At 37.1% G+C, this 128,912-nt stretch overlaps 5 protein-coding genes across 9 annotated transcripts; 1 reads left to right on the top strand and 4 right to left on the bottom strand.

The window, feature by feature from the left end:
* Window positions 1-18,985: 18,985 nt before the first annotated feature.
* sapcd1 (suppressor APC domain containing 1) lies at window positions 18,986-28,244 on the bottom strand. Its single transcript, XM_059511522.1, has 4 exons — window positions 28,053-28,244; window positions 25,735-25,884; window positions 20,426-20,581; window positions 18,986-20,317 (listed from the first exon to the last, which is right to left on the bottom strand). The coding sequence occupies exons 1-4, from the start codon at window positions 28,137-28,139 to the stop codon at window positions 20,225-20,227; spliced, it is 486 nt and encodes a 161-aa protein (XP_059367505.1). The 5' UTR covers window positions 28,140-28,244; the 3' UTR covers window positions 18,986-20,224.
* Window positions 28,245-31,480: 3,236 nt separating this feature from the next.
* LOC132105952 (cyclin-dependent kinase inhibitor 1-like) lies at window positions 31,481-70,017 on the top strand. Of its 3 annotated transcripts, XR_009424010.1 has the most exons (4): window positions 31,629-31,908; window positions 33,590-34,032; window positions 34,202-34,421; window positions 70,008-70,017. XR_009424010.1 is itself a non-coding variant. In XM_059511521.1 (3 exons), exons 2-3 carry the CDS (start codon window positions 33,594-33,596, stop codon window positions 34,258-34,260), a joined length of 498 nt encoding a protein of 165 aa, XP_059367504.1. In that variant the 5' UTR covers window positions 31,481-31,613; window positions 33,590-33,593; the 3' UTR covers window positions 34,261-34,661. The 3 variants fall into 3 exon arrangements, 2 of the variants coding, with proteins under 2 accessions (XP_059367504.1, XP_059367503.1); XM_059511521.1 differs by lacking the exons at window positions 31,629-31,908; window positions 70,008-70,017 and adding an exon at window positions 31,481-31,613 and having other exon boundaries at window positions 34,202-34,661; XM_059511520.1 differs by lacking the exon at window positions 70,008-70,017 and having other exon boundaries at window positions 34,202-34,661.
* slc37a3 (solute carrier family 37 member 3) lies at window positions 41,081-69,853 on the bottom strand. Its single transcript, XM_059511519.1, has 15 exons — window positions 69,671-69,853; window positions 69,395-69,529; window positions 53,225-53,345; window positions 51,358-51,450; window positions 47,433-47,516; window positions 46,102-46,247; window positions 45,762-45,858; window positions 45,465-45,549; window positions 44,628-44,818; window positions 44,396-44,537; window positions 42,560-42,661; window positions 42,359-42,406; window positions 42,110-42,261; window positions 41,564-41,629; window positions 41,081-41,373 (listed from the first exon to the last, which is right to left on the bottom strand). Exons 2-15 carry the CDS (start codon window positions 69,448-69,450, stop codon window positions 41,281-41,283), a joined length of 1,476 nt encoding a protein of 491 aa, XP_059367502.1. The 5' UTR covers window positions 69,451-69,529; window positions 69,671-69,853; the 3' UTR covers window positions 41,081-41,280.
* A 1,329-nt stretch (window positions 70,018-71,346) lies between the features above and the next one.
* zgc:171422 (uncharacterized protein LOC100001353 homolog) lies at window positions 71,347-82,361 on the bottom strand. Its single transcript, XM_059511515.1, has 9 exons — window positions 82,192-82,361; window positions 81,495-81,697; window positions 80,620-80,712; window positions 79,282-79,377; window positions 77,371-77,481; window positions 77,106-77,226; window positions 75,796-76,072; window positions 72,749-72,801; window positions 71,347-72,655 (listed from the first exon to the last, which is right to left on the bottom strand). Exons 1-9 carry the CDS (start codon window positions 82,229-82,231, stop codon window positions 71,433-71,435), a joined length of 2,217 nt encoding a protein of 738 aa, XP_059367498.1. The 5' UTR covers window positions 82,232-82,361; the 3' UTR covers window positions 71,347-71,432.
* A 2,976-nt stretch (window positions 82,362-85,337) lies between these two features.
* tmem19 (transmembrane protein 19) lies at window positions 85,338-104,911 on the bottom strand. 3 transcript variants are annotated; one of them, XM_059511512.1, is made up of 7 exons: window positions 104,784-104,911; window positions 103,959-104,108; window positions 99,888-100,001; window positions 97,032-97,169; window positions 90,490-90,744; window positions 86,770-86,979; window positions 85,338-86,131 (listed from the first exon to the last, which is right to left on the bottom strand). In XM_059511512.1, the coding sequence occupies exons 1-7, from the start codon at window positions 104,800-104,802 to the stop codon at window positions 85,968-85,970; spliced, it is 1,050 nt and encodes a 349-aa protein (XP_059367495.1). In that variant the 5' UTR covers window positions 104,803-104,911; the 3' UTR covers window positions 85,338-85,967. The 3 variants fall into 3 exon arrangements, with proteins under 3 accessions (XP_059367495.1, XP_059367497.1, XP_059367496.1); XM_059511514.1 differs by lacking the exon at window positions 104,784-104,911 and adding an exon at window positions 104,599-104,738; XM_059511513.1 differs by lacking the exon at window positions 104,784-104,911 and adding an exon at window positions 104,575-104,725.
* Between the last annotated feature and the right edge of the window lie 24,001 nt (window positions 104,912-128,912).

Raw genomic sequence — 128,912 nt, 5'->3', positions numbered from 1 at the left:
CTGCATTATAATGTGGTGTCCAGGGGCTCTGTTCTGGTGGCATCCGCTGTAGAACATCCAGGGGTGGGGGTGTCTGCTGCAGAACCTCCCAAGGTGGTGGCGCCGACTAGTGAACTCACTGTCTGTCCTATCACATCCATGGGAGCCGCTCATGAACTCATTGTCTGACCTGCCACTGCCATGGAGGCCGTTCATGAACTCTCTCGCTCTTCTGTTGTGGTTATGGAAGCTGCTCAAGAACTTTCTGCCTGTTCTTTTATGGTCAAGTGGTCTGTCCATGTCCATGCTACACCAAGGCGTCCTGCTCTGCCATGGCTCCATGCTCCTATGGACCTGATCCATGGCCCAGGTCCTCCAGTGCTTCACTGTCTGCCACTGCTCCACAGCCCAGGTCCTCCAGTGCTTCACTGTCTGCCACTGATCCATGATCAAGGCCCAGGTCTGCTCTATGTTTTAGACCTGCCCTTGCCTCAGGGTCCAGGTCCACCACTGTTCCATGATCCATGCCATGACTCATGGTCTTGCCCAGTGTTCCAAGCTCCATGCTACGATCCAGGTCCTGTTACTCTTCACGAGCCAGGCCCTCCATTTCTCCCCCTGTTTCGCCTCAGTGTAACGACTGGGGAAGGAGTGGCAGGAAGCAAGGTGCATTTCTCCGCCTTGACAAAAAGCCCATTCTCGAGTAACCTCTGGAGCACTCATCTGACGTGCTGAACATGTTCCTGGAGAGATGAAGAAAAAATCAGTATGTCATCCAGGTAAACATATATAAACTGATCTACCATGTCTCTCAACACGTCATTAACGAGTGCTTGGAAAACCCCTGGCGAGTTGGAGAGCCCGAACAGCATCACCAAATATTCAAAGTGCCCTCTAGGGGTGTTAAAGGCGGTTTTCCATTCATCCCCCTTCCTGATGCGGACCAAATGATAAGCGTTACGTAAATCCAATTTTGTGAATACGGATGCTCCCTGTAACCTCTCGAAAGCTGAAGACATCAACGGTAACGGATAGGTGTTCTTTATCGTGATGTTGTTCAGCTCTCGGTAGTCAATACAAGGTCGCAGAGAACTATCCTTCTTACCCACAAAAAAGAATCCTGCCCCCGCTGGAGAAGAGGAAGGGTGGATGAACCTCGATGCCAAGGAATCAGACATGTATTTCTCCATGGCCTCCTCTCCGGAATAGAAAGAGAGTAAAGCTTGCCTTTAGGCGGAGACTTACCTGGCACTAAATCTATAACACAGTCGTAGGGACGATGCGGAGGAAGAGAAGCAGCACGGGATTTACTGAACACCTTCTTCAGGTCCAAGTACTCTGCGGGCACGTTTGATAACACCATGGTCTCTTTCTGAAAGACAGAAACAGGCACAACAGGACAAGCAAAAACCAGACAAGACTCATGACAACTTTCACTCCACAAGGTGACTGTGTTGGAACCCCAATCCACTTGTGGATTATGTTTGATTAACCAGGGGTGACCTAAAACAATGGGAGCTACAGGGGAGTCCATGAGGTAAAAGGATATGGTTTCACTGTGGTTGCCTGAGGTGAGCAGAGTTATGGGTTCAGTGTAGTGGGTGACGTGTGGCAGTTCCTGGCCACTGAGTGCGGTGACATGGATGGGATGAGACACAGGAAGGACTGGAAGGTTCAAGTGATGTGCAAGGAGAAAGTCAATGAAATTACCTTCGGCTCCAGAGTCCAGAAGGGCGTGACAGTCGTGAGTGTGGTTCTCCCAACGCAGTTTCACCGGAAGGAGAGTCGATGATGTGGTTGAGGACTTCCCGGCGGAGATCCCACCCGATAGTAGCCTCAAACTTACTACCGGGCTGGCTCTTTTTACCGGGCAGGAATGGATAGAATGCTCCGAGCCACCGCAATATAAGCATAGTCATTGGGACCTCCGCCGCTCTCTCTCCCTCCGGGAAAGCCGAGCTCTACCCACCTGCATGGGTTCGTGATCGTCGACGGGACCCACCATGTTCTCTCGACTCGAGCGGCCCCTTTCCGGAGAGACGTAATGGTGTGTAGGACTGACTTGTCTACCCAGGTGGTTAATCCGAGCGTCCACCCGGAGAGGTGAGTTGATTAATCCGCTGGGTGAGCTCGGACACCTGTGTCACCAGCGCTTGGATCGCGCGTCAGGTGTTCACGATGCTCTCCTGCTGCTGATCCATGCGGTTGACGCTGTGGTGAATGAATTCAAACAGTGAAGTGGTGCTCGCTGCTTCCATGTTTGGTGAGAGCATTCTGTAACGACTGGGTGAAGGAGTGGCAGGAAGCAAGTGCGAGATTAATTATATTTAATGAAGACAATGATACAGACAGTACTTGAGACACAAACAACGCTGGGAGGAATGCACAGTCCAAGATGCTGGTGATGAGTGACGAATCCGGAAAGGCGGAGGTGAGTTGGCAGCAGGAGAGGGTGACACAGGAACTGGACGGGGTTCCGGGGAGAGACGGACATCCAATGCAGAAACACACAGGAAAGCAAAGTATAGGTCATAAACATGAAACAACGCTCTCACGAACACAAGACGCTAGACAAGCCAATATATAGGGATGAGTAATGAGTGACAGCTGTTGCTGATGACAATTAACGGAGACGCCCACACACTAATCAGTGCTGACGCGTAACACACAGACTTCACCCACAAAGTGCAAAACCCAGAGATCGCGGTTTACCAACTGTGACATTCAGCATCACCACCCTCCCGGACTTGTGGGGGTTTTGGGGTTTGTTTTGGCATCTGGAGCTGCCCTTTGTCATGTGTTGATGTTGTAATCTGCTGTTGGTATAATTTTTTTCTTTCTCTGTGTAACAAGTTCCTCTTCAGGAAATCGAGCTGTGTTGAACACTTTGGGGAAACGCCTTTGGCAAGACCGACTCTAAATATCGTGTGCAATCTGTACAAAGGAAAGGCATGACATCACGGGCGGGGTGACGTAGCGACCAGGAAGCTATAAAGGCACAAGCCGCTCAGCTGGCTTCAGCTTCGCATCTTTCAGCAAGCGCTCTGTGTGTGCATGTCTAAAGTCTGTCTTGTGAGTCTTATTTACTGTTGTCTGTCTCTAAAGCAACAATGCCGAACAATGCCGAAAAGCAAAGCTAAGACAAGACATTTGAAGGGCGATTCCGGATCTTCCTATAGATTGTGTGTTCCTCCCTGCCCTCGTTACATCACGGGCGGAGATACACTCAGTCTCTGCGTGGTTTGCCAGGGATTGAACCACGCTGAGTCGGAGGGAGCCTTCACCAGCGATCCCCGCAGTGCTGGCCCCGCTTCTGCCAAGGCAGAGCAGCAGCTGCACTCGTGGGGTTCTCAGGTGGATCTGGCAGAGGGTATGAGATGGGCCAGTCCTTATCTCCTTCTTCATCTGCCAGATCTGGCGCCCAAACCCAGGGTTCGGAAGCACGCTCGTCAGTTTCTTCCCCCCCAGGGCGAGGGGTTAACACACCACCTCTCTTCTTCTGATGAGGTGGATGTGGAAACTATTAGTAGGGATTCGCCACCCCTATTGCCCCAGTATGAGGAGTTAATACTCAGAATATTACGGCAATGTGACAGGGCTCGAAGAGCGGGGTTATAGAGCGATGCCACTGGTTGAACAGACGCTTGCGAGCTATCTGTTTCCCAGTACGGCATCATCTCTAAAGGCTCTGACGTTGAAGACTAAGCCATTAAAAACAATATCTATGCTGGTGGGCAAGGGTTATGTGGCAGCAGGTCAGGCGGGGGCATGCCTTCACACTATGGCAGTCCTCCAGGCATTTCAGGCCGACCTGCTGAGAGATATTGACGAGGGAGAGGGGATCAAGTCCGATGATATTGAAGAACTCCTGGATGCCCCGCTTCAGCCTTCAGGCCTGTTTGGCGACACAGTCAATACTGTCGTCGACAGGTTCCAGGAGGTGCGCAAGCAGGCGGCGGCGTTCCAGAATTTCCTCCCTCGTAGCTCTCGTGGGTCATCTGGGCAGGAGATGCCCACGCCACATGCCAGCTCCCCATACTGTGAGGATCAAAAACAGAGTATTGCCACTCGTGCTCCCCCACGTCGGGACCGAGGGTCTCAGCATTTATGAAATGTGTAGATGCGGCTCTGGTTCCTCTGCGTATGCAGGACATCCGCGTTCTGAATTATATCGATGATTGGTTGATTTTAGCTCAATCAGAGCAGATGGCGGTTCGACATCGAGATGTCATTCTCGCACACATGGGGGAGCTGGGTTTGAGACTGAACGCCAAGAAGAGTGTACTTTCTCCTGTTCAGAGAACCACCTATCTAGGTGTAGAGTGGGATTCGACCACGATGCAGGCATGTCTGTCTTCTGCTCAAATCGAGACGATCCTCACCTCAGTCAAGATAGTCAAAGAAGGCCAGTCACTCACTGTCAAACAGTTTCAGAGACTGTTAGGGCTGATGGCAGCTGAGTCCAACATGATACCTTTTGGCCTCCTGCACATGAGACCCCTACAGTGGTGGCTCAAGTCCAAGGGTTTTTCCCGAGGAGGAATCCATTTTGAACTATCAAGGTCACGTGGCGATGCCTTCATGCCTTAGACATATGGAAGAAACCAGGGCTGTAGTCAAGACCACCTTTGTCGAGTCCAAGACAAGTCCTAGACCAGGACTAGTCGAGTCCAAGTCAAGACCGAGTCCAAAGAGGTTCGAGTCCAAGACAAGACCGAGTCCAAAAAAGGTCGAGTCCGAGTCAAGACCGAGTCCAGGACAGGAAAAAAAAATCTTATGCATGACATTATCAAGACTTCGGGTTATTATTTGTTGATCTAAAAGCAAAAACAGTGTCACAACACCCAGGATTTTTAAGTATAGACATTCCCCTTGATATCATATAATCTAAAGAAAACAGAATGATGATATATAGTGATACCTCATAATAGCAGTGTTAGAACTGATATACAAACACCAACCCACTTCTGTTACCAATGCTAGGTACTAGTACTGAGCATTTAAGCAACTAAATTACAATATTGTTTCACTGCAGATGTACAGTAGTGTAGAAAAGAAGTGACCAGTATTACAGAGGGGGTACACTCTGTAATACTGGTCACTTCTTTTCTACACTACTGTACATCTGCAGTGAAGCTATATTGTGGTTGGTATATATATATATATATATATATATATATATATATATATATATATATGGTTCCCTGAAAAAAATATTGTATTGTATTATATTGTTATTTGGACGTGGGTTAATAGGAAAGACATTGTATTTTCAGAAAACATTCAAGTTTGGTTGTAGAACAATGAACACAGTGTAATTTAACATATGTTATTTTTATTTGAGGACAAACTGCAAAATTTTAAAATAAATTCATCAGGTGTTTCAGAAATTCATAAGAATAATTTTTTCACAGTAAACTTAACAGTACAAGCATTTGTACAACAGTGTATTCTTCAAAAGCATTTTTAACATGAACTATAACAAGAAAAACAAGAAAAATCTGAGTAAATTATCAACTTTTAGAGTGTAGCATTCTGTCTGCAGGTGAGGCAAGTAAAACTATTCAGTTTTACAAAAGTGTTTTGTTACACTTGAGAAATATAAGGGAGGAGAGCATATTATAAATTTATGTCAAGGACATTACCTTTATCTTCTGATATGTTAACAGATGTTAACATAGCAGAAGACGTTAACATGTTATGCTATGTTAGCCAATGTTAACGTTAACACATAGTCAAGGATTAGCAGCTCCAGCTCTGCAGTTAACTTACCGCGATGTATGATTCCTCTGCAGGTGTCTGACGAAGTTTGACGTTGTCCCACAGGTTTCCGAAATTGTTGCTTTGCAGAATTTGCAGTCTGCTCTGTGTTTCTTTTTAAGTGCAGCGCTGAGAAATTCCTGGTGATTTCTATAAGCAAATTTAATGATGGCAGAATTGGCGGACATTCTCGTTTGTGTGTGAATCAATGAAAATGAACGTTAGCAGGGCGCAGCACGCAGATGCAGAGCGTACCGTGCGAAGATAATCTAGTGTGTGATTGGTTATTAGTTTTTTTTTTTTTTTTTTTTTTTTTGTGATTGGTCATTGGTAGTGATGGGTCGTTCGGGCGGATGATGTGACGAAAAATAATATTTTAATTAAATTCGGACGGGTGAAATGGAAAAATGAAAATGAAAAAAGTTTAAAATGTGTGCTTACTGTGAACATAATAAAGACACCTGGACTCGGTCGAGACCAAAACCATATTTGGCAAGACCAGTGGCCGAGACCGAGACAAGTCCGAGTCCGAATGACAGCGAGTCCGAGACCATAAAAAAACGGTCTCGAGACCGGACTCGAGTCCAAGACCGGACTCGAGTACTACAGCCCTGGAAGAAACCTTGGTTCTTGAATCAGGGCCCGGTGCTGGGAGCTCTTTGTCGCCATGTAACACTAGTGACAGATGCATCCCTCACCGGTTGGGGTACGGTCATGAGTGGCCACCCTGCCCACAGTCTATTGAGCGGTCGCCATCTGACATGGCATATCAATTGTCTAAAAATGCTAGCTGTGTATCGAGCATTAAAATATTTCCTCCCAGACCTGAGAGGCCGCCATGTGTTGGTGCGCACCTACAACACATTGGTGGTCTCTTATATCAATCACCAGGGAGGTCTGCGTTCACGCCGCTTGTACAAGTTGGCACACCAGATGCTCCTGTGGTCTCAGGGCAAACTCCTCTCGTTAAGAGCAGTATATATTCCTGGGAAATTGAATGTGGGAGCAGACATGCTGTCGAGACAGGGGCTGAGGCCCGGGGAATGGATGATTCACCCCGAGGTGGTGGAGCAGATATGGAAAATATTTGGCAAAGCCAATGATTTGATTTGATTTGAAATTATGCAAACAAGTGATGATATCTCAGATCATTATTTAGTTTTGTGTAAACTTCATATAGCCAAAATTGTAAATTCTACTTCTTGTTACAAGTGTGGAAGAACCATCACTTCTACCACAAAAGACTGCTTTTTAAGTTATCTTCCTGATGTATCCGAATTCCTTAGCATATCCAAAACCTCAGAACAACTTGATGATGTAACAGAAACTATGGACTCTCTCTTTTCTAGCATTTCAAATACAGTTGCTCCTTTACGCTTAAGGAAGGTTAAGGAAACCAGTATGACACCATGGTATAATGAGCATACTCGCACTGTAAAGAGAGCAGCCCGAAAAATGGAGTGCAGCTGGAGGAAAACAAAACTAGAGGTATTTCGTATTGCTTTGCGGCAAAGTAACCTATCCTACAGAAAAGCATTAAAAACTGCTAGATCCGATTACTTTCCTTCTCTTTTAGAAGAAAACAAACATGACCTCAAGTATTTATTCAATAAAGTGGCTAAAAGTGGCGAACTTCTTCTTCAGCTCTCAACGGAGGCGGTCGCATTTTTCTTTCCTCTCCTCCCTGCCTTCCCTGCTTCGCTTGTTTTTCTCTTGTCTTGTCTACTTGAGAGACTCTCTCTGCACTGCTCTCCTAAACTGGAATATGGATTTGATTTATTGGTCTCTCAAAGCAATCGACACCATCTTCTCGACGAGAAGCTTGGGTTCGGGGGAACCTGACTGCCCTGCTGGAACGTTCGCAGCTGGCTACACAATGGACGCGTGGGAGAGGTGGCAGGTCGTGTGTCTGGCGGCTCTTTCCATGGAGGACATTGAAGACATCTACCTATTTGGAACCATGATAACAAAGCCTCACAAGGCTGCCCGTCATGATTGATGTAGTGGGCAGAGCGGTCAGCATTGAGACTGAGACTATTAACCGCAATATGGATAACATCACGAAGAAGCTCATGGATTTGGAAAGGAAATTGGAGAATTTGGAGACCAATGGACAATGAACAATCAAAGTGACCGTGAAAAGGAATGCAGCTACTAGACCAAACAACTGGTATCTTATCTTCGTTTGGCTTTCTTTACCAGCTTTCTTGGCTGGATGACAAATATCTCCTGGGCGAGCAGGGCAGCTTGACTCTCTTGCATTTCTCCCCCCTCTCCCACAGACACCTGATGATTGTTGACTCTGTCTAGGACCTGACCAAGGCCATCTCCATGGCAACTTGCTGTGACGCTGTAAAATCTGCGGACTGAGGCATCTAGAGAGAATCGCAACTCTCCAGGCCTACAAATACACAAACTCTTACACATATACAGATATGCACTCAACCCCCCCACCCCCCATCCCCCGCCTTCGCCGCTTTGATCCGCCAGTCTGGCAAGCGGGTCTGTGACCAGCGCTTTTTAGCTGCAGGACCGGATGGCTGTTTGCCTGCGCTGGATTACCTCGACCCCCCCAATTCCGTCCCCAGTTGCAAAGTCGTGTGTCTATGGTGTACTGATTATGTGCTTTTGTGCTGAGGTGTTTTTCCTGTTCCCATACTGTGCTCCCATAAGGAGCATAGTCTGGGTGTTGGTTTTTTTTCTCCTCACTTCCCTAATGTTATGCTGTATTTCTTCCTAAAATACCCTGTCTTCCTGTCCTGTCTACCCCGTTGTCATATTGTATGTATGTATGTATGGACAGGTTGATGGCTAATTTCGCTGGTACTTGTGACTAGTGACAATTAAGGGCTACTACTTAATTGCTTCTCGACGAGAAGCTTGGGTTCGGGGGAACCTGACTGCCCTGCTGGAACGTTCGCAGCTGGCTACACAATGGACGCGTGGGAGAGGTGGCGGGTCGTGTGTCTGGCGGCTCTTTCCGTGGAGGACATTGAAGACATCTACCTATTTGGAACCATGATAACAGGTCTTTTGCTGATTGGATTAGGCTTTGCCCTTGGTTATCGAAAAATTCAGAAGACGGGAACAGCTGTCCAAAGCCTCACAAGGCTGCCCGTCATGATTGATGTAGTGGGCAGAGCGGTCAGCATTGAGACTGAGACTATTAACCGCAATATGGATAACATCACGAAGAAGCTCACGGATTTGGAAAGGAAATTGGAGAATTTGGAGACCAATGGACAATGAACAATCAAAGTGACCGTGAAAAGGAATGCAGCTACTAGACCAAACAACTGGTATCTTATCTTCGTTTGGCTTTCTTTACCAGCTTTCTTGGCTGGATGACAAATATCTCCTGGGCGAGCAGGGCAGCTTGACTCTCTTGCATTTCTCCCCCCTCTCCCACAGACACCTGATGATTGTTGACTCTGTCTAGGACCTGACCAAGGCCATCTCCATGGCAACTTGCTGTGACGCTGTAAAATCTGCGGACTGAGGCATCTAGAGAGAATCGCAACTCTCCAGGCTTACAAATACACAAACTCTTACACATATACAGATATGCACTCAGCCGCCCCACCCCCCATCCCCCGCCTTCGCCGCTTTGATCCGCCAGTCTGGCAAGCGGGTCTGTGACCAGCGCTTTTTAGCTGCAGGACCGGATGGCTGTTTGCCTGCGTTTGATTACCTCGACCTCCACAATTTCCGTCCCCAGTTGCAAAGTCGTGTGTCTATGGTGTACTGATTATGTGCTTTTGTGCTGAGGTGTTTTTCCTGTTCCCATACTGTGCTCCCATAAGGAGCATAGTCTGGGTGTTGGTTTTTTTTCTCCTCACTTCCCTAATGTTATGCTGTATTTCTTCCTAAAATACCCTGTCTTCCTGTCCTGTCTACCCCGTTGTCATATTGTATGTATGTATGTATGGACAGGTTGATGGCTAATTTCGCTGGTACTTGTGACTAGTGACAATTAAGGGCTACTACTACTACTAAATTAATGAAAAATAAAACCTCAACAAGTGTTGACATTTCCCAACATCACAGCAATAATGACTTTATGAACTACTTTACTTCTAAAATCGATACTATTAGAGATAAAATTGTAACCATTCAGCCGTCAGCTACAGTATCGTATCAGACAGTGCACTATAGACCTCCTGAGGAACAGTTCCACTCATTCTCTACCATAGGAGAGGAGGAATTGTATAAACTTGTTAAATCATCTAAATCAACAACATGTATGTTAGACTCTATACCATCTAAGCTCCTAAAAGAGGTGCTTCCAGAAGTCATAGATCCTCTTCTCACTATTATTAATTCCTCATTGTCATTAGGATATGTCCCCAAAACCTTCAAACTGGCTGTTATTAAGCCTCTCATCAAAAAACCACAACTTGACCCCAAAGAACTAGTTACTTATAGACCAATCTCGAATCTTCCTTTTCTGTCCAAGTTACTAGAAAAGGTGGTATCCTCACAATTATATTCCTTCTTAGATAAAAATTGTAAATAAAAAATGTGAGGATTTCCAGTCAGGATTTAGACCATATCATAGTACTGAGACTGCTCTCCTTAGAGTTACAAATGACCTGCTCTTTTCATCTGATCGTGGTTGTATCTCTCTATTAGTTCTATTGGTTCTTAGTGCTGCGTTTGACACAATTGACCACAACATTCTTTTGCATTGACTTGAACACTTTGTTGGCATTAATGGAAGTGCATTAGCATGGTTTAAATCATACTTATATGACCGCCATCAGTTCGTAGCAGTGAATGAAGTGGTATCATATCGATCACAAGTGCAGTATGGAGTACCTCAAGGCTCAGTACTAGGGCCGCTACTCTTCACGCTTTATATGTTACTCTTGGGAGATATCATCAGGAAACATGGTGTTAGCTTTCACTGTTATGCTGATGATACTCAGCTCTATATTTCTTCGCAGCCCGGGTGAAACACACCAATTTGAAAAACTAATGGAATGCATAGTCGATATAAAAAACTGGATGACAAATAATTTCTTACTGCTAAATTCTGAAAAAACAGAGATGTTAATTATAGGACCTAAAAACTCTGAAACACTCTAAGAACACTGTCTAAGTCTTGATGGCTGCTCTGTCAATTCTTCGTCATCAGTTAGGAACCTAGGCGTGCTATTTGATCGCAATCTTTCCTTAGAAAGCCACGTTTCTAGCATTTGTAAAACTGCATTTTTCCATCTCAAAAATATATAAACTCAGACAAGACATTTGAAACTCAGGCAATTTGATAATACCTAGAATATCAAAATCAACTGCAGGTGGCAGATCCTTTTCCTATTTGGTGCCTAAACTCTGGAATAACCTACCTAACATTGTTCAGGAGACAGACACACTCAGTTGCAGTTTAAATCTAGATTAAAGACCCATCTCTTTAACCTGGCTTACACATAACATACTAATATGCTTTTAATATCCAAATCGGGTCACTGCAGTCACCCAGATCCAGTACGTATCCAGACCAGATGGTGGATCAGCACCTAGAAAGGACCTCTACATCCCTGAAAGACAGCGGAGACCAGGACAACTAGAGCCCCAGATACAGATCCCCTGTAAAGACCTTGTCTCAGACGACCACCAGGACAAGACCACAAGAAACAGATGATTCTTCTGCACAATCTGACTTTGCTGCAGTCTGGAATCGAACTGCTGGTTTTGTCTGGTCAGAGGAGAACTGGCCCCCCAACTGAGCCTGGTTTCTCCCAAGGTTTTTTTCTCCATTCTGTCACAGATTGAGTTTTGGTTCCTTGCCGCCGTCGCCTCTGGCTTGCTTAGTTGGGGTCATGAAATCAACTATTAATTTATTATTTATCTTAATATCAGATTATCATGCACCTTGTGAACGACTCTTTAGTGCAGGTAACTGTTTATATAATTTGAGTCTCAATATCAATGGTATATAAATGCTCCTGATGAGTTCCTGAAGTTTTTATGGCAAGTGGTTATATATTTCCAACTTTCATTTTAATATTCTTATCTTTTATGCAAAGAAATTGATACAGTTTTAACATTGTAAGAGAAAAAGTCCTTTGTGCTTAAATTTAAAAAGCTATATGGACCCATTCTTCATTGTGCCAAAAAGGGTTAAGGATTGATATTGGCTTCCTGTGTGTTTTTGTTATTGCTTACATTTTTCTTACATATTCACCATCTCTTCCCCCTAAATACTCCTCAAACACCCACAGCCTATGTGAACATGCAAGCCCCTCTGGATAATTTGTTCTGGAATGTATTCTGTACTTTTTAAAAGGAAATGGAGGAAATATAAACCACAACAAGCTACAAAAGCCCTCCTTCATCTCTACTTATTCTTCACGCTTTAGCTAAACTACAGGGAGGTGGTATGCATGTCCTTTTCTTGCTAATGTACCAGCAAACTCTTAACTGCAGCAACTGACCAGGAATCAGTGACAAACAGAAAACCAGCAAAAGGGAAATCCAATGAACCATAAAGGCTGGAAGAACGCTCTGTCAAGGTAGAATGAGTGTGTCAACAATGCACATTCATGGCTTCCGCGTGAACAGGAGCTGGTAATTAACAGAGTTGCTGGTACCCTGACTGTAATGGTTCAGTGGTTGGCAGAGGGAAATAGGAAGTTAAATCACATTGCTAGCACAATGATAGCCTTCCTCAAGATCACAATCACAGAAACACCACCAAGCTAGTAACAAAAAAAATTTATTAGATTTTTTTTTTTGTCAAAATTTGTAGAAGTGCATAAGTGCACAAGATCTATCAGATGGAAAATGAACCAAGTGTGAACAGACCTTTTGCTTCCTGATGACAAGATTTTAGTTAAAGTTCAGATTGAAGATAGCATGAAGATGTCCAAGGCTATGTAAAAATTGAATACTTGAAGATTGTTTAAATACAGCCCAGTAAAAACAATATGCTTTGTGCATCAATGAAAAGAAGTACAAAAAAACTGCATACCTAAAAAGCTCCAGCTAACAGACTTTTATTAGAATGGACATTCTGACCATGCTGCACTTTCTCAGACTTTAAATATAGCTGTGGCATCTTAAATAGTTTGTCACATAATTATCCCACAGCAACGGTTCTTAAATTGGTGGCCGTGAAGGATTTCAAGTGGTCCGCTAACTTTATGATTTTAGGAAGTGTTTCTGTTGTCTCACTTAACCCTTGTGCGCTCCTCATTTGGGAGTCACACCCATGGTCTTCACGGTTAAAAAGTGACCAGACACCTGAAATGCAACTTTTTTGTTTTCTACGGTAAAATCAATGTAATATATTTTTATCTATAGATAATTTTTATGGTAATAATTCACATTTATGCAATAATTATTATAAATTCTTCCCACTGAAAATAGTACAAAAAAATAAATTATCAAATTTTTTACAATTATTTTTTTTAATCAGTGCAGTATTTCTAATTAAAATAAAGACTAGACCTTTAAAATTCGTTTTTTTTTTTTTAAAGCAGATTAGCACCTCCTGGTGAGAGCAAAGAATGATGTAACCACTAGATGACTGCATAGGAATCTATAGGGAGGCTTTTGAATTCCCTAGTTGATTTATAAATAACTGTTTACTTTCATTAGGTTTTGGATTTAAATGTATATTTCTATATTCCCTCAAAGACTACTTTGTGTGTGTGTGTGTGTGTGTGTGTGTGTGTCTGTGTGTTTGTGTCTGTGTGTTTGTGTGTGTGTGTGTGTTGTGTGTTTGTGTGTGTGTGTGTGTGTGTGTGTGTGTGTGTGTGTGTGTGTGTGTGTGTGTGTGTGTGAGTGTGTGTGTGTGTGTGTGTGTGTGTGTGTGTGTGTGTGTGTGTGTGTGTGTTTTAAATGATTTGGAGAATCAGTTTTTGAATTATTCTTACCACAGTCAAACCTGAATACAGCATGTTGTTATACAAAACATTAACATGTAAAAATGTAACATCAATAAACAGGAATGCTTTATTAGAGCTTAATCCTTCTGGGCCTGATCTGATTTTAACCTCTTATTTCAGTTTTCTGACTCATTTTGGCTACATGGTTATACATGGCAAAAACAATTTATTTGAGTGTGTATAATAGTTTGTGTGTGCGTGTGTGTGTGTGTGTGTGTGTGTGTGTTTGTTTGTGTGTGTGAGTGTGTGGATGTGTCTGATTTGCACTCCTGATGTTTTAGTGTTACCCCTTCCTTGTTGTCCACATTTTTAATAAACTGTAGTTGAATTATTGATTTTATTTTACATAGTTGCTCTTACAGGCACACCAGTTCATAGAGGTTTGTGTGTGTACAATGTGTGTGTGTCCACGCACGTGTGTTTATTTTGCACTCTAGATGTTTTAGAGTTTCACCCCTTCATTGCTTTGCAATTTTTTTTTGCATCGTGGGGGATTTGTAGTTTGTACACACACAATGTTTCACACACAAGGGGTCATGTTTCAAGTTTTCCTTTCTCTTTGGAGCATTACAAGCTGTTTGTGAATCGATAAGATCCTTAAAGTAGCAAAGACTAAAGTCTCAAACCCAAAGAGATATTCTTTATTAAATGTAAAATTTAAGACTTATCCACGCCCTCCAAAAATGCCTTGTTTAAAAACGCTCCCACTTGTCTACGTCACAATGTGGGAAGATTTGCATAGTGTTTTGCAAAAATGTTTAGCAAAAATGATTTCCCAAATGTTGATGCAAAGAAAGAAGGTGTAACTTTGATTCTCTCTGTAGTATTGTTGCTGCCCCACGCCGCCATGTTGTTGAGATGCTTTGTTTCGTTGTGAAACTACATTGTCTTCTAAAAGAGGACTGTGACTAGTGGGGCGGGGCAGAGAGCCGTGGGAACAGAACGAGGCCAGTGGAGTGATTGGGAAATGAGCAACAACTGCTCTACTCACCGTTCTCTCTCTGTTCCCTCGGCTCATGGCCCCGTCCCACTCATCACAAGGACATAACTAGAAATCAGTGGTTTAGTTGTATTTGCAGCACTGTTCCAGAAGAGTTTAATCCAAATATTTAGATTTGTGAAGCACATTTTAAGGAGGACTGTTTCCTGAACCTGGGAGAGTAGCCTACAATGCCGGCTTTTCTGACTTTTCTGACTCAAATGCAGACATGGTATTATGTTTACGCAGAGCGATACACAACACAACACGTAAAAAGACAGTATAAGTCATTATAGTCAATAATTATGTCCCCACTCAATGCAACAAATGTCTTGTTTTTAATGGATTTTATTGGTTTTGTCTTCTCGCTTAGGGACACGGCATCACAGTATGGTAAGAGGCGTAACATTTCTGTCACATGCTTGAGGTATTCGGCCAATCACAACGCACTGGATAGCTGGCTAATCAGAGCACACTTCGCTTTTCAGAACGACAAGCTTTGTAAACTCAACACTTTTCAGAAAAGCTGGGTACAGAGGAGCAACTATAATCTATAGTATGTAGAAAATAATGTGTTTTTTTTTCAGCAATGTCACATGACTCCTTTAACTAGAAAACAGGTCCCTCATTTAGGTCTTAGCAACTAGCTAAGGTTTCCTAGCTAAAAATATGTGTAGCAATTACAGTTACAAGTGTTGAAATCTTAGGTAATGAAAAGCCAGTGTATTTATTTATTCATTTGAAGCAAACTAGCAGTCTACTTAAAACAATTCAAATAAGTCTAAAACATCAACATCTGTGACTCAAGACAGGACTGGATATTCAAAAAGACTCTATGCAATGTTTTATTCTTATCATTACATAAAATATATATATATAAAAAAAGTGAAAATTATTGTAAATATTGTTTTAAAGATTATATAAAGAAATTCTGTATAAAAATGTTTTTAAAAATCCTTAAAACCAGTTGTTAAAGTCATTGCAAAAATGGCTCAGAAAAGAGAAGTTAGTTCTGAGAAGTACTCCATATTTTGTGTGATTTATGTGTCTAAAAACCTTCTGAAGGTGACTGTAGACCGTGAGCTGTATTTGATAACTACAGCATGTAGTCACATGTAATTGTGGAAAGCCAAGGAGTCATATTTAGTCTTAGATAAGCAAAATGGCTTTGTGTGTGTTTTGGTGTAAATGTATTATATGATCAGCAGATAGCTCTTATCAGCTGCTGGAAATTTATTGCAAGACCACCAGGGTATGAGAAGTAACGTGCTGCGACAGAGGCTTTATAAATACAGCTTGCAGAAAAGAGGGCACATCAGGAAGATCTCTGAAAATATGCTGGTACCATTACACTAATTCAGTGGCAAAAAAAATTCTGCACCTTGGTTATAGCCATAAAGCATTCAATTTCCAAGACATTTAAATTATTTTAAACTTTCAGGCCAGGCTTTCTCAAGCCAACATTAACATTTGTCTTGATAAACATTACTCATTTAGTTTATGCATGTACTGTTCATTACAAACAAATATTATATATATATGATATCTCAATCTCAATCTCAATGAATTAGAATGTTGGGGAAAAGTTAATTTATTCCAAACTCTAGACATGCAGGACTTATCAAGGGAGCCTGCAAGTCGTTTAACCAGTGTTAAAGCCAGTAGCAGAGAAGTTTTCAACAACAGGGTTTTCAAGTCTGCAGACTGTAGTGGCTCAAAGGGGAAGCCCTTGGGGGCTCTCAGGACCGTGGGCAGGTCCCAGGCAGGGGCTGTGGGGGGACCAGGGCAGATTGAGCCTCTTAGTTCCTCTCAGGAAATGGCCGGCCCACAGACTGTCTTGCTATATTAGCATGGGAAGCTGCTATAGCTGCCACATAGACCTTGAGCATGGAAGGGTAATGGCCCTTGTCCAACAGCTCTTTTAGGTAGGACAATATCACCAATATGTCACATGAAACTGCACCAGGCAGAAAAGACTGACCACTTAAGTGCATTGAGGCGTTTAACCATCTTGAAAAGGCGTTTTGTTTCGTGTTGTTTCCATTAACATATATTCACTTTATGTGCTGATTTCCCAAAAAATTCAGAAATCTGATGCAATTGTACTTACATGAATGGGGTCTTTTATCACAGTCATGACTCCATGTTTTAATAGCAAAAGATGTGCAAATCCAGCGTCGACTTGGGCCTTGTTTATAAAACATTCGTCACTCTAATGACCAGAACACACAAATGCAAATAAAGAAAATCATTCACTGCTCTTGACTGAATTACTTTGTAGTTTTAAAAATAATTATTCCACAGTAAAAAAATCATTCACTGCTCTTGACTGAATTACTTTGTAGTTTTAAGAAGAATTATTCCACAGTCAAACCAAAAATTATTCAGACACCGGATAAAATTTTTTATATTGTTTTACTAGTGGATGCAGGGCGCTATAGTGTATTTATATAAGTGAGCATAGCAAAATCAAGTAAACTGTGACATATTATACCCAAAAGTTCTTCATACAATGGACTACCAGTAAAACTGATAAAAAAAGGGACCAAAATGTATTCAGACACTTTAACCTGTCCAAGTGTTTTCTTTTTCTTTAATTGCTAATGCAACCTTTTTACACCACAGACTGAACAAAAGTATTGATAATTGTGTAAAAATGGTCATACTAACAGTTGTCTGAATTTTTGGTTGATTGTAATCCATTACACACCGTTATCTGTATATAGTTATATATTATATATAAGTTATCTGACATTATCAAGATTAATTTCTTAACTCTTCTTGTCATATTTTGTTACCATTATCTAAAGTATAGCTAATAAACTGTGATAATGTGAGAAATGTTTTGTTTTGACTGTATATTTAATTTTTACAGTGAAGACTATGCAGGGCTATTTTACATTTGATTATTTGGCTTCTGTACCTGAACACCTACAAACTTGAAAAACTTAAACATATGCATAAATAGCACAAATAAACAAATAGAACGAACATACAAATTAAAATTTTCAAACAGGGCCCACTGGTACAACCTGCACTGGGGCCCCGCAAACCCCAACTACGGCCCTGATACGAAATCAACATTATCCTTCAAAAATATAGATCTAACCCTATCTCTACCCCAAACCTAACCCTACCCATAATTTATCCCTAAAATCAGAAGGAAATGATGGAGGACATTTCCTGTAAACTCAATACGTCAGTTCTGATTGGTTGATTGGAATGTTGTTCCAGAACCAATATGGATGTTGATCCAGTAACATGCTGCACTTGTTAAAATCACGTTCACCTTTCAGTAGAACACCGCTGCTAGTTACGTTAATTTGTTTCTATTATATTCTGCTGCTCTCTGCTGGATGGTCTGTGGTCTAGATTGATGCAATTCCATTTCTGTTTTTCAATAAAATGTAAAGGTGGGTTGATTTAGTAATAATAATAATAATAATAATAATATGAAAACTGATGTTATTTCTTTAAAATATTTAATAATAAGAATAATTTCAAAAGCACAAATTCAAAAAGTGCCACTAATATTGAAAAAAAAACTGTAATCTATAACAGATAAATGTCCTTTTTCTACCTGTGCAATGTTAATTTATCTATTTAATTATACAGTAATTATAAAATAGTTTTCGTTGGTTTAAAAGTGGGTTTAGAATGGGCTTGTGGTTTTAGAATTACATACAAATGCATTCCCACTGAAACAGCATTACATTTGAAATGACACATTACAGTAATAAAATGCATTTTAACTATTAAATCCTGTATTTAAATAATACATTTGTTATGTGCATATATCAACATATTATCATTGTAATATTCAAATAAATGAATATGAAATCTCTTATTTTGTTCAATTATTAATATATACAACTGTCTTTAATTTCACTTTTGTTCTTTATTTCATCTATATCATATTTCTGTTAGGGTGAATCAGATAGAAAAAATATGGACCCAGATTCAGCTCTTTGCAGTTTAATAACAAAAACAACAAAAATTAGGAAGAAACATATCTGCTTAACAATGGGTAAAACAAGAAGTGAGGACACTAAAGGGCATATATATATACACAGGATAACGAGGAACTCAACAAGAAACAGGTGTACAACAATCAGTAACTATGGATACTAGTGAACAGAACATGAAAGGGATAGGAAACACATTAAAACAAGAAAACAAACTAAAAGTCTATGAAAGCTAGCCGAACAAAATGGTCACAAGGCTCCTTTGACCATGCTGTGATTACTGTACAAGCTCTAAGCCAGAGGACTGTGGTCATTCTGGTGGAGCTGAAAGGATAAGGAGACTCAGGACTCAGCCCAATGGGACTAGTGGCAAAAGGAGAAGGTGCTTGGAAGCTGGGTGGGACCAGAAGAGAAGGAGTATGGCTACTGGAGGAAACCAGTGGAGGGGGAATGCTTGGGAACAGTTATGGACAAGCAAGTAAATTAATCCTGACAGGGCGACAAAGGCAAACACACCTCAGAGATGGGAGCATGAGTGGGACTCCACTTCAGGAAGTCTTACTTAATATTTTCTCCAGGATGGACACAGTTCAAAATAAATAGGGCTACATGCTCTAGCTCTGGGACAACCTTTTCCATCAGTGGAGGATCCATGGAGGGCATAGGCTCTGGCTATTGCAAAATCACTTGTATTAGTTTAGATTTAATACAGTCATGATCTTCAGTCAACTGAAGAGATATTATATTGTTAGCAGTGTTCTGTGAAAATATTAAATGAGGGAGTGAATGTTTATATCGCTTGTCATTATATTCTGTATTTGGAAAATATAAACTTTTTTTTTTTAATTCAACCAAGTGAACTGAATTTTTCACAATCAGAGTTAGTTTCAGGTTTGTTTTCATGGACTGTTAGTTTGTATTCCTTATTTTAATGAGACATTCACATTCCAGAGCCAGTCCATCCAAAGGGCGTACTAGCACAAACACTTATGAATTCAGAACAGCTTCACGTATGTAAAGACAATGCCAGACAAAGACTAAATGAATGGCATAAAAGATGAGGAACTCAACAAAAAACAGGTGCACAACATAATCAATAACAACTGTAACAGCTGAAAAAAAAGTAGTGTTCGGAACACTAGAAACAGGAAGAAAACACATGAAAACAAGGAATACAAACTAATAGTCCATAAAAAACAAAACCGAAACTAAATCTGATTGTGACATTTTCAGTGCAGCTGTTAAAGTTTTTCAAATATATTTATATTTTTCAAATACATAAAAATATAATGACAAGCAATACAAACATGTACCCCCTTTATGTTTATATGTAAATCAAAATTAATACAAGTGATTTTGCAATACTAATTTTAGCCATAATATAGAATCTTCATTGTTCAATTATACTTGAATTATACTTCAAAACCTATTTTGTATAAATGTAGGTATCTGAATTGCTACTAAATTAAACATTATATCTGTAATTCTCTTTCAGTTAAATAATGGAAAACAGGGTGGAATGGGTGTATACCAGAGCCTATATTAATTTTAACATTCAGTCTTTTCAAAGCATTTTTAACTATTTACAGTTCACTGCGTGATTGGAATGAAACCCTTTTGTAATTAAAGTTGAAAATGTGTGGATGTCATCATTCAGGTGTGCTGTAAGACACCAGCTGCTGAAGAAGTTGTGCCTTCTCAAGCTCCAACATGGAAATCTGTTGATTCTGCTGAATTACTTCCTGTATATGAGATCCACACAGTGCTTGTTATGTTTATAATAAATAGGACTGCACAACAGAAACAAAAACAATAAGAATACTATTATTATTATTATTACTGATCATCACCTTGACCAATGTGGCATTGCTCCACCGGAGGTCCCAGTCCGATCCTCCACTCTTCTCTGGGGCCAGATTGTTCCAGACACAGGTGTCACTCATCAGATTACCCAGACTGCCATTCACACGCTGCATACAAGACCGCAGAGCGCAGGACCACCTGCCCTGTAATGTACAGGTACTTTACAAATTTCTTAGGACAAAAAAGTAAAATAAACTAATTAAATAAAGTACAGATAGGAAAGCCAATGTTTCACCAGCTGAACCAATGAGACACATGTAAATAATAGTGCAACATATTAAACAAACTGTACCAAACTGTACCTTTGAAAAGTCTGTATAAGTACACCAAGTTTACTTAATCCTGCTCTTGTAGGCCAACCTTCTGCAGACTTTAGCTACAGTATAACCTTAATCAAACACACATGACCAAGCTAACCAAGGACTTCAGGATCAAAAGGGATAGTTCACTCAAAAATGAAAAGTCTGTCATTAATAACTCACCCTGTCATTCCAAACCTAAGACCTTCGTTTAACTTCATAACGTAATTCCAAGAGCTTTCTGACCCTGCATAGACAGCAACACAACTGAAATGTTCAAGGCCTAGAAAGGTAGTAAGGACATCATTAAAATAGTCCATGTGATATCAGAGGTTCAACTGTAATGTTATGAAGCTATGAGAATACCATGACGCATGCGTGTGGTGTCGCTGATGCAGGAGCCAGTGTTCTGACGTAGAACCAGGATGTACTGTGCCTTGTTTCCAATCAGAGGAAAGGACACGCATCCATTGTGGTACTGCTGTGAACACTCTGCAGAGTGTGACACGGAAGAGAAGAACTCCTTAGTCATTATTTTTGTTTTCTTTTTGCACAAAAATATTTGTGTAGCTTCATAACATGGACTATATTATCAATGTCCTTACTACATTTCTGGGCCTTCAGTTCTGTTGCTGTCTATTGAGTGTCAGAAAGCTCTCTGATTTCATCAAAAATATTTTCTTAATTTGTGTACCAAAGATGAACTTACAGAAGGTCTCATGAGGGTGAGTAATTAATGACAGAATTTTCATTTTTTTGTGATCTATACTTTTTAGGTTTGGCATTTAACTGGACAGTTGACCCAAAAACAAAAATTCTGTTATCATTTAGGCTACTCAAGTTACCCTCAAGTTCCAAGTTTCTTTCTTCTGCTGAACACAAAGAAGATATTTTGAAGAATGTTGTTAGGCACCGACTTTAATTTTTTTTCATATTATGGAAGTCAATAGGGACCAGCAACTGTTTGGTTACTAACATTCTTCAAATTAACTTCTTTTGTGTTCAGCAGAGTAAGACATTTATACAGGATTGGAACAACTTGATGGTGAGTAAATGAATTTGACCATTTTTGGCTCATATATAACTTGGTTTCACTTCCATACAACAAGGAAGAATTTCAGAAATAATTTTGATACCTGTGCTACCCCCCTCCTTGAACTGCCACCTTAACGTGGTGGAGTTTGAGTACCCGAATGACCCTAGGAGCTATGTTGTCCGGGGCTATATGCCCCTGGTAGGGTCTCCCAAGGCAAACAGGTCCTAGGCGACGGGTCAGACTAAGAGCGGTTCAGAACCCCCTTATGAGAAGACTAAATCTAAGGACCGTGACGTCGCCCGGTATGGCGCAGCCGGGGCCCCACCCTGGAGCCAGGCCCGGGGTTGGGGCTCGTATGCGAGCGCCTGGTGGTCGGGCCTCTCCCCACGGGGTCCGGCCGGGCTCAGCCCGAAGGAGCGACGTGGGGCCGCCTTCCCGTGGGCTCACCACCTACAGGAGGGGCCGGTGCTTAGACAATCGGGCGGCAGTCGAAGGCGGGGGCCTCGACAGCCCGATCCCTGGACACGGAAACTAGCTCTAGGGACGTGGAACGTCACCTCACTGGCGGGGAAGGAGCCCGAGATTGTGCGTGAGGTTGAGAGGTTCCGACTAGCGGTAGTCGGGCTCACCTCTACGCACAGCTTGGGCTCTGGAACCACACTCCTCGAGAGAGGATGGACTCTTCACCACTCTGGAGTTGCCCATGGTGAGAGGCGGCGGGCTGGTGTGGGTTTGCTTATAGCCCCCCAGCTCAGCTGCCATGTGTTGGAGTTTACCCCGGTGAACGAGAGGGTCGCTTCCCTGCGCCTTCGGGTCGGGGATAGGTCTCTCACTGTCGTTTGTGCCTACGGGCCGAACGGCAGTGCAGAGTACCCGGCCTTCTTGGAGTCTCTGGGAGGGGTGCTGGAAAGTGCTCCGACTGGGGACTCCGTCGTTTTACTGGGGGACTTCAACGCCCACGTGGGCAACGACAGTGACACCTGGAGGGGCGTGATTGGGAGGAACGGCCCCCCTGATCTGAACCCGAGCGGTGTTCAGTTATTGGACTTCTGTGCTAGTTACAGCTTGTCCATAACGAACACCATGTTCAAGCATAAGGGTGTCCATCAGTACACGTGGCACCAGGACACCCTAGGCCGTAGGTCGATGATCGACTTTGTGGTCGTTTCATCCGACCTCCGGCCGTATGTCTTGGACACTCGGGTGAAGAGAGGGGTGGAGCTGTCAACCGATCACCACCTGGTGGTGAGTTGGATCCGATGGCGGGGGAGGAAGCTGGACAGACTCGGCAGACCCAAACGTACTGTGAGGGTCTGCTGGGAACGTTTGGCCGAGTCTCCTGTCAGAGAGATCTTCAACTCCCACCTCCGGCAGAGCTTCGACCGGATCCCGAGGGAGGCTGGAGATATTGAGTCTGAGTGGACCATGTTCTCCACCTCCTTTGTCGAAGCGGCCGCTCGGAGCTGTGGCCGTAAGGTTTCCGGTGCCTGTCGAGGTGGCAATCCCCGAACCCGGTGGTGGACGCCGGAAGTAAGGGATGCCGTCAAGCTGAAGAAGGAGTCCTATCGGGCCTGGTTGGCTTGTGGGACTCCTGAGGCAGCTGACAGGTACCGGCAGGCCAAGCGGACTACAGCCCGGGTGGTTGTGGAGGCAAAAACTCGGGCCTGGGAGGAGTTCGGTGAGGCCATGGAGAAGGACTATCGGTCAGCCTCGAAGAGATTCTGGCAAACCGTCCGGCGCCTCAGGAGAGGGAAGCAGTGCCCTACCAACGCTGTTTACAGTAAAGGTGGGGAGCTGTTGACCTCAACTGGGGATGTCGTTGGACGGTGGAAGGAATACTTCGAGGATCTCCTCAATCCCGCTGTCACGTCTTCCATTGAGGAAGCAGAGGCTGAGGGCTCAGATGTGGACTCGTCCATCACCCAAGCTAAAGTCACCGAGGTAGTCAAGAAACTCCTCGGTGGCAAGGCACCGGGGGTGGATGAGATCCGCCCTGAGTACCTCAAGTCTCTGGATGTTGTGGGGCTGTCTTGGCTGACACGCCTCTGCAGCATCGCGTGGCAGTCGGGGACGGTGCCTCTGGGATGGCAGACCGGGGTGGTGGTCCCTCTTTTTAAGAAGGGGGACCGGAGGGTGTGTTCCAACTACAGGGGGATCACACTTCTCAGCCTCCCTGGGAAAGTCTATGCCAGGGTACTGGAGAGGAGAATCCGGCCGATAGTAGAACCTCGGATTCAGGAGGAACAGTGTGGTTTTCGTCCAGGCCGTGGAACACTGGACCAGCTCTATACCCTCTACAGGGTGCTGGAGGGTTCATGGGAGTTTGCCCAACCAGTCCACATGTGCTTTGTGGATTTGGAGAAGGCATTCGACTGTGTCACTCGCGGCGGCCTGTGGAGGGTGCTCCGGGAGTATGGGGTCCGGGGCCCTTTGCTAAGGGCTATCCGGTCCCTGTACGACCGGAGCAGGAGCTTGGTTCGTATTGCCAGCAGTAAGTCAGACTTGTTCCCGGTGCGTGTTGGACTCCGGCAGGGCTGCCCTTTGTCGCCGGTTCTGTTCATGATTTTTATGCACAGAATTTCTAGGCGCAGCCAGGGGCCGGAGGGGGTCAGGTTTGGTGACGACACGATTTCGTCTCTGCTCTTTGCGGATGATGTTGTCGTGTTGGCCTCATCAAGCCAGGACCTTCAGCATGCACTGGGACGGTTTGCAGCCGAGTGTGAAGCGGCTGGGATGAGAATCAGCACCTCCAAATCCGAGGCCATGGTCCTCAGTCGGAAAAGGGTGGCTTGCCCACTTCAGGTTGATGGAGAGTTCCTGCCTCAAGTGGAGGAGTTTAAGTATCTTGGTGTCTTGTTCACGAGTGAGGGAAGGATGGAACGGGAGATTGACAGACGGATCGGTGCAGCTTCTGCAGTAATGTGGTCAATGTACCGGTCTGTCGTGGTGAAGAAAGAGCTGAGCCGCAAGGCGAAGCTCTCGATTTACCGGTCAATCTACGTTCCTACTCTCACCTATGGTCATGAGCTTTGGGTCATGACCGAAAGGACAAGATCCCGGATACAGGCGGCCGAAATGAGCTTTCTCCGCAGGGTGGCTGGGCGATCCCTTAGAGATAGGGTGAGAAGCTCAGTCACCCGGGAGGAGCTCAGAGTAGAGCCGCTGCTCCTCCACATCGAGAGGGGTCAGCTGAGGTGGCTCGGGCATCTGTTCCGGATGCCTCCTGGACGCCTTCCCGGGAAGGTGTTCCGGGCGCGTCCCACTGGGAGGAGACCCCGGGGAAGACCTAGGACACGCTGGAGAGACTATGTCTCCCGGCTGGCCTGGGAACGCCTCGGTGTCCCCCCAGAAGAGCTGGAGGAAGTGTCTAGGGAGAGGGAAGTCTGGGGTTCTCTGCTTAGACTGCTGGATAAGCGGAAAAAGATGGATGGATGGATGGACCTGTGCTACCAATTTAGGATGATCTTCTGACAAACAGATGAAGGATCAGCCCTCTCTAGTCAATGTCATAATGGCACCATTCTTTTGGCAAAATACATTTTTCTTAATTGATAACCGATATTAGTATAAATAAAGTTTCTCAAGCAAAATTGCACAAACGCACACAAAAAAACAATACTTATTTCATAGTACATATCAGTTACACTGGTTATATTTTTTGGGAGAGATCTAGCTCACCTGTTTTAACATTGATTGTAGGCCAGTGGTTTTAATTTCTGGTTTAGACATCTACAGCACTGTACATTTTGTATGTGTACCTTATTTAACAACCCTGATTTAGATCATCAGTTCATTGAAAGATGAAAAGTTTTAAAATTAAGTTAAAATGTTCAAATTGATTTAAGTTCAAATGTGCAATTATTGAATTGAAGTCTGCAGGAATAGGCCTCCTTATACTTCAGTTGTATACTGCTTTTATGTGACAGCAGCATTACTCAATGTGATCTGTGAAGGTACGTACCTCTCCATCCAAGCCTCCTGTGCTCAAGCTAACCTGCCTTTGTAAATTCAGCTTCAGGCGCTTCTGGTACCACAGCTGTGTTTGTTCCAAAACCTGCAGTCCAGCCCACAGGATGTCTTTTTGTCTTTCCAGATCTCTACGTCTCTTCAGCTAAAAGAAACATTATCATAAAAATTGAAACCCCATATTACATAATTACTTTAAGTGTTTTGGCACATATAGAGAAAGACAGATTAATCAGATGATATTTGTCCATTTTGAGATTATTGGCGTTGCTCGATAACCTGTTTGGCCGATTAACAGAAGTGTTGCTCCCCTTATAGAAATTACGCAAGTAACTATGGTGTAAAACAAATGTTTTGATAAGAAAAAAATACAAATCTCATTTACTATGCTATTGGAGATCAGCCACACGAAATGCCTCGGCAATCATTGTATGATCCCAAATGATTTACTAAATACTAGCCTATGTACTCATCTGTGCAGTTACACTACTGTGCAATAGTCTTAGGCCATTATTATTTTCACCACCAACAACAACAAAAACAAAAAGTTATTAAGCAAGTTATTTCTATATTTTGCTGTAGTGTCAGTGGGAAATATCAGTTTAAATTTCCAAACATTCCTTTTGCCATTAATTATAATAATCCATGGAGATTTTTGTTTGCACAAGAAGTCTGACAGCATCCAGTGCTCCACACAGAGATCTGATCTCATCATCATCCAGTTTGTCTGGAATGATATGAAGAAGCAGAAAAAAACTGAGATATACTAAATCCAGAAGAACTGCAGTACTGTTTAAAACTTTTAAACAGTACTGCAGCTTTGCAGGTCATTTTCTCAAGGTGTCTTGGAGATGTTGCCACAGATGTTCTTCAGGATGTAATCTGTAGTAGCGTAGATTACATGGGGGACACGGGGGATCGGTTCGCATAAATGTTTTCAAGAGCTGGTGTGAATAAATATAGATTTAAACTCAAAGAGACAGGATAGTATGCGCATGACCTGATATTTTATTCGGGCCCAGAAGCGCTAAACACTCCTGCAGTGGGTGTTTCATTCATCCTCGAAGCCGGAGCGCGCTCTGGCGCTCAAGCCTGCATTTATTTGATCCAAAGTACATCAAAACAGTAAACTGAAATATTTTTACTAGACTATTTAAAATATCTGTTTTCTATTTGAATATATTTCAAAATGTTATTTATTGAGATTTTAAAGCTTGCTAAATAAATGTATTCATATCTATAATTTCTTTTCCAAAAAATATATATCTTTGAATGATATACTGTATAATGTTGCAAAGGCTTTTTATTTCACATAAATGCTGATCTTTGGATCCTTCTATTCATCAAAGAATGCTGAAAAACATTTTTACTCATGTTTTAAATATTGATAATCAGCAAATCAGCATATTAGAATGATTTGATTTCTTAAGGATGTGACACTAGACTGGAGTAATGATGCTGAACATTCACCTTTGATCACATGAATAAATTACATTTTAAAATATATTCAAATAGACAATAGTTATTTTAAATAGTAAAAACTTTTGCTGTACTTTGGATCAAATAAATGCAGGCTTTGTGAGTAGAAGAGACTTCTTTAAAAACATTAAAAATCTTACTGTTCAAAAACCTGGTAGGCTATAAATTACAGAAATGTTATATTGTAATGTTTTATATTATATTATATTGTAATGTATATATATATATATATATATATATATATATTGTTGTCAAAATCCTTGTGCATACAAAATCTCACTGGATTATAACAATTAATGGCAAAATGAACATTTGTAAATGTAAACTGATATTTCATACTGACACACTACAGCAAAAGACAGAAATAACTGACTTAAAACATTTTTTGGGTGAAAATAATAATGGCCTTTGCACAGTAGTGCAGCCTATATAAGATTATTTTGTCATTCATAACCGGAGTCTGATAGTTCCCCCTCCACTATGTAATTAATGGCTGCGACAGTTGAGTGCATAGAGTCCAAAACTCCAAACTTCATTTTTTCAGTGAATCACCAGGGTATTTAAAGAGTAAGAAAAATTTAAAGTTTTTTTTTTTTTTTTTGTGTAAACGGGATTGAATAATGTACAAGTACGTGATTTGGGACTCAATTATTACCTTAGCAATGCCTTAGACCCCAGAAGACCTCGGCAACCATCTAGCACTTGCCTAGCAAAAACTGACAAATTCCTTGGCAAGCATTTAAAGATAAATATTAAACCAAACTTTTTCAAATTGTCCCATCCCATGTGAGGAACATTTTCCTCCAAAATTACCCACAGTACACGATCTCTTACCAAGTGAAAGCAGTGCAGTGCATCAGGGCTGTAGAGGCTGTTCTGGAGAGGAATGATGAGGACGGTGTAATAGCCATCACATGCCATGTGTTCAAATGCTGGCACCAAACTCAAGACATAACACAAAATGAATAATCAGGATTCAGGACAGAGAAAGCACGAAACAAAGAAATATGAAGCCTTGTCAGAATGAGCAAGAGAGGGAGGGACGGAGGGAAGGACGGATGGAAGGAATGTAAATAGATACTCTGGAAAATGTATATAAAAGCTGATGATGAACAGCATCTGTAGTTATGATGGCTGCATTACTTTCACTGCAAAACCAGAACTAGAAACATATACCTAAACATGATAACAGAGATAAGATTTTGTGTTTGTAAGACATCATTCCCCTCAGCAAGCTGTCAATAAAAACCCCTGGGATGTCAGTTGAAACTGGAAACACCTGATTTCTTCTCTGCCATCATTCTGAGTTTTCTGTTCCAACATGTTAGGGAATGTGACTGAACCTGGACTGAAATAATAACAAGAGTGTTAACACAACTACCGTATTTGAAATAATGCAGTTCATTTTACAATGGATGCATATGACTTGATACTGATTTGATATTTAATAATATACTATATTATTATAGGAGCATTACTCCTCAAGCAGCTTTAAATGTCAACATGAAATGGACCTCTTTTTAAGTCTTGGCACATTTTAGGCTGCTGTGTGCAGTTCCCTTTCACATAGCAGGGCTTTGCTGAAAATATGGTTGTGAGTCCTGAAAATTTATGGGTGTGAGTTTGGATATAGAATGCAGCTGTCAATTCTGTAAATAACTGAATGCAACCATACTGATGATTCAAATACAGGACCGACAACCATATTCTGATGTTTTGTGAACATGGCACTAGGTGTCTTTAACTATATTGTACTTAAATAAAGAACCAAAAACCTTGTGTATATTATGGCTTTTTTTCTCTGTACCTCTGTTCAACCCTGTTATGTTGTTACATCCACCCAGGCTGTGCCCAAAACACCTCTAAAACCACTAAACAAGGCAGGGAAACCAGGCAAGACAAACCAGCTTACACTATTTGTTTATGTCCCTTTAAGAGGAAGAGCATCACTAAATTAGCCAGAACCACAAGACCTCTCATTTACATTTTTAAAGGGTGAAATAAAGCTTTATATTCCAAACCAAATCTTTAATGATTGATAATAAACAATGAATGTTTAACGAAGTGCTCATACAGGATCATCATTAGATTGCACCTCCACCACAAGTACCTTTCTCTTTTCAAATGACAGTGATGCTGTGTAAGATATAGAGCAAATGACAACATCACATATCTTCATTTGTTCACTTCAATACGTGTCATACAAATAATATCTAAACGGTTTGTGCCATAAGAACAATTGTACAGTTCCCCCAAAAATTACCTTTTTGCCAACATTTACTTTTACATTATTTAACTGAGGCGCTATAGTCAATAGTCACATAACATTTATGTTCAGGTGACTGGTTTCACATGATTTATTTGGGGGGTTGTGGGTTGGGTTGCTGCTGGGATTTGAGCAAATGAACTGCCTTAGAGATGAGAATTCAACCAGTTTTGCTGTTACCTCAGCAAAAAACTTGTAGGATAATAGGAGAAATTAAAAATTTCAAATGAACAATTGATTTGCAGAATAATTCACTGTTCAAACACAGCACACTTAGGACATCTGCTGGCCACACATGCTATGGGAAGACTTAAATCAGCAACAATCACACAGTTACTCATCCAGAGTAAGGAAAAGGGCTTGGAAAATCACTTTGGAGCCCTCACATCCAGGTAATTCCATGAACTGTTGTCGCCTGGTCACCACTATAGAGTACTGAACACCAGAACAGCCATCTTTTCCTCAGGCCATCTACCTCATGAGTAGTTAAAATCCCCCACTATGCAATAAAAATGTGCAATATACTGTCCCTGCAAACGCCCAACATTATTAATACTTACATTTATTTGAAGTAGCATACCTTTTACTCACATTACCTTGTATATAACATATATTTATCTGTACATACATATTTTGTCCATTGTCTTTTTTGTCTATTGTTTATATCCCGATTCTTAAGCAGAAGAAGCTGTGAAGAAGCAGAAGCAGAAGAAGCCTTTTAAGTTAAAAATTACTCACAAAATAGTATTATAAAATAGTCTATCTACAGCCAAGCAACTCTTGAAAAAGTAGATTAATTGCATTTATATACTTTTGCAAAAGCTGCTTGGTTAAAAAAATGGTTATTGTCAAGCAACTGGAAAAATGTTTGCAGGTCAGTAACGACACTGCTCATAGTTAGTTACATAGGAGAGTAACTTACTGTTGGCTTCCATGAATGCAGTGTTTACACATGTCAAGTAAAAATACATATTCCGAACTTATTCGGGTAGGCCTACCCTATGTGTTCTTTTTGTTTTTAATTTTATCCATTGATTGGGTGAACCTAATTTTACTCATAGCCTAGGCTATATATTTTATTAAATTATATTTAGTGTGATAGATGATGAATGAATGAATATCTTGATACATTCTAATACAGATACAGGATAATTTTTGATAAATCAGAGATTACCCACTTTTCCTGAAAAGATGTTTGTCTGGAGTGCATGATCTCAAAGTGTTTATTAGTATTTACTAGTCAACATTTGAAGTGGATCAAAACCTGTCATCAAAGTTGTCCTAAAACCTAAATGTGTTCTTGTCCTAGGAAAACTTTACCTTTTTTGATCCACTTCAAATGTTGACTACTGTGTACCTTCCAAATAACATATTATATTAACTGAATTTAAATTAAATTATCGTTAACAAAGGTGATAAAGAAAATAAAAAAATCTCACTTTATCTGAACTCACTCTACATAAATGTGTGTAGGAAAAATCAACCACTGTTGGGGGAAACAAATTTTTCAACATCAATTCTGTTTTTTTCAACAGAAATGCTTGATACAATCACACAGTTCTGACTTTTCCCCACAGATTTGTAATATAAAAAATTGCAATTGTAAGAACATTGTCTTTTTCTCCCTTTCTTTTTTTCAGTGGCGGAAACAGGATTCCATACTAGAAAACAATAACCGACTAGGGAAAAATAGGAATAAAGCTGTCAAATTTGTGATCTAGTAAAATAAACATTACAGGTATACAACTTAAAATGCACCACTCCTGTTCTGTGTTTTCTTGTTTTCTGAAGAAAAGCGTTAAAATCGGCTAAAAAAGCCTTCATTTCTCCCATCAGTCCTTCATCGTCTTCTTCTTCTTTTAGGATTTAATGGCGGTTTGCAAACCAATTTAAAAGGTGCATTCCCGCCACGTACTGACTTCATCATCTTACGCTGGAGAAAATCAAATCCATCCCGCGTGTGGCTCCTCCCCGTCACGTTGCACATCAACGTGACTGGAGTTCTTGGGCGCGCGCCCGAGCTGATCTTGGCAAGAGCAAAACACTGAATGTGTGTCACGCGCGGGGGTTCCGGGGGATTTGACCTACTTTCCAAAGAGACCTCGCTGCAGCGTTAAGACGTGGAAAAGGTGCTCTAATTTTACGCGTATTGCGATTTTAGCATCAGTGAGATGAAAAAAATCCATTGTTATTTTACATTTTGACAATTTAAATATTGAGTGGAGTACTTTCGCGAGTCACGTGACAAGGGGCAGTCCTGCCATCAAAACAAACAACGTTACTGCAGATGAGTTTATTATTACTTCGCTGCGCTTGTTGTGTTTGTAGCTCAGGTCGTTTTACTTCTGTTATTGATTAGAAAGTGCATTAGTAACGTTAGTGGATTTAATCTCCCTCATCTAGACCTCTGCTTTCACTCGACTGGTGAGTTTAATATTTGTCGGTTGTTTTTGACATAACGTTAGATAATTTCTGCATTACTAACGTATACTCTTCACTCCAAAAGTACTATCTATCTATCTATCTATCTATCTATCTATCTATCTATCTATCTATCTATCTATCTATCTATCTATCTATCTATCTATCTATCTATCTATCTATCTATCTCACTCTTAGTCTGTGTCTGTCAATATTAGTGAGGTGAGGTTCATGTTTTCTGTTTTATAAAGATAATTGGCAGTGAATAACACGCGGTGTCAGTCATTCCTCGTGTTTTCTGTTCTCTCGTGCGCGTGTAGTATTGTGCACTAGTAATTTGATAGGCGTGCTGCGCCTACTTTCTCGACGTAAACAAGCTTCACTCGATTTCTCTCTTCAGTGGTAACGATGTTATCGTACAAAATAAATGTAACGTTAATATATTTTTTTCATATCTAATATGTGACCCTGGACCACAAAACCAGTAATAAGGTTAATTATTTTTTTTAAAAAAAATTACATTTGTACATCATCTGAAAGCTGAATAAATAAACTTTCTATTGGTTTCCTAACAAACCATACATCAAAAATCTAGAATTTGAGGGTGCAAAAAATATTGAGAAAATCGCCTTTAAAGTTGTCCAAATTAAGTCCTTAGCAATGCATGTTATATATAATGTTGACCCATATGATGTATTGTTGGCTATTGCTGCAAATATACCCGTTTTACATATGACTGGTTTTGTGGTCCAGGGACACGTTTTTATTTGTTAAAATTACATTAAAAGTGCAATTTATGCATAAAGCTTTTAATTTAATTTCTGAAATGATATTTTTTGGGGATACTGAACTAAAGAAATCTTGATCATGACAGGAAACACCAATAAAGGGATTCTTTAAAAAGAGTAGGCAATGTGGCATAATCTTAGTATTTGTTTATTTAGATTTTAAGTGGTTATTTTAATTTTACCGAATCATAAATAAATATAAAGTTTACACACTTTGTATTCAAGGGACAATACATGTCGCGTACATTAATGGAAAAAAAGCCTTAGTAAAAGTATTCTTTAGTAAAAGGAATCAAGTAGTTTGGCAAAATGTAATTTTTTTGGACAAAAATAAATCTTTTTTTTTTTAGGCAGCCGTTTTTAAGAAAAAAAAAACTTGATTTGTTTGTTAATTTATACTATTTTTAATAGTTGAGGTTCAATTAACAATAACAACACAATACCTTAAATTTAAATTTTAAAAAGTATCCTCAGTTTTATTCAGAATAGTGCATCTTTTTTGCATCCACAAATCACACACTTGGCATTTTTTCATCAAAACAGAGAGTATATGTCTAAGAATTTTTATTAATCCTGACTCAAATACACAGTGACCCCATAAAGTAACTGGACAGTTATCTCACACTTAAAGTGCATTATGTGTTATTATGTTTATGTTATTTATTAAATTATATAAATAATTATAAATTCTATTTTTTATTTTAATTTAATTTTTTTGTTATTTATGTATACACTGCACTTGTCCTAGACAACTGTGTTAACTTTTACATCTACTAACAATAACCAAAATACCAGTTGATTAAAAGACATGATTTTGTTATCTGCTGTAGTAATAAAATGTACTCTAATGTGCTCTAATACCAATACTTTTGGGACATTTCTATTCTTTGTCGCAGGAACATGTCCATGTCACCAGTTACGTGTTATTTTGGGCTGCTGGAAGGAGAGGAGGAGGACATTAAACCTCAGGCAGCAGTGGTTCGGCGGAACCTGTTTGGCCCAGTGGACCACCAGCAGTTACAGCAGGACTTTCAGAGGCTATTCTGCATGAACATGGAAATCGCCAAACAACGCTGGAACTTTGACTTTCAGATGGACCAACCAGTCCCCGGTTGCATTGAGTGGGAGGAGCTGCGGTGCCAGGATGTGCCAGTGTTTTACCATAGCTGTGTGTTCAGGCCCGGTATTGCAAAGCAAACGGTGGAAGTTTGTTCGTCTCCAGCTATGGCCACAGAAAATTATCTGGAGCTGCGGACCAGAGGAACTCTGAGGGTAACCAAACCAGAGAAGAAAATGGCTGCATTGCTAGGGGTCAAACGCAGACAAGCAAGCATCACAGGTGAGACAGAAGATATACAGTAGTTTTCACATTTAATTCTTTGGGTCACTCCGTTATGGCCAGACTAATGTGATCAGGACTTTGTTAAAAAACATTAGTTATGGGCATTATGAGATATTTTTATATTGCAATTCTAAAATGTTTCTCTCTCTCTCTCTCTCTCTTTCAGACTTTTTCAGAGTGACAAAAAGAAGATTTCCTGATCGCAAAGCTTCATCAGGACAGTAAACAGACATTGGACCTTTTTTTGTATAAATGTACATACACTATCTGCACGTAGCTATTCTAACTGACCAGCAAATGCTTAATAGGATGTATATACTGTACATACGCACTCACAGATACATATTATATACACACGTTTATGTATATTTTTTTTACGAAATGCAGTAAAAAAGCTATTAAAGGAACCTATTTTGTTGTTACAACATGGAATCACAAGATTTAAGTAAATGTTAAAAAGCCAAATATTCCGGTTTTATAGTGCGTATGAACAATTCAAAGCAATTAATTCCAGTAAATGAAAGAGAATTCACTCTTACAAAAAACTAATACATTTTAAATTCATGACTTAATGAAATGTTTTATTGTTCCATGTTGTTCCATTAAAAAAATGTTAGGAATGCACTATATAAGTAGTGTGTTTTTTATTTTTTTGTTGTGCACACAAACAATTACTGTGAACGTGTACAGAAATGCACTATAAAAAGACTGTTTGGTCATAAACTTTAAACTTCTCAGATTCAAAATTCAAAATGTATTGATCCTCTTAAAGGGTTAGTTACCCCAAAGATGAAAATTAGCTTGTGTTTTACTCGCACTCGAATCATCCCAGTCGCAGTTATATTAAAAATTATCCTGGCTATGCCAAGCTAGTTGTAGTCAGCGGGTGTTGCAGTTGCAGTTGAATAGTCCACATGTCGTCAAATAAATCTCACGCATTCGTAACTAAACATGCCACAGACGGCTTCGGGGGATAAATAAAGGCCCCCAGTAGCGCAGATATGTGTTTTTCTTCGAAAATATCCATATTTCTACATATTTCAATTCAGTAATAAACACTTTTCTCTCACTTCTGTAATCTGTCATACACAGATCTGTTCTGGCGAATGACACAGGACATAATATGCTCAGTGCGCATGCCTCTGAGATATGCTAGTCTCGCAAGTTTGTTTATATGAGCAAAAGAGGCAAAGTTTCCTTACTTTATTAAAGGAAAACCAGTCTCCTCTTGGCTTATATCAAAATCCTCCAAAGTATTTCTTTACAAATGCTCAGTTTGTATTTCTAAATCATAACTGGCATTTTGTTTTGTTTTCTCTCCGCTTTCGTCACTAATCACGCAACGCTGCCCATCTTACGTCATCTGCCAGAACTGCTTCAATGTATTACCTTTAAAATATGGATATTTTTCTTACAAAAACACACGGATTCGCTACAGGGGGGGCTTTATTCATCCACCGGAGCCATCTGCTGCACATTTAGTTATGAGCTTTATTTGACAAAATGTGGACTGTTCAACTGCAACTGCAACACCCGCTGACTACAACGATATAGCCTGGAATAGCCAGGATAATTTTTTATATAAATCCGACTGGATTTGTCTGAAAGAAGAAAGTCATATACAGCCAGGATGCTTCGAGGGTGAGTAAAACACAAGTTTTGGGGTGAACTAACCCTTTAAGTGGCATCAGTGCACACAATCTATAAGCTAACAGTGTCATACCATTATACTGTTCCGCTTTTTATTTATTTTCCTGTTTTTATATATATTACAAAAAAGGGAGACGCTTTAGTCTGGGGACCAATTCTCACAATTAACTAGTTGCATGCATATCACTAGCATATTGTATTACATGCACATTAGTACTTATAAAGCACAAATTAATTCCTTATTCAGTATTACTATATTTTAGGTGAATTAATCCTACCACATATCTAAACCTAACAACTACCTTACTAACTATTAATAAGCAGCAAAATTAGGTCCCCAAACTAAAATGTGACCCAAAAAGAGGCCATTAATGTTTTTCATGAAGCATATTAAAATGGGGGTTTGAATTTACTCTATTATAATAGAGTTAATAGGAGGCATAAGGTATGTTTTGATATCTTTGACGTTTGTAACAAGATTTTTAATCATGTTTGTAAAAGATATTCCCCTTAAAATATTATTTGGGTAGTGTCTGATCAAGTTTCTTTTGAGTGTTCATGAGGCTCCGTCCTACACGCCTGGGGGGAAATTGAATATGTTGACAAGCTACTTTTGTATGTATGTTAAGTTTGAATCTTACTTTTAGTATTAGCATATGAATTGCAAGGACATTTCAACCAATCCTTTGTACAATATTTTTTTAATACTGTATTTTGCTTTGTGCATGTGAGATATAATGTATGATTATGTGGTGAATTAGCCATACATTTTGTTTTCTTGATATTAAAGAGACAGCTGAGGCAATTAACCAAAGTAATTGCTCCACAATAAATAGGATGCTTAAAAGAAACCGTATGTACATTCTTATTTTTTTTTAATTAAGTCACTAAACCAAAACCACATGCCATTAAACTGCAGAATTTGCTTCGAATGTCAATTTCAGCTTCTTTAGGATATACAGTCAAAGAGAGGGATTTTTTTTTTTTTGCATTCATTGCAAAGACGCATGCTAGAGAGTTGATTCAGTGACTTCTTCTTCAAGTTGTAATCTTTAAAAAATTTATTCATAGAAATAAATTAGTGCTCTACCTCATCAAATGACAAGGACCTTCATTTTTTACACACAAATGTATAAGAAAACAAATATGCAAAATGTAGCATTTGTTTTTATCATGAATGCACTTATTAAGTGCATAAATAAGAAGTAATTTCTTCTTTTTTCTTTTATGAGAAGAACAGCAGAATAGCAAGGATGTATCTTATGCTTCACAATAAGGTTTATATGATGTTGTGTGTACTGTTTTGTTTTTAGAATAACTTAAAAAAAAAAAAACAGTTGCTTACCATTCTTTTTTTTGGGGGAAGTGTCAGGGGCGCTGCCAGGAATTTTGCGCCATGACAAAAAAATCGAATTGGGCCCCCTCTGCGCAGCTGTTGTCACCACATCTCTAGGACCTAACTGTCCCATCAAAAGCTTTACATAACTCTAATCAAAGGCTTGCAACTGTCTTGCTGCTTGTAGTTCAATACTAGTACTAGCACAATATTTACTGCTGGTGATTTGTAAATGCAAGTCTGCATACAGTATGCAGTTCACTATTTGATGCAAGATTAAAAGCCACCATAATAATGTCTTTAAAGCAACACTATGTAACATTTTTTACCTTAAAATAATGTTTCCAAAATCGTTTCAGTGGTTCATCAAGTCGTAACAGGGTGAAAGGCACTTATGCCTCCCTGGAGTCCCGGGAATGATGCTAAGTCATTAATACAGTGGTAGCTAATTTATATGTAGTTTTCAAATTAAAATAATCATTAATTCTTCTCTCTTTAGACCAAATCAATTAAGCTTATGAGAAATTTGAATCAAGGAATACATTTGGAAAATCTTGAATAAATTATGACAATTTTCATTTTTGGGTGAACTACCATTTAACAGAAGTGAAAAAGGAGCAACTTATATATATATATATTTTTTTTATAAATATATATATATACATATATATATATATATTTAAAAAAAAATATATATATATATATATATATATGTGTGTGTGTGTGTGTGTGTGTGTGTATGTATGTATTAAAGAAACACAATAAGACAAATACAATAGAGATACAAATTAAACTCATTTTCAGATACTGTAGGTTTTGCTTAACATGTATACATTTATTTACCGTCTTTTGTTGGTTAAAATGAATGACATAGGTATTTAATTTGGAATGATGTCCTTTTCAGACGGAAGGCATGCATCAAATACTGACTCACGTTCAGTTTTCACACACCTGTTCAAGTTCACTTAATCTAACCGATTGTATTTACGTGAGATACTCTACACGATAAACATCTGGACTGCTGTGTGTGTATTTGAGCGCTGAGAACTGATCGCGCGCTGTATGCGAGAACTGAAAGTGGAGCGCGCGCGCGCGAGAGAGAACACTTCTGTCATCGTGATTCCGCCTATCCGGCCTTCATTAATTTTAAGTTAATCGACCACTGTTGTGTCGTGTTGTGACTCCCGGGATGCTGAGGCCATTGTTTCAGATCGCTAGTTCGCGTTTTATTATTTATTAGCGCGCCGTGCATTGATCGACTGTCTGCAACTAACTAACGTAAACACCGTCACTAATAAGTGCGCTAAGGCAGGACCAAACCATTTCATGCAGATGCAGGGGGGAGGTCGGTCAATATTTGTTTAATTTTTTGGTCAATGGTGATATTTAACTTTTATTGCCAAAATAAGTAAAATCAAAGACATAATTCATGTTATTATTATTTGAAATATACTCAATTATGATGGTTTATATAGTGTTTAATATAATACAAATTTTAAATTAGTTTTTACCTATTTGTTGGGCCCCCTGTCAGCCAGGGGCCCTTGGAATTGTCCTAACTTTCCCCCCTATACAGCGCCCATGGGAAGTGTATCAAGTATATGAGCAATTAAATATTGTATTATGCTCTACATGTCGTCATAATGATGACATTACCCTACAGCTTCTGTTGCAGATTTGTCAACAGTATTCGATTTTTTTGCATGATATCTTGTGAGTTAGTAGCTGTGCTCTCCTATATCATTGAATGTAAAAACATGTTAATACTACTAGCTGACATCACATTTTGAATTATGTACGTGTTTGCGTAGTATGCAAAAATCACCCATAAAATATTTGTTCAAAGTCATTTATTTGGAAGTATGTCTTCATTTGATTGTAGTATAGAGCATATATGTCAGAATATAAATTTAACACGGTACCAACATGCTTTAAAAATAAAACAACCTGAAAGTTATTTTGACAAGTGATATATTTAAAGAGGTTTATGCAAAACATGCAGTGTGCTTTCATTAAGGCTGTACATATTTCCTTACATATAATGACTTCACATTCAGTCTAATTACCTAAACACAACCCATCTTTGAGTCCCTCCCATAGCATTTTGTCTATACTGTCCTAGGGAGCATTCTAGTCGCAGTTATAATAAAAAATTATCCTGGCTATTCCAAGCTATATCGTTGTAGTCAGCGGGTGTTGCATTTGCAGTTGAATAGTCCACATGTCGTCAAATAAATCTTCGGGGGATGAATAACGGCCCCCTGTAGCGCATCTGTTGCTTTGTAAGGAAATATCCATATTTCAACATATTTCAATTCAGTATCTGATTTTTTTATTTTACTGGAGCGCAACAATCCAACTACAAAGACTGTAATCTATCTCTCAACAGGTCAATGATGTAATTCTTAAAATATCTATACATTTCAACTTTGGAATTGTAACTAGTTTCCTATCAATTATATCTTTTTTGAAGATAGCTGGCTCCTCTTCTTCAAAAAGTAACAGGAAAACAAGGATATTGAATTTAGGATGCACACGCATGTTAAAGCTATCCCATTGCTTTTTATTCCAATTTTCCTTTTACCGTTGTAAATGTAATAAATATAGCCCATAATTACAAGATTCTTTATAACACCATTAAGGTCCTATATAAGAATTTCAAAACATGGGTCTTTATAGAGGATTTCATTTTTATAAACATTAGTTAACTACATTAGTTACGACAAACCAACAATGAAAAGTATTTCTAAAGCATTTATTCTTAGTTAATCTCAGTATTTAATGTTAGTAAATGCACTGTGAAGTAAAATCAACAGGACATTTTGATAGTCATCAAAGCTTTACAGCATAATCACTCATCTTTAGTGTGACATGATCCTTGAGATATTATTCTAAAATGGTGATTTGGTGCTCAAGAAACATTTCTTAGTGTTATCAATGTTGAAAACAGTTTCCCTGCTTATTTTTATTGTGCAGACTGATAAATTTTTTAGGATTCTTGGATATTTAGGATTCAGTCATTTAGTTCATAAATGGATTGGTTGTATAATGACACCTTAGGTTGCTGCTTGCTTTGCTTTGCTTCTTCTCAGAAAAAGAAATGTTGCCACAATCAAAGCCAGCAGAACAACATGCATTTTAACCTTAAGAATTATTACTATAATATATATACTCATTCCAATGTGTTTGTTGTTCCTGTTTAATGTTATGAAGAAAAGCAATCAAGATTGTAAATGAAAGTAGTTCATTTTCCCTCAATTATTGTGAACATACAAAGTTTATTTGCAAAAACAGATTATTAATCAAAACAACAAAACAGCAGTTTGATTGATATTGATTGGAATATGAGAAAACTTTTAAAAACGTAGTTATCTATTTTTGCAAATGAACTCTTCACATTTAGTGGAGGTGACCGTAGTGGTTGAGAATAAGTCGATGGATGCATGGATGGTTGGGTGATAGACTCTAAGCTGTTCAATAAAGACTATATACAAATGTAGGAACAATACACCACACATGTGAAACATTCAAACAATAACTGTACAGGTTCCAATAGTTTAAATACAAACGTACATTTTCTTAATTGTAGTATTATATTTAAATATACCATTATACACAGTGTGAATTTTAAAAAAAAGTTGCACATCGAAATTACCACCCCAAAAACCTACATGACGCTATGAATCTAGGTCCTCTGTTCAAGTAATCATTCAATACACCATTTAATCAAGCTACAATCAGCACAAATTAAGCTCAAGAGGGTCCTGCCCTCTACCAATAATTAAAAACTGGAATTTAAAAACTCAAAAAAAAAAGGTCCTTACGGCAATACACAGAAATAAAACTAAGAAACGTATTTTAAGCAACATTCCAAGATGGCGTTCATAAATGGGATAATTTGAGGGAGAGATTTAAAACAAAGTTGATTTCCATATCCAACCTTTAGAAATGACCACACTGCCATTTCCTGACCCTTTTGTTCAGACAGTGGTTGCTAGGTGTAATGAGATATAGAAATCATCACATGGCCAAGAGTCTTCCAAAAAATAAGATCAGAGTCAGATCATTTGTGAAATCAGGCTTTCATGTTAACAAAAGAAAAACCACATATTTTCTGCCTGCCTGAACAATGCCTTGATATGAAGTAGCCAGACTAAATAAAACAAAATTCTTAAACAGAAGGTGAATTCCCAAATAGGATGTCTGTATTTTAAAAATGGCCAATTTTTCTATCCAGATTCAGGCAAAGTGTGTTCATCTCAGAGCTGATGCGTTCGAGCTTGACTGTCCCGGCACAAGGAGCGGATTTCACAGTAAATGAGTGGAATGATGAAGAGTATACTGCACCCTGTCTGTGGATGAGAGGAAGACAAATGTTAAAGTGTTTGTTTAGCTCAGCTTTCAGAACACTGACTAGACATAGAGTAGATGCTACATTTAAAGGTGAAGAGCAATTCTGTTCACTGAATAACTTTTTTTGTCCACTGAAATTTTTTTTAATGTTTTGGCTGAATTTGTGCTGTTGCATCACAATTAACCTACCATTATTATGAAGAAATAGAAGACATACATCCATCCTAATTTGCTCTCGATAAGCGATACCAGATACTACAAAACAGAGACATTTTAAATTTAGTACTTACACATGAAATAACAATAATACGTCATTAAAAAAACATACACAATGAACATGATTTGCATACAACTTCCGGAGTACATAATTCAGAGAGAAAAAGATAATAAGAGTGAAGACGACAGCTATGACGCTATGACGACAGCTCCTCACTCTCAAGGGGTGGTGTTAGCGCAGTGGATAAGACGCATGCCTGTGGTGTGGGAGACCCGGGTTCGAATCCACTGTGAGACACCAATGTGTCCCTGAGCAAGACACTTAACCCCTAGTTGCTCCAGAGGCGTGCGACCTCTGACATATATAGCAATTGTAAGTCGCTTTGGATAAAAGCATCAGCTAAATGAATAAATGTAAATGTAATGTAAGTAAGGACTTTTATTCCTTGTGCATTTGACGAAAACTGGGCTATGACATCACTGATTAATATGATTTTGTATTAATTATTAAAGCATTACCTGTCCCCCCGCAGCTCCAATGCTTCCTGTGCCGTCCACTATTCCTGTGACAGTGGCCAAAGCCTCCTGACTATTCTGCAGTGCCTCCTGTCGACCCAAATCTGCAGAGATCGCTGAACTGATCATGTTTGATGGGCCTCCGATAAGGAAACCTGAAACAAATTATAAAAATATTTAAATGATAGTGGTTTCCTAAACAAGAATAATTATTAAATTGATATATATTTAAATCATATTATAATGTGTTACCTGTTGTTGCTAGAAGAGCTCCATTTACCAGCTGGTTATTTGGAGAGTCTGAGGAAAAGTATATATATATATATATATATATATATATAAAATTAAAAACAGAAATGTATGCTGCTGTCATTTCTCAAATTATGATATAAAAAATAAGTCAGAAAGGAAACTAAGATTTTCTAGACAACATGATTTAGTCTGGAAACTCACGGCTGTATCCCACTAACGCTCCCATGGCCAGCAGCAAACTGATCGCTAACACAGGAGCTCGCTTTCCCAAAAGATCTGAGATCAAGCCTTGTACTGTTCCTCCTGGAAGAGATTGCATTCTGCACATGAGCAAAATCTTTATACTTTGATTGCAAACTACCTAAGGCAGAAATGTAGTCTCTAAGGGTCTCAGCATACCAATGGCAAAAATCTTTTTTTTTTCTTCTATTTTTAACCGGCAACAATTGAAGCTTCCCAAATATTTGCAAGCAGTGTTTTAGAGAAGCTTTTTAATGTGAAATGGATTGGATTGGAAGAAACAAAAATTTGAAAAAGTAACTTCTGTTATGCAAAACACTGGACCATTGGCAGTAAGTGGGTGCAGCTGCAAAGTTTTCTGAAAAGGTCATACTGGAGAGCTGTTGCGTACCATCAGAACTCCAAAACGGCTTAAAAACCCCCAAAACAAATTAGATTCCGCTCTTTGAGAGTGTTAAAGGGTTACTCCACCCCAAAATGAAAATTTTGTCATTAATCACTTACCCCCATGCCGTTCCAAACTCATAAAAGCTATGTTCGTCTTCAGAATACAATTTAAGATTTTTTGGATGAAAACCTGGAGGCTTGTGACTGTCCCACAGACTTCCAAATAAGTTACACTGACAATGGCCAGAAAAGTATGAAAGAACTCAAAAACTCAGGTTGCAGTGATATGTAGAATTTTTTGGCTTTTGATGTCAGAGTCTGCGCTGTTATCTCCGCCTACTGGAAACTTTTTCAGGCTTCTGATTAGCCAACATGGCTTTACAGTTGAGATTATATCACCACCTGTTGGTTTGGCATGCTCTTGACAGTGCATCATAGCGTGCGTTTGCATTTTCATGTGGAATTTTTTTACAAATGGAAGGAGGAAAAACTGTTTATAAAAATACCTGTGTACGTGTGCACATTGCCTTAAATTTTGTTCCGAAGACAAAAAAAGCTTTTACAGGTATGGGGGTAAGTGATTAATGACAAAATTTTCATTTTGGGGTGGAGTATCCCTTTAAACATGACAAAATGTCTGTTTTAGGAAAGATGTCTTAGGTAAATGCCTTTTATCAAGTTCTAAATACTGCAATGTATTTGAAAAAAAAGTGTAATTTTAAAGGGTTTAATCAATTGAAGGGTTCAATCCAGGTATTCAATCTGTTTTGTAGGGTTTAAGAATGCATTTTTGTTTTCCAACAAAATCTCACATAAGCTGATAGACTTTATATAACTATATAAATGAATGTAAGTTGAGCAGGAGATACAGGGCAATCATTCACAGCATCCTGACTAGCAGTATGAAATCAGGTTGTCATTTTGTGTAGATATAAGTTGAATATTTCTTTTATATGTTGCGTTTATACATGATTAATGTATTGGATGTGTTTGGGTGAGTTAATTAATCTTCTATAGAATAGATTCTATTGCTCATCAGTTTTAAAGTTTTTATTCACCTCCCAGCTTCACACAGCTAAACTAAGTTCCTGATTTTACTGCCTACGATTGGATTATTTGAAACTACATTTACAATATGAGCACTTACTTGAAAACCATTGCTTGTATTGTTAATATCTAATCTGTTTTTTTCTTATGTCATCTGTATGTTTCCATTTAAATTGTCTAATTATCATCATGATATGCAGTTGTTGTTTCATCTTTACCATCACTGACAGGAAATCAAAATCCCTTTGTTAATGACCATTGTCAACAGTAATTGTGTTGTTGATCTTTTGATTGTTTCTTTTAGAGTGAACTGAGAAAAAACATAATTGGTAATGTCTGGTTAGAACCAAGCTGGGTACTGACCAACAATGCCTCCCACATCATACCACACAGAGAGCCGGTCGGCCTGAACCTCCTTCCAGCCAAAGTTTTTGCTGAGATAAAATGGCAGCCAAAAGAAGAAAGAGTAGTTGACTAGCTTCAGACATGCATAAGCCAGAGAATACTGTGGGAGACAGACAATAAATAAATCTCAAATCTAGTAGACAGCAGTGGTCTAGTATGCAAGTAAGGAAGCGTTTAAATGGACACTGACAGGAATGACTCCTGGCAGGCAGAAGGCCTGGAGAAAGCCGATGGCATTGGGCTGCGGTTCAGGCTCCTCTTCCCGCTGCTGTATGTAGTATTCATCACATAACTCATCTTCATCATCACTTATCAGAGGACGCTGACTGTCTGTGTCTCTTGTCACTGGTCTCAGACCTGTCTCAGAGTAGTCACTTAGTCCTTTAAAAAAAAAAAAAAGATAGACCAAGAGATGAAAACAATTTTGTGCACTTAATGTATACACTATGGTAGCACTTTATTTTACAGTCCTGTTACTCATGTACATACTACAGTATGTTCTTATTTTGTTGTTACCTTTTTACCAGTACTTTCTTAGGTAGGTACACTGTAAGCACAAGTGCTGTAAAATAAAGTGCAACCTAAACTATTATACACTACGCTATACATACATATATATATATATACATACATTTATTTTTTTTATGTAAGGAACTATGAATCATTGCAGACTACTGTATAGGCCTGTTCACATTAAGACAAATGTTTGGTGCATTAATTCTGAATTAAAATTTTAATTTTAATGAACGACTGTTCTGATCGACACAGACATTCACATGCCATCACTGTGACATATATTTTACAGAGTGGTGTTCAAATCTCTTTTCTATTGCACTGCAAGATTTGTGCATTTGGTTACTTAGAACTATGACTTGCTCTTGGAGCTCACAATTATACTATTTTGCTAAATGATAGTGAACAGCAGAGAAAGAACCCAAAACCAGCTCTTTTGTATCTGTACTTTTGTATATGCCGTTGTTTAAAAAACACTACTGCACATACAAAAACTGTACAAAGATGAACTCACCAATTTCTTTTGGGGATGTAAGCAGGCCAAAAAACACCACTACACCACCTGCAAACTGCACCACTGATGTCACCAGAAAAGCATACTGAAACAAACACACACACAAACACTCATCAACATTGTTTGTATAAAGAGCTAGCAATCACCTCCTGAAGAAAAACCCTCACACCAACAGTTTTGCATATATTATATTGTATTACATGGTCATATTCATTACATTATTCAGCATGTTTATTAAGATGGTTTTCACACAGCACCACTGAATGATGTGTTTCAGTAAGAATGATGTCCTCTCACCTCATAGCCGTACTTCAGGACACTGGAGGCAAGAAACGCACCCAGAATGTTCCCCACAGACGCACATGCACTCCAAAGTCCAAAAACAAACCCTCGCCTGGGAGACAGAAGATATATGGGGGAATCAGAAAGAAAGGAAGAACAGAGAGGAGGCTAATTTGTGCAGGCAAAAAAAAAAAATACACAGCACAGTGTCATAACAGCACATTTAGCACCTGAATAAACTGGATCAAGGATATTAGTGAAAAAAGCAGATATATTTGCACTATAGTACTGTATGCAAAAAATAATAACAATAACAAATAATATCTATAATCCCACACTACATGGTGACACGTACCCAGACTTTCCAAACCAGTTACCCATGATGGCCACAACACAAGGCCATACTGTAGACTGGAGCAGTCCATTTATCACCCACAAGATGCAGTAAAAGTACACATTATAAAAGTGAAGCCACTCTGTCAAAGTGGCAAACACAAATTCCTAAAGAGAAGAGAGGGTGAATGTAAATAAATAAAGACATGAATTCACAGATAATTTTTTTTTTTTAATTCTACGATTTGTTTCTGAGTAGTAATGGCATGGCAGTGCCTTTTAAGGCATTGATGATGTGGCACCTCAAAGGGAGTTGTTAGCACCATCACCCAATCAATATTGTGCAACAGTGGCTGTTCACTTTTTCAGAAGCCTTAGGGCCAGATTAACTAACAGTTTGCGTCAACGCAAACCATCTTTTGGTGTTAAAATAGTATCAGGATTTGATGCGCAGTAAAGAATTGAAGAGTATTCAAATGAATCACACAGTGCAATTTACTAACGTTTGCGTTCGTCAAATTACTGGTATAAAAAAAGCATGTCTTATAAAGCAGGCAGTAATTTGTACTGCTCTTGGTAGATTGCACTGTTCATAATGGAAATGATCTAGCTGCGTCTGTGTTCTTTAATGTGCACATTGTTAGTAAATCACAAGCAGAATTTTCCCCTCCCATCAGTGCTTTTATGGAATTGCACTCTAAAGCTACAGTAATTGGCCCTGTTTAGTAAATCTGGCCCTTGGCTCCTTAAATATTTTACCATAGACAGTTTTCATTGAAGTTGTAAACCATGAAACAAACTAACCAGCTATGAGGTGAAAAACCATTTTACAGACTTTGATTTGAAGCAAAACATTTTTTTGAAAATCAGACAAAAAAAAAAGACTGTAGAGAAATAGTTATTTTGCAATTTGCTTTTTTCGATTGGTGAGGATTTAGTATCATGAGAAATTAAGTTTTGCCAGGAATCAGACGATTATTTAAAAAATGCGTTTAAATAAAACAAATTATAAATAAAATTATGTGAATAAATGGCTTCAACAAAAACATTTACCATTGATTTACAACAATTGTCCTTATCATTTACAAGTTATCGTTACAAACTAATTCTTAATCAATAAATAGTACTTTTACTTCTGCCAACTGTTGCACTGTTCACATTTACTCTATTTGGTTTTCAGTAAATCTTCACACCTGGTGGGTCTACTAACGCAGCATCTTGTTCCCTCCTTAGGGAACCCGTTTTAACATACATAACAAGATGTTATCTTTATGTTTTACTTTAATACATTCAACTCCACTTAAAAAAAACATGACTCAGAGCTCTAGTTACATATTTCAGCAGAATACCAACCGTGATAGCAGATCCACATAAACCAAAGGACAGGACATAGCGAAGGTTGAACCGATCTCCAATTACTCCACTGATATACAAACCCTGAAAGAAAAACAAACAGATCACAAAACAGACTACAGTTTTGACACACACACACACACACACACACACACACACACACACACACACACACACACACACACACACAAAAACTAAAAAAACCTGTGTGTGTGTGTGTGTGTATGTGTATATATATATATATATATATATATATATATACATATAGTCATGGCCAAGAATATTGGCACCCTTGGTAAATATGATCAAAGGAGGCTATAAAAGAATTAATCTGCATTGTTAATCCTTTTGATCTTTTATTTTAAAAAAATCACAAAAAATCTAAAGTAACATTGGATATTAAGAATTTAAAATGGGGGTAAATATCATTATGAAATGAATGTTTTTCTCAAATACACGTTGGACACAATTATTGGCACCCCTAGAAATTATTTTGTGTAAAATATTTCCGAAGTATATTCCCATTCATATTCACAATTCTGAGCACTTCAGGGTGATCATGAACATGAAATTATCCAGCCATGGCTTCCTGTTTCACAGAAATATAAATAGGAGGGAAAACAAAGCCCTGATTCTCTTAATCATCCATCACAATGAGAAAAACCAGAGTATATATTACTGATGTGCAGCAAAAGATAATTGAGCTTCACAAATTAGTGAAGTGGCATTAGGAAAAGAGTTAGAGCAGTGAAAATGACCATTTCCACCATCAGGGCAATAATTAAGAATTTCCAATCCCCTGTAGACATTGTTTCAGACGACCACCGGGACAAGACCAGAGGAGTCAGGTCAGAGGAGAACTGGCCCCCCAACTGAGCCTGGTTTCTCCCAAGGTTTTTTCTCCATTCTGTCATCGATGGAGTTTTGGTTCCTTGCCGCTGTCGCCTCTGGCTTGCTTAGTTGGGGTCAATTCATCTATAGCGATATCATTGACTTGATTGCAAATGATTGCACAGACACTATTTAACTAAACAGAGATGACATCACTGAATTCAATGATGAACTGCCTTTAACTGTCATTTTGCATTATTGACAACGGTTTTCCTAATTAATGTTGTTCAGTTGCTTTGATGCAATGTATTTAAAGCGCTATATAAATAAAGGTGACTTGACTTGACTACTGTGTGTAGCCTGTACGTCTATATGTAAATTGTTTCTGCACTGTCTGGAGCACACTCCAAAGAATTTCACTCACCAAGGCACATGTGCTGTAGGGATGTGACAATAAAAGTGATTTGATTATCTGATATAACTCCTACCCATAATTTTATTGCGATTTGTTTAGCATCTCAACCGATTTGAATCATCACATATTTTAATCGATTTTTAACCGGCTTGCGGTTAATCGTTATATCCTTAACAAGTTTTCTACCTCCTCCACAATGGCACTTCCATATGTTCCATTGCCAGTAGGTTTAGTATCTCCAAGCACAGTCTCAAGACCATGGAGGAGATCGTGGTAGACCCAATTGCAGGACTTGTATCTGCTCCTTTGTGCAAGTTGGAACAGGAGGAGCAATGGCAAAGCCCTCAAAAATAAGGCTACTGGTGTTTATGTTTCTGACCAAGCTGTTCAAAACGATTCCATGAGAGAGGCATAACATTCTGCTCATAGCCCAGCACTGTACCAGAGGCTGGAGATGCCATGGGGAATATTTTGCTGCCTACAATATGATCCAGCATGAGCGTTTTGGCAGTAGGTCAGTGTTGGTCTGAGGAGGAACATCATTGGAGGAACACACAGACCTCTACATGCTAGCCAAAGGTATACATACTGCTGTTAGGTAAAGGGATGAAATCCTCAGAGCCACTCGCAGACATTACGTTTGTGCAGTGTGCCCTGGGTTCCTCCTGGTGCAAGACAATGCTGGCCTCATGTGGCCAGACTGTGTAGGCAGTTTGGGAAAGACGATTGGCATTGATGCAACTGACTGGCCCTCATGTTCCTGAGCCCTGAATCCAGTTGAAAACCTTTGTGATGTGGCACCACAATCTGCTCAGGAGCTCACTGATGCCCTTATCCAGGTCTGGATAGCAGAAGGCACAGATGTCAGAAGTGCAGACAGGCATGTAGGGGCCACAAACAATACTGACTTACATTATGAGAGTTTGAAATCAGCCCTTAGTGGGTTGATGACTCTGAAGATCAGTGGTACGGGAAAGCAATTTAAAGAAAATGCAGCGCATTGCGTTCTTCTTACCTAATTTGCTTGCCTGTATATAGTTTGCATAATCATCAATAAAGTTTATTCTGAGATCTGAGGTCTGACGCATCGATGAGGAATCCTGGAGTGTGAGGTATGAAGGAAAATCCAGTATTAAAGCACAGCGTCACACAAGCCATGAAACAAGTAAACTAAGCAACCAAAAGCAATATGTCTTCCTCAGATGTAATGTTCAAGTTCAAGTTCAAGTTCATTTATTTATATAGCACATTTAAACAGCCGCTAGACAGACCAAAGTGCTTTACAGAACAAGCATATAAAAATAAAAGCAGCAAAAACAGACATAAGCACATAGAGAACAACTAAGCTAAGATTAATTATAAAATCAAGAAGCAAATGTAAAATAATAAGAACAGTCTAAGATAAGTAATCAATATGCTAACGAGAATAGATAAGTTTTGACCAGAGACTTAAAAACAGAGAGGTTGGGAGCCGTTCTGATCTCTAGAGGCATGGTGTTCCACAGACGGGGCCCTGCCACCGCAAAAGCACGCTCCCCTCTACGCTTAAGTCTGACACGAGGGACTACCAGCAGCACCTGGTCGTGGGATCTGAGACTTCTGGACGGAATATACGGATGAATAAGTTCAGAGAGATAAACCGGTGCTAGGTTGTGTAAAGATTTGAAGACAAAGAGAAGAATTTTGAAATCTATTCTCTGCCGGACTGGTAACCAATGTAAAGATCTGAGGATGGGAGAGATATGATCATATTTGCGACAATTATGGATGAGTCTGGCCGCAGCATTTTGGACTAACTGAAGCCGGGAGATTTGAGAATCTGATATACCGCAATATAGTGAGTTGCAATAATCCAGTCGACACGTGATGAAAGCATGAACTGCCATTTCCAGAGTTATTGGAGTGAGAAAGCCTTTGATTTTAGAAAGTAAGCGAAGTTGGTAGAAACCAGAACTGACTACAGATGAGATGTGTTTATCAAACTTTAAAGGCTGGTCAACAAGAACACCTAATGTTAGTTCTGTACTTAAACGTTGGGTAAAATAGAATTATTATTAATTATTATAATCTCCTTTATGGTAGAGAACGCTGCTTACATGTAGGCTACAGCGAAGATGTAGAATTAAAAACACACACAATCAGTTCTTCCACATGTTTATACTGGACCCGATAATCAAAACTTCTACTTAGCACTTGCTTCATTTCTGCAGATCAGTTTTTGTAAATTAATTACTTCAGCCACCTGTTGCTTTAGTCCTCATCACCTGCTGGTGAGCGACTGACAGCAGCTGGAGATCATGCATCGGTGTTCTACTGCTATTCCTACAGACGTATTGCACCTACAGTGTGCAATGGTGAAATTTCTGCCAAATTTTAACCACTGACTGAAAAAAAGCACTGGGTGGATTTTTATGATGATAGGGTGGCTGTGTACACACACTTCAAACAACATGTAAAAGTGAATTTAGCACCCGATGACCTCTTTAAAAAGGACATATCCTAAATGATGTATGCAGATTAAATTTTAGAAAATATTTTTGTCATTATCGCACACCCCTACAGTAACAGTAAAATTGCGTTCAATATGGTGGTGCAGCAGCATTAAGTGTTCATAACAGACCACCACTGTTCACCCACAACCCCCAAAGCCTGCTACACCTATTCCTGTTTTTAACTTACCACAGCATAAGAGAAGAGAAAGATGGAGTCCAGGGCACCCAGGAACAGCGTGGCCTCTTCCACATCAGCAAACAGTTTGTTTTCCTCCCATGTCTAAAAATATAAACAAATATAAGTGTATAGCAACATTACTTTGATTATATTTTAAACTGAAAGGTCTATATTGGACTTAGCCAAAGTGCTTTGTACAACTACACTGTTAGTTGTGAGAATGTTAGTTTGCATTTTTGCCAAACAGAAAGAATTAAGTGCTTGAAATTCTGATGTAATGCTTGACTTGAGTTGCCCTCTCAAAGATTTCCAAATGGATACCACAAAAATATAAAAATATAATGTGAAATATAATATTGATAGTTTTGTGAGGTATTATTTATAAGACAGGTATCAGTACAGCATTTTGAGGATAAAATATTACAATACTTTGAATCAATTATATTAGGTGTCTTTAATAAATGTAGAGGCAGGGTTTGTGGTATGGTCAGGTTTAAGGGGTAATTACAGATGGCTGTTTTTCAAATATAAGTACAATGTAAAAACATGAATGTACATAATAAATGCATTGTATTAACATAGTAATTAGGGACACTTAATATATACTGGGTCCCATATTCCAAAAATGTAAACAATAAAAGAAAAATTGAAAGCCTTTAGATAGACACGGAGTACATTTTCATTACATTAAAAGAGGTAGTCTAGTTCTCTACTGGGTATTTAAGATTTGAGATCAGACTTTCATATCCGTAAAAACTGGTGAATAACAACATTAACAACAACAATAGTATCATTCTTATTATCATATCTATAAGGCTAGGTAAAAAATGTTACCCGCTTAGAAAAGAATTATAAAAATTATAAAATATCATCAAAAAAATATTTAAAAAAAAAAAAAAATATATATATATATAAAAAAATATCAAAATTTAGACAGTAATGTGTAGGGCTGTAGCTATCGAATATTTTAGTAATCGAGTATTTTACCAAAAATTCCATCGATTAATCGGATAAAAAATTTTTTTTTTTGCTTAATTATATTGACGCGATATTGAAAATCTGACGGGTAGGATAAAATGTCAGGACACCGGACTTTTATTTTGACGGGTTGACGTACCTTTACATTTCTATGTATGTGATGTGACGCTAGTTTTACTTAAATCAAACGGTCAAATGCTCATGAAGTGACTGTCAGAGCAGTTCTGGAGATGTTGTTCATGTGTTCAAATCCTTATTTAGTGAGACAGCAGACGCTGAAATCACCGGAGCGTCACGCGCGCTTCAGGGTGTGTGATAAAGGAAGACGCGCTTCTGCTCCATTCATTAACAGAGACACGCAGAACATGCAGGATTCATATTTAAATAGACTGTTCCGGCTTAACATTTACAGATATTAGTCCATATCATGATTTGATGTAAGTGCAATGACCTATTTTTGATTAATTCATTCAAAATTTGGCAAATTCCGTGCCATTCCGCGTTAAACTGTAAATTCAGTTTTTATGACTGGATTCCGTGATTCCCTCTCCGTTTTCTGCATCGCGGAAATCATAGGGTCCTAGTTGTGGTATGCCAGCTCTATCTTGCAATGGACACACGCCACAACGTTCTCTTTAAGTTTGCCCGCGCCCTCAAATCAAAACACTGCTGATTCCTTGCAGTATGCGACTTCGGACGCAGCGCTTGTGTCTCCTTCCGCTTTGTGGGTGACGTAAACGCGTTGTCACATAAAAAAAATCATTGCGAAAGAACCTGACGTGAGATTTAAAATCAATTAAAAGAGGCTTCGAGGCAGAGGAATTTGCCTCGATCATTTTTTGTAATCGAGTTACTCGAGGAATCGTTTCAGCCCTAGTAATGTGTATTATATCCTTACCTCCCCAGGAGAAAAAGTTGAAGTGCTGCCGTTCTGCTGGAATGCTGACGGTGTCCACTGTGCTGAGATGCTCACTTTCACATTACTGAAAGTCTTACGTGACGAGTGAAGCAGGACATAGCTGGATAGAGAGTAGATGTTATTAATTACACCAAGTCAATCCATTTAAACTTCAAAACCACATGGTACCAAGAGGAATACAAGGAAGACAATTCTAAGAACTTGGCAGATGTATTTTAAACTACATTTTCTTTTCAAAACATTTTTCTATTTCTTTATCATGAATTATCTTATACGCTGCCTTGTAAATGTGTCTTATTCCCAATTGCAACCTTATTCTAAAATGCTTTAAATAGTGTTTTTCTCCACATTTTTCCCACATATATTTTTTACACACCACAATCCATAATGACAAAGTTTATATGTGTGATAACTTTGCAAATTTACTGAAAATAAAAAGCTGAAACGATTACACTGGAAAACTATTCAAACCAAATCTTGTGGCTGTCTTTGCAATGTTTCTAGACTTTAACTGCGAAAAGCAAAAATCTAATCATGAGTTCAAAATGAACCACCTGCAGAGCTCACTGACGGATTTTGGGAAGACTAAAAACTTTTATTTTTTTCTTCTGATGATGCTATATTATAACCAGGGCGTTTTTTTTATTAATTACATAATGTGACAATTAATTCATCAAATTAATCTCAAATTAATTGACATGCACATCACGTACTGATTAATTAAATATAAAGTTATTATTAAAGATATTTTAAAGTTATCATTGTGTTAATGAAGGAAAACTCTGAATTAATATTTTTTAAAAGGTAGCTTTACAAAGAAATAATTCAACATACTAAAATACAGAAATATGAAATTATTTTTTAATACTCTAAATATAAAACTAAAATTGCCAGTAGGTGGCAGCAAATCAAATGAGGGAGTCATTCAGTCATTCATTCAATCGATTCGTTCAAAGGGCTGATTCATTCACAAATTACTCCCTTTAAGAATGGCTCACTGAATCATTGACTCACTCGATTTGTTTAAAAATGTGGATTCATTAATGAAACATCACTCTGGGTTGATCAGAAATGCACAACAATTTTCCTAGGGCTTTATTTTCCTTGGCGAAATTACTGACAATGTGTCTAAAATGTAATTATTCGCACCTTTACCTTATATTGATTTTTAAGTTAAAAAAATTTTTTTTTTCTACCAGCCAATGATGACTCTGAAAGAAAACACACAATGTTTGTTATAGTAATACATGTGACTTTTACACACATCTGTGCATCACTCCCGGATAATCAAAAATGGGAAGAGCTAGTTGCTGAAAAACACCCACCAGGGTTCGCGAACCCCACTTTGGGGAACCATACTATAGTAAAGTACTTGAATTCATTTGTTGTGGTAATTCTATAGTTTCTGTGGTAATATAACAACTATAGTAATATAAACAAATTACTTAACCGAAAACTACTATCTGACAACAGAAACAGTAAAATATATAAATGAAAACAGTTTTATTGAGAATTTGACTGCATTACAGTATGAGCACAGAGAGGCAAACAAATACAAGAGGCAACCCTACTGGAGAATCCAGCTAATACCAGCTCAAGCTGGTAGCTGGTCCAAGCTGGTCATTAGCTGGTCATTAGCTGGTCCAATCTGGTCATTAGCTGGTCCATGCTGGTCATTAGCTGGTCCATGTTGGTCATTAGCTGGTCCATGCTGGTCATTAGCTGGTCCATGCTGGTGGGGACCTGGATGAGCTGGTGGACCAGCTTGGACCAGCTGGTGGGGACCTAGATGAGCTGGTGGACCAGCTTGGACCAGCTGGTAGGGACCATATGAGCTGGTGGACCAGTTTGGCTAAGCTGGTGGGGACCTGGATGAGCTGGTGTGCCAGCTTGGACCAGCTGGGGTGGACCTAGATGAGCTGGTGGACCAGCTGGTAGGGACCATATGAGCTGGTGGACCAGTTTGGCTAAGCTGGTGGGGACCTGGATGAGCTGGTGGGCCAGCTTGGACCAGCTGGTGGGGACCATATGAGCTGGTGGACCTGTTTGGCTAAGCTGGTGGGGACCTGGATGAGCTGGTGGGCCAGCTTGGACCAGCTGGTGGGGACCATATGAGCTGGTGGACCAGTTTGGCTAAGCTGGTGGGGACCTGGATGAGCTGGTGGGCCAGCTTGGCTAACCTGGTGGGGACCTGGATGAGCTGGTGGAACCATTTCTGATAGCACACGTACATCTCTGTGATGTCTATTTGAAGTGCGTGTTACATCTGGGAGTATTTTTTAGTTAGTGTTTGCTCTTCTGTAATACGTCTATGAAATGTGAGTATTTGCAGTGTGTTGTCAAACTGATGAAGAATTTTTCTTAATTTTCTGGTGTTTTTCTAATTTGCATGTGTTTTCTTCAGTTGCAGCGCGTTGAGCTCTCGCCACCGTACATTTAATTTAAAATATGCTTTGAGTAATTTGTGAAATTGCTATATTAAAGACAATGAAACAGTTGAATGATGAAAAATGATCATACTTCATACTCAAGTAAGATGAAAATAAATGCAGATCAAATGCCTAGTGAATATGCAATTTTTAATACTAAGTTAAATATGTAAACAGATATTAAAAAAATTAAACATAAAATGAAACAAATGTAAAAAATAATTATAATTCATACTAGGTAAGAATACAAAGCAAAGCAATACAGCGTAAATATGCCATTTTAAATATTAAGTTAAATAGGTAAACAGATATTTAAAAAATATAATTCATACATAGTTAAGACAAAAAATACAGAGTATATATGCACCTTTAAATGCTAAATACCATAGGTAAAATGCAATAAAATACTGTAGTTGAAATAAAATGCTAACATACTATAATTATTTAAAATAATTGTTTTTGCACCTAGCTACTGTTTAGTAAAGTTTTACTGTTTAAAAAAATATCATAACACATGTGACACATTATCATATGTGTAAGCTAACTTTTTACAGTAATATTGTGGTGCTGTTATAGAGCATCTTATTTATATTTTCAATTAGATTAAATGTCCCTTTCAATAGTGTTTGGAAACATGCAGATGTATTTTTCGTTGGTGAAGTTAATGTGCAAGCATTTGTTCACTATTTCGGTTGGTGAAACTGCCCGTAACTGACCAAAATTAGAAGAGCATACTAAAATGTGAGGAAGAAAAACCCTTGATCTTCCATTCTGCAAAAGGGGCACATCAACAGGACATATTTCTTTTAGCAGCACAATGCATCTCTCTGACTCTTCAATTTTCAAAGTTAAGATCTTGCTGACAATGCCAAATGTTCCATCCTTCAAGACCACTACATTGTCATTTGACCTGACTGGTTTTAGGTAATCTGTGGAGTGAATGACCTCAGTGTTCACTATTAGTCGGCAGTAAACGTTACACTCTATACCGATACTCTATAACAATTTGCCTCACAGCAACTTCCTCCTCAAAACTGAGTGTCAAAACTGCAGCAGAGCCAAGTAAACAGACATCACCAACTGAGTCAGAATGCTTAAGTCTGTTTGTTTCAGTCACATCTTTACAAAACTCGAGTACGCTCTCGCTGATTGTGTCTGTGCTAGCTAACATGGGAAGAGTTTTACTCATTATAAACTTGTTAACAATTTGAAGTGGTGCTCCCCTGGCATTTTTAACAAGTCTTACAAGCTTTCCATTGCCATTTTCAAAATTAAAGGCTGAATGCGCCCAAAGAGGTCCCCAATTTTTCACACTCGCTGACAAATGATGTAGTAAGTGGACATTAAATGTCATAGACTTTTCTCCATACAGCATCTGAAAGCGAAATGCAAACTCAAGGAGTAGTAGGTCTGCTGCATTTACATCATCTTTTGAAATGCTGTCACTCAGAAGCAGGTAAACATCTTGCACTAATAGCGCAAAATGGCAAATATATTTTGATGGGAGAATATCTTTCAAGCAAGGCAATGCATAAAAAAGAAGCCAAGCTCTCCACTCAGCAGCCTTCCAGTACTTTCTTTCACTGAGATCCCTGGGGAGTCTGCGAATATACTGAGGGGGTTTTATTTTAGACAAGCGTCCATTTATAACACGTTGATTGTCTGGAGAGCCAATGTTGAACTCGCTACCATATTCCTCCAGCCACAACTTTGACAATTGTTTAGCCACACCAAGTAAAACACAATGCATATAATCTGGCACAAATCCATGAACCACATCAAAATATCGTAAATTGACCAATGGTGATAGGCCCTTAACCCCTCTGATAGGATGTCCACCTCTAACAGCCTCCTCCATGTCATGGATCATTTCTGATGCATTTCTGTCAGCATGTTGCTCTTCACTAACAGGGTACCTGACTGCTCCACAGATATATTTTCCTGAATGGTAACAGAACCCACAACCATAGTAGCCATTAAACTGAGTGAGGTTTTGCATCAAGGGTCTAGCAACAACAGAGTCCACACAACAGCATAACCCTACCAGTTTACTTTTTATCCATGAATTTGTGATTTTGTTCCACCACATTACCCCATCTACAACCAATTTTTTTGCGTGCTCTACAAATTTGTCAAGAAATATATCCATCCTTGGTTCCCCTTTCCCATGCCACAAACCAGCAAGTATCATGTTTTTTCTACGTTCGGCAGGTGGAATTTCATTAATAGCCAGCTGTATTGGCCAGATTGATGTACCTGAGGCTTTGTACAAGGGACTTCCGTCTGAATTGAACACATATGAAAGGTTATCCTTATTGTGCAGAATTCCACCTGGGCGCGAGAGCTCTTTGTACATATCGCCATCATAAATGTCCCTGAGTACGTTCTCTGATGATGCTCTTGTAAACCTCAAATTGAGTGAATTTCTGAAGTTGTCATTTTCAAGGAATGACTTAACCTGTAAATCAACTGGTAAAGTAACAAAGTAACTCTGGCTTTTCAGATCTTGGGTACTGTTTGTCTTGTTACAGTGTGAACACACATAGTGTTTCCTCTGATTATTGTTTTTATGACTTGCAAGATATGACTGACAGAATGTACAAAGGACATGAAGTTCTGTTCTCTGACTGAAGTGTGTGAACACCTTACTAAGCATGTGCTTACTGGCTGGCAGTACTGTTTTAGAGAAAACAAAATTAATCAGTTTCAAAAGGTCAAGCAGTGCAGCAAATGATGAATTGTGCCTTAGTGTGAATGTTATGAGCAGCAGGAGGAGTTCAGCCTTTGTAATTGAGAGAAATCTGCATGCTGGGACATTTAGATTTTCATCAAATTTTGGACCAGTATCATGTGCAAATGACTGGCTTTCTTCTCCATCATGTTCCTCAACATCACTGCCTTCATCACTTTCATCGGCTTCAGTGACTTCCCCATCACTTGCCGTTTCACTGTCACCATCTACACAGTTTCCTTCCTCCAATTCCATTGCTTCTCCGTCGCTTGCTTCGTTTGTCTCACTTTCTTCCTCATTATGTACTTCAGTGCCATTTACACTATTTCTGTCCTCTAGTTCAGGGTGCTCATTGTTAGATGGTCCAGGTGTGTCATTGTTGGAGCTATAAGTGTTTGATCTAAATCTTGTTGTCCTTGGCAACAGATAAGTAGTATCTGGCTCCAGGTACTGCTTATACCTCTTCATTTCAGTCCCTCTGTTGTTGTCTGGTTCTTAAACTCTGTTAAACAATGTAACGTTAAGGTTGCAACGAGACATACATAGGCCTACCAAATTTGTGCTGAACAAATTGTTATTTTTATTTATTTGATATCCTACAATATTAAACAGAACAGCTAGTAGACTTTTCACTCACCACCATGAGTCTCTGTAAATAGTTAGAATCATAGCCTTGTGGACCTCTAGTATCTGTCAGAAATAGCTGCGCGCCATCTAACGGTCAACTAAATTTGTCAAAAAATATGAATTAATAAAAGTTAATTAAATATAATTAGAAAAATTTGGGAGGAATATAAGAGTAACAGATTGTTTTTGTCACTTACACTGGTGGAGCTTTAAAAAAAACCTGAATGTGTGTATCCCTGCGCAACTACTGCGCGTATCCATGGGAAACTACTGCATATGCACGTCACGTATTTAACGCTAACTTTTCGAATCGGCTTCTATCAGACACGGAGAAGGCTTCAGATATCTGCGTTTTTAATACAAAATGTTCGCATATGTACATTATTTAGACGATGGAGTTAAAGACGTTGTTAATGTTAAAGACATTAAACACTTTGACCCAAAAAATACGACGGATTTCTCGTCTCACACTTACTGGATCCTGCAGAAAGGACGCTTCATAAAAGGACAGATTCTGTTGATGAAAGGTAGGCCTAAATCTTTCAATTTACAGTACGTCTATAAATATGCTTAATAAACAGCTTACAAAACTGAGGACGTTTTTGTGACATTTGTGAACCAGATAACTTAATGAAAAGCACAGCTATTAATAACATAAGGTTAACCTGTAGCTGCTAGTTGTTACCTAGCTCATTGTATCTTAATAACCTAATGTATTCATTTTTAAGATCCTAATTGTTTAAACAATATGATTTGATATCAAATTAGTTAATTTAAAGGCTTTTTCAATTTTATTTTCTGCCGGTATAATACCAGGTGACCATTCCAGTAAGTTAGATATTAAAGTAAAAGAAAAAAAGGTAATTTTAATTTATGAATCAAACTAAATCTAGAGTAAAAATGGTTGTTTTCATTAGTGTAATTCTAGACTGAAAATAAACAAGTACTTAGTAAGAAGAAAGCTATTCCCATTTTCCAGAAACTTGTGAGGAAATTGAAAATGTGCTGGCAACTGGGAAAAGGATCCGAGTGCCAAAGCTGCTTGATAAAAGTCCACCAGAGAACAAAACTTCAGAAAGGAAGGAAGCTAAGGATAATGCTGTAAGTAACATGAAAAGACTGCACGATGAACTCAATTCATTGAATAATTTAAATACCTCTTACTTGTGTTATTTGTATTTTCAGGCAGCCCAGAAGGCAAGCATTGAGGAAGGAAAGCAGACATTTCTGATGGACATTTTAAAAAAGAGACAAGCCTTGAAAAGGAAGCAACCACTATTTCCTCCTCATTCTACACCTAAAAGAGGAAAAAATATTGTAGATGATGAGATAACAACAAGTGAGAGTGAGGATGAACTAATTCCAAAATCTAAATTTGATGAGCTTGAAAACCGATACAAATCTCTAACTCGGAAATATCAAGAAGCTACTGCTGAAGGGAAGGAACTGAGGAAATTAAATGCTGAGCTTCAAACATGTTTAGTAGCCAAAATTCTTTCTGGTAATTAATATTATTATTAGTAGCATTATCAATTTTTTTTTTTTTTACACATACATATTTGAGACTTTATGTTCCAGGAAGCAACACATCTCCAGCCTCCATCCCAGACCTTCCAGTGACAACTGGTAAGATTTTGTGCACCATAATAACAACAACAAAAACAATAATAATAATAATAAAGATTACATTTACAAATAACATGGTCAACTTATTTTAAAACTATTACATTTATAAAATCTAAAAATTAAAATCTAATTTTATTGCCTTCTCTAATTCCAGTGCTCTTAAAAACTTGCACTGTTTGTTATTCATAAGTTTGCAGATTTTTTGTGTATATTGAATATTGTGATGCATTTTTTTGTTTAAAGATTACAGGGAATTACTCAATGAACTGAAAAAGGCCAATTTTATTTTCTGCAGTATGTTGAGAGATCATTTTTTTGCATTTGTGGGTACATTATATCTTTCAGGTTGCAACACCACCGCAGCCACTACAGCTCTTCCAAAGACAACTGGTAGGACTGGCTTTTAAAAACATTACCACCACACCAAGGCACTTACTTGAATGCATTTGTGTCTACTAAGGATGATTTTACACATAGGCCTATAATGTTTGAAAATTGCTTGTATTTTCCTAATTTGTCAAAGTTATTTTGGATAAAAGTCTGTGAAATACAGATACAGGCCTCATTTACAAATAACCTGGTTAACTTATTTAAAAACTATTACATTTATAAAATCTAATTTTATTGCCTTCTCTAATTCCAGTGCTCTTCCCAGTGGGCATTTGATGTCAATTTAACATCAATATGACATCAAATTGATGTCAAAATTAGGTCACGAAATAGGTCAAAAATGAAAGACATATTGATGTCAAAGTGTTAATGTCAATTTGATGTCAAGAGTTTGACCTCTATCAAGAGTTTGATAATAAGTCATTTTGCCAAACAAAAAGGTGAAACGCATGGCCGTACACTTATTACCAGCTCCACTTACTCTAACCAGATTTACTTTATTTAATTTCCGGTTTAATGAAATCATATTTTGCATTTTAAAGTCACCATGATGGTGGTTAGCGTTTGCTTTAGTTGTGCTCTTGACTTCTTAATATTAAATTTTCTTAAAATTTAAAGATTAAAGATTCTACAGCATGTTTAGCAGTTTTGTTTATCTAATAATGTACTTGGTTTTAAATACTATTTAGTGCACAAAACCCTGTCATCTATGGCATTACTTAGACGCACACAGACATCAAGAAACAGCATATGAATCTCAACAATGGTGACAATCAAACAAAATATCCAGATAATCAGATCAACTCCAGGTGCATAATTTATTAAAGCTGCAATGCATTCTGGGAGATTTTGGTGAGTTTTGATTGGTGGTACCCAGCATGCACTGCGGCATGAAGCGTTTCATTGATTGTCACCATTGTTGAGAGTCATACACTGATTCTTGATGGCTAAGTAATAATGTAGAGGAAAATGCTTAATGTACTAAATGTTTTTAAAATCCATTATAGTCTTCGATAAACAAAATTGCTCTAATGCTGTAAAATTAAATAGATTCTATTGTAATACGTCATAAAAACCACAAATTCTATATAATCAAAACATTTGACACTGAACACATTAGGGAATCAGGCATTTACATTATGGTATTGTCATCATCATCTATAAACAGCCAACATCACCTGACCTTATCTTCTCATGACTATTTTGCCTACAACAAGTATAGCAGCCAAAGAACTTTTATATTAAAGAGTGAAGGGTCAAGAGCACAACTAAAGCAAATGCTAACCACCATCATGGTGACTTTAAAATACAAAATTTTAATGATTTCATAAAAATGGAACTTATATAAAGTAAATCTGGTTAGTTTTAAGTGAAGCTGGTACGGCCATGCGTTTCACCTTTTTGTTTGGCAAAATGACATCAGCAGAGGTCAAACTCTTGACGTCAAATTGACATCAACACTTTGATGTCAATATGACTTTCATTTTTGACCTATTTCTTGACCTAATTTTGACATCAAGGTGCCGGCTGGGTTAAAAACTTGCACTGATTGTTATTCATAAGTTTGCAGATTTTTTTGTGTATATATTGAATATTGTGATGCATTTTTGTTTCATTCAATGCCTCAGAGAGCAGCCCCCCTTTAAAACACCCTCAAACAGCAACTGGTAAGTATTGGTGATCTTTGCAGATTTTTTTTTCCTGTTATATCAATCATATTATTACCATTACTATTATTGTTATGTATGTTATATGATAGGGCCAGTTTAGCCATATGGATGGATTACTACCTGTATCCCCACATGGTTAATCTGGTCCCACTGTAATTGTTATGAAAACTTCACCTCCCTAAACTGCACACCCCCTCCCACAGAGATCAATTCTGCTGTTGATCAAAACTCTGAACAAACTTCAGATAACAATGAGGTATGATTTTAATTAAATAGAATATTTAGGAGAGGCTGGGGCTGCTTGTTACTTACTCCAGTGTTTATATTAGTTGGTTTAAGCTGGTTTACATTTTTGCATTACACAGCAAAATCCCCAGAGTAAAATTAACTCTGTTCAGAGAACATTTGGTCCCTCTCTACAGAGAGTTAAAATAACTCTGAATCAGAGTTAAAGTTAATGAGATACTTAAGTGATTAATTAAGTGATGATTGTGCATTAATGATGAACATCTGCTGTTAACAAGTTCTCAGCAGAGGAGGATTCAACAACTCCACAAACAGCATTACCAGCTTCCAGTGTTGGGGAGTAACTAGTTACATGTAACGGCGTTACGTAATTTAATTACAAAATAAATGTAACAGTAATCAGTTACAGTTACTAAGAAAAAATGAGTAATTAAATTACAGTTACTTATGAAAATTGTAACGATTACAAAGAGGATTACATTTGAATATTTACACACATCCACATACAGCTTATTTCTTTTCCAAATTGCACTAAGACATATGACCCATAATCTCCGAGACGCGGAAAACACATTCGTAGAATCCAGTCATAAAAATGGAATTCAGCCTATAACGCGGACGCAATATGCCACATTTTGGACGAATAAATCAAAAGTAGGTCAGTACACTTGAATCAAAACCCGATATGGACTGATGTCTGTGAATATTAATCCGCAAAAAGACTGAATATGAATCCTGCACGTTCTGCGTGTCTGTGGAAATCAGGCGCTGACTGGACATCGGGAGAACCGGGACTAGCTATTCCCGGTGGCCTGGCAGACGATTTGGCCTTCTACTTTAATATTGTTATTGTATAATTGCAGGCCGAATATACTAAAGCGATTATTTCCGAATCCGCCATTCGATAATTAAATCTCTAATAAATCATGAATCGGTTAGTCGTGACTGGCAATGGTTGGGCTCGCACGCTCTCCGCGCCTCCGCCGAACGGTTTGGATCAGACTCAGAGTAATCAATGCGAGAGAGAGAGACCGGAGTGAACTGTGTAAGCGCACAGCTGGAGCAGAGAAGCGACACTTCTGTTCAGGGTTTCAGGTGCAGGTCAGTTTCATCTGTAAAGATGCTAATGTAGTTTTGTCTTTGTTTACTTAGTCAAGCAGCAGCCGCACATTGCTCGCAATCACTCAAAATACTGTATAAACGACGTCATTATTATCTTTTGTAATGTTACAGTAGTAAGTTAGCAGACAAATCATCATATTTTATCATAGGTTTAGGGGGGGAGCTAGTGGATACAAAAACACAACCCTTAGGAAAATTAATATAGCCTATGGTATGGCACTAACCGTGGTTTAACTATGGAATTTGTAGTAAAAATAAATACAAGTGGTAATTCATTTGCCAAAAAAAACAAAATTGCACTTACAAAACATGGTAAAAGTCAAATAAAAATCTTCAGTATTAAAGTCATGAGAGAGATGGATGGATAATGGAAGTGAAGGTGCAGTTCAGGAGAGAACTCTTAATTACGTTGCAAGTCCCCCAACCTAAGGAATCACATTTTTTCATGTCAGGTCCAAAAAAATAATAATAGGGTTGTCCATGTTTCAGAATGGGTTGTGGGTGTATGAGTGGGAGATTTCCCAGCCTATTTTTTTCCCAGTCCGCCCCTCATGGAAATTAATCTCTAGAACAGTCACTTCATGAGCATTTTTTACTTATTTTGAGAAACTATCATCATATCATATACAAAGAGACAGCAGTGTTTCAAAAAGACACCAATGTTTCAGGAGTTTAGTACACAAAATAGGACACATGCTTATTAGATAACCGTATTTGAGTTGATGTATATGCTTTTATTTTTTTATTAACTATTTTTCCCCAAACCATTGTTAGATGCAGTTAGATGCCTGTAGTTATGCAAAGATTTGGTTTAAAAACAGTATCTATAAACTATTTCTTTTGATTTTAAATCTGCTTTGAACTTCAGATCAATCTCAAAGTAAAAGGCAGTACTAAAGTCTGATTTTGTGGTGGATGTGTTCAAATGTGATCATCTTAATTTAGGTGATGAAGGATGGTGAAAATCTGACAGTATTGAGCACTACTGTAAGGTTAAACCTGCATGGTGTAAAATGGTTGAAGATGATTAACAGTTGCAAATTAACATTCATTAGAAATTTATAAAAGTAATCAAAATGTACTCATAAGTAATTAGTTACATTACTTTATTAAAGTAATTAAAAAAGTTACACTACTATTACATTTTAAATAGGGTAACTTGTAATCTGTAACCTATTACATTTCCAAAGTAACCTTTCCAACACTGCCAGCTTCACTTATTACTAACCAGGGGTGCGTTTCCCGAAAGCATCGTTGGCCAACTATGGTCGCAAGTTCATCGCAATGTCCATTGAACTCTATTGGTAACGACGGAACTTGCGACCATAGTTGGCCAACGATGCTTTCGGGAAACGCACCCCAGACTGACTTTATTTCTGTCAGACATCTACAGAAGGTCTTATTAAGAATTAACAGAGGTTTAGATGTCGATGATTTATTGAAAATGTATGATTACCATTATAGTGATGAGTGTTTCCTTCAGTTGGGCAGTTTGACTCTTCTTGCGAGTTTGTGGATTTTGTAACAGCTTTTACCAAAACATGTAATTTGTTACAAAGAAAGTCAAAAACAAAGATGATCAGGTGATATAGTGTTTAACAGCAGATAGTAAAAAAAAATGCGCTTATATCGTCACTGTCCAAAAGTGGTCATTTGATGTTAATAGATTATATTCACTAACAATACTCTCTTGCTACAGATTGGACATTTTGAATTTTTTTAAATACATAATAGGGGATTTTTTTTTTTTCTGAGACACAGACATCAAGAATCAGCTTATGAATCTCAACAATGGTAACATGCTTCATGCTGCAATGCATGCTGGGAGCCACAATAGTATAAAACTCATGGCTCCCAGGATGCATTGCGGCATGAAACATGTTACCATTGTTGAGATTCATAAGCTGATTCTTGATGTCTGTGTCTCAGAAAAAAAAAATCCCCTATTATGTATTTCAAAAAATTCAAAATGTCCAATTTGTGGCAAGAGAGTATTGTTAGTGAACATAATCTATTAACATCAAATGACCACTTTTGGACAGTGATGATATAAGCGCATCATTCTACTTTTTGTTGTTGAAAACTAGATCACCTGAACATCTTTGCATCTGGCATTCTTTGCAACAAATTATATGTTTTGGTAAAAGCTGTTACAAAAACCATAAACACTCAAAAAATATAAGCTAGAGTCAAACTGCCCAACTAAAGGAAACATTCATCACGATAATGGTGATCATACATTTTCAATAAATCGTCAACATCTAAACCTCAATGCTCAATACGAACTTTATGTAAACGTATGACAGAAATAAAGTTAGTCTGGTTAGTAATAAGTGAAGCTGGTAATGCTGTTTATGGAGTTGTTTAATCCTCCTCTGCTGAGAACTTGTTAACAGCAGGTGTTCATCATTAATGCCCAATCATCACTTAATTAATCACTTAAGTATCTCATTAACTTTTACTCTGTTTCAGAATTATTTTAACTCTCTGTAGAGAGGGACCAAATGTTCTCTGAACAGAGTTAATTTTACTCTGGGGATTTTGCTGTGTAGGTACATACCTCAAAGCCTACAAAAAAACTACCGAGCATTTCCACCGTTATGTACCAGGAAAAAAAAAAAGATTATATTTAATTGAACACACAAATGTGAGGCATTTTGTCACAATATGTGGTAAGCTGTCACAATGGAACCAGTTCAAACTTTTGGGTAAAATTTACCTTCACTGTATATTGTAGATGTTTTTCGACTGAATTAATACAAGTGTGGTTTAATTGTGTGCACTTGCAACAGCAATACAAATATTACACTAAAGTTTTAAATAAAATATTGTAATATGAATTTTGAACTAGTTGTTTGAAACACTCAAACAACTAGTTCAACAAACATACAAACAAACATATTTGTAACGTGTGTAATTCAGACTTTGAGTCAAAAACGCAGTTTGTGATTGAGACAACTTTCCATTGTGATTGCCAACCTCAGTCTCTCTTATGCAAGATGGATATGGCCCTCTACTTAACAAAACAGCAAAAAGTCAAGAGAGAAATGTTGATTACAAATTTATAAGAATGGAGACTGCAGTAGTGTTAAGTTTCTTGATAAATGTTTAATTTTAAAATTTTATTTCTTCTAGGTTAATATCGGTGAAGGTGTAGTTATACACCGTGAAAAATGGAGGAAGATACAGCTCAATGTAAAGGACAGCTTGTTTGTGAAAGAGCTGGCAGTGTGCATTTGGGGAACAAGCACACTGGCCAACCGAAGCCTGGAAGGAAAAAGTTGCCCCACCACAAAATCAGATCCTAGGCCACCTCTGACACCTCACAAAGTCAGAACACTGAAAAGTAAGTTATGTGTCAACTTTAGAGAATTATGTTCAGGGCTCGACATATGAAGGGTTAACACTTTATAATAACTGCATGCTATTAATCATTAGTTAAGCATTAGTAAACAATTAATTCATCATTTATAAAGCATTAATAAACATTAATACACTGTTTATAAATACAGCTATAAATGCTTTATTCTTGATTTATAAGCATATCTATATTAACTTTTTTGTGAGTTCATCTAAAGTGAGGACTATTTATGCCTTATAAAGCATTTAAAGGAACATTCCACCGTTTTTTGAAATAGGGCTTATTCACCGTCTCCCCTAGATTTATTTAGGTGGGCAAAAGCATTTTTGTCTCAGTGCATGCATTAACTTAGTCTGGCAGAGCTGCCGCTAGCTTAGGTTTAGCATAGTGAATGGAATCCTATGTTGCCAGATAGCATGTCGAGAATAAAAGTGAACCAAAAAAAATAAATAAAATAACCTAATTACTTCTTGTGACCTGCGTATTCACAACAAGTACAAATAGCGATGCAGATTAAGACTAGGCGATTTCCTAGGCAGATATTGAAATGGGACTATATTGGGGGGAAGCACAGGCGAAGCACTGCTACTTGGGCACAGAGATATCACGCATGCACCCAAGTAGCAGTGCTTCGCCTGTTCTAACGATCAACAGTAATAATGCTCATACTGTCAAATTTCGCCTTATTCAAGAACAGCATCTATAGATATTTGTGGTAGTCAAGGCTTAAAGGATTTCTCTTGTATATGTTTTTTTTCCTAGGTTGCTTTCAAAAGTGGCTGGAGGGCAAAAATTTGGAGGAAGCAGAGCTGAAGGCCAGAACAGTGAAGCTTGGGCACTACTTGACAGAAAAAATTCAAGACATCAACAAAAAAGTCAAAAAAGCCAAATAAGTAGATTGCTTGCTTCACTTCATAAACTACATTTATTTTTCTCCTAAGTAGTTACAATGAAATGTTTTATTGATTTAAGCTTACAAATAATTACTAATTTCATACAAATTCATACAAAAAAACCCCACATCTTTGTATTTATTATTTCATCTTTTTAGTAGGTTGTTTGATTTAATAAAGATGTTGGAATGAAATTAACATAAATAAATGTAATTCTTGAATGTATTTGTGTCTGTGTGCTCCATTCCTAAAGCATAGGTTTGGTTTTATCATAAGCCTAGGGTAGGTGTTGTAACTAGCAGCTAAATTAAATCAGTGACCAGCAACATAAAACAGCTTCAAACCCTAGCTGGTTACAATTCTCAGCAAAAGAAAATCCCCAAAAAAACGCTACCAGCATAAACTGGTATTAGATGGTCTAACCAGCATAAGCTGGTATTGGGTGGTCTAACCAGCATAAGCTGGTATTGGGTGGTCTAGCCAGCATAAACTGGTATTAAGTGGTCTAACCAGCATAAGCTGGTATTGGGTGGTCTAACCAGCATAAGCTGGTATTGGGTGGTCTAACCAGCAACCATGTTCCAAAACACAGCTTGAACTGGTCTAGCTGGTTTTTCCACAAGGGAATGACGTCCCGAATATGCTAATCGGCGTATGACGTCATCTAGCGATCTTTTCGCGACTTTAGTTTGGCAACCCTGTTTAGGGGGTCAAATCGCACCCTGGTTATAACCAATTATAACCTTCTACGTTTCAACAAGTCAGCTGTTAAAATGACACCAAAAACTTTGTGCTACATGTAATCTAAGATCAAAGATGGCAAACAACACAAAGTTCAATATTCTTATTATGTAATAACGTATAATAAAACACTGGCTGGCCATAAACCACGAATGTAAAACATGTGACTAATTTTTTCAACACCCAGGGAACTACAAAAACACTCTTGGCCAACACAGGGGCCACAATAATAAAGAAAAGCTAGATATGCTCTAACATCCAGAAACTGATTACCATGCTAAGAATGGAGGGCGACAGGAACAGGACAGCATACCTGAAGAACGTGAGGAGGAAGGCTAGCAGGTGATGATAGGTATAGGGGGGCCACATTATGTGGCTCTGGATCAATAGGGAGAGGAAGTGGAGGATCTGAAGTCTTCAGGACACTCTACTGCACCATCTACAAACACTACACATCCAATCATTGTAAAATCTGTCCATCGACAAATGAATCAGCGTTCTTACTGTGGCACATTAACACTCGTCTGCTAATGAATATACCTATTTACAGTAGTCCAGAGATACGTTAATAATAAGCATCAATACTCACCCTTCAAATCAACTGCTGTGATTTGATCGATTCAATTTAAGTGTGCTTTGATCTCTGACTGGAAAATATCGCCATTATTTTCCGATACTGGATTCAACGTAAACACGCGCTAAAGCGTAAACACTGACGTCACCCGGATGTTGAACGTTTCAAAATAAAAGTCACTTTATTTCTGAATTAAACGCAAAATAAAAGCAGAGCTGTTCTCAATATTTTGTTAAGATACCAACCTCCGCCGAAGAGACGTTGAACTTGAATTAATGTGGCTTTTCCCCTCCTTTTTTATTGGTCTCTTACAGCTTTATAATATAACAAAAGCAGTAACAGCAATAATTAGCCTATTAAAGTTCATATTTACTAAAATAATAACAATATTAGAACATCAACAATAGCAAACACCATAACAAAAAAATAAATAAATAAATAATAATAATTAAAAAGAAAATGAAAACAAATAAATATTAACAACAAAAGTGTATGTAGGGGGTCAGAGCAAGTTATTGTGACTGCCTTTGCATTTTTACAATTATCTTTTGTTGTAGTTAATTAAATAGTTAATTAATGGTTCATTAATTTGACAACAAGATATTTTTATCATAAAGAACATCCATTCAACAGGTGTATTTTAATATATTCTTATACAATCCCATTGTCTTCATTAAGTTGCTTTGGATAAAAGCGTTTGCTAAATGACTAAATGTAAAAGTACATAAAGGGCTTTAAACCCTGATGATGATGGCATAATGCATAATGGTGCTCTTCTACACAATTTTACCACATAACTAAGGCGTCAAGCCTTTATTGTTATTTTTTTTATTGTGCATTTGATATTCAAATGGTATTTAAAAACGACACAACACCTGTTTTGTTTTGTATGATTTTTAATTCCCACTTTAAGTCTTGTGAACACATCGTTTTGTGTTTTGTGTAAGGCTATACTATTCAGCATATTTCATTAATCGTTGCTAACTGACGATAATTTTAGCTTTAAATTATCTTGGAAAAACCTAAATCTAAAAGAAAAAAAGTGGGCTCCAGACCTATATTCTAGAGAAAATATCCACAACACGAAACTGTTACACATCAGTAATGCAAGAAAATGTTGCCGACTTTGTTGTAATAAACCAAACAACTGTAGCTCACACAGTTCAGGGACATCAGCTTGGCAGGACATAAAGTTGAAACAAGTTTTAATTAAAAGAGATAGTTCACCTCAAAAAAAAAAAAAAATGCAGTAGTTATTCACACACTCTTATGTTTGAAAGGATTCTGTAGTCCCATACCAGCTTTGTGTGTGAAACAGAGCAAACTTATTTAGTGGTAATTCAACCTTTCTTTCTAACAGACTCAATCTGGTCACAGTTAACAGCTCAGTAAAAGGGCACGACAACAATTTCAATTGGTTACTCGCACAAATGAGTAAAAGTACTTCACAAGACTTGGACTATAGTGCATAAGCTATAAGGACTATTTTATTAATACGATCCTGTCTTTTTTGTTTTGTTTTTGTAATTTTTAAGAGCTTGAAATGAACTGTCAATTGGAAAACACTTGCTTAAATATTCTTCTAAAATGTCATTCTGTTCCACATGGGCAAAAAAACAGCATATGGGTTTAGACACAAGTTGTGAGGGTGAGTAAATAATGTAATTTTTGAGAATTATTATTATTATTTTTATACATTTTTGGGTGAACTATTGCTTTAAAGATCATGATTGATTTCACTCCACACAAGGCACTCAGAATGACAAAATGATTCAAGTCAAACACTGTGGCTTTTCATGTGCCTGTTTAGGTGTGTACGACACGTGTAAGCCTTTGGGCACAGAGGACATGGAAAAGGCCTCTTTCCAATATGAGTGTACATGTGCTTGCTCAAGTCATAACGTCGGATGAATCGTTTCCCACACTGCAAACAGCAGTGTGGACGCTCTCCAGTGTGAAAGCACATGTGTGCCGTAAGGTGACTCGAAACAACAAATTTCCTGCCACAGATTTTACACTGATATGGCTTCTCTCCTGTGTGAGAGCGCAAATGCACCTGCAGGCATCCAGCAGAGACAAAACCCTTTCCACACTGATGGCAAACGTACGGCTTCTCCCCGGTGTGAATTCTGATGTGGATCTTCAAATTTCCAGACATTGAAAACTGCTTCTCGCAGTACGGACAGACGTGCGGCCGCTCGCCAGAATGACATCGCATGTGGGATTTTAATTGGTTTTTGCTGTAAAATCGCTTTCCACATTGCGAACAAAGGAGAGGTTTCTCCCCTGTGTGGTTTGAGAGGTGGGCAAGCAGGCTGCTGTTCGCCGAAAAACACTTCCCACACTGGTCGCATATATATGGCCTGAACTCTGCATGGGTCTTCAGATGGCTTCTTAATTCACTGTCAACAGTGAATGTCATGTCACAAAAACGACACTTTCCTGGCTGCCTTTCTGGTTTAGAAGTGCGAACATCTTTAACTTTGTGAATCTTCTGGTGGATTAAACTGGCTCGGTACGACCCGAAAGTCTCGTTGCATTGTTTACAAGTATAGTTCTTTTTAACAGTGGGAGTTCGGTGAGTTCGCCGGTGACCGACTAATCGTGATAGACTAGTGAACAACCGTCCACATTCAGGGCACTTATGTGTGGTTTTCTCTTTGTGCACTCGGTTGTGCCTGTATAGGGTCCTGAGGGATCTAAAGTGGGCTGTGCATTTGATGCACTTAAAAACTCTGGAATTGCAGATGTTGCTCCTGTGTGATACCAGCTGCGCTGAATCGTCAAAAACCTGCCCACACTGAGGACACTCATGGGTCCCAGCCTGGGTGTGGATTTCCTGGTGCTTGACAAGATCAGAGAGATAGATGAAGTATTTTGTACACTGCTGACATTTATGTACAGTCCTGCCTGCATAGTGGAAGCCTTTGGAAGGTGTGTTTGGGAAGGTGTCAAGAGAGGGCCGTTGGAGAGGCACAGCTGTCTGAAAAACTAAATCACCTAAGAGGAAAACATGACAGACAGAGATGGTTTACTTTAAAGATCCTGAAAAGATATCATGAGAATCTCGACAGACATTCAGAGAGGCTGTACCTCTGTGAGCATCATCAGTGGATGACGGCACACTTGGCTCTTCTGAGTTAGTCCTACAAAAAAGAATACACAGGATCTACAACAAAACTATATATATCTTAATTTAGGAACAAATTTTGTAGTGAAGTGCTCAAAGTCCTCACAAAAAAAGAGACTTTTAGATTACAAACCGACTAATTATGGAGAATATCACTCACATCATATATTTTGACAACAGTCTGACAGTAACCACCTTGAAATTTATTGCTGAATGCTGTAAAAATTGCTCAAGATACAATCTCAGAAACTTCTCAAAAGTTCCCTTTAAAGGGTTAGTTCACCTAAAAATTTAAATTCTGTTATTAATTACTCACCCTCATATCGTTCATCTTCGGAACACAAATCAAGATATTTTTTATGAAATCTGAGAGCTCTCTGACACTGCATAGACAGCAACACAACTAAAATGTTCCCAAACCCAGAAATGTACCAAGGAGAATGATAAAGCAGTCCATAGGGCCTTTCGCCCAACTTTAGTTCTAGAAATAAATGTAAAGTACTTAAGTACTGGGATGATTTTGTGTGAACGTCATTTGTGAGTGGCATTCAAGAATGTTAACAAAGAAGAAAAAAGGTAAACAACAGGAGAATGGAGGATGCTGTGATTGGAGCTGTGTTTTTGTTGTGTTTGTGTCTGTGTTTTGTCTTGTGGGTTTCACAATAATGGACATGGAATGTCGACGTATACGTAAATCGATTGAAAGAACGTAAAGGATTAAGAATCTCCAGAGAGTTCAAAACACAACAGTTTAGTGATATCCAGTTCGCGAAAGAATCATTCGATGTAACCGGATCTCCTTGAACCAGTTCACCAAATCGAACTGAATTATTTAAAACGGTTCGGGTCTCCAATAAGCATTAATCCGCAAATGACTTAAGCTGTTAACTTTTTTAGTGTGGCTGACACTCCCTCTGAGTTAAAACAAACCAATATCCCGGAGTAATTCATGTACTCAAACAGTACACTGACTGAACTGCTGTGAAGAGAGAACTGAAGATGAACACCGAGCCGAGCCAGAAAAATGAACAAAAGATTGACTCGTTCTCGAGTCAAGAAACCGTTTCTGTCAGATGCGTCCAATTCGAGAACCGAGGAGCTGATGATACTGCGCATGTGTGATTCAGCGTGAAGCAGACTGACACACAGAGCGTCTGAACCGAACTGATTCTTTTGATGATTGATTCTGAACTGATTTGTGCTAATGTTATTAGCGCGGGTAAACTGATGGCTTGAATCAAGGGCAATCATCGCAAATGAAGTCATTAGGTCAAGAGCATAAGAACCGGTGAACCGTTTTCTTCAACCGGTTTATTGAATCGAACTGTCCGAAAGAACTGGTGATCCAAAAACCGATGCAACCAGTTCTTGATCTGGCTCGGCATGGTGTTCATCTTCAGTTCTCTCTTCACAGCAGTTCAGTCAGTGTACTGTTTGAGTAAATGAATTACTCCGGGATATTGGTTTGTTTTAACTCAGAGGGAGTGTCAGCCACATTAAAAAGTTAATGGAGACGCGAACAGTTTTAAATGATTCAGTTCGATTTGGTGAACTGGTTCAAGAAGATCCAGTTACATCGAATGATTAATTCGCGAACCGGATATCACAGCAGAGTTTTGAACTCTCTCACAACAGACACAGAAGAGAAGACAATGCTGAATAAAGTTTTTGCTATTTTTGGACCAAAATGTATTTTCGATGCTTCAAAAAATTCTAACTGGACCTCTGATGTCACATGGACTACTTTGATGATGTTTTTCTTACCTTTCTGGACATGGACAGTATACCGTACACAGTTTCAATGGAGGGACTGAGAGCTCTCGGACTAAATCTAAAATATCTTAAACTGTGTTCCGAAGATAAACGGAGGTCTACCGGGTTTGGAACGACATGAGGGTGAGTTATTAATGACATCATTTTAAATACTGGGTGAACTAACCCTTTAACACAATGTTTACAGTATGTTACATAGCATTTTAAATCATGGAATGTAAGAGTGTTTTCGAACACGTCTGGTCAATCAGTGTCTACTAACATCACGGTTAGTACCAGTTGTTAGTACCAGCTAATTTGATTTTCGAAAAAGGCACACCTAGTTCCTGTGGTGCGAAAACACCCAAAAGTGGGTAGTTACACATTTAGTTCTAGTACTATGAAAAGGTTCCTGCGGTATGAAAGGCCCTCATGTGACATCAGTGGCTCAACGTCAATGTTTCAAAGATACAAGAATACTTTTTGTGAGCAAAAAAAAAAAAAAAAATAACAATTTATTCAACAGTTCTTCTCCACGGGTTAACGTCTTCCATCATTTTGGAGTACCAGGATGCATGCGTGGCTTTCCCCAGAACGTAATCAACATAATCAGCATCGTTTACTTTCAGGAGAAAGTGTGTGCATGATGATCATAACGCTGATTATGTTGATAACATTCTGGGGAAAACAATTCTTGTTTTCTTCACACAAAAAGTATTCTTGTAGCTTTGTAAAATTGACTACAAATTTTATGTCCTCGCTACATTTCTGGGTCTTTTAACATTTCAGTTTTGTTGTTGTCTATGCAGGTTCAGAGAGCTCACAGATTTCATCAAAAATATCTTAACTTGTGTTCCCAAGATGAGCGAAGGTCTTCCAAGTTTGCAACGTCATGAGGGTGAGTAATTAATGACATAATTTTTGGGTGTACTAACCCTTTAAAGCATCAGCACTCAAAATAATCATACACAAATGACTCCAATCGGACCACGATGACTTTCATTGCATGTAAAAAACTGCAGAAATAGTCTTCAAATATCTTGCTTTGTGTTCCACAGAAAAAAATTAATAAAACGTAAAAAACATGAGGGTGATAGAAATTAATTTTGGACTAACCTATTCATTTATGCTAAATACATTACGAAATCAATAAGAATAAACAAATAAATGATCTAGTCAATATTAGCAACTAAGTAGTTGGTTTATTTACAAATAGGTGACCATCCAAACCCTACCACCTAGTAATATGGTAACTTACCGCTGCATTACATCGACATTAGAGTTGGCTTCTTTTTCTCCATTACTGTCTCTAGAGGACTCTGTGGACTGACTGCTGAAGCTGGATCCCACATTCTGGACATCTTGATCACTTTTTACAGTTTCCTTGTCGACACCTTGTTGTTGGTTTGGCAGGTTTTCAGAATCAATAGGCAGTAATGTGCCATCAATGTTGTGCGGGTTTATAATGACTGAGTCACCAACAGGCGGCAATGACAACGATGACACTATTCGATCCTCCACTATTGATGGAAGAACTTAAAAATAAAAATATGAAAAAAAAGAATAATAATTAGTCATTGACCAATTGTGCTCAGCAACTGTATTTCTTTTTACATGAATAAAAATAGGTCCTATTCTTCCACCAAGGCTAACATGGTTAACCAGTTTTGGTGTGACCTGGAATGAATTCAACATATCTTTACCAAGCAATGGTATCCAGCAATGTTAAAGGAGCAGTATATGGTCATGGCTCCAGAGGCGCTAAAGCGATCACAGCATTAACGATTGCCAAAACCAGATTTATTGTATGAATTATGTTGTGAATTTGGCAGTATTTTAAAGCTGATCCTTTGTTTATTAAAAAGTAACTAAGTACAAAGCTTATTGCGATTACTGGACGGCAAGTGTGCTACAAATAGGCTAATAGAAGTTCACAAATTAACAGAACACAGCATGTAGACTAAGATCTTGATAACAAGAAATGACAATTGTTAACGATACTGCCAACATCCACACAGCTGACAGTTTTACCTGTTGTAGTTTGTTCAAGTTGAGCATGAAATAGACACTGCTTTTGTGCTCTTTTACTTGCATGTCTCCGTCATTTTGAATCTCTCGTGCTGCACAACTGAGCTGCATTTAGCAAATTGTGTGCGTCAGCACTGCAGAAATGAGGAATGTTAAAATTCTTTTTTCCACTTAAACTTTGATGCACATCGTCTCAGTTTAATATGTGAACATAACAGAAGGTGTGATCGCAAAACAATAAGGAAATGCTTTTTTAAGTCATAACATGTAGGCCTAAATGCATACAGTCGTCAGTGGCGACTACAGCAAAAACTTGAAAAAACAAAACAAAAGAAACTTAACTTGCAAATGCGACCGTTTTAGTATCAGTCTTGAGCCCTGGTTTATACATTCTCAAACCAGCATTCTGGGTGAAGTATAATGTCTTAGGTTTGTGCCCAGCTATCCTGTAAAATATCTAAATTAACTAAGTAAGCAACGTTCGATAAAAGTAACCTGAAGCATATGGAATGAAATGAACATTCAACGACAAAATTTTACCATTTTTATCCAAAGTCCCACAAACATCCATTTGCAGCAAGGATAGCAAGTTGTGTGATTTACAAACCGAGTCCACACATACATCTAGCTCCCCAGGGTGACAGTTGAGCAACAATGAGAGCTGGAATGAAAGAAAATGAATAATCAGAAAATAATCAGAAACACAATTATTTATGCTTTATAAACAAAAAATGCTTAATAACTAGCAGCTGGCTTGAATAATTTGGATATGGTTAAGCTATTTGATAAGCATGTATCATTAGACCTGTTTGAAGTTTGGTACAGGCAGAAATTGCTCCAATCTGGAGAGAAAAAATCCAACAAGGACTTGCAGTGCTTTGTCAAAGTCAGGACCATACTCAACTGGAAATACTTCCTGAAATACAGAAACTGTTTTTCATCTAAAGTTTTCATGCAAACCTATCGAAAAAAAAATACAAATAATAAAACATATATTTTTTTGCAACTTCCACAGCCACTCTCAAATCAAATATAGCAATTCTGGACATCAAAAACATCAAATGTCTTTGACGTGTTTTCAAGTCTCTGACATAAAGACTGCAGACTTCACTTCAAAGTGCAAGAGAAGCCTCAAAAAAATCATATTCATACTGGGAACGATCATTCACCCATAGACAAACCATAGTAACATGTATCATATTCTAGCAATGCCAGGGTCATGGGTTTATTTCCCAATTTATCTTTATATTATTTCAATTTTTATCAGTTACAACACATATCTCCTGAAAAAAAAAAGAAAGTTTAAAGGTCCCGTTCTTCGTGATCCCATGTTTTAAACTTTAGTTAGTGTGTAATGTTGTTGTTAGAGTATAAATAATATCTGTAAAATTCTAAAGCTCAAAGTCAATGCCAAGCGAGATATTTTATTTAACAGAATTCGCCTACAACGAACGACCCGTTTGGACTACATCCCTCTAGTTCCTGCAGTAATGACGTCACTAAAACCGTTTTTTTGACTAACCTCCGCCCACAGGAATACACAAAAAAGGGGGCGTGGTCTTGTTGCGCTCCGACGGAGAAGGGGAAGAGATGCTTTTGTGTTTGTCGCCATGTCATCGAAACGCTGTTATTTTCATCTCGGAGTCCAATCACCTTTGCTTGGCCTTCCCAGGGACGCTGTACTTAGATATCAATGGTTACAATTTATGTTTAATTCGGTTCCCAAAAATTATAATCCACATGTAAAACTATGTGCAGCATATTTTGCTGAGAACAGCTTCCTCAATCTCAATCAGTTTAATGCCGGATTCGTAAAAGATTATTCTTGAAAGATGGAGCAGTTCCCTCTTTGTCTGGAGAAGGCATTGTTTATGGACCACAACCGGTAAGTGTATTTTATTATTTAAGTTGGTGCGTTTAACAGTTTCTATAACTTATTACACAAAGGGCAACGCTGTTTAGCTTTGTTAACTAGATGGCAGGGCTGTGCAAAAAAAAATCTAACGCGATTTTCATGCGCATCCCGTCAGTAATAAAGCTCCTGTGATTATAAGTACATCTCCAGCACGTGCGTTCAGATCAGGATTGACAGGTTTTCAAAAGAAATCCTGCCCACTTGCTTCTCAAAACTAGCGTTTCCAGGAGGCCAATCGCATTTCCAGGAGGGCAGTGTAAGCTAAGCTGGTGTCGAATCACAACACAGGAACCGCTGGCTCAATCAGAATGCGTTACAAAATTCTGAAGGAAGGACTTCATAGAACAAGGAAGACATCAGCCCGTTTTTATGACAGTGAAAACAGCGGTATAGGTGAATCGTGTGGAAAATACTGTGTTTTTTAACACGCGAAACACGAACACATGTTATATTGCACACTGTAAACACAATCAAAGCTTCAAAAAAAGCACGAAAAACGGGACCTTTAAGACCTGGATTGAATAACATACAATAATTAATAAAACAATGTTTTATGGATTTAATCTCACTTTATTTAGTACTGCTGGCCCTGGATAACCAGATTTTACTGTGCACACATTAGCTAACTTTGGTGGGAAAGAGCCTTAAGTTGAGTCACGTCAACTCATTTCCTTTCACTCTAAATATAACAACATCCTTTGATAGATCTTGATAGCACACATACATCACATACGTGTCTACATACATGTTTTCTTTCTTCTGAAAGATATCATATTTATTATGCAATTTAAAGACACTGACCTGAAAGAAATATTCTCTTTTCATGGAGTCCTCTAGCAAGCTGAGGACAAGTTGAAGTACGCTGTCTTGTAAACCCTCCATGTCTGTATCGCTCACCTGTGGACAAAAAAAATTATATTAATAACATTAATGCCAACATAAATGAAGTTTAATGGTAGCAAATGGACTGTACACCAATCTGTGTAAAACAAATTTGAATGGATGTAACTCAAAATTCACTGCCTCAAGACCATACAAACTTACAAGAACATCTACTAGTAAATGCTGTAGGAAAAGCTTAGATACATAGTCCAGACATTACATTTTATTTATTTGTTTGTTGCGTACTAATATTCTTCACTATATTCATTTCAGAAGCGACAGTTTATCTTCCCACAAGATAATGTAACCCTGCCGTAAGCATTTAATTCCTTTGTCATTCATAAAGAAGTTGTTCGTTACTCTTGTTTATCCTTTATTTATAAAATTTATTTATAATACGTGTTTCTTCCTTTTGTTGTACACTAAGAAGTTAAAAATATCCCACCAATCTTTCAGATAAATCAGTTGACCAACTCCCTTCGGTTTACATTAATTCCAAAACTGATTGAACAGCACCCTTTTAGAGAGGGAAACGGCCATCTGTTGTACTCAAATCCGAATCTTTAGTGAGAAAAAAAAAATAAACCTTTTTGTAATACCCTCTGCAGTGCTATGTGGTTGAGAGCAGTTCCATTCCCATAACCAGATAGTGATGTGGCCATTTAGGATTCCCTTTACAGCATGTGTAGAACGATACCAAGAAGAGGTGTCGGTGGTCACTTTGTTTTCACCACATGAGATCCTCATTGATGTGTACACTGATTTAATTGTAATATAGTGAAGTAAACTTCCACAGAGAGTTAATTACGGGTCCACAGACATCTTGATTTATCATTTAATATAATTTAATCAGGAAATCAGTTCTATCTTTGTGGCGCTTAACAAAAAACATTTTGTACATTATTTATTTATAAATACATACATATGAATCAGAATCATCTTCCAAAATTAAATGCAGGTGCACAGTGCGAATATAAATTTTGAATGCATCTGTTTTATTAAAATTATATTTTATTTGTAGATTGCAGTAATATATTTTTATTTAATGCCATCTCAGCATCTCAGGCTATTTTCATGGCAAAAACTAAAAAAAATAAGATTTAAAATAAAATACAAGTATAAACAAATACAATAAAAACCAGCAAACAAAACAAACACAGTTTATATTACTTTTTTAGTTTTATTTTTTGGATTTAATATATATAAAAAACAAACAGATGTGCAATAGATTAAAAAAAACATCCAGACTTTACATACCTTCAATAAATCAGCAGTCTGAATTTGGTGAATGTGTGATTTGACAGTACAAAGGTCTGCTGGGAGCTCACCTCGACACATCTCAAGAATCATCTAAAAGATCAATTATAGTGAACATAAAACATAAAACGATTAATACATAATGGACAGCATCTATGTTTGTCTCCATTACATCATCATAGCAGTCTCATTTCAGAAAAGCAACAATTATAAAATAAGAGTGGGTGGTTGGCCTTCCACATTTTACCACTGTGACTGTGTCTTGCGTGCTTAGCTAATGTGAGATCTTGAATGTCAACATTTTTTATTATTTTTTTATTTTATAATTGTATTATTTAAATGAGGGTGAGATGGAAGCAATTCTCTTTGGGCCCTCTGTTGGTAAAGGAAAACCAAATTTTTATTGTGGTCATCTAAACTCTTGTATTAAAACAACGTTCCTTTTGATTACTCCCTTAGGTCTGACCAATATATCAACTTAATAGCCAAGTCATGATTTTTATAAAATAAATTTAGGACTCATGCATTTTTGCTCTAAGAGTATTTCACAAAGAGTTTAGCTCTAAAACTAGCTCCTACATCTGTGAAAGGTTAGGAATGAAGAGGACTCCTAAGTCACTAAGATCAAGCCCCAAACTATGCTAAAACTGTTGCCGGCAATCTGTATAAATAATATTTATTGTATTTTTATTTCTTTCTAATTTACCTTTTCCTTCTGTACAGCACAGTGTTCAACTCTTGTTGTGTTTATTTATGCTTTATAATAAATTAAATTAAAAATTAATAATAATAATAAAAAAAAAAAATATATATATATATATATATAAAAACACAGACTTCCATGAAAACAATTACAGTACATAAACACATCTTACCTTTGCCCTCAGCCCTACTATCAAAGTGGCCCTCTGCCTCCTACTTAAGAGCTCTGGCACAAGGTTTGTCATCACAGAAACAAATTCCTCCAGTTTTCCAAATTGCTCCACATTCTGGTCCTTAACAACTTGCCACATGAAGGCGGATGTGAGGCGCAGAGGAGAAACCAGCAGGCGAAGTGAGGAGAGAGGAGAGACAATCTCTAAATAGACATGGATATACAAACATTTATGTATATGTATATCCATATATAGATGTTATTCATATAAAGTGCTATTCAGATATCTGAATCTATATTTTAAATACAATTCTCATCCCACATTCAAATAATGTAAACCTCTAAATAAAAGTTTCAGGATTAATACTGAAATCAACAATAAAAAATTACATTAAATAATTGGCATACTAATTAATATACATGTGTGTTTATGCTGTGTTTTGCATATACACACATACAAGTACAATACAACAAAAGAACAATACAACAAAAGTGCAAATAAAAAGTACTAATAACGTTACATGACAGTAAATAATCTATCAGCTTCATCCAGCATGAGGTTCTAGCTGTGTAAATTACATTAGGGCTATGATACTCTACACATCAACAGCCCAGTCATGTGAAATACTGTAGGTGTGAGCATTACATATCTAACGACAAATAATATAAATTACTATGAGGTAGATGACCATACACACCCATTGCTTCTTTGTTTGAAAATATTATTTGAATTGACATTTGACAATCAGTCTTGTTTCCGACTTCGACCGTTGACTCGTTCCGTTATACACTGCGCATGCGTCTAACAAGTGAGCTGCGCATTAGAACGGCAAACAGCAAAAGGTAAACTTTTAGAGGGGCGGGACTCATCGGTTTGAGTGTTTTTCTGCTGTTGGTCAGAAACGATAATTACAAATAACAATTCTCCAGTTTTTAATCTTCACTTTGTATTTGTTTTTAATAGGTAATCTATGTCATCACTCTGGTAGAAATTGTCAAGACCACTGCTAATGAAGCGGCGCTATATAAGGCACGTGATATACGTTACTTTTCTCAGCACTGCTCAAGGTGGACCATTCACAGTCATTTGTGATTATTGGATTCGGATTTCTTAAAAAAAAAAAACATTTTATACAGATAAATGGAGCAAGTACACATGCGATTGTCAGGTGGCAGTTTGGGCATGAATCTTATTTGAAAGATTATTAGTTTTAGTGTATACACATCTCTAATATATATGTATACAGTGTATATATATATATAACTGTTGAGATTTTAATACGGAGCAATAGACAGCATGCCTTTATAGGCCATCATGCAGCCTCTGGAGGAAAAAGAATGTATGTTCGCTGTGAACATCACGCATGTATCTTTAAGCCTCCCTCATGTCTTTCAGTGGTGTCCTGCACACAACGAGAATGTACTGCCATCTTTCGTTCAATATGCCTATTTGTGTATACAGCTGTGGTCAATATTTTTCCATATACTTTGCAATATCTGCAAACTGTTAAATATTTTACCAAAAGGATCATACAAAATGGATGTTGTGTTTTTATTTAGTACTGACCTGAATAAAATATTTAACAAAAAATATGTTTAGGCCTACATATATAGCACAAGAGAAAATAGTTGATCCATGATCCTTTTTTTTTTTTTTTTGTGATAGTTGTTCATGAGTCCCTTTGTTTGTCCAAACCAGTTAAACTGCCTGCGGTTCTTCAGAAAATTCCTTCAGGTCCCACAAATTCTTTGGTTTCCCAGCATCTTGATTTTGAGATCCATCTTTTCACACCGAGGACAATTGGGGGACTCATATGCAATTTATTACAAAAAGTTCAAACAAACACTCACTGATGCTCCTGAAGAAAACACAAAGCATTGAGAGCTTACAGACCTTTTGAATTTAATGATCAGGGTAAATTTAACTTATTTTGTCTTTTGGGAAACAAGTAGGCCTATCTTTCTAGCTCTGAAGCACAGTACAACAACAACAACAACAATAATAATAATAATAATAATTATTATAAAAGATATTTATTCAAAACAAGAAAAATTTACACATCTTCATTATGTTCAAAAGTTTACACCCCTGACTCGCATCTTGTTTCCTTCTGGAACATCAGTGAGTGTTTTAACCTTTTGTTGTAACGAGTCCCTCAATTGTCCTCAGTGTGAAAAGGTGGATCTCAAAATCATTCAGTCATTGCTGGAAAGGGTTCAAAAATGCAAAAGATGCTGGAAAACCAAAGAACCTGACCTGAATGATTTTTCTGAAGAACTGCAAGCAGTTTAACTGTTTTGGACAAACAAGGGGACTCATAAACAACCATTCAAAACACACATGCAAACACAAACCTAAAACCTTAAAAATTAGACTTCTGGTTCCATCATCCTGAGGTCAATGGATTTTATTGAATTGACATTTAGTTAAATGTAAATGTGCTTAGTTCTATTTTATTAAAATTGCAAAGAGGCCAGGAGTACACATTAGTTAAGGTTAAATGAAGCTTTGCAAAGCACTAAGGCTTTTCAACACTGTAACCATCTGGTGATAACTGGCAAGGCAATTCATTTCTGTGTGTGTATTGGTACTTAAATGAAAAAACAAAACAAAACAAAAAAACAACAATGAAATGAACAACTGATGTCCAAAAGAAATTGCCCCCTGTTACTGTCTGGCTGAAAGAGAAGTCAAAAAGCAAGTCATGTGTTGTGACTCATGGCAAACATTGACATTTAAATGATCTGCATGTCATTAGTTTAAATGAGTGTGAAGTTTAAAATATAGTTACTCCAGTGGAATTTATTATCTTTTTTATTATTTATTTGCATAATATGTGTGGTCTTTAAAACTGTATTTACGTGAACTGTTGTTTAATCTGTAATGTGCAATATTTAGCAGGTGCTGGTGTCAGGTTACAATGTGCTGTCCTTATGATTTCTTATATTCTTACATTTTAACACGTTTATTTATTCAAACCACAACCCAAAATAATTGTCTTTATATGTATATTATACTATGAATTATCTAGAAAGGTTTACATTCCTGTGAGGTATGTTTATATATATATATAACTTTCTCAAAATAATACATAATTGGACACATTTCCAAAAAGAAAGTCAGGGGCCAGATTAATCCACAATATAAGAAGAGCACAGTGGATCAGTCAACATGTTTAAAAGATTGAAAGAGTTGTAAGCTTTAATGGTGATGTTGTTTAAGTTAAATGTTTGTATATAGCCCAACTTTAGCTTTTACTCTGGTGATTGTTGCTGTGTCTCTTTTTGAAGGATCAATAGGTTTGGCCTACACAAAAACATCATCCAATGTAGCACACCATAGGAATGTTCTAACTGACCACTTTTGTCTTCTTATCTTAAATCTGATTCCAAACTAAAGGAAATGTACATAAATGCAGTGACAAGCAGTTGAGGCTCCATTGTTTTTAGGTGATAGCAGAATGGGTCATTATGGGTCTGTATAAACATGTTATTTGTAAATATATGGTTTTGTTGTAATATCCAAACATCATCTAGGTTACAAGTAAAATATGTTTGCATCTGTAACCTAGAGCAGGAGCAGGTATTACCATCTTTACCTGTAAATGCATGTTATTTTCTTAGAAATTTTACTTTCTTCTCATTTTATCTACTTGCCAAAGCCATTTCAACCCCACATTTGGTGCTTGGCGAGTGTTAGTTTTGGAAACTACTATTTTACATATCTGAAACAAAATATAAATACTTGAATGAATCATCAAATGGCTCATTATCATAATTCTTGTTTTAAATTCAAGACAGTAAACAGAAATGGATGACTGAATGGCTGAAGAACATAGTATGCTTTGTGTGCAAGGGTACTTTATTCCACAGAGTACATATACGTTCCAATGGAATACTTGAATGTGTTCATACACAAAAAAACCACACCTATACCTGTAATAAATGGCACAGACACTTACACAGAGACATTTGGTTATAATCAGAAAACGCTATTCACTCAAAATGTTTATGTAAGAAACAGACTATGAAAAAATTGCCTAGTGGGCATGTAATGAAGACACCAGACCTGTGGCCTAGAAACTATTCTTTGCTCTAGTAGTCAGTGACTTTAACAGTTTTTTTTTTTTACAGTATTTTGAGCTCTGTGTACCATGTTGTAATGCTTAAATATTGGCCTGTTTGCCATCACAAGTCTTTCCAAAGTCACAGAGGAACACAAAATGAAATACTTGAGTCAGTGCGTGAATATAATTGATTTGTTCTCATATGTGAAGTATTTTAACACTACACATTTCAACTTTAAAGTAATTTTGAAAGCCTCAACACAATGTGTAGAAATAAAGACATTAAGAGTTGTGCTTGATTGAAAAAAAAAAAAAAAAAAAAAAGTGTTATGGTAATGGAATTATTTTTTATCATAAACTGCTCTTTATCCTAAAAGGGACATGATACACAATTAAAATCACATGATTCAGTGCCTAGCCCAGAATATCCATGCAAACCCAGGCAGAAACAGTGCTATGAGTACACAAGAGAACAGATTCACTCCATTATTGTCCAGGATGGGTTTCCCACATATTCTTTTAACGCTCGGTGACTCATAACTCACAACCTTCCCAATGGATTCATCGTATCCTTGATGGAAAGAAAATAAATAGTGTCAAACACCTAGACAAATACAAATATTAGATAGAAATATTCTAATACACAAATATTAAAAGAAAACCCAGGTCAAATGACAAATAAATTATACCAATATGATAAATTACCATGTTTTGCATGTTAGCTAACGCACACTGACCTTTTCGCCCAAATATGTTATAATATAAAACCAAACTGCTTCACTGGCATATTTCCAAATGTTTTTCTTCATAACAGTGTACAACATATAACAATACGAAGGCGGTGATAGCATTTCTCTAGATGTGGAATTATTTAATAATAGTAATGATGAATTAATAATTATTATTGTTAAATCAATAAAGTAACATTAAGTTATTTTATTTTGCACTATTAACGTAACATCAATAGGTACTGATTAAAAGAGAATCAATAATCATTCAGTGCTAAGTAACTTTTCATGTCCAATTAGATTTTAAAAAAAGAGAGCTGAACGAAGATGATACATTTAATATTACATAAAAGTAAATTAGCACTGTTAGTATGACTGTTGCAAGAAACTTAAAATAATATTGTGGTGGACCACAGGGGGAAAAAAATATAAATTAATCTATTCTTTTTTATTTACCTTTAATTTTAATCAGCCAGATTACCTGAATACTGCATGGTTGCACCGAGGAATGAATCTAGCAGAGATCCAAACAGACCAGCTATTGCTCCATACAAGATGATAGGCCACTGAGGAACTGCTAAATGCAGATCTTTTACCAACAGGAGCTGCATGAAGTAGTAGGCTATTCCCACTGTGCCTCCACCCAAAACACTGGCCACTAATCCAACAGCAGTGACTCCGCCATTGGTACCTATAAACAATTTTATAGCAGTTAAGACAAAGGCCTCTTGCTTTAATAAATCACTTCATACTGACAATAATCAATGTGTTAAAATGAACCTTCACCAACCCTCCAAATGAGAATGAAAATGAACAGAGACAGGTTACACTATGAACTCGTTTGCTAATATGGAGGTTATGATCATGTTCAGTCACATTTTTGGCCATTTTTTTATTTTTATTTTCATAATCAATAGGTTTAAAAAATTAGTACTAGATGACTGTTATGAAAAAAAATGTAAAAAAAAAATGAATACAACCTATGAAAACATGATTAGAATACTGTTACACTGTGGAAATGATGCAGCAATGTTATTAAAAAAGGAGCACTGGGCTCCAGACTCATTCTTCCACTGGTCATTCTTTTGCTCTTTCTCAGTTGGTCACACAAGCACATGATTTGCATTTTTGCTTCAACATGGGTCTAGCCAATGCATGCTCATGGAATTGTATCATAGTTTATGGAAACGAAAGTTAACATTCAAGCTGATTTGTTTTCTTCAGTATTTGTGATTTAAATTTTTTGAACGGGAGTTCCTCTTTTGCTATGTTATAAGCCGGTCTTCAGATGCTTTCACTTTCGAATTCGCAATCTTGTTATCAGAGGTGGGTAGTAACGAGTTACATTTACTTTGTTACATTTACTTGAGTAATTTTTTGGGGTAACTAATACCTTTTGGAGTATATTTAAAGATGGGTACTTTTACTCTTACTTGAGTAAATTTTTTGGGAGAAATCTGTACTTTTACTTCGTTTCTATGAGCGACGCTCCTCTCGTTACTTTATCTTAATGCAATAAATGTTATAAATGCTTCAGTTTATTCCAAACGCGCCGTCTACTTTTCTCTGGACAATGAGCGATGCCCATTCGCGAATGATTCATTCTTTTGAGTCAATTCTTTTTCTGTTGAGAAAAACAGATTCTGTTGAGCTTTTGAATGCAATGACCAATCAGAGGCATTCCCATGAGTCATTCGCTGACGCTGATCTTCCTTCACTCGCTCGCTGACTGAATACCTCTTTCTGGCGAATTCTCTCGTCAGAAACAACAAAGTGCAGATGTGTGTACGAATCTATAATTAAGATATTGATTTCACAGTGTTAACAGTTTCAGTGATTTTAATGGGAGTTTCTGAGAGTGATTGAACTCTAGACTGTCAGTGAAAATGATCTTTAATAATGTAAATGTTATTTGCTCTCTTTCTGAACATTGAAAGATTAGTAGCAATTTTTATATCACATTAACTTTCATTGTTAAATTCACATTTAATATAAAGTCAGTCGTTTTAAAAATATGTTATGGTATGACACCTATATCTGTTACTTAAGTAAACAGACAGGGTTTTATAATAAATTACATAAATTGGAGTAAAGGCTGATGGAATATATACATTTATACACACACACACACACACACACACACACACATTACATACATTTTATCTATATATCTAGATAAAAATAGGCTCAGTATATATGACCCAAAGTAACTAGTAACTAACTACTTGAGTAGATTTTTTATCCGATACTCTTTTACTCTTACTCAAGTAACTATTCAGACTAGTACTTTTACTTGAGTAAATATTTCTAGAAGTACTTTTACTTTTACTTGAGTACAGTTTTTGGGTACTCTACCCACCTCTGCTTGTTATCATGTTTTAGAAGAATAGATATTTGACTGATTTGCTTACATAGATATGTAATTTTTCATATTCCACTTTTAAGACTAAAACAAAAGACGGATTCTTTGTTATTCTTAAATAAAAGCACAACAACAATAAAACATAAAATATAAAGAAAGATACAATGATAAACTAGCTTACCAAATGTTTAAGATGAGGCATGGCATACACCACATGCTGTATTATATACCGACTAATAAATTACAGTATGTTTAGCAAACACTGAGGAATCAAATAAAAAATACAAATAAAATGAATGCCTCCAAAGCATAATGTGAGGTTAACAGTGAAGATAAGCATTTCAAAATGAAAACAAAAAGAAAAGTAAAACTAAACTTGCTGTCGGTGACGGTGCTTGCATGGTTTTTTTTTTCTCGTTTTTTTTTCACAATACCAACACGTTCACCTTCTCTGATTTTAGAAGTGGTCTTTGACTTTACTTGAGCTTGAAAAACAAAAAACATCCATCGTTTCCTCAATATTAATGTCATTTTTGCTTCATGCTCATGCTGACATAGTGAGTATAAACCAGGCTCTACAGTCATGGCCAAGTTTTGTCCATTTGAGGTACAACAATTTTAATTGAAGTATGCCTATTGTTGAATAAATATGACAAAAACACACTAGTGCATTATTATAACATCTGTGTTTAAAAAACAAAAAAAACAACAACATCTAAAACCAGTATGACCATCTCGAATAACTGGATTTGAACATGAAACTAAACACTAAAACTAAACTAAAAAAACTAAAAAGTGGTGCAAGGAAGGACAACTATTGAACTGGTGTCAGGGTCAAGGGTGCCCAAGGCTCATTACAATAATAGTAATAATAATAATAATAATCTGCAGGGCTGACACTCTCCAGATGCGGAGGAACTCCGCCTTTGCTCATAACTACTCCTCAAGGCCGAGCTGGCCTACGGTAAGCCCAGAAGAGGCACGATCAAGCCTTAGAAATGACAGTGGAAACTGGACCTGCCATGCAGTAGCATAGCCGCTTTTGGCCCGACAGTGGAAACGCCAGTGTCTAGTGATGTCGTGTTGATGGTTGAATGCATCGCAGTTTTAATGTTGTGGCTGATCAGTGTATTCTGTCAAAAAGTGGCGAAATTGTAATGCCTGGGGTATAATGTCATCTTATTATGGGGCATGATTTTCATCACTGTCGGAGTGAGAATAATGTTTTTTTTTTTTTTTTTATGAGTGTAAAAGAGGCTTTAATACATTTTGTTCAGTATGCTGACTTGAAACAGCTGATGAAAAGAAATAGCTTAAAGCTTGTCCACTAATCTTACCACATTGTTTCATGTTTAAACAATTATTTGGGGTCAGCTATATTTGGGGAAATAATTGCTGTTTTATAAGAAAAGTCACGGTCTCGAAGTATTTTGCAACCGTGGTGGCACTACTCTTTCATATTTATGCTATCTGCGAACAATGACATAAAACCGTCAAAAGTGAATTAATTCAAAATTACATTTTATTGTTAATATATTTAAACTGTCATTTTTAAAATCTGGATTATTGCTGATATTTTTGTTTTGGAAAGTACAAATGAGTAGACTGCTAAATAAAAAAAAATATTTCAAATCCTGGCCATAAGTATTGTCTGTGGTAATTCACAACATCTGTGGAATCAGTCCATAATGTATTTAACTTATACTTAAATTCTTACTGGTGGTAGTTGAGGAAATTCCCCCTTTTTCAAAGAGCACAAAGAAAAGCGCTATATAAATGTAAGGAATTATTATTATTTTATTCTGCCAATTTCAGCCATTTAAAGTTTGGACTCTGTACCTGTTGGGACATATTTCCAGGTGGTGATGAGCCTGGGCTTTCTCTTACTAAGCACAGGACCAACTTCAGAAGCCCAGGTGTCCCCTGTGCTGCAAGCCAGGGCTCCTAAGAGTGATAAGCACATCCATGAAGCAGAATATTGCTTTCCAAAATCCACAGGTATTTCTCCAGGACCAACTTCAATCATATAGAGCAGGGCCAATTCAGTAGGAACTCCACCATTACAGAAAACTTGCAACCAATTCCTCTGGCCTCCTGCAGACATTAAAGACACACAAGTAATGTTATCAACAATCATTCTATACAGCAACATAAAAAAAGTGCCTCATCTGCTTTCTGCCACTTCCACACAAGAAAACATCCATGTCAAGCAAACATCTAAGCCTCTGCAGAATTCAGAAAGGGTGAGGTGAATTATAATGATCAAACAGAGCAGATAAACAACTTTAATGGCATCAAACTTTTATATGATTTGTCTGTAGACCTTAGTGGAAAACAATGAAAAGCAGCAAATCACATTGCTAAATGTGGCTGCTCTATGGAATCAAGTCAGTTTTATTTTGATATTATATATATTATATTATAATATATATATATATATATATTATATTATTATTATATCTTTAAAATCAGCAAAAAAGAAACGTCCCTTTTTCAGTACACTGTAATTTAAAGATGATTTTGTTAAACCCAAATAAGCTATACAGATCTTTATCGGAAAGGGGTTAAACAATATTTTCCATACATAAACAATGAATGCAAATGCACCTATGGAACAGTTCTTGAGACACTCAAAGGGATACACCACCCCAAAATGAAAATTTTGACATTAATCACTTACCCCCATGTTGTTCCAAACAAGTAAAAGCTTTGTTTGTCTTCGGAACACAATTTAGGATTTTTGGAAGAAAACTGGGAGGTTTGTGACTGTCCCAAAGACTGCCAAGTAAAATACACTGTCAAGGTCCAGAAAGGTATGAAAAGCATCATCAAAATAGTCCATCTGCCATCAGTGGTTCAAACGCAACATTATGAAGTGACGAGAATAATTTTTGTATGAGAAGAAAACTTAAATAATGACTTGATTCAACAACTCATCTCCTCCATTTCCTCTCCACAAATTAAACACAATTTAAGTTGTGTTCCGAAGATGAACTAAGCTTTTACGTATTTGGAACGACATGGGGGTGATTAAGTGATTAATGTCAAAATTTTCATTTTGGGGTGGAGTATCCCTTTAAGGACTTAGTCTTTCATACAAGTCACCCATACACCACAGCAGCTCAGGTGAGCAGAGAGATGAGGGGTCTCCGCTTCAGTAAAGCTCCAGGCCAAGACTACTCAAAGTCTGTGCTCTAGAGATTGGTGCATATCTTAAACCTGGACATTTAGGGAGGGTTCCTGTGTTGTGTAAGAAGAAGCCACACCCCAAAAATCCCAATGATTTTAGGCCGTCTTGACATCACAAATCATGCAGGCTATGGAGCCTTCAGTATGCACGACTGAAGGACTGCACCTCTGACAACATGGTCAGCAGCATAGGGGCCCCACAGTGGACAGTGCTCCTCCCAGTCCTGTTTTCCCTGTACACCTCAGATTTGAATTACAACTGGACTTGTGTGACGTGTACTAAGAGTGGGGGGTGAAAACTTTTGTCGGCTAATCGCACATTTATTAATAAACAAATAAATCATTACAATGCCTACATAGCCTAATAAATGCTCAAGCACAGGCATAAAGCATGCCACAGTGAACCGGCAGAAATAATTATTATGAATGTGTTAGGGAAAAAAATTTGATAAACTAGTGCTTTCTTTGTTTTTGGTCTAAGAGATGAAGTCAGCGACACTGACTCATCATCTCTGCAATAGAGGATGCACCTGTATGTGATGTTTCATACAGATTACATTATAGGATATTTTTTTTTCTATTTGAATTGGTTCATTTGCCACATTTATCTCTCTATAGATATATATATATATAGACATATATAAGTCTGTAAGGCAAAGATATACACAGTTTCATGCTTAAGTTCACAGCTTAAGTTCACAGAGATCACAAGACGGCAGAAAACATTTGCTTTCATTAATTTACAAAAGCGTGTTTTGTTGTTATTGGGAGTGTACATAAATAAACGTAGGATATTTACAGATTTGAAAGATATTACTCTTATCTGTATGATCAAAAATGAGGGAGTATTAAGAACAAGAGGCCAGACCGGTGTCTCCATCTGTCCTGTAGTGAGCGCTACTGTTCAGCTCCACACTCCACACAGACACTATAGTGCACATTTCTCTAGGTTAACATTAGATTGAGCGGCCAAGTAAAGTTGTTAATGCTTACATATTTCAGATGATAAGCCATATTTGAGGTTGATGAATGATAGGTGAGCGTTTGGATGTCCTGTCTGATGTACTGTATTACCAAAGACCAGCCGTTAACAATTGGTCAGTCACAGACTGCGTGACTTCGCCTGTGATTTTTATTTTTATATGACTACGTGACTAATAACATTTTGGTAAACCAAGCCACGTCTGGTTGACTAACGGTTAATCGACTATTACGGGGCAGCCCTAGAATTTACCCTGATCTTCAGACTCAAAACGTTATCACCCCTGCCTCTAAATGCATCCTTCTGGAGCATCAGTGAGCATTTGAACCTTCTGTGAGTTGCATAAGTCCCTCAGTTGTACTCAGTGTGAAAAGAAGCATCTTAAAATCATACAGTCATTGTTGGAAAGGGTTCAAATACACAAAAGTGCTGGAAAACCAAAGAATTTGTGGGTCCTGAAGGATTTTTCTGAAGAACAGCAGGCAGTTTAAAGGGGTCATATGACATGCTAAAAAGAAAATTAAGTGTATTTAGTGTAATGCAATGTGTTTATGCAGTTTAAGGTAAAACAAATACATTATTTTCCATATAATGTACATTATTGTTGCTCCTCTATGCCCCGCCTTTCTGAAATGCATAGATTTTTACAGGTATACGCTAATTGGCCAACTATCCAGTGAATTGTGATTGGCCGAATGCCTCATGCGTGTGACGTAAATGCTACGCCCCTTACAATACTCTGATGCTGTCTCCCAGCACAATGAAACAAAACCAATAACACAAAACAAACATTATAAACGAGGCATTTGTTGCATCCAGTGGGGATAATTACTGATTATAATGATGTATACTGTCTTTTTACACACTACATTGCGAAATAAAGTAGTTTCACTTTCACAACGTAACACACAGCGTCTCCACGACATGGCAGCGGCGGAAAGAGCGAGAATAAAAATAACGCGTTCTTTCTTTGCATGAACATTTGGGCGGGGTTATGCAAATATTCTCACATTGTGGCATAGACCTGTTGGGGGTGTGTTAGAATGAGCCATTTTAGGAGGGTGTGGTTGACTCTAAACTTTTATAAAGAACATGTCTTTGGATTTGAGACTTTAGTCTTTACAACTTTACAGATCTTCTTTATGCTCCAGGAGCTTGTAACACTCCAAAGAGAAAGGAAATTTGAAATCACATCATATAACCCCTTTAACTGTTCAGAACAAACAAGGGGCTTATGAACAGCTATCAATAATAATAAATAAAAAAACAGTTGTGGGTCATTCAGGTAACAACACGTTTTTAAGAAGTGTATGTAAACTTTTGAATGTGGTCAATTCAACAATCTTTTTTGTCTTGTGGGCTATATGTAAACATCTCTTGTGGACTATAGTAAACGTGAAATATCTAATCCAGGTCAATACTAAATAAACAATAGCATGCATTTTGTCTGATCAATCTTATTTTGGTAAAATAATAAAAATTTTGCAGATTCTGCAAGGTGTATGTAAACATCATTTGTAAATTGTCCCTCTACGTTTATTCAAATTTGAAGGAATATTTGTAAAAATACATATGAATGTTTTCAGACAGAGTGGTACCAGAGGGTGTTTAAGACTGTTTACAAGTTACTTGTAACAGAAGGCTCAAAAACATTTAAACAATCTAAAACCTTTCACCATGTCTAAATATATCTCAAAATGCAAAACCCAATAAAATTATGTAGGCTAAATATGTCTGAAAATGCTTTTCTCAGCAACTTGAAATTGATTCAGTCATCTGTGAAGACACCATGAGTCAGAGAAAAATAAAAAATAGAGCATTTCATAGTATTCTGTGAATAAAAGTTTAGGATTAGTTGGAAAAGCGCATGCTATTGTAGGGTAGACTATCCACAGAAGTGTTGTATGATTGCTGTTTAATGTATCTGGAACACTGCAGTCAGGTTGTGTAGAGTATACATTAAGATCTGCCTGCAGAACAGAACGAACAAATACATTTAAAAAATTTAAAATCTTGGATTAAGTCAATTTCTACATATACACAGGGCTTGACATTAACACCCGCCAGCTGCGGGTGGATTTTTCTCATGGCGGGTAACACAGAGACTCCAACATGCCACTTTGGCAGGTTGAATAATTTTAGTGTTTTTAAAAGGTATCTGAAATAAGTCAGTGTGACACTACGACACTACAACTCCCATGAGTATTACATGCACACAGTGTTGCCTTGCGCTTGCGCGCTAGTGACAGAAACGAAGAGACAGCTATCCATTTCTTGTCAGCCCAACCCTCTACATTGCGAGTAAATCACTCGTATATGCGACTAAATCTTCATTCTGGCGACTAAATTATGTCTAATGTTAGCCAATGGCTAATACATTCTCTGATTTTACTCGCCAGTGTTCGAGTTGGAAGCTAAGTATAAGTTTAGCACAGATATATATTCACTCGCAAACACGGAGCACTGTAGAGTTTCACTCTCCGTCAAGCGATCTGTGATATTTCTCAGTTCATCTCAATGGATGCGCACCGCACCTGTATTTCATGTACTGTAAACTCTAGTGTGAAGGTGCACAAATCGCCGTCGCTTTCTCTCACACACATGCAGAGACCGAGAGAGAGAGAGAGAGTGAATTGAGGTGCTAAATTTAAACAATATTCTTTTTTGTATTTTCCTGTCAAAATAACAGCGTTCCTATGGAAGTCTTCAGCTTTTCAGTACAGCCGGATTTTCCGGAAGTGGGTGGTGTTAATGCACAAACTGCAATCTCATTGGGTTGTGCTCACCTTTTGTGATCCCTGTTTTGATTTCAGCAATTCAGTTTAAGCAAACGCACAAAACCTGATTAATATTCATGAATCCAGCAGCTCATTAATCCTTAATAATGCTTAGTGTGTTTTATAGTTTTTATAGAGTTTGTGGGGAAGTCGTGGCCTAGTGGTAAGAAAGTTTGACTCCTAACCCTAGGCTTGTGGGTTCGAATCAAATTTACTTCTAATTACTTAAGTTATATTAAATAATACTTGATTATTATAAAGCTTGACTGACTGATGTTAAGTGTACTGATGTTAAAAGTGTATTTAAAAAAACGGTGCCATCTTACAAATATTATATATATCAATCAGTCTGGTGAGTAAACTAAAATATTTACTAGCCAATGGCGATGCAATTGCCAAGATGTCAGTAGAGGGTTGCAACCTAACCAAGTAGTCATTATTAGGGCCTGAGCACAAAAATAACATAAACTGAAATTTGTTCTTCATGATGAGAGGAATGTTCCCCACAAATTGTAATGAAGATAAGAACTTTGTCCGAACCATGGCATGCATTTTTCATGAGGTTTTCGAGACTGACCTACTTTCCATTGCAACTTGCAAGAAAGAATTTCCCAGTGTGGTTCAATAAAGTAATTCTGAGTCTGATATTTAAACAGACAGTGTTTCTAATGCTAAAGTTCTTTATATTTTTTTCAGTTTAGTTTTTATCTTTTTATTAATCTTCTACATCCATGCACCACTTTTATTATGCAATAAGAAGCTACTTTTTATGTCTTTATCTTAATACATGGCTTTATTTAAAAAAGGAGCTTTACACACAACCTTATCAGAACTAATGATAATGACCTGTATTGTTATACATTTATGTAGTCTTTATTTGGGTGTGTACAGCGGTTTTACATTTAAAAGGGTTGTAAATCTAGCATGCCATAGTCAACGTTTCTCAGGTAATTTCACAACAACAAAAAATGTGGCTAATAAAAATGCTGTGTGGCTAGTAACTTTGGAAAACCACTAAGCAAAAAAGTTAATGTCAAGCCCTGCATATACATTTTTAATTGTACAGGTAGGAAGTAAATACTCTTATGAATGAATGAATTCTATAGATTCAGAATACAATCATTAATCAAAATTGGATTGAATCATATTGTAAACTGTTCTGAATACACACAAAAAATTCCTGAATTGAACTGAAAACCTATGAAACATAGATAAAACCTGTTGTCTGTCTACCCACAGTCACAACGATAATTCGGATTAATTTTCCCATACAAGTAAATAACCTGGAAGAATACCAAAAACGGTAAATCCAGCTATTTGCAATACAAAGACAAGCAACAAAATAGAGATTTCGTCTACTCAAACCCTGCCCATAACAATGAGAAAAAAATATTTTTAAATATTAGAATTGTTCAGTAAAGAACCACACATACCTTCTTTATAATTTGAGTCAATTTGTTTTTTTATGTCTCCCTTCCATTTGGTTAGTTTGCTGGACGTGACAAAAAAGGTCAACAAAGCTCCAAAAAAGCTCATGTTGGCCATAGTGAGAACAAAGCCAACCAGCATCGCTGCAAAGAGATGAAGATTTGTTAATTTGCAATTTATTAATATAGTCACACATCATGATCAGTAATCCAGCAACAACAAGACGCTCTGTTTTTATTATACAATATATTACGTAATAATAATATATTACTGTCCTAAAATATTCACTTTCGCAAATGACAACAGGCAAACATTTTTGTCATTTTCAAAATTATTGCTGCAAGCAGCAATTGACAAGGTTCAAAAGCTTTAAGCCATTTTTGCAAAAAATATGTAGTTTAATTTATAAATTTGCATTTTTTTAAATTACTTCTTAGTACAGAGAACTGTATGATGCATTTTTGTTGAGGTTGAATGAAAAATCTAACATTCATAAAAGCATTTTTTTTAATGTATATATATATTTTTTTTTTCAATTATTATCTTACAATTTGACTGACTACAGTGGTTCTTGAGGCAGACTTGTTCAGAAATTATTTATTTATCTCCAAAGAATCTTACTGTATGTAATAATCATGACGGGCCTACTATTTCCTCAGTGCCAAAGGTTGCATACTGGCAGAAGAAGAACAACTATACAATAGACCTCATAATTACTGCTGCATTTGACTGAGGAGAAAGAAGAGATACAGTCGTGGCCAAAAGTTTTGAGAATAACATAAATATTGGAAATTGGAAAAGTTGCTGCTTAAGTTTTTATAATAGCAATTTGCATATACTCCAGAATGTTATGAAGAGTGATCAGATTAATTGCATAGTCCTTCTTTGCCATGAAAATTAACTTAATCCCAAAAAAACCTTTCCACTGCATTTCATTGCTGTCATTAAAGGACCTGCTGAGATCATTTCAGTAATCGTCTTGTTAACTCAGGTGAGAATGTTGACGAGCACAAGGCTGGAGATCATTATGTCAGGCTGATTGGGTTAGAATGGCATACTTGACATGTTAAAAGGAGGGTGATGCTTGAAATCATTGATCTTCCATTGTTAACCATGGTGACCTGCAAAGAAACCCGTGCAGCCATCATTGCGTTGCATAAAAATGGTTCACAGGCAAGGATATTGTGGCTACTAAGATTGCACCTAAATCAACAATTTATAGGATCATCAAGAACTTCAAGGAAAGAAGTTTAATTCTTGTAAAGAAGGCTTCAGGGCGTCCAAGAAAGTCCAGCAAGCGCCAGGATCGTCTCCTAAAGAGGATTCAGCTGCGGGATCGGAGTGCCACCAGTGCAGAGCTTGCTCAGGAATGGCAGCAGGCAGGTGTGAGCGCATCTGCACGCACAGTGAGGCGAAGATTTCTGGAAGATGGCCTGGTGTCAAGAAGGGCAGCAAAGAAGCCACTTCTCTCAAAAAAAAAACATCAGGGACAGATTGATCTTCTGCAGAAAGTATAGTGAATGGACTGCTGAGGACTGGGGCAAAGTCATATTCTCCAATGAAGCCCCTTTCCGATTGTTTGGAGCATCTGGAAAAAGGCTTGTCCGGAGAAGAAAAGGTGAGCGCTACCATCAGTCCTGTGTCATGCCAACAGTAAAGCATCCTGACACCATTCATGTGTGGAGTTGCTTCTCATCCAAGGGAGTGGGCTCACTCACAATTCTGCCCAAAAACACAGCCATGAATAAAGAATGGTACCAAAACACCCTCCAACAGCAACTTCTTCCAACAATCCAACAACAATGCATTTTCCAGCACGATGGAGCACCGTGCCACAAGGCAAAAGTGATAACTAAGTGGCTCGAGGACCAGAATGTTGAAATTTTGGGTCCATGGCCTGGAAACTCCCCAGATCTTAATCCCATTGAGAACTCCAAAAAGTGATTATGAAAGAATGGGTTGCTATCAATCAGGATTTGGCCCAGAAGTTGATTGAGAGCATGCCCAGTCGAATTGCAGAGGTCCTGAAAAAGAAGGTCCAATACTGCAAATAGTAGTCTTTGCATAAATGTCATGTAATTGTCGATAAAAGCCTTTGAAACGTATGAAGTGCTTGTAATTATATTTCAGTACATCACAGAAACAACTGAAACAAATATCTAAAAGCAGTTTAGCAGCAAACTTTTTGAAAACTAATATTTATGTAATTCTCAAAACTTTTGGCCACGACTGTAGTGTTAAAATGTATCATTATAAAGCAATCTCAGAGCTGTTATTTCCACAGAGTGGTTCTCTTATGAAATACAAAGTATTATGCTTAACGTTCCAGTTCTGTATTTGAATATTTTCAAGCTTTTTTATCACTTCAAAATATTATACTAGTATATTACACTCCCTCTTGCTGGCACACTGATGAGAGAAGCAGCTCAAGTCCAGATTATGAATGAATCAATGTTTTGAGAGCTTTACAATTAATCTGTTGACCCAGTCATGATGTTTATCATGTCACAGTTGAAACTTCAGTCTGGAATTTTTCAAATAACTGAAATATGACATTGTTGACATTTTATCCTTTTTTGGCTGACATATATAGGATAATTTTAGTTTGTCTGATATTTACATCATTTCCTATGTACTATTTGTAAGGTTTTAGTGCCTAGAATCTTGGGCAGTTTTGTTAAGGAAACTGTTGCTGTGCCTCCAGGAAAAGGCTTGGGAAACGTAGGTTTAGATTGTTGAGGGGTTTGTTTTTGGTGACTTTTTTTCATACTACTTGAGATGTCTGTTCTGGGTTATGACCCTTTACGCCCTGTAAAATGACCCCATAAAGGACCATCTGAACTTCAAAATATATTCCTCACCTCCTATGGCACCACCATGATCAAGATTCTTGCGTTTAAAGGCTCGAAATGTGATGAAAAGAGGGACAAGCACAGAGAAAAGCCACCGCCATGGTGATACAGGCTGCAGAGTACCTGCAAAACAGTATTTTATATGGTATGAACTGGACGTGAAAAGTCAGAATCCTCTACATTTTACATTACCATACAATTTTGTTAATTAACATGACTTTCCAGAGCATATGTGAACCATGCTGTTTACAATTTCAAGTTAGTTTCATATCCAATGATTTTAATGAAATATGCACTCTTATAAACACGCACTGTAATTATTGCAATTAAACAATCAATAAAAAACAATCAAACTTTATTTCTATAGCCCTTTACAGCAGCCACAAGGTGTCCAAAGTGCTTCACATCAGATACAAATAACACATCATTCGAACACAATATTCGAATAAAAGTAGAGAGAAAAAAAAAACCCATCTTTGTAATACTGTTGCCATACTTTGTTGTCGCTATGACAATTGTCACACTAATCTCTACTCAGTATTTTCCTACTACAGGTTTTAACTCGATTGTCTTCTTTAGTGACTAAATGTAAAGTAGTTAAAATTGTGCCTGTGTATGCACAGTAACACAAAATAAATAATAGCCAGTTTTCTGTGTTGGGACATCATGGCTATGTGTGTGTAGATGGTGGAAAGAATAATGTAAAACTATTTTTTCAATTTGTGTCACAGTTTTTAGTGACATTTTGTGCCACATTTTTTTTTACTATGTACTGTATACATACAGTGTTGTGCCAGTTCATACTTAAAAAGAACTAGCTCAAAGTTCAGTTCACACAGATGATAATGAACTAGTTCATGTTCATAGTTCATTTTTTTTTTTAAATGAACTAAGTTCACATATCTAAAAACGAACTAGTTCACGTTCATTTGTTAAATTCTTTTTAAGATAGGCCACTATCTTACTCAATAGAACCTCTTTACCATCCATTACCAGCTGCAAATCACTGCCACTCCAAAACTAATCAAAATTATTGTACCAATAAACAAGAGACAATTATTTATACATTTCAAGCTTTGTGTATTTGATGTATTTGTCATGTCTGTGTGAGGCATACACTGAGTTTCGTTAAGTTAGGATGTGCTCTAGTTGACGTGCAATGCAAGTGAGCGCGCGGGCACCTCCGTTATATTTGTTTCGTCGGCCTATTCATTAAATACAGGCAATTGGTTGATGAAAAGTTGATTAAAATGAAGATACAATTTATACAAAACTAAATTCACTTTAAAGAAAGGCTTTCTATAACAACTTCAACGGTCAAAATCATGTCTGACCCGCTCCATGTCTCATATTGCGCATCCTATCTTACTCGGTCGTGCTGTTGACTTTTCATAAATCAACATAAATGGAAAAAAAATTACATTATAATATTTTAACAAATATGAAACGAGCTTTTTTTAATGGCTACAACAGTATAGTATGCCTACATAGCCTACTCTCTATTTGTACACATTTCTGCACATTAATTTATTTCTGAATTTTGCACACACAAGTTTAAAGGCATTTGTTCAAATCAAGTTCACGGATAATTGTGCGTGCATTTATTAGCCTAATCATTATGATACTAAAATCCTAACAAATAGGCTATGCTATGTACAAAAAATCAGAGGAGCCCATAAAATGAACGATTAAGCATTTTCCTCCCATAGAAAACCATTATAAGAACTCTTAATGTGGCTTAATGCAGATTAGAATGCAGACATAATGTATATTATGTCGAAATAACAAGATATCGATACTAGGCTAATGTGTCCACCGTGGTCTCCTTTTTGATCAGCGGAAACGATTCTTGCTTGTTTGGGATCTGACTGTCCAGCGTATTTGAAAAAGTTAAGCAAACTTTCCTGTCTTTTTGACATTTTTCCCCTGCGTGAAACGATCGAGGCTAACAGCAATCTCAACTAGTACAACAAGCGCGCAAGTCATGTGTCACAAAAATTGAACACTACACAAACAGTAATTTTTTTTTTCATTTAAGCAATTAATTTTAGTGACATAGGAGGTGCCGGATCCAATGTCGGAGGTGACGGAACATGTTCCGGCTCAAATTAAGCCCTGGTAAAACCTGACTTTTCAAATGAGCGTGAACGTGAACTGCGCGTTCTGTTCATTCCTGCCAGAGTGAGCGCCGCTCTCGTTTACGTTCATTGTATGAAAAGTGATTCGTTCAGTTCAGCGTTCGGCGAAAATATGAACGCGTTCAGTGAACATCGTTCATTGAACGCGTTCATGCACAACACTGTATACATATATATATATATATTAGAAATAAGTACTGTAAACTCAAAATATGTATTTGGTTATTTATAAAGTTCATTTAAATTTACATTTAGATATTTAGACATGGGTTTAAGGTTTCCATAGAAGGCCCTTTCATACACATAGTCGTGGCCAAAAGTTTTGAGAATTACAAAAATATTAGTTTTCAAAAAGTTTGCTGCTAAACTGCTTTTAGATCTTTGTTTCAGTTGTTTCTGTGATGTACTGAAATATAATTACAAGCACTTCATACGTTTCAAAGGCTTTTATCGACAATTACATGACATTTATGCAAAGAGTCAGTAGTTGCAGTGTTGGCCCTTCTTTTTCAGGACCTCTGCAATTCGACTGGGCATGCTCTCAATCAACTTCTGGGCCAAATCCTGACTGATAGCAACCCATTCTTTCATAATCACTTCTTGGAGTTTGTCAGAATTAGTGGGTTTTTGTTTGTCCACCCACCTCTTGAGGATTGACCACAAGTCCTCAATGGGATTAAGATCTGGGGAGTTTCCAGGCCATGGACCCAAAATTTCAACATTCTGGTCCCCGAGCCACTTGGTTATCACTTTTGCCTTATGGCACGGTGCTCCATCATGCTGGAAAATGCATTGTTCTTCACCAAACTGTTGTTGGATTGTTGGAAGAAGTTGCTGTTGGAGGGTGTTTTGGTACCATTCTTTATTCATGGCTGTGTTTTTGGGCAGAATTGTGAGTGAGCCCACTCCCTTGGATGAGAAGCAACCCCACACATGAATGGTGTCAGGATGCTTTACTGTTGGCATGACACAGGACTGATGGTAGCGCTCACCTTTTCTTCTCCGGACAAGCCTTTTTCCAGATGCCCCAAACAATCGGAAAGGGGCTTCATCGGAGAATATGACTTTGCCCCAGTCCTCAGCAATCCATTTACTATGCTTTCTGCAGAAGATCAATCTGTCCCTGATGTTTTTTTGGAGAGAAGTGGCTTCTTTGCTGCCCTTCTTGACACCAGGCCATCTTCCAAAAGTCTTCGCCTCACTGTGCGTGCAGATGCGCTCACACCTGCCTGCTGCCATTCCTGAGCAAGCTCTGCACTGGTGGCACTCCGATCCCGCAGCTGAATCCTCTTTAGGAGACGATCCTGGCGCTTGCTGGACTTTCTTGGATGCCCTGAAGCCTTCTTTACAAGAATTGAACCTCTTTCCATGAAGTTCTTGATGATCCTATAAATTGTTGATTTAGGTGCAATCTTAGTAGCCACAATATCCTTGCCTGTGAAGCCATTTTTATGCAACGCAATGATGGCTGCATGCGTTTCTTTGCAGGTCACCATGGTTAACAATGGAAGAACAATGATTTCAAGCATCACCCTCCTTTTAACATGTCAAGTATGCCATTCTAACCCAATCAGCCTGACATAATGATCTCCAGCCTTGTGCTTGTCAACATTCTCACCTGAGTTAACAAGACGATTACTGAAATGATCTCAGCAGGTCCTTTAATGACAGCAATGAAATGCAGTGGAAAGGTTTTTTGGGGATTAAGTTAATTTTCATGGCAAAGAAGGACTATGCAATTCATCTGATCACTCTTCATAATATTCTGGAGTATATGCAAATTGCTATTATAAAAACTTAAGCAGCAACTTTTCCAATTTCCAATATTTATGTAATTCTCAAAACTTTTGGCCACGACTGTACAATGAGTAACTGGGCAATAAGGTGGGTTACATACACAGCACTTATGTATTCAAACAGAAATTAGAAAGTGAATTCTCACCATAGTAGGTGCTGGCAGTTATGGAAAGGACCCAAAATGATAATGAAATTGCCAGTGTGAAACACAACACGATCATATACGCCATCATCCTGATGTAATCTTTGATGAATATACCATCCTCAAATTGCATGTTTATTGAGGAATGCAAGGCTTTTGAGAAAATCAGACAGAACAGAGTGAAATGTCAACCAAATATTGATGATTGTTTCCTTTTTTTATATACATATAATTGTGTTACAAAGGATTGTTAATCCCACTGTTACCTCCCCATTACAAACATCTATCATGGTAATTTTCTGTACAGCTCCCTAGATATATTAAATGATAGATTCTGTAAAATAATAAGTGTAGTAAATTAAACTAACTAATTTGTATAACTTATCTACACTATCATCCAAAAAAAAAAAAACATCAAATTTTGAAAGCTTTGTGGATGCAATATTATTTTATATAATAAGATGGCATCCCATTATATAATAGTTTATTATGCGTTTACTGTGTTAAATATAACTGTAGTAAGTATGGTAATCTGCACACAATTGATTTCTGTCCGGTTGTGTACAAGCTTCTAACATGCTTTAACGTTACTTTCCTGAATATTAAACTACAGTCAAACCTGAAATAATCCTGGCACAAATACTTGTTCCCGACTTGTTCCATGTTTCAGCCACGTTTGAGAGTTTGCAATAGTAATAATTTGCAGAAAAACAAAGCTCGGTTTAATGTGAACAAATAGTCTGATTTCCGGTCAGCTTAACTGAACAGCGCACTGGCATCTGACCTATCAGGACAGAAACACACGGAAGGGGAAACAGACAGCTTTACCTTGATTGGTGGAAGTCATCTGTCAATCGGGCAGGATCTGCGTGTAATATCTTCTTCTTTCTTTGCTTTTATGGAGCTTCACAAACGTCTTTGGTGCCACCTACAGTCAGTACTGTAGCCAGACCAGAGAAACTATAGCCATTATTACAGTGAAAAACATGAGTTTCTTCAACTACAGCTCTGTGGACTTTAACCAAAAAATTTAACAAAAATAAATAATAAAAATGAATAAACAAATAAAAAGAGTATTGTTGTTATTATTATTATTAATAATAAATAATGAATAACACAAATTAAAATATTAATAAATAAATAAATAAATAATAACAAATAAATAATAAAATATATCTCAAAACACCTTTTTTCACACTGTGCACATAACACGTAAGATAAGCAGATAACTGCTTTCCTGTTCTATGGGAACATGCCATGGGTGTAATTTTTATATTGTACAAACTGTATTTCCTATCCTCTTACCCTACCCCACCCTACTGAAAACTTTCTTCAGAAAAATTATAAACATTATGTCAATTATATTTCAATATTTCAGTATAATATATTACTGTGATGTCAAGCTGTTTTCAGTTTTACTCCAGTTTTTAGTGTCACATGATCCTTCAGAAATCATTCTAGTAAGCTGTTTTATTATCAGTTTTGAAAGCATTTGTGCTGCTTAATATTTTTTGGAACCAGTGATACTTCTTTTCAGGATTATTTGATGAATAAAAAGTATAATTAAATAAATAAAAAACAAACACTAACAAAAAAGAAAAACATTTATTTACAATAGAAGTCTTTTGTAACAAAATGCGTTACCATTCAAAAGTTTGAGGTCATTTATTTATTTAAAAAACATATACAAATACTCTTATTCTGAAAGGGTGTGTTAATTTGATAAAAAGCAATAGTAAAGACATATTGTTGGAAATATTTTTATAATCTCAGTGTAACGCATTATATAATATCTTAATGTGTCTTAATTTTATTGCAAGTTCTTTAACTATTAACTTTATCTTTTATTCAACTACTATTTTAATGTTTCACAATATACTATAATAATATATAATATACTATAATAATATAGTGACCGAATTGAACAATTGAATTTAAGTTATTTCAGTAGACATGGACACATTTTACAAACTGTGGGTATTATAAAATTGTACAGAAAAGAATGAAATGATCGAAGCATTCACTTACCCAGACAGAAGAAGAAATGCATTACTTGTGCATCTCAGTGTGATACTGGGCATGAAAAAGCATGATAATCCATGTCAAGAGATAGATCACATGATATTAAAAGGGCTTTCTTTTCTGCAACACTTTTGATTACTGATTTCAACATGCCAGACATCATCTCAGATGAGTTACCAAGTCTAATATTGGGCTACTCTAAACTGTTGCTGCAGGTTTATTATTTCCCCCCCAAGGTTATTTTACCTATGATATTACTGTACTGGATAATGACAGAATAAGGAGATTTTTGTGAGGGAGGACACTGGTTGGGAGACTTTGAGCTCACGTAAGCGCCTTTTTCAAAACAGACTGTGTTTATGATAAGTAACATATAGTGATTATCAATTAAAATATGCATTTTAAGTATTGGAGTGTCATATTGTGTGGTATGTTTAGTATAGTTTTGGGGCTAGTTTTTGTTGGCCATTGGGCTGGTTTTGTTTAACAGATCTGACAACCCTGCAGTTCAGTGACTGCAGTTCATCAGCATGACCAATCAGAGCATTTCTGAGAAAACGAAAGAAATTATAGGGAACATCACAATCTGCAAAGAAATGACAGTAAAACTTTGTTTCATAAATTTGATCAAATATGAATAATATAAATTAAATATAAATTAGTTAATGAATGTTGAATGTTGATTCTGTTTAGTTCAATAACAGTGTCAGTGTATACAACAAATTGACAGTATTAAAAAACTAATCCAAAATCCCTCAGGTTTTTGACAGTTGTGTTTGGAAAAATGGTTCATAAATGTTTGTGGTTTGTGTAAAATACTTTTTTTTTTTGATTGGCAGTATAAACTATTATGAAAACATTTGAGAATGTTGTGCACAGTGCTTTGAGAAAATTATTCACATGATTTGTTATTTGTATTAACTGAATGAAAACTTAGAATCTGTTCAGGAAAAAAATTACCAAATTACAAATGTTCAAATCACTGTGTTAAATGTTTTGAGAACAGTGACCTGAGTTTAAAAATGTGATTGAGAAAACCAATCCAACCCCGAATACAGAGACTAAAAAGCTTCTAGCAACACAAGCTCAATTTAGTAAGCCAAAACTTAAAAACCTAGCTCTGTTTCCTATAGAAAGGAGTAAAACATAAAGCAGCGTGAATGATTGAACAGTGCATAAATATCCACAACTCATTGATCTTTACACAAAGAGCTCTTTAGACACTGAGCCACTCCGAAATGGCATGAAACTGTTTGTTCATGGGTCCAGCTTTCATTACTAAGAAACACATTTTATGGAATGGGAGGTTGTATATGAGCATTGTAAAACAGTTGACTACGGTTCTTTTCAGACAGAGCTGACCTGCGTGAAATCTACACTCTCAGAAAAGAAAGTACATAATTGTACCTTTAGGTGTACAATGGCTTGTCACTGGAGCTGTACCCTCAAGGGTACAGTTTTTGTACCCTTGTGATGTGTACCTTAAGAGACCAGTTTTGTACCTGTGGTGGTAATTTTGTACCTTTATTTAACAGTTAAAAAATGGACCCTTCAAAAAGGGTACAAAATTGGCTTTGACAGGGTACAATCCTTGATATGACACACACACACACACACACACACACACACACACACACACACACACACACACACACACACATATATATACAACCCGAATTCCGGAAAAGTTGGGACGTTTTTTAAATTTTAATAAAATGAAAACTAAAGGAATTTCAAATCACATGAGCCAATATTTTATTCACAATAGAACATAGATAACGTAGCAAATGTTTAAACTGAGAAATTTTACACTTTTATCCACTTAATTAGCACATTTAAAATTTAATGCCTGCTACAGGTCTCAAAAAAGTTGGCACGGGGGCAACAAATGGCTAAAAAAGCAAGCAGTTTTGAAAAGATTAAGCTGGGAGAACATCTAGTTAATTGATATCAGGTCTGTAACATGATTAGCTATAAAAGCTTTGTCTTAGAGAAGCAGAGTCTCTCAGAAGTAAAGATGGGCAGAGGCTCTCCAATCTGTGAAAGACTGCGTAAAAAAGTTGTGGAAAACTTTAAAAACAATGTTCCTCAACGTCAAATTGCAAAGGCTTTGCAAATATCATCATCTACAGTGCATAACATCATCAAAAGATTCAGAGAAACTGGAGAAATCTCTGTGCGTAAGGGACAAGGCCGGAGACCTTTATTGGATGCCCGTGGTCTTCGGGCTCTCAGACGACACTGAATCACTCATCGGCATGATTGTGTCAATGACATTACTAAATGGGCCCAGGAATACTTTCAGAAACCACTGTCGGTAAACACAATCCGCCGTGCCATCAGCAGATGCCAACTAAAGCTCTATCATGCAAAAAGGAAGCCATATGTGAACATGGTCCAGAAGCGCCGTCGTGTCCTGTGGGCCAAGGCTCATTTAACCTTAGGCTAATGGACAGCGGCCGATACAAACAAACACAACAGCGTCACTTCTCAAAAATACAAACAGGATTGGAGATGAAAAGTTTAACTGACACGTAACCGCTAATGCGTTCAGCTTCTTGGGAAATTAATGTTTTGTAAATATTGATTAAAAAACTATTGCGAAAGGACAGCGTTTCCATTAACCGATTGTTGCGACTAAAATAATGAGTTTCTGGGAATGTCTACCTCATTTATGTTTCGAGGTTTCTTTTGATAGTGGCATGGCTTTTCTTTGAGGTTTCGAATCCATTATTCATATAGGCTAAAAAAATATTTTTTTATTTTATGTATTTAACAAAGAACTCGTATTCTGTCCAAAAGTAGGCTACTTTTGTGTCCATTAGTTTTTCCTCTTTTAAACCGTATATAGGCCTATACTTGAGCAGAAAAATGTTCCCATTTAAACCCTGTTACGAACTTTAAGGAGTCTAGGGAATGTACCGTAACATTTACATATTAACGTACTGCTGGGTATGAAATGAGGTGGAAGAACATGACAGACAAAACTTTGAAAGAGAAAAAATACTGGACGTTTATTCACAAAAAGCCAAAGCCACTAGATCCAGTAAAATAACAATAATAATGTGCGCTATGTACAAGGTGAAAATGTAAACAAACAAACAATAAAATGGGAAAAGAACGAAAGCGGCGCCAAAGGAAAGAACAAAATATAAGAAAACAATCCTTAATCTAAACCTAATCTAACCAAAGCAAAAGTGCATCCGGCACCTTAACTAAACTGTCTAACAAAAACAGAAATACAATGTGTGGCGCTCACTTCTTACCTAGTGTGTCTATACAATATGTACAGTGTATATCGCGATATACTGACCTGCGTTCTCTTCCCTCTGTACTACCAGCTGTTACTCAAGGTCTCATAGCGAACGAATAACATAGACAACACATCAAGATCAAAGCACATAGCTTATTATCTGAGAGGGCACTTGTGGTGGATGTCTATATATCAAAATTAATAGGTTTGGCTTTTTTTATAACAAATCTGTCCATTTTAGTCTGATTAATGATTAGTGATTACGGAAAGCAGTAAATGATTACATACTCGCACGGCACTGTATAGTGGGGGATGGGACGTTTTCAGAAACGCTGTGATTGGTGGATAGGATATGGAACATGCATGCGACTGGTTATGTCACTGTCACTGACAACAACATAAACAATCACAGTGTGGCAGACGCTTCATAGCGCCAACTGCAATGTTTAATTTTAAATAAATGTACTCTACTGGCAGTCTGGCACTGGCACACGTGGGTGCTCATTTTCCGTGGGTGCTCGGTATTTTCCGTTGGTGCTCGAGCCCCGGAGCACCCACGGTATTGGCGCCTATGCACACACACACACACACACACACACACACACACGCTGAATTAAATGTCTAACTGTGACATATAAACAATCATCTACTGACTGTGTATTTAACACCCCTGGGGTTGTTTTAAGTGTAATTAAGTCCTCTTTTTAGTGAAACACATTTTTTTTTTAATTATTATGTTATAATAATGTTAATGTACTAGATTAGACATAAAATCAAGAATCTTCAGACAGAGGTATACATTTCAACATTTATTGAACAAATGGGCAAACTGGCAACTTCAAAGCATTTACCATATGTGTAGATGTTAATTAGTCAGTCACATTCATTAAGTGTTGCACAGAAACATAAAATAGTTAATAAAACACAAAATCATCAAATTTACCTAGACATGAACAAATATGACGTGTAGATTTGAGTTGTGCAGCATCCATGAATGATGTTCCTCGTTGTCCCATCAGCGAGCAGGTATGGCTGTGTGTTGGTGCCTGTAGATAAAAGACAAAAGTAACACTCAAGGTCAGCTCTCAAACTGATTTTATTTATATTAAATGTGTTTTTCATATACCACCCATCTGGCAAGATTTTGAGGCAGACAATAGGTAGTGACAGAAATGTCTAAATGTACCTTTTTGAAGATGTTTTTCAGCTTGACAGGATGACATTTTTCCAGGTCCCTTGCAGCCTTGTGATGATGGTGGAATCAAATGAAGTAGGAGACCAAATGATGCAATATCGCTGTCCATTCTAAATAACAGACATGACAAAATCAGCAATAAAATAAATGCATGAACACAGACTACTATTTCTGCAAAATACAGCAAAAATATAGATATTCTTATTCTGAAATATAGACAAACCTTACACAATTGGTTTCATCCTCCTTCACAGCTCATTCAGAGGTCAATTGGGTCCTTGAAGGTCTTGGGAGAAGCCAGGAACTTGGCTTCTTGAAAAAAAAAAAACAACGACAACAACAAAACAACAATTAATGACAACATCTCTCTCAGGAACCATTCTGCTCAGTTGATTGTGTAGTCACAACCTGGCATTAGCACACATCTTGGGTGACACATATGGCCATATACTTTTATTACAGGATTCGTTAAAAATTAATATTTCATCAGTTTACTCAGCCTTTTGTTATCTTTGTAACACAACTGAAGATATTTTAATAGAATATAAGATTTGTGTCCCTTAACTACCACTTTAATACTTCATAAAGAGATCTAATCCATTAAGAGAAGTAATTTATATGTATCATGTGGTTAATCCAAATTTTCTGTTAATGTTCCCTAATCAATGTAAAAACAAAAAAGTAATTCTGTTCATTGTAAAGTGATCGAGTCTCTTCAAAAAAAATTTGAAAAACAAAAAAACCACTTGATACATTTGGATTAGTTTTATGATCTCTTTATGAACTTCTTGAAGTATTAAAGTGGTAGTTGTGTAGACTGTTGATGGAAGGAAATTATCTCATTCAAAATATCTTCATTTGTGTTTTGAAAATGAATGCAAGTCTTGCAGGTTTAGAATGACAGAGTGAGAAATTATGACATTTTTTCAATTTTTGGGTCAACTTACCATTTATCTTTTTGCAGTTTGATATCTTAAATTAGTAATTAGTAAATTCCAGGTGTGAACATAAACTAAAATTGTGTGCCTGCCCAGTTAAACTTTAATTTTTCATATTCATTTGTGCGTTTTAAATTTGTACTGCACAGAGAATAACATTTAAATGAGACAGACAGACAGACAGACTTCTGGCGTCATCTTCGTGGCCTAATGGTTAGAGAGTCGGACTCCCAATTGAAAGGTTGTGAGTTCGAGTCCCGGGCTGGCAGGAATTGTGGGTGGGGGTGGGGGGAGTGCATGTACAGTTCTCTCTCCACCTTCAATACCACGACTTAGGTGCCCTTGAGCAAGGCATCGAACCCCCAACTGCTCCCCGGGCGCCGCAGCATAAATGGCTGCCCACTGCTCCGGGTGTGTGCTCACAGTGTGTGTGTGTGTTCACTGCTCTGTGTGTGTGCATTTCGGATGGGTTAAATGCAGAGCACAAATTCTGAGTATGGGTCACCATACTTGGCTGAATGTCACTTAACTTTCAAATGTCACTTCACTTTCTGCTCCTTTCTTGAATGTCTCCCATTACTCACAGTCAGAGTCATCAGACTTACAGGAGCTTCCTTCACTTGACACCGCAGAAGTCTGGCACAATTCTATTGAAAAAGGATAAAAAAAAACACTTATTTCCGTTATTTAAACTAGATAGTAAAGTTTGTGGTCAAACTTTAAGTTGGCTTGAAAAAGCCTGGCCAGAAAGTTTGAAAAATGTAGAAAGTTTGAAAAGTTTAAAAAGTTCAAAAATATAAAAAAGTTTGAAAAGTTAAGAAATTTAAAAAAGAAAGTGATTAACATATTGCTAGCATTAAAAGCAAGTGACTACCATGTCATTAGCATGATTAGCAAAGTTGCTAGCATGTTGTTAGCATGATTAGCAAAGTGACTAGCATGTACTTAACATGATTAGCAAGGTATCTTGCATTTCACTAGCATGATAAGCAAGTGACTAGCATGTCGCTAGCATGGTTAGCAAGTTACTAGCATGTCGCTAGCATGTTACTAGCAAAGTCAAAGTCACCTTTATTTATATAGCGCTTTAAACAAAATACATTGCGTCAAAGCAACTGAACAACATTCATTAGGAAAACAGTGTCAATAATGCAAAATGATAGTTAAAGGCAGTTCATCATTGGATTCAGTTATGTCATCTCTGTTCAGTTAAATAGTGTCTGTGCATTTATTTGCAATCAAGTCAACGATATCGCTGTAGATGAAGTGTTCCCAACTAAGCAAGCCAGAGGCGACAGCGGCAAGGAACCGAAACTCCATCGGTGACAGAATGGAGAAAAAAACCTTGGGAGAAACCAGGCTCAGTTGGGAGGCCAGTTCTCCTCTGACCAGATGAAACCAGTAGTTCAATTCCAGGCTGCAGCAAAGTCAGATTGTGCAGAAGAATCATCTGTTTCCTGTGGTCTTGTCCTGGTGCTCCTCTGAGACAAGGTCTTTACAGGGGATCTGTATCTGGGGCTCTAGTTGTCCTGGTCTCCGCTGTCTTTCAGGGCAGTAGAGGTCCTTTCTAGGTGCTGATCCACCATCTGGTTTGGATACGTACTGGATCCGGGTGACTGCAGTGACCCTCTGATCTGGACACAGACTGGATCTGGTGGCCACAGTGACCTCAGAACAAGAGAGAAACAGACAAATATTAGCGTAGATGCCATTCTTCTAATGATGTAGCAAGTACATAGGGTGTTATGGGAAGTGTTTCCGGTTCCGGTTTACCTAATTAATGCAGCCTAAAAATCCTTTAACGGATTTGGATATTAAAAGCATATTAGTATGTTATGTGTATGCCAGGTTAAAGAGATGGGTCTTTAATCTAGATTTAAACTGCAAGAGTCTGTCTGCCTCCCGAACAATGTTAGGTAGGTTATTCCAGAGTTTAGGCGCCAAATAGGAAAAGGATCTGCCGCCCGCAGTTGATTTTGATATTCTAGGTATTATCAAATTGCCTGCTGCATATTGGACTAGCTGTAGTTTGTTTACTAAGCGTGCAGAACAACCACCCAATAAAGCATTACAATAATCTATCCTTGAGGTCATAAATGCATGGATTAACATTTCTGCATTTGACATTGAGAGCATAGGCCGTAATTTAGATATATTTTTGAGATGGAAAAATGCAGTTTTACAAATGCTAGAAACGTGGCTTTCTAAGGAAAGATTGCGATCAAATAGCACACCTAGGTTCCTAACTGATGACAAAGAATTGACAGAGCAACCATCAAGTCTTAGACAGTGTTCTAGGTTATTACAAGCGGAGTTTTTAGGTCCTATAATTAACACCTCTGTTTTTTTCAGAATTTAGCAGTAAGAAATTACTCGTCATCCAGTTTTTTATATCGACTATGCAATCCATTAGTTTTTCAAATTGGTGTGTTTCACCGGGCCGCGAAGAAATATAGAGCTGAGTATCATCAGCATAACAGTGAAAGCTAACACCATGTTTCCTGATGATATCTCCCAAGAGTAACATATAAAGCGTGAAGAGTAGCGGCCCTAGTACTGAGCCTTGAGGTACTCCATACTGCACTTGTGATCGATAGGATACATCTTCATTCACTGCTACGAACTGATGGCGGTCATATAAGTACGATTTAAACCATGCTAATGCACTTCCACTGATGCCAACAAAGTGTTCAAGTCTATGCAAAAGAATGTTGTGGTCAATTGTGTCAAACGCAGCACTAAGATCCAATAAAACTAATAGAGAGATACACCCACGATCAGATGATAAGAGCAGATCATTTGTAACTCTAAGGAGAGCAGTCTCAGTACTATGATACGGTCTAAATCCTGACTGGAAATCCTCACATATACCATTTTTCTCTAAGAAGGAATATAATTGTGAGGATACCACCTTTTCTAGTATCTTGGACAGAAAAGGGAGATTCGTGATTGGTCTATAATTAACTAGTTCTTTGGGGTCAATTTGTGGTTTTTTGATGAGAGGCTTAATAACAGCCAGTTTGAAGGTTTTGGGGACATACCCTAATGACAATGAGGAATTAATAATAGTCAGAAGAGGATCTATGACTTCTGGAAGCACCTCTTTTAGGAGCTTAGATGGTATAGGGTCTAACATACATGTTGTTGGTTTTGATGGTTTAACAAGTTTATACAATTCTTCCTCTCCTATGGTAGAGAATGAGTGGAACTGTTCCTCAGGGGGTCTATAGTGCACTGTCTGATGTGATACTGTAGCTGACGGCTGAATGGTTGCAATTTTATCTCTAATAGTATCGATTTGAGAAGTAAAGTAGTTCATAAAGTCATTACTGCTGTGGTGTTGGGAAATGTCAACTCTTGTTGAGGCTTTATTTTTCGTTAATTTAGCCACTGTACTGAATAAATACCTGGGGTTTTGTTTGTTTTCTTCTAAGAGAGAAGAAAAATAATCGGATCTAGCAGTTTTTAATGCTTTTCTGTAGGATATGTTACTTTCCCGCCAAGCAATACGAAATACCTCTAGTTTTGTTTTCCTCCAGCTGCGCTCCATTTTTCGGGCTGATCTCTTTAGGGTGCGAGTATGCTCATTATACCATGGTGTCAAACTGTTTTCCTTAACCTTCCTTAAGCGTAAAGGAGCAACTTTATTTAAAGTGCTAGAAAAGAGAGAGTCCATTGTTTCTGTTACATCATCAAGTTGTTCTGAGGTTTTGGATATGCTCAGGAATTTGGTTACATGAGGAAGATAACTTAAAAAGCAGTCTTTTGTGGTAGAAGTGATGGTTCTTCCATACTTGTAACAAGAAGTAGAATTTACAATTTTGGCTATATGAAGTTTGCACAGAACTAAAAAGTGATCTGAGATATCATCACTTGGCTGAATAATTTCAACACCATCAACATCAATTCCATGTGACAGTATTAAATCTAGAGTATGATTTCGACAATGAGTAGGTCCTGAAACGTGTTGTCTAACACCAATAGAGTTCAGAATGTCTATAAATGCTGATCCCAATGCATCTTTTTCATTATCAACATGGATATTAAAATCACCAACTATTAAAACCGTATCTGCAGCCAGAACTAACTTGGATGTAAAATCACCAAACTCTTTAATTCTGTATGGTGTCCTGGTGGCCTGTATACAGTAGCCAGTGCAAACATAACAGGGGATTTATCATTAACATTTGTTTCTCTGGATAATGTTATATGAAGCACCATTACTTCAAACGAGTTATACTTGAAGCCTGCCCTCTGAGAAATCCTTGTTATAAATTGAAGCAACACCTCCACCTTTGCCTTTTAGACGCAGCTCATGTTTATAACAGGGATCTTGGGGAGTGGACTCATTTAAAATAATGTAATCATCAGGTTTTAGCTAGGTTTCTGTCAAACAGAGTACATCTATATTATGATCAGTGATCATATTATTTACAAAAATTGTTTTCGTAGAAAGTGATCTGATATTCAATAAGCCAAGCTTTATCATTTGTTTATCCATATTGCTTCAGTTTTTTATTTGTTGAACCTCAATTAAATTGTAAATCTTAACTTGGTTTGGACGTTTTTTGTATTTTCTAGTTCGGGGAACAGACACAGTCTCTGTAGTGTGATATCTAGGTGAAAAAAGTCTCTATGTGCTGAGAATTAACTGACCTCTGTGACGGGAGGCAGCTAGCAGACGGTTGGTTTAGCCAGTCTGTCTGCTTTCTGACCTGGGCCCCAGTTTGTCATGTTCGTAGCATGATTAGCATGTTTCTAGCATGTTTCTAGCATGATTAGAAAGTGACTAGCATGTTTATAGCATGATTAGCAAGTGACTAGCACGTCGCTAGCATGTTAATAGCATGTTTCTAGCATTGATTAGCATGCGGCTAGCATGTCTCTAGCATGATTAACATGTTGCTAGCATGTTTCTAGCATGTTTCTAGCATGATTAACAAGCGACTAGCATGTTTGTAGCATGATTAGCAAGTGACTAGCATTTCACTAGCATGCTAATAGCATGTTCCTAGCATGATTAGCATGCTAATAGCATGTTCCTAGCATGATTAGCATGTTGCTAGCATGTTTCTAGCATGATTAGCATGTTTGCTTGCATGTTCCTAGCATTATTAGCATGTTGCTAGCATGTTTCGAGCATGTCGCTAGCATGTTTCTACCATGATTAGCATTTTGCAAGTATGTTGCTAGCATGATTAGCATGTTGCTAGCATGTTTCTAACATGATTAGCATGTGGCTAGCATGTCTCTAGCATGATAAGCATGTTGCTAGCATGTTTCTAACATGATTATCAAGAGACTAAAATGTTGCTAGCATGTTTGTAGCACGATTAGCAAGTGACTAGCATGTCGTTAGCATGTTACTAGCATGTTCCTAGCATGATTAGCATGTAGCTACCATGTTTCTAGCATTATTAGCAAGTGACTAGCATGTTTGTAGCATGTTTGTAGCATGATTAGCAAGTGATTAGCATGTCGCTAAAATGTTAATAGCATGTTCCTAGCATGATTAGCATGTAGCTACCATGTTTCTAGCATGATTAGCATGTTGCTAGCATGTTGCTAGCATGTTTCTAGCATGATTAGCATGTTGCTAGCATCTTGCTAGCATGATTAGCATTTTGCTAGCCTGTCGCTAGCATGATTAGCATGTTGCTAGCATGTTTCTACCATGATTAGCATTTTGCTAGTATGTCGTTAGCTAGGATAGATAGATAGATAGATAGATAGATTTTTAGAATAGAATAGAATTCTATTCTATATATTCTATATAATAGAATTTTTGGCTTGTGCACTAATGGGCCACCGTAGTCTTGGCTCAATTTGAGCTCTCTGCAATGTAAGTCTATGGGGATTTTATGATTTTTTTATATAATTTTTTAAGAAAACTGAAAGTCAAATCAGTCTGAAAAGATATAGCACACCAAGACAAAACAGTCTGAAAGTCTGACCCGAGTTAGGAGTTTGTAGAGTTAAAGCTCTAGGAGGAGTTAGAGTTGCAAAATTTGGGGTCAGAAGAATAAGAAAAAGAAGAAGAACTAGATAAAAAAGTTCGTCAAGACAAAACTTTAAGTTGGCTTGATAAAGTTGGACCAGAAAGTTTAAAAAAGTTTGATAAGTTTAAAAAGTTTAAGAAGTTTAAAAAGTTTTACATTTGACGGTTTTCAGTCTGAGATAGATAGATAGATAGATAGATAGATAGATAGATAGATAGATAGAGTTTGAATAGCAAGTTACTAGCATGTTGTTAGCATGATTAGTATGTTTCTAGCATGACTAGCATGCGACTAGCATGTTACTAACATGTTTCTAGCATGATTAGCATTTTGCTACCATGTTTCTAGCATGACTAGAATGCGACTAGCATGTTTCTAGCATGATTTTAGCATGATTAGCATGTTGCTAGCAAGTTTCTTAAATGATTAACATGTTGCTAGCATGTCGCTAGCATGTCTCTAGCATAATTAGCATTTTGCTAGCATGTCGCTAGCATGTCTCTAGCATGATTAGCATTCGACTACCATGTTGCTAGCATGATTTTAGCGCTATTTGCATGTTGCAAGCATGTTTTTAGCATGACGAGCATACAACTAGCATGTTGCTAGCATATTTCTAGCATGATTAGCATGCGACTAGCATTTTTGCTAGCATTTTTCTAGCATGATTAGCATGTTGCTAGCATGTTTCTAGCATGACTAGCATGCACCTAGCATGTTGCTAGCATGATTAGCATGTTGCTAGCATGTTGCTAGCATGACTAACATATTGCTAGCATGTTTCTAGCATGATTAGCATGTTGCTAGCATGTTTCTAGCATGACTAGCATGCGACTAGCATGTTGCTAGCATGATTAGCATGTTGCTAGCATGTTTCTAGCATGATTAACATATTGTTAACAAGTCGCTAGCATGTTTCTAGCATGATTAGCATGTTGCTAGCATGTTTCTAGCATGACTAGCATGCGACTAGCATGTTTCTAGCATGTCTAGCATGCGACTAGCATGTTTCTAGCATGACTAGCATGATTAACATTTTGCTAGCATGTTGCTAGCATAACTAGCATGCGGATAGCATGTTGATAGCCTGCTTCTAGCATGATTAGCATATTGCTAGCATGTCGCTAGCATGTTTCTAGCATGATTAGCATGTTACTAGCATGTTGCTAGCATGATTAGTATATTGCTAGCATGTCGCTAGCATGTTTCTAGCATGATTAGCATTTTGCTAGCATGTTTCTAGCATGACTAGCATGCACCTAGCATGTTCTTAGCATGATTAGCATGTTGCTAGCATGACTTACATATTGCTAGCATGTCGCTAGCATGTTTCTAGCATGATTAGCATGTTGCTACCATGTTTCTAGCATGACTAGCATGCGACTAGCATGTTGCTAGCATGATTAGCATGTTGCTAGCATGTTTCTAGCATGATTAGCATATTGCTAGCATGTCGCTAGCATGTTTCTAGCATGATTAGCATGTTGCTAGCATGACTAGCATGCGACTAGCATGTTTCTAGCATGACTAGCATGACTGTCGAGACAAACTTTAAGTTGGCTTGAGAAAGCCTGACCAGAAAGTTTGAAGAAGTTTATAGAAGTTAGAAGTTTATAGTTTAAAGTTAGATTGATAGATTAGTTGAAAGAAAGAAAGATATATTAGTTAGAAAGAATGACAGATAGATTAGTTAGAAAGAATGATATAGATTAGTTCAAAAGAAAAAATGATAGATAGATTACTTTGACAGAAAGAATGCATGCGACAAACATGTTTCTAGCATGATTAGCAAGTTACTAGCATGTTGTTAGCATGACTAGCATGTCGCTACCATGTTTCTAGCATGACTAGCATATTGCTAGCATGTTTCTAACATGATTAACCTGCGAAAAGCATGTTGTTAGCATGACTAGCATGTCGCTACCATGTTTCTAGCATGTTTGTAGCATGATTAACATGCTGCTAGCATGTTGGTAGCATGTTTCTAGCATGATTAGCAAGTTACTAGCATGTTGTTAGCATGACTAGCATGTTGCTATCATTTTTCTAGCATGACTAGCATGCGACTAGCATGTTGCTAGCATGTTTCTAGCATGATTAGCATGTTAATAGCATGTTCCTAGCATTTTGTTATCATGACTAACATGTTGCTAGTATATTTCTAGCATGATTAGCATTTGACTAGCTCGTTGCTAACATGTTTCTAGCATGATTATCATGTTGTTAACATGTTTCTAGCATGATTAGCATGTGGCTAGTATGTCTCTAGCATGTTGCTAATATGTTGTTAGCATGATTCTAGCATGTTGCTAACATGTTCTAGCATGATTAGCATGCGACTAGCATGTTGCTAGCATGATTAGCATGCGACTAGCATGTCGCTAGCATGTTTCTAGCATGATTAGCATATTTCTAGCATGACTAGCATGCGACTAGCATGTTGCTAACATGATTAGCATGTTGCTAGGATGTTTCTAGCTTGACTAGCATTCAACTAGCATGTTGCTAGCATGATTTTAGCATGATTAGCATGATGCTAGCATTTTTCTAGCATGACTAGCATGCGACTAGCATGTTGCTAGCATGATTTTAGCATGATTAGCATGTTGTTAACATGTTTCTAGCATGACTAGCATGTTGCTAGCATGTTTCTAGCATGACTAGCATGTTGCTAGCATGTTTCGAGCATGACTAGCATGTTGCTAGCATGTTTCTAGCATGACTAGCATGCGACTAGCATTTTGCTAGCATGATATTACCATGATTAGCATTTTTCTAACATGACTAGCATACGACTAGCATGTTGCTAACATAATTAGCATGTTGCTAGGATGTTTCTAGCATGCGAATAGCATGTTGCTAGCATGATTTTAGAATGATTAACATGTTGCTAGCATGTTTATAGCATGTTTCTAGCATGATTAGCATGCGACTAGCATGTTGCTAACATGTTTCTAGCATGACTAGCATGCGATTAGCATGTTGCTAGCATGTTTCTAGCATGATTAGAGTGTTGCTAGCATGTTTCTAGCATGATTAGCATGAGACTAGCATGTTGCTAGCATGATTTTAGCATGATTAGCATGTTGTTAGCATGTTTCTAGCATTATTAGCATGCGACTAGCATGTTGCTATCATGTTTCTAGCATGATTAGCATGTTGTTAGCATGATTTTATCATGATTAGCATGTTGCTAGCATGTCCCTAGCATGATTAGCATGTTGCTAAGATGTCGCCAGCATGTTTCTAGCATGATAGGCATGTGACTAAAATGTTGCTAGCATGATTTTAGCATGATTAGCATGATGCTAGCATGTTTCTAGCATTATTAGCATGTTGCTAGCATGTCCATAGCATGTCCCTAGCATGATTAGCATGTTGCTAGAATGTCGCTAGCATGTTTCTAGCATGATTAGCATGTGACTAACATGTTGTTAGCATGATTTTAACATGATTAGCATGTTGCTAATATATTGCTAGCATGATTTTAGCATGATTAGCATGTTGCTAACATGTTTCTAGCATGATTTTAGCACGATTAGCATGTTGCTAGCATGTTTCTAGCATGATTAGAATGCGAATAGCATGTTTCTAGCATGATTAACATGTTGTTAGCATGTTGCTAGCATGATTTTAGCATGATTAACATGTTGTTAGCATGTTTCTAGCATGACTAGCATGCGACTAGCATGTTGGTAGCATGATTTTAGTATGATTAGCATGTTGCTAGCATGTTTATAGCATGATGTTAGCATGTTTCTACCATGACTAGCATGCGACTAGCATGTTGCTAGCATGTTGCTAACATGATTAGCATGTTGCTAGCATGTTTCTAGCATGCGACTAGCATGCGAATAGGATGTTGCTATCATGTTTCTAGCATGATTAGCATGTTGCTAACATGTTTCTAGCATGATTAACATGAGACTAGCATGTTGCTAACATGATTTTAGCATGATTAGCATATTAGGATAGATAGGTTTGAAGATAGATAGATAGATAGATAGATAGATAGATAGATAGATAGATAGATAGATAGATAGATAGATAGATAGATAGATAGATAGAAAAGGTTTGAAGATAGATAGATAGATAGATAGATAGATAGATAGATAGATAGATAGATAGATAGATAGATAGATAGATAGATAGATAGATAGATAAGGTTTGAAGATAGATAGATAGATAGATAGATAGATAGATAGATAGATAGATAGAAAAGGTTTAAAGATAGATAGATAGATAGATAGATAGATAGAAAGAAAAGGTTTGAAGATAGATAGATAGATAGATAGATAGATAGATAGATAGATAGATAGATAGATAGATAGATAGATAGATAGATAGATAGATAGAAAAGGTTTGAAGATAGATAGATAGATAGATAGATAGATAGATAGATAGATAGATAGATAGATAGATAGATAGATAGATAGATAGATAGATAGATAGAAAAGGTTTGAAGATAGATAGATAGATAGATAGATAGATAGATAGATAGATAGATAGAAAAAGTTTGAAGATAGATAGATAGATAGATAGATAGATAGATAGATAGATAGATAGATAGATAGAGAGAAAAGGTTTGAAGATAGATAGATAGATAGATAGATAGATAGATAGATAGATAGATAGATAGATAGATAGATAGATAGATAGATAGATAGATAGATAGAAAGGTTTGAAGATAGATAGATAGATAGATAGATAGATAGATAGAAAAGGTTTGAAGATAGATAGATAGATAGATAGATAGATAGATAGATAGATAGATAGATAGATAGATAGATAGATAGATAGATAGATAGATAGATACCATGTTTCTAGCATGACTAGCATGCGACTAGCATGTTGGTAGCATGTTTATAGCATGATTAGCATGTTGTTAGCATGTTTCTAGCATGACTAGCATGCGACTAGCATGTTGCTAGCATGTTGCTAACATGATTAGCATGTTGCTAGCATGTTTCTAGCATGATTAGCATGAGACTAGCATGTTGCTAGCATTTTAGCATGATTAGCATATTAGATAGATAGATAGATAGATAGATAGATAGATAGATAGATAGATAGATAGATAGATAGATAGATAGATAGATAGATAGAAAAGGTTTGAAGATAGATAGATAGATAGATAGATAGATAGATAGATAGATAGATAGATAGATAGATAGATAGATAGATAGATAGATAGATAGATAGATAAGGTTTGAAGATAGATAGATAGATAGATAGATAGATAGATAGATAGATAGATAGATAGATAGATAGATAGATAGATAGATAGATAGATAGTTACCATGTTTCTAGCATGACTAGCATGCGACTAGCATGTTGGTTGCATGATTTTAGTATGATTAGCATGTTGCTATCATGTTTCTAGCATGATTAGCATGTTGCTAGCATGTTTCTAGCATGATTAGCATGAGAATAGCATGTTGCTATCATTTTAGCATGATTAGCATATTAGTAGGATAGATAGATAGATAGATAGATAGATAGATAGATAGAAAAGGTTTGAAGATAGATAGATAGATAGATAGATAGATAGATAGATAGATAGATAGATAGATAGATAGATAGATAGTTACCATGTTTCTAGCATGACTAGCATGCGACTAGCATGTTGGTAGCATGATTTTAGTATGATTAGCATGTTGCTAGCATGTTTATAGCATGATTAGCATGTTGTTAGCATGTTTCTAGCATGACTAGCATGCGACTAGCATGTTGCTAGCATGTTGCTAACATGATTAGCATGTTGCTAGCATGTTTCTAGCATGATTAGCATGAGACTAGCATGTTGCTAGCATTTTAGCATGATTAGCATATTAGTAGGATAGATAGATAGATAGATAGATAGATAGATAGATAGATAGATAGATAGATAGATAGATAGATAGATAGATAGAAAAGGTTTGAAGATAGATAGATAGATAGATAGATAGATAGATAGATAGATAGATAGATAGATAGATAGATAGATAGATAGATAGATAGATAGATAAGGTTTGAAGATAGATAGATAGATAGATAGATAGATAGATAGATAGATAGATAGATAGATAGATAGATAGATAGATAGATAGATAGAAAAGGTTTGAAGATAGATAGATAGATAGATAGATAGATAGATAGATAGATAGATAGAAAAAGTTTGAAGATAGATAGATAGATAGATAGATAGATAGATAGATAGATAGATAGATAGATAGAAAAGGTTTGAAGATAGATAGATAGATAGATAGATAGATAGATAGATAGATAGATAGATAGATAGATAGAAAAGGTTTAAAGATAGATAGATAGATAGATAGATAGATAGATAGATAGATAGATAGATAGATAGATAGATAGATAGAAAAGGTTTGAAGATAGATAAATAGAAAAGGTTTGAAGATAGATAGATAGATAGATAGATAGATAGATAGATAGATAGATAGATAGATAGATAGATAGATAGATAGATAGATAGATAGATAGGTTTGAAGTTAGATAGATCTAGCATGCGACTAGCATGTTGCTAGCATGTTTCTAGCATGCGACTAGCATGTTGCTAGCATGATTTTAGCATGACTAGCATGCGAATAGCATGTTGCTATCATGTTTCTAGCATGATTAGCATGTTGCTAGCATGTTTCTAGCATGATTAGCATGAGACTAGCATTTTGCTAGCATTTTAGCATGATTAGCATATTAGTAGGATAGATAGATAGATAGATAGATAGATAGATAGATAGATAGAAAAGGTTTGAAGATAGATAGATAGATAGATAGATAGATAGATAGATAGATAGATAAGGTTTGAAGATAGATAGATAGATAGATAGATAGATAGATAGATAGATAGATAGATAGATAGATAGATAGATAGAAAAGGTTTGAAGATAGATAGATAGATAGATAGATAGATAGATAGATAGATAGATAGATAGATAGATAGATAGATAGATAGATAGATAGATAGATAGATAGATAGATAGATAGATAGAAAGGTTTGAAGATAGATAGATAGAAAAGGTTTGAAGATAGATAGATAGATAGATAGATAGATAGATAGATAGATAGATAGATAGATAGATAGATAGATAGATAGATAGATAGATAGTTACCATGTTTCTAGCATGACTAGCATGCGACTAGCATGTTGGTTTCATGATTTTAGTATGATTAGCATGTTGCTAGCATGTTTATAGCATGATTAGCATGTTTCTAGCATGACTAGCATGCGGCTAGCATGTTGCTAGCATGTTGCTAACATGATTAGCATGTTGCTAGCATGTTTCTAGCATGCGACTAGCATGTTGCTAGCATGATTTTAGCATGACTAGCATGCGAATAGCATGTTGCTATCATGTTTCTAGCATGATTAGCATGTTGCTAGCATGTTTCTAGCATGATTAGCATGTTGCTAGCATGTTTCTAGCATGATTAGCATGAGACTAGCATGTTGCTAGCATTTTAGCATGATTAGCATATTAGTAGGATAGATATATATATATATATATATAGATAGATAGATAGATAGATAGATAGATAGATAGATAGATAGATAGATAGATAGAAAAGGTTTGAAGATAGATAGATAGATAGATAGATAGATAGATAGATAGAAAAGGTTTGAAGATAGATAGATAGATAGATAGATAGATAGATAGATAGATAGATAGATAGATAGATAGATAGAAAATGTTTGAAGATAGATAGATAGATAGATAGATAGATAGATAGATAGATAGATAGATAGATAGAAAGGTTTGAAGATAGATAGATAGATAGATAGATAGATAGATAGATAGATAGATAGATAGATAGATAGATAGATAGATAGATAGATAGATAGATAGATAGATAGATAGATAGAAAGATAGATAGATAGATAGATAGATAGATAGATAGAAAGAAAAGGTTTAAAGATAGATAGATAGATAGATAGATAGATAGATAGATAGATAGATAGATAGATAGATAGATAGATAGATAGATAGATAGATAGATAGATAGATAGATAGATAGATAGATAGAAAAGGTTTGAAGATAGATAGATAGATAGATAGATAGATAGATAGATAGATAGATAGATAGGTTTGAAGTTAGATAGATAGAAAAGGTTTGAAGATAGATAGATAGATAGATAGATAGATAGATAGATAGATAGATAGATAGATAGATAGATAGATAGATAGATAGAAAAGGTTTGAAGATAGATAGATAGATAGATAGATAGATAGATAGATAGATAGATAGATAGATAGATAGATAGAAAGGTTTGAAGATAGATAGATAGATAGATAGATAGATAGATAGATAGATAGATAGATAGATAGATAGATAGATAGATAGATAGATAGATAGATAGAAAAGGTTTGAAGATAGATAGATAGATAGATAGATAGATAGATAGATAGATAGATAGATAGATAGATAGATAGATAGATAGATAGATAGATAGATAGATAGATAGTTACCATGTTTCTAGCATGACTAGCATGCGACTAGCATGTTGGTAGCATGATTTTAGTATGATTAGCATGTTGCTAGCATGTTTATAGCATGATTAGCATGTTTTTAGCATGTTTCTAGCATGACTAGCATGCGACTAGCATGTTGCTAGCATGTTGCTAACATGATTAGCATGTTGGTAGCATGTTTCTAGCATGCGACTAGCATGTTGCTAGCATGATTTTAGCATGACTAGCATGCGAATAGCATGTTGCTATCATGTTTCTAGCATGATTAGCATGTTGCTAGCATGTTTCTAGCATGATTAGCATGAGAATAGCATGTTGCTAGCATTTTAGCATGATTAGCATATTAGTAGGATAGATAGATAGATAGATAGATAGATAGATAGATAGATAGATAGAAAAGGTTTGAAGATAGATAGATAGATAGATAGATAGATAGATAGATAGATAGATAGATAGATAGATAGATAGATAGATAGATAGATAAGGTTTGAAGATAGATAGATAGATAGATAGATAGATAGATAGATAGATAGATAGATAGATAGATAGATAGATAGATAGAAAAGGTTTGAAGATAGATAGATAGATAGATAGATAGATAGATAGATAGATAGATAGATAGATAGATAGATAGATAGATAGATAGATAGATAGAAAAAGTTTGAAGATAGATAGATAGATAGATAGATAGATAGATAGATAGATAGATAGATAGATAGATAGATAGATAGATAGATAGATAGATAGAAAAGGTTTGAAGATAGATAGATAGATAGATAGATAGATAGATAGATAGATAGATAGATAGATAGATTGATAGAAAAGGTTTAAAGATAGATAGATAGATAGATAGATAGATAGATAGATAGATAGATAGATAGATAGATAGATAGATAGATAGATAGATAGATAGAAAAGGTTTGAAGATAGATAGATAGAAAAGGTTTGAAGATAGATAGATAGATAGATAGATAGATAGATAGATAGATAGATAGATAGGTTTGAAGTTAGATAGATCTAGCATGCGACTAGCATGTTGCTAGCATGTTTCTAGCATGCGACTAGCATGTTGCTAGCATGATTTTAGCATGACTAGCATGCGAATAGCATGTTGCTATCATGTTTCTAGCATGATTAGCATGTTGCTAGCATGTTTCTAGCATGATTAGCATGAGACTAGCATGTTGCTAGCATTTTAGCATGATTAGCATATTAGTAGGATAGATAGATAGATAGATAGATAGATAGATAGATAGATAGATAGATAGATAGATAGATAGATAGATAGATAGATAGATAGATAGATAGAAAAGGTTTGAAGATAGATAGATAGATAGATAGATAGATAGTTACCATGTTTCTAGCATGACTAGCATGCGACTAGCATGTTGGTAGCATGATTTTAGTATGATTAGCATGTTGCTAGCATGTTTATAGCATGATTAGCATGTTGTTAGCATGTTTCTAGCATGACTAGCATGCGACTAGCATGTTGCTAGCATGTTGCTAACATGATTAGCATGTTGGTAGCATGTTTCTAGCATGCGACTAGCATGTTGCTAGCATGATTTTAGCATGACTAGCATGCGAATAGCATGTTGCTATCATGTTTCTAGCATGATTAGCATGTTGCTAGCATGTTTCTAGCATGATTAGCATGAGAATAGCATGTTGCTAGCATTTTAGCATGATTAGCATATTAGTAGGATAGATAGATAGATAGATAGATAGATAGATAGATAGATAGATAGATAGATAGAAAAGGTTTGAAGATAGATAGATAGATAGATAGATAGATAGATAGATAGATAGATAGATAGATAGATAGATAGATAGATAGATAGATAGATAAGGTTTGAAGATAGATAGATAGATAGATAGATAGATAGATAGATAGATAGATAGATAGATAGATAGATAGATAGATAGATAGATAGATAGATAGATAGATAGAAAAGGTTTGAAGATAGATAGATAGATAGATAGATAGATAGATAGATAGATAGATAGATAGATAGATAGATAGATAGATAGATAGATAGATAGATAGATAGATAGAAAAAGTTTGAAGATAGATAGATAGATAGATAGATAGATAGATAGATAGATAGATAGATAGATAGATAGATAGATAGATAGATAGATAGATAGATAGAAAAGGTTTGAAGATAGATAGATAGATAGATAGATAGATAGATAGATAGATAGATAGATAGATAGATAGATAGGTTTGAAGTTAGATAGATCTAGCATGCGACTAGCATGTTGCTAGCATGTTTCTAGCATGCGACTAGCATGTTGCTAGCATGATTTTAGCATGACTAGCATGCGAATAGCATGTTGCTATCATGTTTCTAGCATGATTAGCATGTTGCTAGCATGTTTCTAGCATGATTAGCATGAGACTAGCATGTTGCTAGCATTTTAGCATGATTAGCATATTAGTAGGATAGATAGATAGATAGATAGATAGATAGATAGATAGATAGATAGATAGATAGATAGAAAAGGTTTGAATATAGATAGATAGATAGATAGATAGATAGATAGATAGATAGATAGATAGATAGATAGATAGATAGATAGATAGATAGAAAAAGTTTGAAGATAGATAGATAGATAGATAGATAGATAGATAGATAGATAGATAGATAGATAGATAGATAGATAGATAGATAGATAGAAAAGGTTTGAAGATAGATAGATAGATAGATAGATAGATAGATAGATAGATAGATAGATAGATAGATAGATAGATAGATAGATAGATAGATAGATAGATAGAAAGGTTTGAAGATAGATAGATAGAAAAGGTTTGAAGATAGATAGATAGATAGATAGATAGATAGATAGATAGATAGATAGATAGATAGATAGATAGATAGATAGATAGATAGATAGATAGTTACCATGTTTCTAGCATGACTAGCATGCGACTAGCATGTTGGTTGCATGATTTTAGTATGATTAGCATGTTGCTAGCATGTTTATAGCATGATTAGCATGTTTCTAGCATGACTAGCATGCGGCTAGCATGTTGCTAGCATGTTGCTAACACGATTAGCATGTTGCTAGCATG

Source organism: Carassius carassius, chromosome 26 (assembly GCF_963082965.1).
Source record: "Carassius carassius chromosome 26, fCarCar2.1, whole genome shotgun sequence".
Taxonomy (NCBI): domain Eukaryota; kingdom Metazoa; phylum Chordata; class Actinopteri; order Cypriniformes; family Cyprinidae; genus Carassius; species Carassius carassius.
This window is presented reverse-complemented; position numbering and strand designations above follow the sequence as displayed.

What these genes read in the sequence shown, in the direction of transcription:
- sapcd1 (XM_059511522.1), bottom strand. Translation starts at nt 28,139, where the DNA reads ATGGCATGTGATGGCTATTACACCGTCCTCATCATTCCTCTCCAGAAC. An exon ending in CACTGCACTGCTTTCACTTG is followed by an intron (nt 25,885 to 28,052) that starts GTAAGAGATCGT and finishes TGTTTCTTTTAG; the next exon opens with CTGAAGAGACGTAGAGATCT. An exon ending in GCAATGCCACATTGGTCAAG is followed by an intron (nt 20,318 to 20,425) that starts GTGATGATCAGT and finishes TCTCATATACAG; the next exon opens with GAAGTAATTCAGCAGAATCA.
- LOC132105952 (XM_059511521.1), top strand. Translation starts at nt 33,594, where the DNA reads ATGTCCATGTCACCAGTTACGTGTTATTTTGGGCTGCTGGAAGGAGAG. An exon ending in CAGACAAGCAAGCATCACAG is followed by an intron (nt 34,033 to 34,201) that starts GTGAGACAGAAG and finishes TCTCTCTTTCAG; the next exon opens with ACTTTTTCAGAGTGACAAAA.
- slc37a3 (XM_059511519.1), bottom strand. Translation starts at nt 69,450, where the DNA reads ATGTGGCCCCCCTATACCTATCATCACCTGCTAGCCTTCCTCCTCACG. An exon ending in TTCTCTTCTCTTATGCTGTG is followed by an intron (nt 47,517 to 51,357) that starts GTAAGTTAAAAA and finishes TTTTTCTTTCAG; the next exon opens with GGTTTGTATATCAGTGGAGT. An exon ending in AACTGGTTTGGAAAGTCTGG is followed by an intron (nt 45,859 to 46,101) that starts GTACGTGTCACC and finishes TCTGTCTCCCAG; the next exon opens with GCGAGGGTTTGTTTTTGGAC.
- zgc:171422 (XM_059511515.1), bottom strand. Translation starts at nt 82,231, where the DNA reads ATGTCAATTCAAATAATATTTTCAAACAAAGAAGCAATGG. An exon ending in TTCAAACAAAGAAGCAATGG is followed by an intron (nt 81,698 to 82,191) that starts GTGTGTATGGTC and finishes ATGTCTATTTAG; the next exon opens with AGATTGTCTCTCCTCTCTCC. An exon ending in CTGTACCAAACTTCAAACAG is followed by an intron (nt 77,227 to 77,370) that starts GTCTAATGATAC and finishes CTTTCATTCCAG; the next exon opens with CTCTCATTGTTGCTCAACTG.
- tmem19 (XM_059511512.1), bottom strand. An exon ending in AACTGCCAGCACCTACTATG is followed by an intron (nt 100,002 to 103,958) that starts GTGAGAATTCAC and finishes ACTGTTTTGCAG; the next exon opens with GTACTCTGCAGCCTGTATCA. An exon ending in TGCAACCATGCAGTATTCAG is followed by an intron (nt 86,132 to 86,769) that starts GTAATCTGGCTG and finishes CTTTCCATCAAG; the next exon opens with GATACGATGAATCCATTGGG.